Below are 141,206 nucleotides of genomic sequence, written 5' to 3' on the forward strand. Positions count from 1 at the left end.
AGTTCTGCAATCAGACTCTTGCAAGATCCCATGATCGTGAGAAAAGTTATTTAGCAAAAACCATTATAAAAGGAGTTGCCACTACCATTTTAGGAGAGACAGGAACTGAAGCTGAAGACTACCTTCAAAGTAGGGGCTTCCCAACTAATCGTTTACTAATGACTGACACCAACTCATCCTACAGGTTTCAGTCTTCCTCACTAAACTGCTGTGACACTTCTGAGCATTTATTTTGTATTCTGTTTCATTTCTTAGTGAATCGAGGCAAAAAAAGATACATTCCATAATCAAATCCCAGGAAAGTCAGTTCTATCATGAGACTCTGTCTTATTAATAAAGGTCCAGGTAAAGGAGTTTTTGAAGCTCTATATCACTTAAATATTGCAGAAGTGAAAGAATCCCGAATCCTCCAAAGCTTCCTCAAAAAACCCTATTCAACTACTTTGACTCATCATTCTTCAATCTTAATGTCAGAGTAAATAACAAACATTGAAGAAAAAAACCAATAAATTGTTTATTATCTGCTTCGACAGTTTTGCACTTGTTACATGTAAAGCAGAAAAATAATTTGAATCTAGCTTGGTTAGTATTCGAAATGCTAAAGTTGGAAGTTAGTAACAGAAGCAGCATTAGGGAAGAACTGAATGTATTCAGGAACCTAAGTGGACATGGTTCCGTAACACTTCCCTTTGGCTATGCCCTCCTAATAATACTTTAAATCAGATTTCCGTACATTCTTTTCTTCCTGTGTTATTTTAACATTCCAACTTTTCACAAAAGCCAGAACTCAAAAAATCATACCATTTCACCTGGCAAGAATCTTGAAAACCCTGCCACTTGACTCCCTCACTGTTCCTCCATCAACTTAATTCTCTACAACAGCAACCTCTGAAAGCTAACACCATCAGGCAAGACTCCAAAAACAAGATGGAAACCAAACGTTAAAGCCACTGATGAAGCAGGTGAGTTTAAGTGTTCTTGCTCCGTTATCTTTGATATTTCCAGTTCCTTAACAGTTAGTGTTTAGCCAACCTAAAACTAGACTAGATAGTAAAAGGCCTAGAATACAATAGCTGCTTTATGATTATTAATTGAGAATTTGTTAATAAAGCCCCTTCAACAAGACCTTGTTCTTTTCCTGACCCTTATATAGCAGCATAGAATGAAAAGACGTACTCCGTAAGGCCCAAAACAATAACAGCCACAGGAAAACATGACACCCAAATGCCTGGAAAGCAGGAAATACCTGCCTTCATCTCCACCCTTCAATAGGAAGTGCAGTACCACACCTTTAAAAACAAGAAGAAAAACAAAAAGTACACATTAACATAACCACTGTTCCTTTCCGAAGGAAAACCACTATTTTCTACAACAATTAAGAATTTTGCCCACCCATCCAAAAACACTGAGTTAGTAATTGAGTTTAGTCTTACTTTTAGGACCCAAGTTCAGCTACCAACATGATGTTGGGCAAATCACTTGACCACTGTATGGACATCCCACAGTTAATAAGAATCCCTCAATAACATCATCACTCTACCTCACTACTAAACTGTGACTGAAAAACAAACCCAAAAGCATTACCAGTGATGCGGTGTTCAGACACTGAAACACAAAACAATTCTTTTCCTCATAGAGAGGCTATACAACTACTCCTGGTAGGTAAATACTCCCTAAAATAACACAGTATGCCCTGGGCTGTCTGTCCCATAAAATTCTTCTTATTTTTTAATCTCTTTGTTCTTAGACAGCTGTCATTTCTTAGCTTCTTGCAATTATCACTGCATGCATGCCTGATCATTTTTCCAGCATCTTCACACAGATATCGTGAGACTGTAACAAAGCATCATATACCTTACCTTTTAGGGTAACAGAAAGTTTTTCTCATACCAAACAACCTTTCACAATATTTGTCACATCTCAGAAGGCTGAAATAAGCAATCAATTTAGAACAAACCCTCTGTCTCACCTGTATCAAATCAGTCCCCGGAATTCAATTATTGCTGCACTCCAAACTAAAATTATATTGCCAGAGAAAAATGCTATTTTGAAGAATGTACTTGAATTTGTCAGCTTCATCAGCACTGGTATTTATTTTCTCCTGACCTAGCTTCCAAGAACTCTTCTGTGCCACCGAATTGCTTTCAGAACCCCAACTTGTTCACCTACTAAAATAAAAAGTACGAAGAATTAGGAAAGTCACAAGCAAAAACACAGTGGAAAATGAGATTCAGACAAACATGCTACATGCATTACATACTTCACCATATTAGCGAGGGGTTTGGACACACCATGCAATGCCAATGTAATGTCCTAGGTTCTCAGTGTCCCCCTGCACACATTAAAAGATACATTTTTTTAAAGATCAGATAACTAAGACATGGACGAAATTACAATTATTCAGTAACACTGTTGTGGATAATTGAAACCTAAATAAAGAGTAATGGACAAGCATACCTATTTGAGGCTCCTCTGATCTCAACTGTGAATGCCTCAGTTACTGATGATACTGCAGTAAAAAATCAGCAGTCGACTGATGGTGTGGTTGCCTCGTTGAGCGCGGCACTATTTTTAGATAGGTTAACACGTCACTTTGTATGTAATATCACACAGTCAACAATGAAACATTTTTCTTTTGAGAAAGGTTAAAGCACGCGCAACTGCACTTGCCTGGAGACTGTGCTACTATAAAAATCTAACTGCTTATTAAAGTGACTAGGATACATGTAAAGTACTAGCTATTTTCTTGTTCCACTCATGAATCTTGTATACAATTAAGGAAGGCAGTCACTGAACAAGCAGGTTTGCTGTGTGTACTCTAAGAGTCTTAGAACTTTTCCAAAATCTCCCTCAGATTCTTGCCTCAGAAGGACTGGACCAACCGTTATGTTCCAAGATGTTTTTAGATAATGAATCAGAGTAAGAATGACATGAGTTTCTAATAAAAAAAAATTAAAAGTGATAATAAAATCAATGCAAAATATTTTCAAATGCAAAACATGCAAAAAACCATAGTATCACTAACGTGTCATCTGTCTCTACTGACAAGCAGTCATGCGGCACCTCTCTCTCTTCTTTCACAGTTACAATTCTCACATCTCCAAGTTCAGAACAAGCAGATTCTTTAGACAACTGGTCATCATTGTCATACCTGCAAATACAACCCAAATTGTTAACTGAAACATTTCTTCTGCAAAAAAGTTTTGTTTCTAGTTCGTCTAGACTAGTATTACATGCTCAACAATACAAACAAAAAACCCACATACATAAGCTGTTCTACAAAGGATATCCAAAAATCTTCCATTTTAATAAAATTAGCTGTATACTTTCCTCTTTCTTATATAACTTTCTTATATAACTATTCCACCCCATTTTTTTTAAGTGTCAGCTACAGTCTTTTAAGTACTATCAAGCAAAATACTTAATCCACCCTTCACATATAAAGGGAGTATACTAACGTTCCATCAGCTGCTATTAAAGAAGTGTTGTCCGACAATGCTCTTTCTTCTTTCACAGTAATTCTTCTCACACCCTCAGGGAGGGAACAGATGGGAGCTTTTGACAATGGGTCGTAGCTGTCATACCTAGAAAGAAAATACACAGTTGGTATTAATGCCGAGAATTATTTACTTGGTGCTAGTAAACAGAGGAGTATTGGGACAGCCTACTCACAAGTCCAGTAAAAACCCTGCAACTTCTGCATCATTTCTGAAATCCAGCTTTTCCTTAAGTGTCAACCATCGGTCAATATGATTTCCCACATAAATCCTTGTTTTCCCCCTTCTTCTATCAAGACTTTGCTTTCTCTTTTTCTTTTCCAGGAAAGACAACACTGGGGGCCTCCCACACCTCTTTGCTGGTAGTGACATTGTAAGCCTAGAAATAAAGGAAAGGCTATTTAGTGAGACGTAGCCCAGAGCAACGGATCATACCTCAGTGCTGTGAACCGTCACAGCAGAAACGCCGTGAGCCTGTTACTGCTACCGGGTTAGGAACCTAACCGCCGTCAGTGCGAGCGGCACCCGCCGCTCCGCCGACCGAAGCGGGGAGCGCCCGCCGGCCGGTGTGGCTCCCCGCCCCGGGATGAAGGAAGGCGCGGCCGCACCTGCCGGGGGCTCCGCCCGCTCCCGCCCCGTCTGAGATGGCGGCTGGGAACGCGGCCGTTTCCAGTCAGGCCAGGGCGGCGGGCCCCGGGACAGCCCCGCCTCACGCCGCCTCTGAGGGGAACACCTGCTGCCCGCCGCGTCCCGAGCCTCCAGCCCCCCCCCCGTCCCCCTCGCCGGGGAAGCCGCTCGGGTCACTCACCCGCCGCGCCACGGCCCCACCGGCAGCGACGGAGGCGCGCCCGGCGGAGATAAACACGGGGCACGTGACCGACGGCGGGCGGCGCGCGCTGATGACGCGCAGCTCCCGTCTCCCCGTTCCCGCGCGGTGCTGGCGGCCGCTCCCCCGGCGGAGGGCGGGACTCGGTAACGGCGGCTGCGGCCACAGCCTGCGCGGCGCGTCCGCCTCCAGCTGACGGTGGGTTGGGCTGCACGGCCCGCCCCGCGCGGGCTTTGCCCCGGGTGCCTCAGAGCCGCACCCCCCCGTCCCAGAGCCTCGTCCTGCCCCACGCGAGACAAGGGCTCCTTTCACCCACCTTCTCTTCGCGTGCCACGAGGTTGTTGGCAAAGATCAAGTACCGGTTTTACGGAAACTGGTTAAAAGCCGTTTTTAAACGGTAAAACGTGCAGTTAACTACAGTCACATCTACTGAAAGAACATCAAGCATCTGAGGTAAAAACTGGTATCGGCAAGTTACTGAACTGAGAGAAGCAGGTAACAGTGTATATTTTAATATTCATTTAATAACAAACTTCAGTAAATGTGTTACAAACAATAAAAAATACACTGTTTTTCCGACCAACAATTCCCAGTATGAACTGCAAAAATACTGTAGTAGTATTATTATTTTACCTTCTGAATGGCCAGATTCAGCGACAAAACTAGAATCTTCCTCTGAAGAGCAGAAAGTGTTTGAAATTTGACTAACCTGTTGGAAATTATTACATAAGTGAAACAAAGAAAAAAAAAGAAACTCGGAATCCATGTTGTCACAATGGATTGTAACGACCACACTGTACACAGCACGCGTTCTACCAGTTTCTTAGCATTTCCACGCACTTCTGCTTACATACACCGCATTTTTAAATAAATTACTAAAAGGACAGACCAAGTTAGCTAGTGATATTTATGGATAATTTCATCTAAACAACAAGAGGGACAATCAGACCTGCCAATTTATTTTTCACTATTTCTACCGTCAGTTTTGGTAGACTTACAGTAAGAAGTCAAACAAGTTAGCTCAAGAACTAGTAGAAGGCTTACAGAAACATTGATTTGCATTTGCTGAATCAGCTGAATAACTTGATCAAAACAAAATCTTTTGTTTGTTTTTTTGTCCAACATTTACATAACTTGAAAATAAAGAACTGAAGAAAAAAAGCCATTATGTCCTTAAATATATTTCACTATCTTTTATCATTTACAACAGTATGTGAGCAGATTTGCATGACATGTTTTAGTGCGTGAGTTAACAGAGAAGTAAGTTTTAAAAGAATTATCGTACCATAATCATAGGTTCTCTCAAAATAGCACAAATTCTCAGTGGTACATGTATATAGAGATAATCCCTTGTATTTTACACTTTTCATATAAAATGAGATAATTCCTCCTCTATCACCATTATTTCTGTAAAATACATACTTGGTCATACTGTTTCCAAGTAAATATGAGTATTTAAGACGCTTTTCATATTATTTCTTCTGATTGCCTTCACAAAGATAGTTACTGACTGTATAAGTAGATTCACATTCCAAATAATGGAACTGCGTTAACCACTGAAAGCTGTTGTGTGCTTATAAGTTCCTGTTTATCTTGAAATCACAAAGCTGTTGGGAGAAGCAAGGGGGTACTCACAACATTTACTCCTACCAAGTAATTCTGAAACAAAAGCAAATACGAAGCGACTCACATTTTATGCTAAGTTAGTAAGTTAAGCAAGCTACTGCTGTTATGCATGCTTGTAAAGTTAAAAACAGCATTTAAAAATAAAGGTGCATGTCTGTGTTCTCAATAATTAATTAATAATAAGAAGAAAAAAAAAATCAAAGCTTTTAAGTTAATGTATCTTGCCATATTTGTGGTTTTTTTCTGTTCTTCTCATTAAGGTGGTGTGCTAGTCAGTATTAATTTCTCCTGCTTCAGCTGATTCTGGCTGTGTGACAAGACACAGCAAGGGAATGCTTTTAATTCTACCAATACTTATATTAATGTTGATTTTACCACTTGGACATCCATGTCAGTAAGGTTAATATTTTGCCCCGAACTGTTTCACACAAGTCCTTTAATATAAACATGCATTCCTAGTACAATGAAGCGTATGTTATAAAGCAGCAGCAGCTGCCACTTAGGAATGAAATTTCAAAGTCAATACCCCAGGCTCAGCAAAGGTTAAGGTTCATTTTCCTCCACAGCAATGCAAAGAAATGTAACTGAGGGCACCAGGTGCAGCGCACCGCCTCCTCCCGAACCGCAGCTGCAGCCATGCAGGGAAGAATTTCAGAGGTTTATATAGTACGTAGCAGTCTCTCTGCTACATTACTTCAACTCGCTCTCTCCTCTGACCGTGAACTTCTCACTGAAAATCTTGGCTATACTATTACCTTTCTGCTGACAAATATTTTATTATGCTTCTTTAGTTTCCAGAGCAAACATCTTATCTTTGAGGTCCTGCATATTTAGCTTCCAAATGTAAGCATAGCAGTAATGTACCTTATAAACTTATAAAGCCTATTGTCTCCTAAAGCATGTAACTTTCAATATGAAATGCCCTGCATTGCTACAAGAGCAATCAGTAAACCCAGCAATACCTTTAAATACCCCACTTATTTCATGTTTTATATGTATTTCTGAGATGGGATTGAGAAACTGCTCCCTGGAAATGCTAATGCAAACTTTTTCATATAGTAGTTTATCTATGTAATGGAATAAAACCCATGCAGAGACCAAGTTTATCTAGCTAAGTAGCCTGTTTCCAGAATGCATGGGGATGCTTGATCCTTTATCTGGTATATTCTCCCAGTTTCCGGGTATCAGTGATTTAAGGACTTTGAAGACAAGAGAGTGAATCCAAACCTTTACGTTAAGCAGGCGTGGAAAGACCTATACTCCATAAACTGAATCCTTTTTAGACCCCACTTAATATTTTGGGCTTCATAATATCCCACTGCAGTGATTCTTCACTTTGCTTTTTGAGCCATTTGTTACAAAAGTGTTACTAGCCAAAAAGTGATTTATGAGACTACCACGAAGTCATATATTTCCATGTTCCAGTGCAATACTGATACCCCATTAAAAAATACAGCACAGCAGTGATATTAATTAGCCCCCCACAAAGACTAACTCTCTCATCATCAGCTTTAACCACTTTGTTTCCCTTCTAACCTAAACAGAATCAATGGCAATAAAGAGACCTAAGAATAAAGTTGAAAACCACAAGATTTATCACCACACAATTCATTCCAGCAAGAGTCTTTGCTTGCGTTAAAATCCTTAATGCTTTCAAAACAACCCAATTTATTAAGAACAGTATACAAAAGATAGATTGACACAAAGGTTTAAGGTATAAACTTTCAGAAAGCATGCTCATTTTCAAAATTGAGCTCCCAGTCATTTCTGCCTTCATGATACAAAACAGGAACTACTATATTCTAAGAGATTTTAAGAAAAATTAGCTGTACAGAAGTCTAGCAAGACCTGCATTTTCATTGCATCTTGATCCATGTAGACTAAGTAATACAAAAGTAGAATTTCTTACGTTTATCGACGACTGCTGAGGATGATTCATCACATTTAAATTCTTTCACATGAGCTTCGTCTCTTCAGTCTTTCATCTAAGTTATCATCATATCTCTGCAAAGAATTAATATTAAAAAGCAACTAAATTATGCTGCGTAGTACCTAACATGCAATAAAAACTTTCATGCAGAAAACATGAAGTAAAAAAAAAAAGTCAAAAGGAAGTCAAACAAGCAGAGTAATCAAATCAATAAGCTAGCGCATTTTCACTAGAGAAAAACAGCATCTCTAACAATATATTTGCTTCATGTTTCCTATTTTTACTTTCTCCTCCTCACCATCTGCTTCTGTTCTGCTTTTTCTTCCAAAAAGCATCCACCTCATTTAGCTTCACTCACCCCATCACAGAATTCAGACTGAATAGAAGCAAAATTCCCAATGCCAAAGCCAAAAAAGCACTACTTCTTTATAAAAGGCTTTCTAAAAATAACTCTCTTTTTTCTAACAATAATTTTCGATCTTTAAGAGAAACATATTGATTCAATGCTTTGCTACACACATCCTCTAAACAAAGGAAGTTCAGTTTTTTGGCCACCAGTACCTTTGGATTGTACCTCTGCCTTCAGTGCTGCCATTTTTGCCAAATCTTCCCCTGTTCTTTTGGTAGCCAGTACTAAGCCCCACAAGAGTGAGATACTGTAGTGCGGAAAAAGAACATGAATTACAGAAAATGCACGAATTTCAGGTACTTTCAGTATTCTTCAGCAAGAGAAAGAACTACTCCTTCCATCATGGAAGCAACGCTCGAACAGATTGCTGTTTCTCTAGGAAAACTCAGAATAGAAGAGCTTCTTAGGAGTTAGCAACACCTGCAGCACAGCTCCTTGCGGGTCCCCATCCTCCCTGGCAGGCTGCAGCTGATGAGCACTACTGACCCAGCGACACAGAGGGCTCTGAAGCAGCTCTGGCCACCGGGACTGGAACTGCGAGAGCCCCGGCTGAGGGGGCAGTCGGGGCCCAAGGAATCCTTTCAGTCAGGACAAGCATCGCCAGGTCATCTTATCTGCAAGCAGCACCTTTTTGCCGTTTTTCTGATAGTTCTAACTAAATGTGAAAGTACTGTTTACTGCACCAACACGATACTTCCACACGTTTCAGTGCTGACGCACCGCTAGTTTGATGGAGTAGAATCCCACTTACGTCAAAACACGAGCAGAAATTACTTGGTTAACTACATTAACTACCACTTCTGACGAAAAATTTAAGACAGCAAGACGGTTTGCTTTACTTAAGAAGACCTGCATGAAAATAAAAACATTTTGGGGAGAAAATCCTCACAGGGACGCTCAGTGGGGCTGGGGAGGCCGCAGCTCCGCCGGTGGAGCCCCCTAAACCCCACGGGGCGGCAGCCTCGCACCGAGACCCGCTGCACAGACCCCACAGGCCCTGCCGACACCCCGGCGGAGCGGTAAGGAGCGCCCCAGGCCGGCTCCTAGGGACGGGACGGCGGCAGCGCAGCACCCACCTCCGGGCCGGCGCTTCCCGCGCTCACGGGGAAAGGCGACCCCCGCCACGTGACTCGGGAGCAGGCGCAAGGCTGATGACGCCACAGAGCCGCTCTCCCCCAATCGCCGCCTGAAGTGGGCGGGGCCGTTCGCCTGACAGGGCTGAGGCGGCGGCGAACGGCGCGGGCGGTCGCGCTGGGCGGGACGGGACGGGCCCCGCGGGACGGGCCCCACCGGGGCTGTGCCGCTGGGACCGCGGGCGTTCCCTCAGGGCGAAGACTCCTCTGTGCTCGACGGGAACCCGTGTCCCTCCCCGAAACGGGTCTCGCCAGCAGGGCTCCTCGCTCCCAGGGGAGCAGGATCCGAGAGGGAACAGCAGAGTCGCCACAGCAGGCAGGGCAGAAATGACTGATGTGAACTTTGCAGGTGTTGTATAAAAAAATATACCGATCTGCCGAGATGATTCAGCAACAGTGGTGTATGTTCCTACTCTATGTCCGAATTCGCTCAATGAGGCAGATGGGAAGAGGCCTTCAATTATTACAAAAAGACTTGCGAGAAATAAAACGGAGCAAAGTTGACGTGGAGAGCAACAGAGTTTTTCTCACTGGCAGCATGAGCTGAGTCAGAACTGAATCCAGCAATGGACTGTAATGACAGAAGGAGTGGGAAATAGAGAGAGAATGCTCTTCATTTAAATGCGTGACATGCAGCGATCAGGAGAGCCTTTTCAATGCCAGAACCCACACTATACCATGTCTAGAGAAAACGAGATGATGAGGAGAGCAGGTGAAACATGGAAAACAAAACTTGAGAAGATAAAATACGAAAAGGTACTGGCTAGTGGCAACACTATAATTTGAGTCCTGAGGCAAGTCCCTGGAGGGCCAAAAAGCTCATGACAGACTTTCTCATTTTGTCAGTCATTTCTCTGCAGCAACCATAGTAAACTTTAGAAGTATTATCACGGTCAGTGCCTGTGCCACAGAAAACTTCTGGACCCACCTTGTTTAACCCTGAGGCCTCTGGATCTCAGCTTGAGGAGAACAAGCCCCATGCAGTGCAGCGAGGAGACTGAGCCAGGTAAGACGTCCTCACAGGGGCACTCAGACCTCGCTCCCTGTGTGAGCCGACACAGGCAGGACACAGGAGCAACCACAAAACCACTGATGAAATGCAAAGAGTAAATTTATTTTCGTTACCTCGCGGACCGGGGGATCCCTGAAGCAGCACCCGGGCCCACAAGCGGGGATGCAGGCACTGCAGAGCGCTGTCCTTGCTAGAGAATCAACAAACCTGCTTTTTTCGCCCGTATATCGGGGGTTCGCGCAGGCATAGTTTACCACTGTGCTTTGATCTTTCCCACAGCAGGGCAGGAATCTCAGGCGTGTTCAACAGGCTGCCTCCGAGTCTGTCACAGGCCTACGTTATCTAAACACAGATGTTCTACTTGTCAAGCACACAAGGCCAAACAACCATTAGTACGATATATGTGTTTTTCTACACCCCAGCTGCAAGTCACTCAGTGCGTTTACAGCCCGTTGTTTTCCCACACCCCCCATCCTCGTGCCTTCGCGGTCCGTGGGCACCCTGACACGGCAGGAATAAACCAGCAGGCAGTCCCTGTCGTCCTGTCCGTGCCCGCAGGGGTCCCGGGCCCTGGCTGAGAAAAAAATATGGAACGCTTCACGAATTTGCGTGTCATCCTTGCGCAGGGGCCATGCTAATCTTCTCTGTATCGTTCCAATTTTAGTATATGTGCTGCCGAAGCGAGCACGAATATGTTGGCCTCTCCTCAGCCATTTCTACCCCCGAGATTCGGCCTCCGTCAGGACAGGGTGACCCCCGTCTCTGGAAAGTGTGGCTGCCTGTTGGAGCAGGCTGTGTACCGTGCCTCAGCCCTCACGCCGGTGCGGGGCTGTGCGGGGGGCGGCAGGCGAGGAGGGCGGCAAAGCCTGCAGCCGGTGCCCCTGCTGTATGCAAATATGCGCAAAGCACTCTGGGGGCGGAAGGCGGCCCGCGCGCCCTGGCCCTGCGGCGCAGCCCTTGCGTGTCCGAGGGGCGAGGCCGCGCCGTGGGTTCGCTTCTTAAAAACAGCTTTGGGAGGCGTGTAAGGGCAGTACTCAGTTCTTCGCAGTTAGGAATCGTGCTATTTGCTGGGGTTATATATCGGTAGTTTTTACAGGAGCTACAATAGGGGACCCCTTACCTGTAGGTAACGCTGAGCGTGGACACCTTACCGGCGCTGGGGAGGGGCGGCCGGTTACCTCCGGGGCGGGCGGGCGGGGCTGCAGCGCGGCCGGAGCGGTTCCTCGGCGGAGCGGCAGGGCGGAGCCGTCCGTTCTAAGCCCAGGCGGGAGAAAGAGGTAGTACGAGCAGCAGAGTGGCGCAGCGGAAGCGTGCTGGGCCCATAACCCAGAGGTCGATGGATCGAAACCATCCTCTGCTAGCGCGGACTTCTTTTCCCTGCTGGAGAACAGTCAGCGGTCGCGGGGTAGCCGGGTACCCCGGCACAGCAGCCGCTGTCTCCGTCTTCACTCTTCTTTATTTATGGGTGGGGGGTTGGTTGGTGTTGCGCATATGGTTGTTTTTCCTAAACCGTGTTGACAGCGTGTAGCGTAGTGGGTGCGAGTAACAGAAGGACAGCATATGCCGTGGTATGATGCCTACAACTTCTTCTAGCGTGATTTGATGATTTCATGGAATCATAGAACAGTTCAGGTTAGAAGGGACCCTTAAAGGTCATCTAGTCCAAGCCCCCTGCCGTGGGCAGGGACATCTTCAACTAGATCAGGTTGCTCAGAGCCCCGTCCAACCTGACCTTGAATGTTTCCAGGGATGGGGCATCTACCAGCTCTCTGGGCAACTTGTGCCAGTGTTTCACCACCCTCATTGTAACAAATTTCTTTCTTATATCTTTTGGTTTAAAACTGTTACCCCTTGTCCTGTCACAAGAGTCTGTCCTGCTAAAAAGTCTGTCCCCATCTTTCTTATAGACCCCCTTTAAGTGTTGAAAGGCTCTCCTTGGTCCAGGTCTCCGTGGAGCCATCTCTTCTGCAGGCTGAACAACCCCAGCTCTCTCAGCCTGTCCTCCCAGGAGAGGTGTTCCAGCCCTCGGATCATTTTTGTGGCTTCCTCTGGACCTGCTCCAACAGGTCCGTGTCTTTAATTATGCATAAAATGCTCGTTGCATACATTTGTAATTTTTCCATGTCTCGTCTGTTTAAATGAAACACTCTGTTACCTATACACTGGTCAATCAATACCAAGAGAGGAGACAATCTGGCAAACTAGAACAATAGTTGTGACAATGGTCCCTGCTTCTTCTCAAATATAGAAAGCAAATACTCAGCCCAAAACGCGTGAAAGCAAAACGAGTATACAAACATGAAGTAAAAGTCAGCGCACATGGTACTGAAAGTCCATATTCAAGCTTTAAATCGCATGATCTGAGAAACGGCTTGGCAATCTTGTTTAATGCTAAGGTGCTTCTAAATGTGCATTATTTTCAGTGCTGTAAAATGTGGCGATAAATGAACAGTGGAATTCTTACCTAGAATTAACACGTGCAGAATACATGGAAGAGAAGCAAAGCAGATATTGTATTTATGAACGTGTAATACTGCTGTCTTGTTTCCTTTTAAGATTCCCTCAGTAAGAGCGGTTCGGGGTCCCCCACAGGTGGTTCCATGGTGTAATGGTTAGCACTCTGGACTCTGAATCCAGCGATCCGAGTTCAAATCTCGGTGGAACCTGAACCTTTTGCCCACGGGTGAATTTCTTTACTGGACATTATCATGGAAAATGAGTTTAAAGGAAACTTTGTGTTTTGCATGGGCTTTTGGAATGCCATAAACTACTGACATGCCGTGCTACCTGAAAAACGTCTTTAAAGTAAAAGAGAAAGAGAAACAAACCATAGAATTTTCCTGATTAATTTTTTCCTGTATTTATTATATATTGCAGCTAGGTTAGTAGATTCATACACGAATTATCTGAAAATTTTCAGACATTCCATACTATACTGAAACGTAAGTAATTCTTTTTATTTCTACGCTGTGAACAACCTGTGTGGAAACACAATTCTAAATTAGGCATTAGAAAAGCACGAGGCAGTCTGCTGAACCCCGGCGCATGTACAGAATTCGGTTTGTGTGTCTTGAAAGAAGATGTTCTCTTACCGTTTGTATTTGCTGTCTGACGTTGCATCTTTGCGACCATTATGCCACGAAGACAACGAATATTGCAGAAGGGCAGAATAAATAGGAATATTTAGGTTGCATTACATTTCTGGCCAGTTTTAAGGTGCAAAAGCAAAGGTGCAAAAAGGACAGTGGTCATTTTTACGGAGGATTTGTTTGCTATGGGTTTATTCTCCGGCCGCGCGGAGGCGAGTGCCACCGCCCGGTTCTATGGTGTAATGGTTAGCACTCTGGACTTTGAATCCAGCGATCCGAGTTCAAATCTCGGTAGAACCTGACATACGGCCCTCGCTTTTTCCGTGTCCGTGGCGGGACATCGCCCGAGTTCCCGGGCGCAGAGCCAGGCCAGCTTGTGTGTACGTACGTGCCTATAGAAGAGCTAAATAAAGGCAGACAGTTTTGCACGGACAGCATATATAATGATCCCTCACAGGGCAAACCAAACGGTAATGTCAAAAGTGGAGCACAGCAGGGTACGGACCAAAATGGGGGTAAAACCCAAGCAGCTGAGTGCCGAAGGGTTTTCCTTGGCCTGAACTGTATCACACTATTCCTAATTTTCTTAAATTCAATAAACAGCTATACATTTGACAAAAAGATCAAATATTACTTTAATTCCTTAATTTTCAAATAGTTCTTACTACAATTTAATTAGGTCTTTCATTGTATTTTACTGTTGTTTTATACGTGTCTTAAGTCTTTTTTGAGGAAAAAAAAAAGGCATTCACACTGAGGAAAATCTGATTCTCAGTAGATAGATGCGCAGAATTTGGACTTTACTTTTCAGATGCACCCAACTATTCACTTGGAAGGTAGGGACAGAAACGCAATGATTTCAGAGTGGGTATAATCTCACAGATTGAACTCCGCACAATTTAAATGGATATTACCTCTGCTTTGCTGACACAAATCCTCATTATTTTTCATTTCAAGAGTAGCTAAGGACATCTTAACACGTTGGCTCCCCTCCTCAGAACTCCTTACTAGACATTTGTTTACACAGCAACAGGAACATCTCTGTTCTGTGCCAAACTGAAGATCAGCTACCCCTCCTTTTCCTCTGGCTAGGTAACCACTCCTTACTGACCCTTGAAAAAAATGCAGACCACCTCCAGGTCTAGTCATTATTTTGTGGAAGTTAGTGTCCTAACTGTTCATGGGAATTTATGGAAACGTTTGCTGAATTCGTTAAAGAAATTTTTGCACAACTTATTGATGAAAAGTATCTCCCTCTTCTACGTCGGGGCTAATTTTCATCCTTTTCCCCAACTGTGTTTGTAAGTATCAGGCTACACACAAACAAGTATCTTTAGTGTTCCTTGTGCACCAGTGTTTTAAATTACCATATGTAGTAAACTCCAGCATAACTAGTCAACCCCCACAGATTGGCTTCATCCAGCAACATCATTCTTCCCAGGTAAGAGAGCTTTAAAGCCACTAGATGCTTATCTGCCTTACAACAATTCAGTATGTTATTTTACAATTCTAGAGAGCAAATTACCATTTCCTACTGCTATCCAGCAACTTTCTCCTTCCATTTATCACAGTTTGAAGTGTAGCTGTAATTCAGAATACTCATAAACAGCTGATACGGTATTACTCTTACAGACTTTCTAAGTATTCATGCTAAATCCACCAGACAGGCACATATGTTAAAACAAAGGGTACTTAAGGAGTTAAGTTTTTATATGGAATGAGACAGAAGCAGTACGTAATTCAGTATCAAGATTTATTGAGGACAATTCATGGTCATGCTCCATTTCAATACAAAGCACCAAAATTTAGGTAACTGAACATTATCCAAATATAATCTAGGTGAGACTGCTGCATACAGGTATTTCCATTATTCTAAGCGATAGCGTAGCCCACGTCTGTCCACGTTCATTAACTATAGTGGACAAACACAAGGTGCTGTGGCTGAGGCAAACTTACCGGAGAAGGCATAGCAAAAGTACTTCACAATGCGTTATCCCTTGTTGTAGCAGTCTCAGAATAAAGTACTATAACCCAAGGTATCAAGCGCTTGATATGCTCAAGTCAATAATACCCCAAGACAATTTCCAAGTTAATTTAGCATTTCCAGTTACTTTCCCGCAATCCCTCCAATTTAGTATTTTCTAAAAATCATTGCGAGACAAGATTGTCTCAGCACAACATTCAACTGAGAAGTAAAGCACTATGGCTGTACCACACCAGAAACTTTTCCCACTGCTGAAAAGGCAATGAAAGTTATTAGTTGCTAAAATCATATCGGGGAACTAAGTAATGCTGTAGTTTCAGAAAGTGTGGCTAGAAAGACGTATTGTCAACAATGACAGACTTCCCAACTCTAGATTTAAAAGCCAGAATCAAATCTTAGGCAAGTATTTCACTATCTACGAAGTTGCAACAAGGTTTTCTGATGTATGTTAAAATTTCAGTGAAAGAAGGCGGAGGGGGAAAGACTTGCTACAGTTAAGGGAAAAAATTTTTTTTTCTTTTAAACTGGCACTTTAAAGAAAAGGACTTCAAAAACATAAATCAGTTTTACTCCAAAAAGTCTTATAAAACAAAAGCTGACAAAAAAAAGACAAGTATCGGTCACTGCAAGTCACTAGTTATATTACATACATTCCACCTAGCCACTAAAAGCTGCCCAGTTAGATGCCTTCCTCGTCTTTAAAAATACTGTGGCAGACAAATAATCTACTAGATTTTCACATTGCTACCATCTCAATGGGTTAAAACACTCGAACAGACGGAAGAAACGGTGGATTCAACTGAAAAAGTTTATTTTACACACTGAGCCACCAATTTCCGTTGTAGTGGGAGCACAGCACAGTATACTGTAGACAGATTTATTTCACCTACTGGCCCGTTCCCCCATTCCCAGGGTCTCCCACCAGTATGGGAAGTGAGGCTCTTCAGTGCAACAGGCAAGCATAATGGCAAAAGAGAACATGTACACCGAGGCAAGATGAGTATTTTCCAAGTTGCACGAACAGTTCAAGGGTATCCTTTCAGAACAGCAAGGCAGCTCTTGTGTAGTTTAGTGAAGATTTCATCAGAAAAGCAAACAACTTTTTCGTACCATTTCATCCAGTATATGCACATAAAAAAAATAAGCATACTATACAAAGAACTGAAGCAATATAATTTAAACATGCCATCAAGCTATAAACCATATATACATAGAAACATATGCCTCTACAAACAGAACAAGACCACTTTATTACAAGATAATTCTGTTGAAGTTTTTGGAGGAAATCATGACAGATAAAGAAAATCAGACCAAAGGAATTGGATGTTGCTTCTAAAAGTAATCTGTTCAGAAATTTCATGCAACACCACCACCTTTCTTTAGAAGACATGTATTAAAGTTTCAGCTATACATAGGTCTTCCCACGATTTCTGGGCTCCCTTCCTGTACAGAGGTAGATTTCTGTAGATGATCTGATATTGCACCACGTAAGTATAATGTTTTTATTACAACAAGGAACAACTTACAAAGGCTAATTTATGGGTATAATCTCATTGTGTGCATTCAGGTAGCACAGTAATCAAATTCATTTGCACTTGAAAGAAAACATCCCTCAAATTGAAGTGTTTTGTTATTTAGCTGGAGGTCCAATTGGAAGCTGCAATTCTATTAACAGCTTCCCATTAAGAGAACTATCTCTTGTCATCAGGGTAACATACTTAAGTCTGTCCCTCTCCTTTTGAGCCTCTGTTGGTTAGCCAATGCAAGAAGTGGCATTGGCTTCACTGATGCCTTTATGCCATCCACTGTGTTTAAGTTAAATGCAGATTTCAAATACACGCAGGTTTTTGCAGTGTTAGATCTTACTCATACAAGCAGTTGTAGTATTAAGAAATTTACAAGAAGATTCACTCAAACTGCCTGAAATGATTAAAAAAGCTCATCCACATTTTCAGACTGGAAATGGAAAGCTGGAAACAGCCATTAATCGTGAACAAATTTGATGCTACTAGGAAAATCTGAAGAAGTCTGGCAGCAGTTTCATTTTTTTTTTGTCCATCACATTCTTGAGTAACTCTCTGACAACTCATGAGTTGCAGAAAAGCTTGCAGGCAAATACCACTTTAAGATGTCTGTTAAATGAAACCTCTACAGCATCATTAAAAAAAAAGTACACCAAAATTCATGATGCCAATGTATAGTAACTTTGATGAGCTCACAAGCATTGCTAAGTATTTTCTTCCAGAGGCACTCCATGAAGTTTTTACAGAAGTCCATCAACATGGAGATAAATGAAAGAATAATCTGGTATTCTGTGTACCGAAACATGAGAATAAACTAGCAAAGTTGTAGTATGCACGTGCTCACGTGACAGTGCATATGCCTGTTTCACTCTCATAAAGAAGCCAGACAAAGTAAGCAGCACCACTCTTCCTAGCTGCAAGTTTCTAAGAAAACTTACAAGGAAAGAAAAGTTCTCTTTTTGTACCAACCAACCTATTTGGAACTATTTTTAACGAAGGATTGCATTATAACTATTTAGCATTAGTTTCCCAAGTTCAGTTCATATGAAGCATCCTCTTCCTTACAAAATATTACATCAGTAAGGAATGATGACTAGTTTGGAACTGAATAGTTTTTGTTAAAATATGGATAGAAGGCATACATAAATTCATTACACTTCTCCATATACACACTTGTCCCTGTAAAGGGTTTTGTTGTTAACAAGGCAAGTAAACCCCAAGTTACTTCACAACAGCTGCAACAATATTGAAATTCATGATGACTGTTCTCCCATGATGAAAGGGATTGCATACCTAGGAGTAGGAGTAAAATAATCTCACCACCTTGGGGGAGCCCATTTTGTGAAGTGAAGGGAAGGGAACCCTTCACTTCAGGGAGTAACTTCATCAGGAATTACACCCCCTGCCCCTGGCAGAAAGTGCTTATGTACCTTGCAAGATCATGTTTTTGAATAAAGAAATCCATTATATGCAGGAGATTACACACAGTAAAAGTTAAATGATAATGGCAGGAACCAGGGCTTTCGGAGACTTCTCTTTCTGTTTTTAAAAAGCAATGGTTCTTCACAAATAATAATCCACAATTAGGAAGCGTCTCATTCATACACTCGGCTAGTGCATAGCATCTGCGATTGCATAGAATGTTTCCAGTGCTGAATCTGTAACTAACCTAAGCAAAACTTTTGCAAGTTTGATTTATTACCATTTGATATCCAAATTGCTTGCTGTTTGATTTACTGCACTGTATTTGGTGTGCAAAGTTTCCTGGACCTTCTTAGAGTCCATGCCTTCCAGCCAGTCCTGGTACATCTTTTGTACGTGCATGTTGGTTTCTGGAAGTCTAACAGGTATTGCAGCATACACTTCTTCCATCTGGTTAAGCAGTGCTTTATCTGGTTTTCCATCTTCAGTTTGTGCCTGACCTTTTCCATTTAGGCACCCTTAGGGGGAAAAAAAGAAGAAAAAAGCTGCAAGGGTGATGAAGATTTGATATGAAGAGAAAGTTTATGTTAACTTGGAATTCTTTTTTCATACTTGTCTAAAGAAAAAAAGTTGTCTCTTTACAAAAACTACCCCCCATGCTGTTAGAATTTGTATTTACTTAAAGTGACTCCAATATCAACATATCTTAATGTAAATGAGGTTTCTATATCAACAATCTTTCTCTGCCTTCTCCATGGTTTTATGATCTTAATTATGTTCCTTGTCTTTTCTTGCCCTTGACAACACCATTTCAGAGTATTTCCTCTGAGGTTTGAAATAATCATAAGAGCCATGCTGTCACTTATTTTTAGGTCAGAAGAGAGCAAATAACATTGTGGTTAATTTTAGAAAACCCAATCAATTTCTGAGCCAACCCTGCACATGTCATTGGTGTTCTGGACCGTTCATTAAATAGTAAGCATTTTAGATTTTAAGAAGAGAATTAAGAGGCAATGAAATCAAGTGCCTGCCTGTAGGACAACTTTCCTTTGAGATTCAAGATATGTGTGCGGAACAACTGTGGATCCCCAATTATTCTTACCTCCTGGGCAGGCAAGGACTTCTACAAAGTGGTATAAAAACTTTCCTTTTTTCAATTTCAGAACCATGTTTTGGATATTTCTAAAGCCATAAGCTGCTGCAAAACGCAGTACTGTCTCACCATCCTTTTCAAGGGTAACTTCTTGAAAGTCCTTGTTCCTGTAAAGATACACAGAGAACATTTTAAACCCCTGCATTACCAAAGGGATGATCCAACTGTGTCAGTTGGTATTCAGATGCTCTAAAGAGAACGGAAAAAGTGTAACAGTGAGATTAAGGTGAACTCTTCCAGTTTCTAAACTGAGTGAAGGAGAAGTTGGGGTTGAATTATACTTCATTTTTAAAGGCAGGTAAATTATTAATAAAATTAAAGCTAGCAGGAGCTACTTTACAGCAACAAATTCACAGGTTTATAACATGTTACTGCCTATGAGTGAAAGAGATAGAGTAGCAATAACTGCATTATGGTTCACTGTAGCACCAACTAAACCAGGGGAGGTTTACACTGGACGTTAGGAACCAAAAGGGTGGTCAAACACTGTAACGGGCTTCCTAGAGAGGTGGTCGATGCCTCAAGCCTGCCAGTGTTTCAGAGGCATTTGGACAATGCCCTTAATAACATGCTTTAACTTCTGGTCAGCCCTGAAGTGCTCAGGCAGTTGGACTAGATGATCATCGTAGGTCCCTTCCAGCTGAAAATATTCTATTCTATTCTATCTAGCCCATCCTACATAACAAGGACACAAAACTCTAACTTACTTTAATGCTTTGTAGGTGATTTCCTTGACATCCATGCCAAAAAGCTCCTTTGCGGCATGTTTAAAAATGTGCTCCAGGTAACCATCGGATCTCTTCCCATCATGCCTTACTACATCTCCCTCCTTTACTTCATCAAACCTTAGAAAACAACAGAAAGAAAGATCAACTCCAAAATTTCATTCCTTCACTTCAATAAAGTACTATGTTCTTCCCCTTCTCTGTCTTCCCCACCAAAAAGAGTTTTATAGCAGTGAATGAGAACATATTAACATTTTTATTTATTACAGCTTAAAAAAAATTAAACTATTCAGGACAGCAGTAAGATGATGGAAAAAATAAAATAAAAAAATATAAAAGGATGCAGGGCTTTCCATGTACAGAAACCTCGAGCAACAGTAATTTATAAGAATGCACATTCAGCACAGCCTAAAGACTTGGTTAACAGCCATCCACTGCTCAGGAGACATTTTTGGGAAAAAATAAATAAATCATTTTTAGCCTGTAAGAACATAAAACTACCTCAGAAGTTACAAGCCTTTGCTCACAAACAATTCTCCTGCTCCAGGAGCTGTTCGTCACATTCTGTAACACTGTGCCACTAAAATAACACCGAACCAGTACAGCTGCAGCCAGGCTAGAACACCGCACCTTTAAGATAAGTGCTACACTATAGTTCAGGAAAGAAAATGAGTGAGATCATATCCAATGGGCATAGCATTCACCTGGAGGGTCACCTCTCCCTCAGTTAAAAAGAGCACTGATGAGCACAAGTGGCTGTAGTATAAACCATACTGGGATGCGTGCTGGTGATCGCCAAAGACCGCGGCTCTACAGGCCCACGTTCCTTTCTGGCAAAGGAGAAATTGATAGGGGTTTGTGGTAATGCTAGTTTCAGGAAGAGATATTCATCATCACATTAGCAAACGGACAGATTATGTCCCTTGCTCTTACATGTAAAAGCCTCTCTAGATGTAGTCTAATTACCTTCTTCCCAGAACATCCAGACACGACCTTTCCTGGCCTATACGGCTGGCTCTTGCCCGAGCAGCAGTCCAAGCACAGCATTCAACCACGAGACCAAAGCAAAAATTACCACAGCAAACACCTTACTAAAAAAATGCTGAAGTTGTAATAATGACAGAGAAATATTTTAATCACTGAAGAGCTGAAGTTTACAAATTTAGTATGTCTGTCCCCTCTATGCCATGCCATCGCATCTACTTAAGAACTACTGCAACCTTTGGTGGTTTTTTTTAATAACCATGGGTGATTTTGTTTCATGATATGTCTCCTAATTTTAGCTAATTGCTATTTTTTAGCATTCTCTAGCTACAAAAGTGAGTTGAGAACTCAAACATGAGTTACTTTCTTCATACTACTTTTTTAATACCAAGCACTTTACTAATTGCTGCTGTGCTGGGACTTGTTTTGAGGAGAGGAGTTCAAGTTATATAAATTTCTCTGCAAAATCTACTTTTAATACCCCAGAAGAGCAAAAATTTATCTCATCAGGTCTCACAGCTTGAACAGGTATTATCAGATTAGTCCTTTTAAAAATTAACATTATTTTCCAACATAAATTGATCCAATAAAACAGGCATATTCTGAATAAGAGCTTGTTCTTTCATTGGACAGGCTGATTTAGAAATAAATTACCAACTCTATGTGATTATGCCTGTAAGAACTTTATTTATGTAATTCTCACTCTGTGTAGCAATCTCTGGTAGAAGCAATCATAGGAGCTACACTACAAACACTGCTCTGAAAATGTTACCACTGTACCACTTAAATATCTCTAGTCTAGACAAGGTCCAAGTAGGATACTAACTGAAAGTGAAAAGGATTTTTAAAAATTTCCAGAGCTTTCTATTTTGTGCAAGAAAGCGTCTTTATTGCTCCACTACCACCACTTTGGAAAGATACCAAGTAACATCTGTCACACTTGAACAAAGATCAGTGAGCAGCGAGACCAGCCTTTGTAACTAAGCCTGAGAATTAAAACAACACGCATGGTGCTTTCTGAGCCAGTCATACAGTAAGTAAACAAAATCTCTTCAACGCTTTGTGTGATTTTCATCTAAAGCATGTTTCAGTTTTATCTAATCTTGAAAAACTAACTGCTGTCTTCAGCATAAAAAAAAAAATTAATTACCATTTCCTGAAAGGGTGCTACTTCTATCAATTCTACATGAACATGTTAGAGGAAGTGGAAATTTACTGTCAAGATGCTGCTCTGAATGAGAGGGAAGCACAGAACAGATGGTCAACCCCAGGATTGCATCGCAGCATCTTTGTGTGAGGCCAGACAGTTGGAGGGGGGCAGATGAGACTTTCAGCTTCATACAAGCTCAAGCACAGGAGAGCTCTGAGTGGGGTCAACACCCTGAGACAGTCACACTGACTATAGTCACGACTATATCAAGTTCACTTGATATAGTCAAATCTAATATTACTGCATTAAAATAAAAATAAGGAGCTACGCAAATCTTCAAAAATCATAAGTTTTAAAGGAGTCACTAGATAGGCGTCATTACCTCAAATTATCTGCTTTGTATTTAGACAGTATATACAGTTTTATATTATCTGTTTCGTATTAATTTCATATATAGCAATCAACATCTAAGAGAATACTTTGGGGGTTTTTGGCCACTATATAAAGGATGAGGCTTTAGTATACTCAGGCTTTGATGCAGGCTTTTTTCCTTTAAAAAGAAAAAACATTCTTTTGAGAAGTTTTACATTTAGGTTGAACATGCTCAAAGGTGTTGTCATTTGTCATCAAAATAAGGAAGCAATCCACAACAAAGCTACTTACAAACTATCTACAGCTACTTCAGTCACATCTTTCATAGACACATTTTTCTGTTCCATTATTTGGACAATTTCACCTGTAGGAAAACATATGACATTTTACTTTCAACACAAAGCAAAATGCACATGCTGTGCCTGTGTTTAAGAGATCAATAGCCCAACACCTATATATGCTTACATTGGCTTAAGCCAATTCTTGCTAGAGTCAGCTCCCTCCAGTATCTGAGAAGCCTGACACTTCCAGCCCTGAAGAAAAGGGCCTTCAGCTTGCTCCAAACTTTGCATAATGCTATCCTTAGCCTTTCTGTTCCATAAAGTTTGGAAGACGTTTCTACACTGCAGGGGAAAAAGGAGGATACGTAGTTTGGACATTAAGCCTAAGGACAAGAGCCACACCAAAAAGCCACTGGTGCCATGCATTTGGAATGTTATGAATAATCCCAGTGGAGATTAAATAATGACCATAGACAAGCAAGACAATGATTTTAAATACGGATTTGCACAACTCTTACCTTTCTCAAGAGGCTGACAAAATCAAATACCTGAATCTTGTTTTCAGATTAATACCAACTTAGAAGGAAAGTATTTTTTGCTTTGCCTTCCCTATACAATACCTGTACTACCAGTAGCACAAAAACATGGACTGATTTTTAAAGCTGAAAAGAGCCAACATTACAACTAAAGCAGACTTGAAAAAAGCAGAGTCTGGCATAAAGGCTATTCTAACAACGGTGATTCACTTATAACTTTATAAATAGAAGGTTTAAAGAAGATTTAACCTGATGTCAGAACACAATCAACTTCTTGCGAATTATACAAGGCAGTGTAGAAATCTTCCCGCAAGGCTTCCAGTTTTTTGTCATAACAAGGTGCCACAATTACATGGAAAATTTTATCAGGAGACAAGTTCTGTGGAACATAGAAGAGAGCACATGTGAACTCCGTGAAGAGCAAAAGACAGCTTGGAGGATGACAAGGACAAAAATAGCATCATAAACTCTAAGCAGGTAATACTAGTAATCAATCCCTAGCAATTAAATTTAAAGACTGCCGCACACAGATGAAGTGATTTGCCAGAAGTCACAAAGCATCAGTAACAAACATCCACAGTCAGTCTTCCAGCTGAAACTTACCTGCTGCCTGGCAAAGTAGCCCTTCACCAGGGAGCCCATGATCTGCTGCGGAGACTTTGCAGTGCAAATGTGAGAGGTCACAAGGTTGGTAAGTACCCTTTCAGCATACCGGATCCAACCTAGAACAAGAGAGAATCACAGTTAGATAGTGAAGTGGCACATAAGCATGGCAAAGTGGCAGCAGTTACAGAACAGCTCTTAAAAATGAAGACACCTTCACAGTAGGTAGGACATTTCTGTGTAGGCTGGAAGCCCCACCTTGGGAACTGCAGGAAACCTCATGGCTCTGTTAATAATGCTTTACAGTTGGCTATCAATAATTCACTGTGTCATTAATTCTAGACATAGAAAGCGCTGTGAACTTCATGACCTATTACACCCTTTCTAACGCATAGATGTAACAAAGCAGAAAGAACAGGACCCCAGCTAACAAAGAGTAAGTTGACTTTCTAGACCTCAGCCCTTGGATAACCAGATACTACAACAAATGTACTCTGTTCAGCTGCTTAACTGTAACCTTCTGTTTCCTGAGATTTAATATCCATGCACCCAGCTTGCCTCCTCTAGAACAGAAGAGTCACATGAAAGCATTATCACAAGATGCACGTGGATTAAGCCTGGAAAAAAATGGCTTCTTTTACTATTGTTAGAGTAGCCACACCTTCTTTAGAAACACCCACACACCCAACCACACACACAGGAATCAATTGAAATCTCTCTGTATTCAACATTCTTAGTTACTCAAGAGTCTCCCTCCCTTTCACCAGACTCCTTCAGCATTCCAGCTACAACAGGCTATGTATATTCACTCCACCCCCAATACCCAGAGCAGTTCTATTATTCCCCACCTTCCAGAACAGGAATTGACAAATGAGCAGATTAAGATATTTAGGGTATGCAATTCTTTCTTAGGCACTGTAACTCTTACTGAAAACAACAGCCCAGAATCTTTCACAGCAAGGATTCAGAACTTTTTGTTTCACCTACATGAACTGAGAACCAGATACCTAAATTGCACAGAAGTGTCAGGCCCAGCCTTCTAGGGAAGTGTGTTGCTTTTGGTGCTAAGAAATAGTGAAAAATATCACACTCAAATCTTTTATCTTCAAACAGATTAGTGTTTACATAAAAGAGAAAAATTGCTGTGAAGTACATGCTGCCCAGGAAAGGTAATACCTGTAGGTTAATTCTTAAGCTTGAAATTAACACATATGTATAAACACCTGGTAACATTTAAGTCAGAACACTGCCGCAAAGGCCAACAGCAGCACAAAACTGGAATCTAAGTGGTGTTCAGATGGTTTGTCTCTCTATGGCAGAGAAGTGATTTTCCCAATATAATAAAATTTTTCTGATGAAAATGAGAAAGTATAAGTATTAGAGAAACATGAGGATCCTCCAGCTGTTTAAATACTCCCAATTCTTGTTAAAGTACAGACTTCAAGATTAACAGATATTGGTCTCAATGGAAAATCCCAAAGACATATATCATCTTCAACAAGCATTCATTTCTGTTGTAGAAAAAGCTAGGGACTATAGATTTACATGTTAGGTCTGTGCTGAATGGCTCTGAATAGGAAGTTTGCTTAATGTCCAACTTCAGCTGGGACTTTAAGTCCAAGATACTACCTGCAAAAAAGGACTTAATTTCTTGGTGCTTGGTACAATGGCTGTATTAGCATATTCCGCATGGTATGTATATCCTATTTCTTAAATGGCTTTAGTCTCAAGTGCTGTCAAAATAAAACAAAAACTGCTTCAAACAAAATAAGGGCCGTTTTTAAAAACATTCTGCCTTGTACTTCAGCAGCATTTCTGGAAGGTCCTTCCGTTAGACTGCAACTATCATTTCCATTAATCACCACAGCACTCCTGCTATGAGGCTAGCTTTTAGAATTGGAATGTTTTAGACACTGTAGTCATGAACTGTAAGGAAATTTGACTAAATCCCAAGAGAATCCTGGCAGGTATTGCCCAAAGCAATTTCTTAAATTGCTTCTTTCCTTGCAGTAGATGGAACAAGTGTCTGGTAGTTCCAGCTCCACGATGACCATTAGTCACTATTTAATTATACAAGCAGCCTTGGTGAATGAGTAACACGAGGCATTTATCTGCACTTCACATACGCACTAGCTGTTTCTGCCTACTCATCAACAGGGCTGAATTCCAGAGCCACAGTTACAGGAAGCCTAAGATACCCAGTTCTTGTATCAATGTACATCTGTACCCATACGGACATATACCCCTCATAAACGCATTCAGATTCTCGGCCGTTTGTTGGCTTGTGTTAGCACGAAAGAACAACAGGAAGCCCCTACGAGTCACTGTATAAATTCTCACAGACTTATTTCAGAACATGCTATTTTTAGTGGTTTATCATGAGTAGATGACAAAGATGCACGCTATAAATATCTATGCATCAGTATGAAGTGCAGAAAAACTAAGAAAACTTTCGCTACTGTAAAACCCCATTCCTGTAAAAGGAAATGAGTTTAGCTGACTGGGACAAAAGCATTTGAATCCTCAACAGTTATGCTCTTCCTACTTATGCTGTAAGCCTGCCCCGTTGACCTGTTCTAGGAGGTTGGCAATGCATTAAAATGCTGGCTGGTTCCCAGAGCAAGTGCTTCATGTTGCTTACCAGTTTGGTAAATTAAGGAAGAGAAGTGGTTACTTCTGAGATATTACATATACGATCAGTAGTTATACTGTTGTACTTTCAACAGGAAACAAAACCCCCCAAAATTAGCTCACTTTCTTTTAAGGGAGCAGCAGAACACGGTAAGAACAATTAACACAGAGACAATAAAATGCCCTTTTATCAGGTTCTGGGACTATAGGGGCTATGCTTTTTTGCTCGTGGTAGATTTTATACCACAGACCACTCCTGCAGAGGGTGATAGTTCTGTGGAAAGTTACACCCTAAGATAAATAAGAGTAAAGCAGTTATACTTGAGTTCACACTGACCTTATATCTAGAGAGCTATGTAAAAAATATTTTTTGATAAACACACAGAGTAAACAACATTTCTGGGACAAATTTATGTAACCTAGGGGTAGAGAGAGGAAGGAGAATAAGGAACAGAAAATGCACCCAGACAATTAAAGGCAGGAAACAGCAAACAACCTTACTTTAAAGATGACTGATCATGGGGTTTTTTTTCCTGTAATTGCTGTCAATAGGAATGAAATATGCTTTCAGAATGGGTTTAGTATGATATTTTGGTTCAATTTTCCAGAAACGGAAAGCACCCATGCTTCTGCTAACATCTATACCACAGCATATAGCTAACACCATAACTAGCACTGAAAACAGAAACAATCTTTCGTAGAACAGACAAGGACAAGAAAAGTGCTCCATTAACTATTTTAAAATATTTCCAATGAAAGCAGCAGATAATCTGAGCTGTTTCTAGATGACGAAAATTAAAATTATCTCAGAAGAAGTTCTAAAAGAAATCCTCAGGTTTTGAATTTTAAATAAACCACGTACAACAAGACAACGCTACATAATAAGGGTTTGTTTCAACTTTACAGGTTTTACATGAATAAAAAAGCAAGATACAGTATGTCTGCTCCTGAAGATAGAAGGTAATACTAAGATAACAGTAACAGGAAAAAAAAGAGACTTTTCGTCTTAATACATATATGTAGTTCCTAAAGCATAACCCAGATACTTCCACTACAGAATACACAGAACAAACAAAAGTACAAGTATAATTCAAATAGCAGTATTTAAATCAATGACAACAGCAGATCCTGGGGATCACCTAACGCAACTCTAACTCACTCTCTTGTCACTGTAACGTTTCTTTAAAGAATGCAATCCACTTAAATTATTTCAAAGCTAGAAAGAAATATTTTTGTATTTTTATTAGCCTTTTGAAAAGCAACATCGTGAACTTTAGGGTGGAGTTGGGGGGAGTGTAGGCAAAGGAGTTACTTTTACCTCCTTTTTGATACTTCTGTTTTAGGAATGTGACTTATCACACTTAAACTGAAATGATGGTGTGCTAACAAATGGAAAAAGTAAACAATGACTGAATGTTCTACATCTTTTCAGTTGTGATAAGTGCGGGTTCTGTTCATAACAGAACAAGTTCTCAGGTGCCAAATTCTCAGAAGTGAGACATTTAGTGAGTCAGGTCTGTGACATTTCAAGTGGGAATTAATTTGTAAGTGTTAGACATAACCCTCTCACAGTCATTAAGAGTAATGTCACTTGCTACTTTCCCCTAGGCTTAAGTGACAAGTTCAAAACTTTGCTTAAGATAATGGAGGTTGTGGTTTAATTACATCAGTTAGCAAAGTTCCTTAAAGATTCTTTTCAATAAGGAAATACCATGTTAAACTTTATGATCTGGACACACAAGCAGCAGCCACTAACTCCTCAATTCCAGTTCTGATAAATTTCTCCTAAGGTCTTATATAAAGCACTAAAAACCTCAGTGCTTCTGTACCTCAGTTTCATTATCCAGAGATTCATATGTAATATATGGTTCTTTTATAGAAGTGATGGGAAATACAACTGACTAATAAATACCACATATAAACACTAGCACAGGAAATCGGTAGTTCAGGTTCTTTGTATTATCAGAGGCTGTGGACTACAGCAAGGTTCTTTTTTTTGAAGAGCAACAAAAGAATTTATACTCCTCGCCTTTTACAGAGCTCCAACAGAAGACAACTGTAAGATCCAGATAGGGAATTTATTGCAACCTTTGTATCTGACTGTGTAAGGCCCTACACTGAATTAGCACATGCCTTACCCACCACGATCGCACCCCTTCGTTGTCTGCATGGTTTACGTCTATGGCTGTGGCACCTCACTTACATATGGGAAAGCTGATGACGCTTGTTAGAAACACATTCTGCTCTCCCAATAGCCCATGAAAAACAGGCCCTTCTAGCAATGCACTGAAATGCACTAAGGACAATCAGCACTACTGGTAACAAATACTGCGTGCGATATCGGTATCTCTCAAAAGCAAAGCCAAAATGCTCTAAGTTATGAAAGGCTCCCAAATGAAACCACCCTTTCCTTAGTTCCTTGGTAGTTCCAATGAGACCAGGCTGAAGTGCAGGAAGGTTGAAGAAATCAGTTCTCACCAGGGCAAGCAGAGGCAAACATCGGTAAGGCATGCTCCTCCTGGTTCCTCCGTTGATACCGCTGCACAAATTCCCTCTGGCTCTCCAGGATACTGAAATCAGCAGCTATAGTGGTGTCAAATACATAATGCACCCCTATGAAAGAAAGCAGTAAGGAAAAGTGAATTACTAGAACGTTTTCCATCTCGCAGGCTTACTTCCAAGTTCCCAGCCTACAGAGAATCTTGGAGGATCAACGGGTATATTCTTTCCCCTCTCCAAATTTTCACAAACAGTAGAGTCAAAAACAAAAGCCATATATTGAAAAGCTATCTTCTATGTCATGAATTTAAAAGGTCCACCAACTTGCTAGTGCTGACGAGCAGCACTTCAAATAGTAGTCTGCTTCTACTTGAGAGAACCTTGCCATTCAGCATATATTTGCTTTTTGTTTAATTGAGTGGGATTCACGACTCCTGGGCTACAGACAGTGACTCTTGAAAAGAAGCATTCTTTTTAAAACATGCTGAAGTCACATATTATCCACAAAAAAAACCATATCCAGCTAAGAGGCATATCTTCCGTTGCTGAAGTTGTCTGCAAAGGTACACGAGCATATCACCAACATGGCAGAGACCTTCTGTCTGCTTATTTAGCAACATACTCCCTACACGCCTACGTAATACTGAGCATGTCCCTGCAGCAAGTGAGGCATAGATAATTAATGCATTCTAAGAAAACTGGGGCCCATCAGAACTTAGCATTCCTTTCAGATTAAGAAAAAACACTGGGTACAGAGATGCATAAAAACTATGAAGAATGAATATATATATATATATGGGAGGAAACAGTTTATAGGTTTATTACTGTCCTTTTTGTTCTTCCCTCAAGTACATTAAAAAAACTCAAACCTACAGGCAAAGTGTTTTTTGTTTTTTAAATAAAACTGTGTATATATAGTATAAAGCGCAAAGGAAATACAGCTTTAACATAAAATAGGCAGATACAACAGTTCTTGCATGTAATTTCAAATTACAGGAAACAACAGAACTGAGAATCTTCTAGAGATATAATGTGTCAAAAGGACTGGAAGGCATTTAGGATAAGAATTCCCTCCTCCCTCAAGTTACAAAATAAGGGGAGATCTTAGCTCATGACCACATCCTCCCTGATTTCCTGGTAGTGAAGGTTTCGAAGACAGCTCTATAATGTCCTTCTATTCTGTGACCTTTACTATCAACAGGGTAATGCCTCCAATCCATTTCTGAAACTGGTGTTATGTCACACTGGTGCACTGTCATTAGTATCACAGGGTGCGTATTTCAAACTCTAAACTAGATTGTGCAATGGCACTTTATGACTGCATAACAAACAATTCTGCTGAGGAAGCAAACACCTAAAACAATCTCCCCTTTCTGCTCCACCATCGTAACAAACCCAAACTTACCGAGACTTTTGAGGAAACCACAGAGTCTCTTGGCTGCATCATTCACAGAGAGATTGAATTTAGCAGCAAAATAAGGCAATGACTGAGGGCATATAGACACTGCCAACACTTTGTGTTTTGAGGTATCACATTTCTGGTAAACAAAAAAAAAGGAAACAGGTATGTAATTACAACAGGGGAAGGCTCCCTACTTTCCCTCCCTTTTCCACTCCTGGAGTATTCCTCAGTGTCCTAGGCCTCAGTGGGCCATGTTATTAAAACCCCTGTGAAACAACTATCAAGTTTCCTGAGGGCAGGACAGGATGTTCCTCTGATCCTGTCAGTGTTCATCTCTAATCACCTGTAGATGTTTCTTTTATATAACTCAGGGAAATCCATCCCTCCTAGGACAATTCTGTGGTTGGTCTCCTAATGGCGTAAGAAAACTTAAAGAGACATTCAGCATCTATGACGTTCTAGCAACACGAAACATTCTAGCAAATATGAAAAGCTGTTTGTTTAAACATTAATAAATAGATAAACTAATGTTTACAGGAGCATGGGCATTTGAAGTTACAAATCCAACCCAGCAAATTACAGATCTCATCCTTTGTTAAGGGTCCTGTGTCTCTATCACTTAAGTTGTTGAGGGAAACTGGCAAGACAGGACCCTCAACAAACCAGCGTTTGTAAGCACTGAAGAACCCTTTGAAAATACCTAAGGTGGTGTGCAATTGTAAAGCGCTGATGACTGTGACATTTATTTGAAGATGAATCTTGTGTTTTAGTTGGGACCTCTTCCATACCAGCGGAACCCTTGGAAGACAAACCAGGACTATGCCACAGACAAGTTTCACCCTAAAAGGGTTAGAGACTATAGTTTGTACTTACATGCCCTAAATGCTGTATAATGACCCTTCAAGTAGAGCTCGTGACTGCCTGGAAAGCATCTCTTTTGCTCATGGTCCTCTTTTGGACCCCTGAAGTTCTAACCAAGGTACCTGCCTGCCTCCTTATTGTAGACTTTGAGCTCTCTTCATAAGACCCATGTGACCCAAAAGATTTTTTTTCCCTTCTCTTTCTCATGTACGACAACATCATACTGTATGGGGAGTTACACTAGTTCTAAGAAAACTGAATCACTATGTAATGAATCCTCTTACTTATGACACATGTACAGATTAAGAGAAAGCATCAATTCTGGTAGCTTTTGCATACCAAGTAAAGACACAGAAGTCCGAAGCAGAACTAAAACAATTAATTCAGTATCAAGATCTAAAGATCTGAGCACCATACATAGCAACTAACTTCCAGGAAATCCAGATCTCAGCAGAAAATAAGATACCAAAAGAATGCTTTTCTAAAAGAAAGTTTTGCTAAGAATTTGGACAAAAAATTCTGTTCCAAATACAGTCAGCTCAAATATATATTAAAAACAATTCTACTTTCAAAAACTTGCCTTGATAACTTTGTATTATGTGGATAAATTGGCACCAGAAACACCCAGAACAGTCCTAGTAACGAAGGTATAAGTATTTATACTGAACCACAGACCAATTTGTTATTACAGTAATGAGGTAGTTACGTTTTCCAAAAATTTTACTTCTGCAGGTGCAGTAACTTTCCTCTAGCATTTAGGTTAAGTGCTGTGATCTTGCATCTCTAGTGCAAAATTATTTTAAGTACTTTAATGTTCAATTTTGCCTGAAGTTTTCGCTTCCTCTTTGGACAAAGTATATCCTGACAAATCTTCACATTATCTGCCTTGGGAAACCAAGCTGCTTAGTCATTCTGTAATTTCCTCCTTCTCACAGAAAACAGTGTGTTATTATTTGTGTCACTTTACCTTATTAAGGTTAAGAATACGAAAGAGCTCCTTCTGATTCTGTTGGAAAACTCTGGCTCCTTCTTCTGATGTCATACAATTGTCACAAGCTAGGCAGTCGCTAAGGAGTATTTTAGCATTAGCCAATGTATGAAACTCATTTTTCTGGGGGGGCGAAAAAGTAAACAAGTATTTAATAACGATCGACCAATTTTCAAGACCTCTGCAATGACCCAGACAAAAAGCAAACATGGTCTCACTGTTTTGTTTAAAACAAGACAATCCATGACACTTGCATAACATCCAAGATTATTTAGAAGTAATCAAAATAATTTGTTCCATCCCTCTTCATGGCTCTGCTCCTATTATTACTGTGAAACTGCAAAATGTTTAAGCATAAACATAGATCTAAATTTAGCCCAGTAGTCCATGTTCTAGTAACTTGATTTGCATTGCATTTCAGAGCTGACAGTCCCCATCAACTTACCAAGCAACTGAAAACTTTTACTTGAACTATTAAGCCTCTTTAATAGCCAGATGCCTCTCTAACAGCAAGATGGCTTTGGCTTTTTACCACAAGGTAAAACAGAATGCAGTCCTACAATTACATTGAACACACACATAAGATCAAGAGTTTCATACTTCTGTCTACAATACTGTTGGCAGCTCATCTGTGGGAAGAAGGAATACTTGGATAAAAGTGCAACATAACTAGACTACTTGCAAAAAAAAAACCCAAAAAACAAAAATCCCTCAGTTAAGAGGCCATTCCCAGGGAAACAGTTATCTGTTGAAGAACAGTGTGACCTGTAAGTTTGTCTGATATAAAAAATAAGAACACATTTTGTGCATTTCTACTGTCAAACCCCCTCTTTTCTCCTTGTAAGCTCTGTCTCTGTTTTGAAGACTTGATGTAAGATTTTTGACACTCAAAATTATGTTAGAACTTCAATTTCTGTTTTGTGTTTGCATAGAAAGGGTTTTTTTATTTCACCTTTTTTAAAGATTCTTGATTCTCATGTTATGAGATGTCTAGAAGTGCTCATAATTGCTTACAACTGCTTGTTGACTAGTGTTATATTTAGTACCTGAAAGTTCTCTACTTATAACCTCCCTTGGGCTACACAACAAAAAAGAATACAAATAAGAGTGTATTACAATTTTTAGAAGGAACATTACCTCTTCAAGACCATCATTTGAACTCAATGCGTCGACAGATGTACTTTGCGTATCATCATTTTTCTGTTTTTTACTGCATTCCTGAAAAAAAACATAAAATACACGTATTATGCAAAATACGTTCACCGTTCAGTAAGAACTGTTTCTATCATTAAAAACTAATCTTTTACAGTTTTTTGGCAGTGTTAAATCTACATCTTTATATGCGGGGCCTTTTCAAAGTGCATTTGCTACCGTGAAAATAATTCACTTGCTTCATCAGTTTTACAGTTCTGAGCGGTTTTTTTTAATCCCAAGGGGAAGATTAAACCGGGCACGGGAGAAGCTGTGCGCACCGTGACGGCTCCACGCGCGGCGAACAGCCGTGTCCCGCCGGTAACGCCGCCGGTGAGGGGACGGGCGCGGGGCTGCGCCTCAGGTGCCGGGGAGGCCGGTGACCTTGGAGCCGTTCCGCCTCCGCCGGCTGCCTGCCCACCCCCCGAGGCGACGTCCCCCGGCTGCGGGGCGCGGGCAGGGCCCAGCCGGCCGCGCCGCCGCCGCGCTCACCTTTTTGGTGCAGTTCTCGCACTTCATTTGCGATCCCGCCGGCGCACCCCGGCCCTGGCGCGGCTGCCGAGCGCTCCTCGCCGCCGAGGCTGCAGGACAGGAGCAGAGCGGGGCAGGCAGGTGAGCCCCCGCGCACAAGCAGCGGCCGCTGCCAGCCCTCCCTCCCGCCCGTGCCGTCGCCCTTTGTTGCCGTGCCCGCCTCCTGCCCCTCTTATCGCCCCGGCAGCCATGCCGCCCCGCCGCCGAGGCGGGCCGCCCGCCCGCAGCCAATACGGCCCCCGGGGCGGGGGCGGCCCCGCCGCGCCCCTCACGTGTTCCGCAATTTACTAGGCTGTAATTAAGCACCAAACGCCGCCGTCCCTCCCCCGCGGGCCCCCGTCGCCGCCTGTCGCTCCCCGCTGCCCCAGCCCGTTACGTGGTACGAGGGGGCACCGAGCGCCTCCCGCAGCGGTCCTGGTAGAGAGACAGGGTGAAAACCGCTCGACAACAGAAGCCGGGCCCCCGCGGGGAAAGGTGCCCCGGAAAGCGCGGAGGCGGCTCCGCAGCGCGGCCCCCTTTCCGCAAGCAGAGCGGGGCTCCCGCAGCCGCACACCCCCCCGCCTTCAGCGCGGCCCCCTCCCCGCCGTCGCGACAGAGGCGACGGGAGAGCGGGCGGGCGGCCGCGAGCCGCAGCTCATCAGCCCCACGGAGAGGAAAAAAAAAAAACCAACCCAAAAAAAACCAAAACAACCCAAAACGGGGGGTGGAAGGGCGAAGGACCGGGCACCGTACCTCGCCGCCGCGGTGAGTTGCGTCCCCGGCAGGCGCAGGCGGGCCGCCGGGCGAGCCGCCGAGGCTGGCCGCAGAGGCAGGCGGGGCAGGTCCGCCTTGTCGCCGGCAGGTTCCCGGCTGGGCCCGCCGCCTCCCCGCCCCCCCGCGCGGCGGGGCTCATTGTGGACCTGAGCGTCGTCACGTAGCCGCCGCCGCCGCCGCCGCCGGCAGCGCGCCGCCGCGCGTCCCCGCCGCGGGGCGGGCACGGAGGGACCCCACGGCGCGCCCGCGTCCCCGCCCCAGCCGGGACCCCCCGGGCTGTTAAACGCGACCCGGGCAGGAAAACGGGGAGCGGGCCCACGTGACCTGCCCCGCACCGGCCCCCCGCGCTGCGCGCCCGGGACCGGGCGGCCTCGGGGCCCGGCGGGGACTGCCGAGCCCGCCCCCGGCATCAGCAGCTGTACACCCGGCGGAGAGGCCCGGCGGCCCCTGCGCCGTGCCGCTCCTCTAAGGATACCGAGTAATGCGATTGATGGCATTTCCGTGCGGCTTTTCCCAAAGGTTTGCTGCTCCTCTTGAGCTGCTTTGCATATATTTTAAAACATACTCTGCAGTTATATCATATAAAGATCTTTTTCCCCCCTCAGTCCCTTTTAAATGAAATAACGCTATAGAAGTTACTAAATACAACATCACTACCATTTTATTTAACCATATGCTATGATCGCCCATTTCTGAAACAAAATGCAAGTATCAGTGATCCCGTTCCCAGACAGGTATCACAAATCCTTATCTATAGCATTATTAAACACACATACCAGCCTTCCACAACCTCATAGGCCCCAAACTATCACTTAAGATGCTCATGATTTATGTCAGAGTGGTTGTCTTTCTAAACCTCAGGTTGTAACATTTAAACACAGCTTCCATCCACATTTTGCTCCTCTCTTAACGCACTCCGCCCATTTGAACAGACATGTATAAGCATACACCTACAGCTGCGCAGAGAAGTTTTTCAAGTATAAAATCACATTTTAGAAATTAAACCACAGCACTTCCAACAAACATGCAATTTCCTGTCTGAACTGCAACCTTCTTTTATCAAGTGCACGGGGTAAATCCCCTCCTGTAAGGTCTAATGCTTTAAGCCGCAGACAACATTTTCGTTAAGCACAAACGGCAATGCTGTGCAAGAACTAGAGACAGTCATGGCTGCAGAAGTTTGTAACCCAAGGACATAACTCTCTAAATGCTTGTTTCACTGCACCTGTCTGTAAAAGGCATCACAATCCAGAGCAGCAGGTGTTTGTGTATTTGGCTGTTAAAGATTTCACAATCAAATTAATTACTGTTTTAAAGATAACCCCAGAGCAGAATGTAAAAACGCTGCTTTTTTAATTTATTTACAGACTATAGGTGAGTTATGATTGAGGTCAAGGAAATCAGGAATTCCTTAGCTTTACCATAACGAAAGCAAATAGAAACACTTTATTACTGCCATTTAAAGAAAAATAAGCTGATACTGCTTTACATACACCCTGGAAAAATATCACTAATCCTAGTTCAAGGTAAGAATTCTAATAGCTTTGGTAATCTTTTTCTGTGCTTCTGCTATCTTCATTCAAAATGCTTTCACATTTCATATTAATGCAAGTTTTTTAAAAACACTACAATCACTCTAGAGCAATCCCTGTGCAACTGAAGAATTTGTATTTCCTACAGAATTGCTGGAATGCAGCATTAGCTGACATCTTGTTTCCTGTTCCTTTGGATGAATATTTTCATACTAAAAAGCTGTGCCAATCTTGCAACTTATTCCACAAGGATACAATAGCCATAGCTGCATTGACAAATATAGTGATAGCACAGACGAAAGTTCCAAATTAGGAATGTGTTGAGATTTGCACTTAAAGGCATAGCTAAAATCCTTCTGTTTCACACTTTGATGATTATGCTTACGTTTATTATCCAAACTTGATATAGTGATTCTTCAAAAGACATGACAGTTTTGGATATATCTGTAACTCTGAACAGATCATTTTTTATTTTTCCCCATGTTTCTTTATATTCACAATGAAAAACAGATAACTACATGAAAATTGAAACATTTGCAGAAACACTGAAGCACTGAGGAAATCTAGGTACACATCTTAAGTATATCTACTTCATCCTCTGGCTTAGGAACACCTGGACTGAATTAATTTCAATTTAAGAATTCAAACAAAAAAAGAGCAAAAACTTGTACAAACTGAAGAGCATATAAGGAATCAATGTTTCAATCCACGGCATAAGATTATACTTGTGTGATCACTAGATAATTAGATGTCCCATTTATTTTATTGCCAAGAGCAATTTCTGCTTTCCGTTAACTATTTATGCCATTTTCCCACAGAACATCAGCTCAATTACCATCAGCACCATGCCTGACAACCTGAGAAAAGAAAGCACCATCCTGTTTTAATCTGCCCCCGGGGAGGTAACAGTTACTACTTTGCAACGCTGCAAAGGCTACTTCCAAAAAACCTCACAATATAAAAGCTTTCCTATGTCAACAGTAAGTAGCACTTAAGAGTATTACTTGCTTTTATGGCCTCTCTTGATGTATTTGGCCTCCATTGCTATGGAGTTAACATTTATACCTGCACCTAAAGCATTTACACCAAGAATGAGATAGCAGACTAAGTATTTCTCTATGAAAACAGCATGCTGCAAACAACTTCAGAAAGCTGTAAAGGTTATGCATCAGTCCTGCAAGGCATTGCAAGCTGTAAATGCCTCTTCAAGTCAGTGACAGCATATGCCACTCAACAGCTGTCAGAATTAGGCAATAAATCTTAGTTACAGCTGGTGAACATGTATTCCGTGAAATTAGTGCTCCCCAGGCTTTATACACAGTGTTCCCGTAGAGGTCAGTGGGACACCACACAGAGCTCAATGAGATGATCTCATTTATAATGGGGACTTGCAGCCAATGCAGTCCAGCCGCAAAACAACACGGGTTTGGTGACTGTTTCCAACTGTTTAAAATCAAGCACACTAGGAATTTTATCCTTGCATGCTAGTAAGATCACATGTTTATTGCACAGCTGAATTTCTAAGTTTAAGACCTCGGGGGAAAAAAAATTTAAGGCACTAGAAAAGAATATTTAAGAATATGGTCTGGAATTAGGATAAAGGACCAGAAATAGAGGTAGTGTCAAACTAATGCAAAATAAAAGTCAGTTCTGTAATATCTGCATGTTCTCATTTTTAGATCAATGACTTAAAAGTTACAAGTGTATTTACTATACAATGCCTTACAAAAATCTATTTTTATTTTATCAAGAAGTCTACAAATAGTCAATTACATATTTCTGAGTGTTTCTTCTGGCAAATACTTTTTGTTTCTGCAGCAACATGTTTTGGAATTCATGATGTTCTTTAAATCCAAGATCAGGCCTTTAAAGTGTATTTCTTCTTCCTTTTTTTATTTGTAGGCATAACACCACTTACCTACTTCAAAGTGCTGATGTAAAATCCCCAGATGATTGCAGAAAAAAATGTTAATCAATTAATTAATCAATACCAGAAGCTTACACGGATCTTTGCTACATTCCAGTTTGGACAAGTGCTTAATTGTGTGTGTGTGTGGTATTTCCCATAGGTAAAACAATTTCTCTCTAACTTCATAATTAAATGAAGTCATATCAGGTTATCCTACCGTGGTCTTTGCAGAACTGGAGAAATATACAGTTGCTAATATTTTTGCAGATAGTAACATAAGACTACAACAGAGTGATATGCTGTGTGGTATATATTGAGCGGAGAGGACAGATGAGTTTCTTACTTATTTCACTCTAATCTAGACACAAGAAGTCTCTTGTCTTGTATCACTCAAAATGGCTTAACATTCGGTTTCTGGAGAAACAGGTTGCTTATAAAAGCTGACTGACAACTGCTTATACATACATTTCTTCTCAGAAGACTCACTCAGCTGCTTGTTTGGGTCGAGAGCACATGATACTTATTACTTCCTATTTCTCATCCAAATCCAGCAGCCGGTACCTCATGACTCACAAGCATGCCAATTAATTCTTGCAGTTCCTCATAGCGTTTTCCCATTAAGATAGTTACACAAAAATTGCATATCAGTTTGTATTTTCTACTACTTACAGTTAGTTAAGGCTGTACCATGGAGTCCAAGATCTTTTCCCTGTCTTCAAATAGTTCACTCTGGACTGTTATGGAAAACGCTGTCTGATCAAAAACTCAGTTACTGTTCACCAACAATGATGTTCAGGAACAGCTGAACAAATTTCTACCGTGCTATGGCCTTGAGCAAACACTCTGGAGTATCTGGATTCACATTAGGAAAAAAGCCAAAAATTGAGTATGTCATTCAGAAAGGACCACATTCCTGTGCAACAAAGAGCACCAAATATCATTTATAGATGAAGTTATACGTTGGCTTACATAAAGGGAATTTAAGAAGTTAAGCTAAACTACAGATGTCTGCACTTTACTCGTTTTGTCCCAAAGATGAGATGAGCAGTTGCTCTGATGGATTGAACAGGAACAGCTTTCACATGTGAATGATGTTTAACTGAACTAGAAACACAAAGGATTTTTCAGATGTAACCTACTGTCCACAACAGGAAAGTCACTCAGTATTTCAAGTGAATTAGAAACTTTCCTCCCCAAACAGATTTTCCAAACCCAAGCCTTCAGCTGGCATACGATTCACAAAAAGTCACGACATCAATATTAAACCTGTAAGATTATCACTGTTATTTCTGCTTTGCAATTTCCCTCCAGTTTTTGAACAATGGCATGAATTTTTTTCAGGATTCTGTTCACAGTTACAACAGCTATCCAAAAATACATTGCATTTAATTATTATAACTTTCGTAGGTATCAATGCTGAAAGCTAAAGCTTAAAAAATACCAAGTATTACAAAGCTTGTGATAAAACAACATCAATTGGCAACACTAATATAATTTACTACTAGCAAAAAAACCCCAACAGTGGCAAAACCCCCCACAAGTATCAAGAGTCACATTTGGAAGAATGGGAAACTTCAAACAAAGAAGTCAGCTCTCTGCTTACATGTGTGTAGTTATTCACAAGAGCATATACCGATAGAGATGCACATACACAAAGACGCACCCAGTACAAAGAAGCAATGGCTTTTAGCTACAGCAACTGGGAATCACGGTCCCAGCGTGATCCCACCCAGCAGCGGGTCTTCTCTGAGCAGCCATCTCCAGACAAGCTTGTGACTCTGAGAAATCACTCACAATCCTCACCCTAGCGCAGCCTCCTGCCCATACAATACAGACATGAAGTACCGGCGGGTAATGGCTACCACACAGCGCAAGTGCTCTGTGACAGCCAGCACCCCAAGCGCCAGGTATGCATCGGCTGCCATTGAGAGCCCAGAGGCCCATCGGCCTCCATGGCAGCCATAGGCACCAGAGCTGGCCACGCGTGGGGGGTCAGCTAGGAGAGGCTCCCCATTACAGAAAGGGGCTCCCCACGCCCTCCCTGGCCCCTCAGCCTGGCGCAGCAGTCAGCCCTACCCGGCCCTGTCGTGCAAGGAGCCATGTCCGCCTCACCCAGGGTGGGTCTAGCAAACTGCCACCAACTGTGCCCAGTAAAGCTCTTCCACGCACCCAGCCTCACCCTAAAGCACTTCACCTCCCTCCTCTGCCAACACGCGAGTTTTTCTCCTCGTTTTTTTATACAGGTAAAGCCATACAACCGAAGGAAACGTCGACACTCTTACTTCAGCAGCACCAATAGGCCCACCCACCATCTTGAATGCGGGCAGTGCGCCGCCATCTTGGGTGAGGCTCTTCCTTTTCCACACACGGGGCTGCGGGGCGGGGCGGGAAGGTTTATTATTCACTTCTTTGCCCTCACCCAAAATGGCCGCTGGCGCACCCGTTCCTTCTTAAGCCGGGCGTCGCTCTGGCCGCGCTCTATGGTTCGGGGCTGCAGGAAGCGGAGGCGCCCGGGCGTCCCATTCAAAGCGCGTCCGTGCGGGTGTGCTGCTGCGCGCCCCGGGCAGGTACCGGGGCCGGGCGGGGGCTGAGGGGGCGCCGGTCCGTCCCGGGGCGGGGGCTGAGGGGGCGCCGGTCCGTCCCGGGGCGGGGGCTGAGGGGGCGCCGGTCCGTCCCGGGGCGGGGGCTGAGGGGGCGCCGGCCCGGCCTGGGGCGGGGGCTGAGGGACCGCCCGCACTCAGAGCGGGTTAGGGGCGGTGGCGTCGGCCGGCAGCGACTGGCAGGGGCGCGGTTGGGGGCCGCCACGAGCGAGTCCCAGCTCACGGCCTCGTGTGACCCACGCGTGGGGGGAGAAAAAACTGAGGCTTGTTTGGTTTTGGCGGCGCGCTGCAGTTCCTTTCCCGAACTGGATGCTGAGTGAGGGGGAGGCCAGTTAGTGCGTGGGTCTCACTGGGGGGGGCAGGATTGGGAGGTGGAGAAGATTCAGCCCGGTGCATGGCCCCGACTCGGTAGATGTTTGTAGCGAAGCTTTCAAGGTGCTTGTTGGGATCGCTTTTGCTAGCTCACCCTCCATCGAGAGCTCGGAGGAAGTATATGAATGTTTATTTTGGTGCTGAAGATCAGTTTCATGTCAAACGCAACAAAAGCAAAATCAGCAGCCCCAAAATACCTATTTCTCTGTAACCGTGAAATTGTCATAGTAAAGCTTTCATGTTCGCTTAAGGCACGTTTATGACTTATTTTATTAAGTGTAACTTTTAAGAAATTGCTTTGGTGCCTTTTATTCCCTGCGGCACCTTTCTTGCAAGCAGCTGCCTCCGTGGGAGACGATGCCATTGACTTTGAGTGTCCAACATTAGGCTGACACTGCATGGTTGGATTTCACTGAATGAATATGTGGGGGAGATCTTGAGGTTTGCATTAATAGATTTAACTGGTACGAATGTGAATTATGTTTAAAGTTTTTTGTGAAATACGGCCAGATTTCTGCGATCATCCTTATGTATTTGAAAACTTGTTGATATTTTTTAGGTTGCAGGCAGGAGAAAGCTTTGTACGTGCAGAAATATTTTCCGATATATTGAGAGCAATTCACAGCATTCATTTGAAAATTAAAATTTGATGCTTAACATCCGGAGGAGATGGAGTGTGTCTTATGCATAAATGGTTTTGACTCTTTCGGTTTCAGGTTCTCTCAGATGTGTTGCTAAGAGATTACATATGTGCTTTTTATTTAACTGAAAAGACTTGGCTAAATCTGCTTTATTAAATGAAAAAAAAAATCCCCTGGGGCTTTGTATCTACACTAGCCAGTTGGCACAGAATTGCAGGAGTGTCATGTAGTATCTAAGAACAGCAAGATGAATAAAGACTAAAAATGGCATACTTTTCTTCTGTAAGAACCTGGATGTGCTTGGGCCTGCTCTCTAAGTGTTTTTCATGGTTGTTCAAAAACCTCTTGAATGTTGGCATTCTTCTGCAACCTGTTATCATGGGCAGCTAACAACAGGTTAATGCCAACCCCCTACGAACTGGTTCTGTGGGCAGAAGAGCTGGCTATTTAATGATGAAAGTACCTAGTCAATAGAAGGAGTTGGCGATCATTGTCTTCAACAGTAAACGAGCCGTTTAATGCTCCTGCAGTCCCCAGACCGCTTCACAGATACTGAGCTTTGTCACACCAATCAGAAAAGTAGATATCCTTTTAGAAATCCCTTTTGAGGAAGTCTGCTTAAAACCCGCTACCTTGAGTGGAATGAGGGTTGTAACAAAGAAGAGAGCAAAATAGAAGAAATCTGTGATTAAGGCCAGCAGCGTATAACCTGCTAACATTATGACATGATGCTTAGCACATGCTTTCATTTCCTATTTACTTTTACTGGATTGCGGTCTTCATAATAATAACAAAGATCTCTACCAATTTCTGTAAGAGAAGCAGTAAGCAGCCTGTCCTTCCTCTAGTGACAATCCTGAACAGATCAGCTGGGTCCTCGTGTGCCTCTTGCATCTCATGCGAATCAGTCTTTATGCTTGTGCTGATAGTATTAGGGTATGATTGCTTTCTGCACTGGAGCTCACAATCATGCCAGAACTCAAAGAATTTTATGCTGTAAATAGTAAAAACTAGCTGAAATTGCTGCATGGGATTGCCCAGCTCTTACTGTTTTTAATTAGTACCTGTCTTTTCAATCTGTACTGTTACTTTCTGTCTAGGCTGAAGGCATGGTCTTGTTGAGGAGAGACAAACATGCTTGGTGTTGGAAACTCCTGGCTTTATCCTTGAGTTGGTTTGAAAGATGGGAATGCTGTAGATGGCATTATGTGACACGGGCAGTGCCAGGCTGAGGCTGTAACCCTCGCTGGTCTGTGGTCAGGGGTGAGAGACCCGAGAGGTGGGTGTTGCAGAAGGCTGCACTGCTGTGCTTCAGCTGCCAGACTAGTCCATCGTGGCAGCCTTTGCAGTTAGCAGGAGAAGTGCTGTCAAAGAACTTTCCATTTCTCTTGCTGGTTTATTTGTTTGAAGTGCTGCGTGAATTAGCAACAACATTGTTCCAGGTTCTTGTTTTTCACATTGTCTTCTGGAATCTGGTTGTGATAAAAAGGAAGAGACTTTTACCCCCAAAATGAGAAGTTTCTCGAAGAGTTCAGATTCCTGTTGTGGTGCAAGTTTCCACGTGAGAGTTTTTTGTTGCGGTTTTTTTAAGTGTGCGTATTGCTCTTCTTGTGAGAAAGATCATGTTCTTACCCTGCGCATCTTTTGTAGTCTAGATTAAGACTTGATAAGTCCTAAAAAATGCTAGGAAGGGGAAGTGTTAGAGTTGACAATGATTTTAAATTCTTACTTACCTTTTTTTTTGTCCAGTGAGGTTTCATGAGTCAGACTGGGCTGAAACTGTTGGGAGTTTCTTCTGAAGATGTACATGTTGGTTGAAAACCGCACGAGTTCCCATCTTCATCTGAAGAGGTCACCTGGCATCCGATCTTGGTCTCTCTTCGTTGGTAAGACCATAATATTCCTCAGTTTATTTCAGAGCTTGCTTTAAGGGAAGAGGGTCACAGAATAATTCCTGAAAGAGCCTGTAATAAGAGATGTCTGTCTTTCAGGCATTTTTGTTTCAAGAAGAGGAATCATTGTGCCTTTAACTTCTCCTTTAGTGTGGCCACTTTAGTGAGTCTGAAGTCTCCTCCTCAGCGTGGTAGTTTCACTGAGACTTACAATTTTTCAGTCTGTCATCTGCAGAACCTCGGAGGCTTATGGACAGAATTTTAAGGGAGTCCTGAAAGATCAAGAAAAGAAAGTTTATTGTGTACCATATAGCAATATAAATGTGAAGCTTCTGAAGGGGATGTGTACTTACATTGAAAAACATCTAGGTTTTCAGAAATGGAAAGATCTGCAGTGGAGTGATGCTGGGGTTAGATCTTGCGCATGGTTGACAGTGAATTCTTAATGGCGCTGTGAATGAAATAGGAAGTCATACAGGATGTTCTGAAAGGCATTTGTTTTAAACCGCTACTGAATATGCAGAAAAAAATGGAGTGGTGGTACTTAGGACCGCACTGAGAGAGCTGGTGGGGAAAATGTGGCATATCCTGCTTTCCGGCTGAGTAGATTTCATTGCGGTAACACCACAATGTTGTCATTGCTTTCAGTGATGTCGTCTTGTCAAACTCTCATTGAGACAAGGTCTTTGCAGTTGCCGTGGCGCCCTGGGGCATGAGGCACTTTTCCACTGCTTCCTCCTAAACGGGAGAAAGGAGCTGGCAGCTTCTGACATAACTTTATTGCAGAAGTTTTCCTTTGGCTCCGCAGAGTACTTAAAGGGAAAAATAACCACTGTAGTGTTTATGCTAGCATGCTCAAAGTTGTGCTGCGCTCGAGAGGAAGTATGGTGTAACGGTTAGATTGAGAGTGTTCCTGATTCTGTCACGACCTTTTCTTTCTGACCTCAGCCCCAGAGCTTTTAGTGTCTTTGCAGAATGGGAGGGTTTTTTATACTGAGTTCAGGGAAAAATAAGTGACTCTCTCTTTTTTGAAAAGGGATGAACTTGTGAATATTCATATGTTTTTCATCAGGGAATTTTAGATGGTTTGAGCGGCTTGTTTGTCCTAATTCTCTCCTCTCTTATCCTAGGAATAGCCTCCATAGGTTTGGCTGCTGCTTATTATAGTGCAGGTAACGGCCTATCATATTTTTGACAAACTGTTTATTTCCTGTTGATCTGTTTTTCATGCTGATGACTCCCCTCTGCAGCTTCTGTCTGGCCTTACAAAGGCAGTATTGGTACCTATCACACTTGTGGTGTGAATATTAAAATCCAGTAATAATTATTGCCTGTGTATGACTTACCATGCTTTAATGCTCTATTTCTTACTCGGCATCCCTTTCCATTTGCAAGAGTATTTTTAATAATGATATTTAGCACTTTGTGGCATTTTGTACTTTCAGTGTGTTTTATAAATGTGATTAGCTGGTCCTCACAGCTCTCCGGGGAAGACATATAATGATTGTTTGCCACCATAATGAAGTGATTACCTTGCCTTTGATGGAAGTGCTCTGTTTCTCTGGAAACTGTTAAATCATCACTGGCAGAGATTACTCATAAAAACGCCTTCAGAGAACAGACAGCTACTGCTGCTTCCTGCTCCCTCTGCAACAGAGCAGACGGTTCCAAATGCCAGATATCCTCCCATCTAGGAATTTATCCTGCAGGCTGTCCTGTGATTCTCTTGCTGCATCCTATTAACATCAAATTTTAAAACTTATAGAGTGTAGAAATATACTACCAATATAATCAATGTCTTTTTATTTTAAGACCAAAGTCCTGTGAAGGCTGCTTGAGACACCAGCTATATCAGCCTTTTTTTCTTAAGACATTGCAACAAAGTGTTCTGAAACAATACTGAGCACGGTTCTACTCCGCTTTCATTAAAAGTCTGAGTAAGCAAATTGCTTAGGCTGCTGTATGTAAACATTTCCAGGACATAAAATGCAAATGTTTGTTTGTCAAGAGGGCTGACTGCTTCCTTTTATGATGAAACATGTTTGCTTCAGTGAACTTCTATTGTCCCTTACCCTTGTCCTCTGCAGCACAAATATTTAGTGGTTGAGAGCAGGTTGAGGGTTTTGTGGATGCCTTTTACGATGCCTTTGCTTTTAGGGAAGAGAAAGACATGTAGTGATGTTACAACCTTGCCAATAATACATATGCTTATAATTCTGCGTGGTTTGGAGCCCAGTGTAGATGGAGTCTTTGAAAAAATATGTGAAGAGTTTCTGTATTTTTATCGTGGGAGAGAGCTGTAAAATAGCTTGCATTACAATTAAAGGCAAAAATATTGCATCAGGGAAAAATACTGCATTTTTTCCTTTTGTTGCCTTTAAAGGGAGCATGTTGGTTTTAAAACTAACTGTTTGAATACCAAAGAAGAAAAAAAACCCCTAAATTTGTGCCTTTTTTTTTTTTGGCATTGTTCAGACAGCTTGGCATGGAAGCTCTTCTATATGGCCGGGTGTTTCTTTGTGGCAGCGCAGAATCTGGAGCAGTGGGAGGTAAGATCCTGAACTCGGGAAACGAAGTTGTGCTAGTTTAGAAACAGTTGGCACATGCTGATTCCAGCAGCCCCATGCACGTCAGCACCATGCACTTGCTCAGTACAAACAGATGAGATATGCTTTTGGTTTTGAGGAAACCCTTTGGGGTTGCTATACTAGGACTAGAATTAGGGCAATAATTCTTTCACTACACAGGCATGAAAACGGGAAGCTAAACATAAGTGTTTTTTAAGGGGAGACTTGCCCCAAACTCTTTTGTGGCCTTTTCTTCCTCTTACATAAAAGAGGGAGAAAGAATAGCACGTTCAGCTGCTGCAACATTTCGTACTTACTGTGCCAGCTAATGACAGAACGACCATTAAATAGGGTAGCTCTAACCTTCCATGCTACCCAGCCGTTTTCCACTGGGAAAAGAGTGGTGTTTGTGAAGCTGGTTTATAATCTTGTGGATGTTGATTTGCTGGGAGTTGGACTGAGAACAATAATCGGTTATATAGGCTTGTCACTTTACTGACCTGAGTTGTTATTAGAACAAGCAACCCACACATATGAGACATCCTCTCTTCATTGACTGTCAGGGATATTTTAAATCTAGTGTAAGCCTGGCCCATATAGCATAACACTGCAATTTTGGTGGAGTTGGTGACTGTTAGTGAAAAATGTAACTAGAACTTATGTTCGCAGTATAGTTATACTGTAGGCCAAATGCATACATCAAAAGTGAAAATTACAGGAGCTCCAGGTTAGTGTTCAAATTTGATTCCAGGCAAAGTTTTTATTACATAAAGAATGTGGCAAGAGGGGCAGTGAAACCAGCTTTAACTTCCTTCTAGAAGTAACACAAGAGGTATGGTAAAGTCTCTGTTAAAGCCAAGAGCAAGATTGTGATTTTCACAGTCTAATCATAGAGGAATGTCTCTGAAATAGCTATGTATTTTTCTGTGTTACCAAGATTATTTTCCCATATAACTATTCTTATTTTACTTTGCAGCATAGTAACTGATGGTGTTTTTAAGAAAATCTTGATTTTTATTTTTCAATTTTACAGGAAGCTGTATTTGATAAGAACAAGGGAACAATCTGCCTAAAAACATTCAATCTTTACAAAAAAATACTGACCTTCTCAAAAGGAGGCAATGAACAAGGTGAGAAAGCAATATCTGTGGTAACAAATGTGGTGGGCAGTCAGAGGAGATGTGTACATGCCCATTTAATAAGCTCCTCTGGAGTTCTGTACTCAAATTAGTCACATCTGTTTCCAGATCTGTTTTGTTCCCAAGCAGCAGATGTAATAATCTGCCTCTCAGGACCCAAATGTTTTGTCAGGTTAGGATGCTGAATGCATCTTGTTAGTTATTTTAGTCCAAGGTAACTAGGCTTACACATTGCTTTCTATAATACTTAGCCATTCCTTTGGGATGTTAGTGTGCAGGTTTACATTTCCCTTGGCTAGCCTGCTTTGCAGGTGGGACTGGTGGAAAAACTTAGATTTTTGGATCTGGGAGTTGAGATTTCTATAAACTAATCTGGTTTTGGTAGCGGGCAAATCTTTAGATATATGCAAGCAGGCATGTTACATCTTGCAGATATATGCATTTAAAACAGCATATTCAGTAGGCTCAGCTTAATGCAGTATCTCATTTCTTTTGAGCTTCCTGGCGGAGTAACAGCGGTTGAAGTATAGTATGTGGCTTGGTTGAGTCACTGTGAGACAGGAGGCCCATTGCAAACTAAAGTAGGATCCTCTTCAACGTCAGATTTTTGTATTCTACTTGCTAGTCTAAATCAATGTATTAGAAAACTGACACAACTTGGAATGTCCTTAAGTTGAATTGGTTTCTAAACACTTCATTTTGGAGATGGAAGATAAGAGAGATGGGGAGAAGGATGTTTAATGTTTCTGAACTTTTCTTTAGGGTATGTTTATATGTTGGGGAGCTGAGCACATCTCTTCCTGAGAGGTTATTTGGTAATATCCGTTTCAAGTACTGTTAATGTGGGGATGCAGAGATCAGCAGGTCCTCTGAACAGTTAAATCTTTCAGTATTTGTTCAATCTCAGTAAACTTAACACCTGTTTACCTACTCTGTACAGAATAACAGTTAAAACTGTCATTAAGTGGGAAACATAAGTAATAAACGAATGGTCCCCAGTTCCTGGGAGGCAATGTATCTTGTTCCTTAGGGCCTATACCAGCTAGTACGTGCTGTAGTCTCTCCTTGTTTGTTTTTCCTGAATAGCTCCGCAATTGTTTGCTGTTGTAGGACTGCCCTGGTTGTAGGGGATCAGAGCAATAGTACTCAAGAGCGTAGAGTCCCAGTCACGCAAGTCACTAGTAGCAGTGTTGAGAGTTTACTGTAATGCTAACAGACTACTTTGTTTTCCACATCTCTTTACAGTTGTGGCTCTACTGAATGAGATCCGAGATGTGAACGTGGAAGAGGAGACTGTGCGATATTTTGGGAAGGGTTACCTGGTTGTGCTACGATTTGTCACTGGGTTTTCACACCCACTGACTCAGAGTGCAGTGTTGGGCTGTAGAAGGTGCAGTGTGGACTTTTTTTTAATTAGAATGTGTAAGGTGGGAAATACCAATCACATGGGTCAGTAATTGTCAACTATTGAGACTCCTCTTAGCTCCATTTTCATGTGTGCTGATATGACCTTGTGTTACTCAGTTTAACTTTTTTAAATGCTTTAATACTTTCAGTTGCAGACCTTCGGGTAACACCATCTCCAATCAGGAGACCGATCATATTTAGATAACCAAGATCCCTTTAGTGCTGCACGTCAGTGTATTTATCAGTTAACAGGATTTATTTTAGGCATCGATAATAAGGAATCTTGCAGCACGAACTGTGGGAAAAGGATTGATTTATTCTGATGTAGAAGTAATGGCTTGGCTTGATATGCCTTTACAAGAGGGATGCTGTCAGTCACACTCTATGCCATATGTTGACTGGCCCTTGAAGCTGTTATTCTCAAGAATTAGCATGCCTGTTCTTGTCTTGTCAACCAAGTTGGAACCACAGTTCCACTAACTCTTACATTGTTTTTTCTTTTCCACAGTGATGTGGAAGCAGTTGCGAAACTCATTACTAGTTTTCTGGAACTGGACAGAGTAGAGAGCCAACAAGATCTCTCTCAGAGCAGCGAAACAGAGGCTAGTGATGCAGATGAACCACAGGATAAATATTAATAGTCATCATGAGCTGAAGAAAGCAGAGGCTTTCAAGCATCTGGAAAATATATTGATTGTTCTTCAGAAAAAGAAATCCCTCAGAGTCTTGACCCGGGCATTTCTCTACATGTGCATTTACAATGGGAGGAATCTGTCTTAGGGCATCTTTTTTAGTGCTAAACTGCTTCAAGATCCATGCTCACAGTATTGTCGTTGTAGAGTCCAAAGCAAATTCTGTTTTATTTGCTCCTTTGACTTAGTTCCTGCATGTGGACATTGCTTGCTTTCGAACTTTGTCAGCTCATCAAACTTGTCTAGGAATAGTTATTTATTAATGAATTGGTTTGAAATCATCTATTGCTTTCCCATTAATGAAGTGGAGATACAGATGTAAACTTCCACTTACTGCAAACATCTGCTGCAGGTACAGTATATGAAATGTAGAAGAGCTGAATTCGTAACTCATAACACCATGCCTTGAGGTTTTTCTTGAAATGTTATAAATGACTGAATATATTGCTAAATTGGTTTTAAGCAGCTTAATATATGCAATTAGGTGATGCAGGATAGTGGCACTTTTATATTCTCGACTACTGACTTGCCATTAGATACCAGTGGAAATGAAAGTTGGAGTGACTGTCTTGGAATTGGAAACATCAGGCTGATCAACTTGTTACACTGCCTTACTTCTCTTGGACTTGCCAAGGAGCCATAAATAGTAGACAAGAAACGATCATATTGATGATTAAACATCTTTGGGATGTTCTAGCTTAATGCTGTTCTGCTTAACTTCTGGGCATAGACTACCCCAAGATAGAATAACCTTTTTTTAGACCTCAACATTTACTATTTTAACTGTGTATTTAGAAAGGAAGAAAAGCACATCTGTTACTTTAGGTAGGGAGAAGGCTGATGTCAAACAACATGGCAGCCTAGATTTGTTTAGTATTTCCTCACTTGAAATGATACCGAAGTGCTAAATAGTAACTTAATTTTTTTAAGATAGCTGGGATAGATCCAATGTTTGACTTGCACCCATGTTTTACTTCAGGTGTGTGTAGTGTCCTCTGTTCTGACCAATGGTTTCACAGATAGTTAACATATGAATTTTTCAAGATATTTTTTGAATTAAAAGCTACCTCTGTTAGTCAACATGTTCGGTCTAGAACTAAAACTTCATCAAGCCTGTATCAGTCATGATGTCAGTACAAGAAAAAAGTTGTGAAGAGCTGAAAGTTCCTTCACCATGCTAAAAGTGCTTGTATTAAAGTTCACTGGGTTTGGTTTAGGAATTGTATGGTGGTAAGACCTGAATTAGAAAATACTTACACGGTTACTTCCAGGAGATCTGAATGGGGTACGAGGTAACTGTGTGGTCTGCTTTCGCCTTTGGCCAGCAGCAAATGTCTTCTGGCAGCAGTTTCTTCAGGACTTAAAAGAAGCTGCATACATCTTCCAAAGCACTCTACCTCTACAGGAAAGAAAGCTCTGAAAAGATTTCAGCAGAAGCTATGTCCTGTTGTGTGTTCCAGCTATATCTGAAACTAAGCACGTGCTTATCTGACCAAAGAACCGGTTGTACCAAGATTTCATGTCCAGCCATTTAGACCCAGTATGTGAGCTGTGAGGCAAAGATGCTCTTCCTGCTGGTTTGAAGGGGTAATCGGACTGTAACGGGGAGATACTGTTGATCTGCAGCACAGAAGTGGGTCTATCACTATTAAATAAGAAAAGAAACTTGTAAGCACATCAGGTATCGAAGCAGACCTCTGCCAATAGACATGCTTGTGAAGTCCTCTGAGATGGTGAGCTGATCATGTGGCTTTCAATCTCTACCCCACATCACTGGAACTGGGAAGCTGCTCTGCATGAATGTGGGAAATTAGGTTGCAGGCAGTTAGCTAAATTTGGCCTTTATTCTGACGCACAGCTGTAAGGTAAGAATAATCATCAAACCTGTTTAAAAAAAATACTGCAGGATGTAACACTTTGGAGAGATCTTCATTTAAATCCACTCTAATATATACCCTAGGTAACACTCCTTTTGGAGAAAGGAGAATGAGTTTGGGAATTTTAAGAACTTCACTTCCCCCCCCCCCCGTAAGATGAGAATGTCAAGTGTTCTAAGGACTTCTAGTAAGAAATACTGCAAAAACTAGAGTAGTTATTGGTATAATGTAAGCAAAAGGGCTCAACCTGCAGATAACTGCTGCTTTGTAGCAAGGGTATTCAGGAGTACACGGTATAGATGTGCGTTGCATGTAATATTCTGAGCCCACAGATTTGACCATGGATGAAACGGTCAAAGCTGCATTCAATCTTGGCTGTACTGGGTTTCTTTTGTATTTCCATGAGAGCGAACATTCTGTGGAAGATGCAAACCATGCTGTGGTTTTCCAGCTAAAAATCAGCTTTAGAAAGGTACGTCTATTGATCTAACCCTACACTGCATCGTGTGCCCCGCTTCTGCTGAGCTCTTTTGTGCATCTAGCTTCCTGTACATTCTTTGTGTTAGTAATGTATATGCTTATGGACTATGCAATATCATTATACAAAGACTAAAAAATGTAAGGAAAATCAGAATCCCTAGAAAGGGGAATGACCTATACTAAGATGTAACAGCTTGAAATACTTTCTGTGGAGTAAGTTGCATTTTGAGTTGATGTCCAATAATCATCTTAAAGATGTTGTGTAGTGTCCCCCTCACACCTCGGTATCCTGCTGACGGTAGGCGGGAGGGGGATGACTGCTGGCATGCGCTGTGTGTGCAGGAGGGGCATTTTGACTCCTCAGCCTTCCACTTGGAACAGCTGGTGTCCTCCTCTCTTGTACCACCTCCGTTTTGCATTCGGCAGCTCTGTTGCCCTACAAACTAGTACAGCTTCAAATGAGAACCCGAGTTCCGTAGACTGAGCAAGGGGAAGGCTGACTGAGTAAATTCTTCAAGTGCTGCGGGTTCTGCCTGCGGGCTGTATGTCGGGCACTGCTGGCTCGGTACGTACAACTGGGAGCTTGTGGTACTGACCTGCCGTGCCGGTAAAGAATGTCACAGCTTGGCACTTGGATGCCGTATGTGAATGTGTATCGCAGGCTGATGTGCATTTCTCTTAACCTGGTTTTGAGCTTCCTGTCTTCAAAAACTGTTTGTCTTTTGTACTCGGAAGACATATCCGGATTTTCGTGTTTTGCAGTATCCGTGTGCCTGGAAAATTAACTTGCAAATGCCTGTTAACATGGATTTGGTTATGGCCATGTCTGCAGGCTCCTCAGCAATGTGATGCAGCTTGAAGGAACTGTTTAGGACACAGGTGCTAACTCAGGACAGGTTCTGTTCTTCCCGCTTTCCACTAGTCCTCTCTCCGATCTTTTCCTGCCGCTTTTCACCATTTCGCTGAAGGCTTTTTTGGATAGTTTTCCTCGCTTCTCTTGGGCCTAGCATATCAAAAGGCCCAGTAAATGTAGCCTTACGTGTGCCTGACATAAAGTGGCTTGTACTAAAAGGAATGAATGTGAAAGGCTAGTTTTGGTTAGGATATTGGGTGTTCCCAGAATATAGGAGCTGGATTTGTTAAGGTGTTTGCATCTTGGGCTGTCTAGTAGCTTGAGACTAGACAGCTGTAGTTTGACTTAGAAATTATTTGAAAACCTGCATAAAAGATCTAAAGTTAGATCTAACCCCGTGCTCCATAAAGCCAATGCTTTCTGTTATGTCTGTTAATAAAACTGTAAGTGCCATTTGGCAGATGCTTCAGCTTAAACTTGAGTAGCACATGTGAAGTTACTTGCATGTGTGTGGTTGGATGGGATCATACTGAAGAAAAGCTAGACTGCATGTTGTACAAAGGGAGAAAGTTGCGTTATCTAAGCTATAATATTCTGATATTTCATAAAATGAGATATTTCAGTAACTAGGCTCAATTGTGCAAGTCTCAAAGGAAATCAAAGTATTTATACTATATAGCTGAGATCTGACTCCCGTGCTGTATTTATGAAGTTACACAGACACCAAAAACTAAGCTGGCTTACATAGTGAAGAGTGCTAGTTCTGACACTGTAGTAGATTGCTGCTGAGAGGCAAAAATACTTCTGGAAAATGTTTAGAAATTGCTTTTCTACTTTAAAATTGCAAGTAGAATTTCAGCAAGGCCTTGTATATTGTCTTTTTTAAAAATATGTCCATTGATAAAATCAACTGTGGTAACTTGTTTTGTGTCACTGTAGTCTTTTATATTGCTTTTAATTAAAATGTATTAAAATATTAATGGCTGTCTCAATTACCACTTGGCACAGACCTACTGAAGGAGTTAATGAGCGGGAGGACAGAGTAGAGGAAGCCCAAATACCTAGCTCCTTACTGACCCTGCTTTCACTCTTTTACAGCATTCCAGCTTTCAATTTCATATAAGCTGATACAACCAGCTCCCCACTGGTGAATATATTTGCCTTTTTCCCTCTTTAAACCAAACCAACATGCCACATGCAAAACAAAGGCAAGTTCCCACAAACATTTTGAGTATCAAAGGATTTATTAAAATAAATTAAGATCTTGTTTAGTTCAAGGTATGTGACTTTTGTGGTTAAGGTATACGTAGCAATTGATTCTTTTTAGATAAAAATCTGCATGTGGACCTAATTCCTGTAGCTCCCATTAAATAAGTTAGATTTGTCTTACGCTGTGCTACTTGTACTTTCTGTATCTAGAGCTATGCTCTTTATAATAGATTGTTCCAAGAAAATTTCAATACCTGCGCTTCCAAAGTAAGACTTTCAAGAAAGCAATAAACGAAGCAAATAAGTAAAGAATATTTTGAATATTCATGGTAGTGTACTTAACTACCAGACTTTTAAATTATTTTCCCTTGTGATGATTATCTTAATGCTCCAGTTAAGTCCACAAAATATATTGCTATACATTATTAAAAGTTTAACATTAAAGCAGAAGAAACCAGCATTTTTCCCTCATATTCAGTAGACTTTAGTCATGCTTCAAATTTGGATGAACCTGCAGTCTCGGGTTTTACATAGCGAAGTAGATGCCTTGAAGTGACTGGGATGGTGCTCTTCTGTGGGGATGAAACTATGCTGAGCTTAGATGATGCTTTGGTAAAATGTCAAGAAGCCCAATGTTAAGGCAGTTTTCCCTCAAAGTCCAAGTGTCACCTTCGCTACTGGCAACAAGGCTCTTTTCTATAGCTCCCTCTTGCGCACAGAGCAAGAGGTACGTCGTGGTACATGTTCTTTCATACATCTGCTGTAACCCACTGAGCATCCAGGCAGCAGTTCCTTGCTCAGACTTGTGCAAGAAGTTGGAGGTTAATTTCCTGATCTCAAGCTAATCAAAGCTGGATTTAGGACTGATGGTTTTATGTATTTCAAAGACTGAAAAAGTCCAAAACAAAATTGAACAAATCAGCTGCTATGTGCTGTGGAAGGACTTGTCGTGATGGAATGGTAGGACACAGCTCTGAACACACCTGAAAGAGGAGTGAGTCTCAGTACAGACCATAAGGACCTCAAGCATGTTTAAAGTATCCTAAAACTGTCTTTTTATGGAAATTGCAAAGGGAGGACATGCTGGTTGCTGACTAGAGTAGAACTGGTGGAACTTATCCAGGTCATTGTCATGTAAGGAAGTCTGTTACTACAAATACTGAATTTGGAAGAGACTGGGTTTTTCTCCTGCCTTGTAATATAGCTGAGTTCTGACTCGCTCCTGCGTTCTGTTATGCAGGGGGAGCAAATCTGACTTACAGGGCAGGTGATTTAACTCTTAAGATGACAACCGCTAGCTGTATGACTAGTTACAGATCTCCACTAGCTGTGTTTTCCCATGGAATAAGACAGACTAATTGAAATGCCCCTAATTTTGTGCTTTTATTGCTTTATCTAAATCATCCACCACTTCCTGCAGCTTCTGTAGGCTGGGGTGGACGTTCTCCTCCATCCACTCCTCCACAGTACACTTGTGGAAAACTTGCTCCATGGCTGCTTGGAGGTCTTGCACCACAGCATTCCACTTGGAGAGAAGACTAAGCAGAAATCGGAAGGAAGAAACAATCACATTTCCAGTTGAGCTCTGCCTCAAGGGAGGGCTAGCTTACTGGGCCTTTTAAAGGAGTACAGTCCTTAAAATCACTTTACAGGAAAAGAAGCATTATTACAAGAGCTCAAAGGACTTAACTTTGTGCAGATGGCAAAAGGTTGATGCTGTTTGTGTTTAAGAACCATTAATCTTGCACTTTTCTTATGCAATGATTTAAAGTAGAGAAATGTGAGCTCAAAAAACCACTATACACATTTTAAGTGTAACTGAAACCCACTGTGAGACTTGTTGGGAATTTAATTCTGCGTTTTATCGGCAAGAGTGGATGCAGTTGGATGTTCACCTTATCACTGCAAAAAATGTATAAATTAGCCATTTACCGTGAATCAGCATCACCTTTAGGACAAGTTCTGAAAAGCACATGCAGTGACAGCGAGCAGGGGAAAGGAGTCTGGTTTTATTCCAGGCCCTGGCTGGAACCTGGCCCGCGGTGGGCTCCTACGCTGAGGCTAACAACTGCTGTAAGATGCTGCGCCTCTATATAGGAGTAACTGCATATACAAGGGAGAGCTTTTCGGAGACCAATTTTGTACTTATAGTCAAAGAATTTGTTCAACAGAAGGCAAAGATAAACATGTTCTTCTGTTTAAAACCATATTATGAATACTTCATATTGTTTGATTTCCACTGATGCTTCTGCAACAACTTTAGAAAGAGGCAAGGACTCAAAACTATATGTTGGGCCCTTGAGTGCCCAAAATAGGACAGATTTTATTTCCCCTATAATGCAAAATAAGTGGTATTACCTTATTGCATCTGGCTGAAAGTGATGCATTATGATAGGATGAATAATCTTCCTTTTTCTGTGGTAGGGGCTGAACCAGCCCATGACATATCTGAAAGTCAATGTTAGTATGAGCAGTTTTGAAACAGCAGCGACATACGTGTTTGTAGGCTGACAAGGAGGTGATGGGGCTTTAGCTGAGCTTCTCCTGCACAAATAGAGATAATTTACTTAAATTTAAGTCTACGTATCTTTGGAACTAGCTTGTAAAAGACTGTTCGTGGCAGATGAGAATAACTGATCATCTGTTGCAATTTAAGTTTCATTTCAAGCTCCTTTTTTGGTAACCATACCGTTAAAAGAATTCATTTTTACTTCAAATAACAGTAAAATTTAATTCAGGAAAGAACTTCATTCTTGAAATACGGCAGCACATGGTGTTTAGGAATTCTGCTGAAATACTTTAAATTTGCATCTAAGTATTACATTCTGCTGAGGTGTCAATATATAGGGATGTGATGCCTGAAATGCAGAGCCTGATGTTTAAATCACTTTGCTGGAGTTATGCCCCATTTTGAGGTGATACAGCTCCCACACTCCTGCAGACAGCCAGAGAATCAACTCATTACCTGTTCCTTTCAAGAAGTTCATCCACTGATGACTTGAGGTAGAAACTCACTTGCGTCACAAGCGTAAGGATGTTGCTCCCAGGAAAGGTGCCCAGACTTGTGCTGTCCAAAGGAGATCCGTTAGTTTCTGAACTCGCTACGCAATGAAAAGCATCTGAATCCCACAGCTGGAATTTTACCTCATGAAAGTTTCCGTTTCCAGGTTGGCCATTCCCAGGAGCTTTTCCACATTTTCTTTAATCTTTTCAGAATAGCCACCTGGCAGAAGACAGTGGAAATAAGTAAAAGGAGCCTAAATAACCAAAATGTTCTTAAAGAGGGTTTTTCTGGAGTACCCTGCATTGGCTTAGTAATTCTCCTTGTATGAAGATTTTTTTAAAAGGTAAAATGGAAATAGAACAAGGAAAAAAACTTGGGGGTGGGAGGTGTACGTTGTCTTTCACACAATTGTCTTGTGCTAGGTGAAGCACTTCCTAGCTATGAGCCTTCCATTCAGGATGCTCAATATTTTTAGTGCCTTAGTTAAAAATAGGTAGGTTGCGGTTTTTTATTTTGAAAATAAGAAATGCAGAAAGAGAAAAATAAAAATTCTGTTGGCAACTGCCTGTGAAGAAACCAGAAATTACAGGAAGTATTTTACCAGTGTACCACCTAGATCAATTTTAAGAAAATTGATTAGTTAAAACAACTTTTACATGTAAACAAGATCTAAATCTAAATGACATTAGTCTCATTGATATACCAGTAGTGTTTCAAATCAGTTTCAAAAGCAATTCGGCTTCTTAAATTCTTTTTTAGTATAAGCATGAAGAAGTTTCTGACCATTTACAGGTTAAAACATAATAAATGATTAGTATATTATGGCTATTTTTAAATACCTTAGGCCAAGAGGCTTCTCTGCTCCTGTACTGCAAACATGCAAAACGTATAATTTATTGTTCATAATTCAGACCATGATCAGATAGTCAAACCACCTTAAAATATAATAAGCCTGTGCCAACCTTAGGGCAAGGTCCCTTCACTCTTGTGCTAGGCATTAGCTGAGAGAGAATAAAGTTGTCATTGTACCATTCTTTAGTGCCTGCAGACATACAGCCAGTGATGGAATTGCCACAGGGAGAAGCTCACACAAAACAGAAAAGTGGTCATACCTAAATAAGAAAACATTCATTAGATGTTTTACTGTTAGAGCATACTAAACAAGTGGGAAGCGTTAATATTTCAATCAGTAAAATTCAAAAAGCTTTAGAAACATCAGTTTCTGTCTCCGAGAAGGGACCCTCTACCTCTGAAATGCTAAGTATTCCTGTTTTACTGAGAAGAACAGATACAAACCAAATTCCTTTCTCAAGCCAAATTAGGGTCAGAAATTGGAATTCAGCGCTGTCGTATTCCCTTAGACCTCCTGACTGTTGCATAAAAACCTTTTACTCCTTCACTACATTAAAAAACTCTTCTCTCTTATGCAACTTCATTCTATCTGAATTCACATTAGACGTTCAGGTATACACCATGCATTGTGTATGTGTATTAACTATGCTGTCTATAAGCAGTCCAAGGTGGCACAAAGTACATTCAAGCCTTCAAATCCAATCTGCTATTGTTGCCAAAACAATTGCTCCTGCTGTAGCGGTTGACTGGAACTCTGAAATCCACCCTTCACGGTCAGTTGGGTGAGGAACCAACAGGAAGGATTGCAGGGTTGCAAAGTTCCCTTCTAAATCCCCAGCCTCCTTGTACCTCTTAGCGAATTTTTGGGTGGAAGTTTGCTTCCATGTGATCCTCGGAACCATTTAAAAAGATGTTCCTTACCTTTGCCAGCCGGTCAGCGCGATACCTTCAAGGATATCAGCGGGGCTACTGCTTGCCACTTTCAGCCACTGAAGATGGTTTTTTAAATGGTGTCCAATAAGCGTTAGAGACTGATTCACTCCTGTAGCTCCTTTAAAAGCACTGGCAAACCACACCTTGGAGAAGCCACATCTACGATACTTCTCTACGAGATGCACTGAAAGAAGGCACAAAAGAACATTTACAGGACAAGTTTTTCTCCATTTTCAGCATTGACTGTAATGCTCCAATTAACAGGAACCCAGGTCCAGTTACAGCAGGCTGCTGAGCCTTGACCTGTCAAGTTCTGAGCAGCAGCAAGGATGGGAGATTTGACATCCCCTCTGAGCAATTTGTTTCGGTGACTGCCCTCCTATTTCATGTGCCCAGTTACTATATTCCATTCCCCTGAATTGCTAAATTGCTTCAATGCTAAGAACCATGGGCATGTAACGAGCATGCACAACTGATTCTTCTTTCAACAAAAAAATATTTGTATGCATGTTAGATGCCTGATTGGAGCCTTTAGGAGTTTTTCCTTTGAATTCTACAGATGTATGAAGCCTTGAAGCTTCTTTTGCAGAGCTGTTCAATACGGAGCTATCTGCTCCCCCTGGTTTTAATGTAAGGAGAGTTAATATAACAGTGCTTGTGAAAAACCTCTCAATCTCCCATTGGTAATTCCATAGCCCTGTTGAAAAGAATTAAGCAGCAGACAATGCAAGTCCTTCATAGGAGAAGCATAAATAGAAAAAGAAAATAAATAATAGCAACTATTATGTGAAATCAAACAAGGACTATGTTTGTGCTACTAAAGCAATAAAAAGCAATTTAACAAAAATGGAAATTTTTGGTCTCCAACTAAGTATGTTTTAATCATACTATTCTGTTTTGGCTGTTTTGCTTAACAGGTAAGAGAGCTTCTTTGCTTCTAAGCAGCTCAGCGGAGAAGTACACACCTTTGCCCTCCACGTCGAGGTCTGCTGCGTAGTCCCAGATCATCGGCTGCACAAGCTGTGGGACCCCAGACTCTGAAAAGAACAGAGTTGTTCTAAGTAAAGGAAAACAGCCAGTTAAAAGTGAGAACTAAGTACATATTATTGGTGCAGTAACACATGACTAGAACTAACTATGGCTTGTCACTAGAATTCTTCAGTTACGGTTGAAGTGCCCATGAGCATTTTCAGCCTGGCCAGGGCTTTGAACACGCGGGTTCGCAGGCCGGGGGCCACTAAGTCCTCAGACATCTTGAAACCACTAGTACAGATCAGTGACAATTCATCGGAGATCCCGGTCATCCCAAGCCCATCTCATTCTTAGTCCCTTGAATCTATCGGTATACCTGCTGGGTTGCACTGGTGGAGCTGCAAACTGTACATGCAAGATTTCAGCTAAATTCAAAGGAAGTATTCACCCTTTAAGTTAGAGATAGTCTGAGCTGTGTTTGCACAGAACTTAGCTTTTCAAGATGCCTTTAAAGTACAAATAAAGATACAGGTTTAGCTTCAAATCCCTTCATAATCAACTCCCTGACTAGTTTTAAACATGAGAAACTGACCCCTAGAAAAACTGCAGTAAATTATATAGAAATTCAGTATTTTAACTGCATCCCATTTTGATTTGTTTAGTCTGCGATTGCCTGTGGCAGTACAGCGCACTTAGTAGACGCCGTGCTGCTCCTGTGGAAACTGCATGGGTCCTGTCTGCATTTTTTGGATGGTTTCCCACTATTAAAGCCATGAATAGGTCAGTCACTGCTGGAGGAGCTCGTCATGGTACTGTCAAACTCTATTTAGAGCAGACACATAAGGTGGCTCTGAAAATGCTGGAACGCCGCCTATGCTAGGACTACTCAAATTTTAGCCGTGGTTTCATATTTTTCAACAAACAAGATTCATGAGGTCAAGGTCTTGGAGCTATCCCACAATTCAGTATCGAGTTCCTCATGATGTGACACTGTCATCACCTATACTGTCAAAGACGCTCACGGGGTCGCAGCTTCTCCGTGTGAGTCTGCACCACTGGAACCAGACGCTGTGCAGAGCAACAACTGACATTAAAAGGTGGTGAAAGCCACAGAAATTCAGGCTGAGACCACAAATGCTAATAGGCTTTTTTTTAATGTGTAAAGAAAGTAGAATTGGTGGCAACCACTGCATGATGATTTTTCGTTTGTCACTCTGTATTACCAGATGGAAAAACTAAAGTGTATGGGTTGAGTCTTGCCCACAGTCATACAGAAAGTCTGTGACATAGCCAAGGACTAAACATCTCTACTCTCTAGTCTAATGGATCGTATCTCAACTATTCTCAGATTTCTTGTTTTCATTATTTTCACAATAATGCCAACAAATCTGTTTTAACTGCTTGTGTAAACTTTTTTGTATGCTCCAAAATATGACTCACCCCATCACCGGTCACACACCTGCCAATGTTTCCTCACTTATCCCTCTGAGCATATCATCCCACACGATGGGCGTCACAGTGGGGTAAGACGAGACCACACAACTTGCTACTGCTTTTATGTGGGATAAGCACAGCTTCTCTGGAGTGTTGTCTTGTTGCTGCAGCCACTGCTTTGACTCCTCTCCTTCGCCGAGGTAGTAGACCTGAAACATCAAACAAATAATCCCGACTTCTTTTATAGGCATAGGGTTTGACAGAGTGTCATGAAATCATACAATATTCAAAACCTATTGCAAAGATATGACACACTGAGTGGACATATTTAAAAGCACCTCTCAGCGTTGAAGACACTGCAAGCATTTCTACCAGTCTGCAGGAGCCTGCGGCCCCGACTAAATGCACCATGTAAGGGGATTTTCCTACAGGAACTAAAATATCTAAAGAATAATTAAAGCATGCTGTATTTGTCTTTGGAAGGTCTGTCCTTGGAAGTAGTTCTCACCAGTTTTACTCAGTTCAAATCCAGCAACCCATAAGGTCCTGAATTATATAAAGCGAGGTTCCTGTCTTGGGGAAGGAGATCGTTTGTACGTGAATCTAGAAGTGACGTGGGGGCATGTCCAAGAGTGGCCCCAGCATACTTGGTCCTATGCAGAGAGTGGATTTCAGCCTGTTAAGCTGGATATGCGTTTAAACTCTTCGTTGTTTTAGAGCAAGTTTTACCTGAAACACGTTTATTCTACATAAATAGTATTTTGCTTTATAAAAGCTTGCAGGTTCCTATCTAACCTTGCCATTTGTTCCCAAACAACAGGATTCAAAACGCTAAACTAGTATCAGTACAGTTAAGGTGATGACAATGAATTTCAGGGATCTGCGTGCCATAGGGCTGGTTCTACGAAACCCTGAGAAAGGAGAAAACTCAAGGTTCTCCTCATCAAGGAGACAAACTACCAAGAGGAAAAAAAAACACTTCCCACCACTAAAGGGCTTACTTTGAATAAGTTGGCTAGAACAATGAGCCAACATCTTACATCAAAACTCGCATGATTCTTAATGAATACCTTCAAGTGATATCTCACTTTAAATACTCGTTTGACCTAAAACCAAATGCTGAGTTAGCTTTAAAAAACTGCTTTCAATGCTTTTGATATTACACTCAGATCAATAGAAATGACATCCCATGCTAGCGGAATCATTTATTGTCAAAACGACTTTTCTTGAATTGATGTTTTCTGTCCCCAGAATCCTACCCAAACGTGGCCTGGGCACCACTGGAATGCAGAAGCCTTGGCCTTTACCATCATTCCTCACAAAAAAAATATTCTTGGCTGAAGAGAAGTCACACCTCGTCACATCCGATGTGAAACCATTTTAAGTCTTCGTGCAGTGCCATGACCTGGTCGATCATGGCTTTGACCAGTGCCCGCGACTCCTCCTTGTGCGGGTTGAGGGCGTTGGGAAACACCTTCACCTCCCGGAGATGAGCGAACTCTTTGTGCTTCAGCACAAACTGCAAGAGAAAGGAGAGCTCGGGGGAACAACCGCAAACCGAAGGGGACAGCCCTTGTGTCACCAGGGCTCTGCTAACGGTTGTCCTGCCAAAACCCGGGTTGTGGCTGTGTGTGAGCACGGGGACAGCACGAGGCCTCTCGCCGGGGGTCGTACGGGCAGGAGGGGCTGCTCCACAGCGCCGCGGGGCTCCGCGACCACGAAGCGCCTCACGGGGCGCTCAGTGCCGTGTCACCCTGCTGCCCGCACGTCCCGGGAGCCGCAGTAAAGATCCCCCAACGAAGCCACCCCCGCGCCACGCCGAGGCCGAAGCCCAGCCGGAGCTGCTCGCCCCCGCTCGCCCAACCCGGCCTTTCCAGGCGTCGAAGGCGCGACGACGCCCGCCCGCTGCTCACCTCCATGTGCCCGAAGCTCTGCACCAGCGGCACCACCTCCAGCCCCTGCGCCCTGGCCTGGCTCAGCACCGCCCTCACCTCCCCGGGGCTGCGGGGGCAGAGCGAGACGTCAGGGCCCGGGCCGGCACCGCGGCCCCCCCGGGCCCTCCCCGGGCGGTACCTGTAGGCGTGCGGGGCCCGCAGCGGCCCCAGCGGCCCCGCGTAGGGGAAGGCGTCCTCGTACTCCAGCAGCAGCCCGGTGGCGCCCAGGGCGCGGAGCAGCGGCAGCACCTGAGGGGCGGGAGGGGACAGCGGGCGGGTGAGGCGAGGCGAGGCCGGGCCGGGCGCCCCCGCCGCCCGCCGCCCGCTCACCTCCGCCAGGTAGGGGGCGCGGGGCGGGGCGCCCTTCAGGTCCAGGTGCACCAGCCGCCGCCGCGGCCCGCCCGCCTCCCCGCCCGCCTCCATGCCCGCCGCATGCCGCCGCTCCGGCCTCGATTGCTCCAGACTGCGCCCTCGAGGCTGGCGGCGGCACAGCCGGTCCGCATCGATTGCTTCGGCCTGCCGCCGCCGCCGCGATGCCCCGGCATAAAGCGCTTGACCGCCTCCCTCTGCCGCGGCTCCGGGGTCTCGGCGCCGCCCAGCTGTCGCCCCCCTCCCCCCCCCCCCCCAGCCCCGGTGAGGTCCCTCCGCTGCTCCCGCCTCGGCTCCGTAATGGATTGCTTCTGCCCGTTTGTCTGACGCTCGGGTGCCGATTGCTTTCCCCTGGCAGGCGGGAGAGGCGGGCCGAGCGCATCGCTCTGTGTCGGCGGGCGCGATGGCTCCGCAGCGGCGGGTGGCGCCGCGCGGCCCCGAGAGCGGCGGGACGGCGGCGGGGCCGGACCGCGGGGGCCGCCGCCGCCACAGCAGGTACCCGGCGGGGGCTGGGCTGCGGGGCTGTGGTTAGCGGCTGGCACCTTCCGCCGGCTCCCGGGGGTGGCGGCGGCCAGGCCCGGCGGGCTGAGAGGAGCGACCCGCGGCAGCGCCGCCGGCTCCTGTGGGAAGGCGGCCTGTAACCTCCGGGCGCGAGAGAGGGGTAAAAATTGCGTGTGTTTATGAATATATATGTGTATACCCAAAACGAGGGGGAGCGGCCTGGCCCTTGAGCCGGTCTCCCCGGTATCCGGCGGGGTAGCGGCCACAGCGGCTCCTCGCCGGCCCGGGAGCCTGTCGGGCGCTTACGTGGGGCTGTCGCTGTGCTCCCTCCTAGTGCCAAGAAGGGCAGAGGCCAGCAGGAGTCGGGGTGGAGGTGGCTGAAGGCCGCGTTGCTCCTCTCCTCTGCCGCCGTCGGTGCCCTCCTCAGCTGGAGCTACCTGAGCGCCGAGGATGGGGTGACAGAGGTGCTGGCTCGTCACAGCGAGAGCCTGCGGGACAAGTTCGTTGAGATCCCCTGCTCTGAGGACTACGACAGCCACAAAAGATTTGAAGGTATTTGGATAGGGTTGTCTGAAGTGGGGTGAGGCAGTCTTCAGAGGACCGTAACGGCCCGACTGCTGGCTAAGTCTGTTAAACCAAATGTGTACTGCAAAACCGCGGTGTTTCTAGCAAACACCTGGTCACTGTGCGTATTGTTTAAACCCCCGAACGTTCATGCCTCTTGGGCCAGCCCAGAAGTTGTTTGTCTGGGAAGTTTCTCTGTCATTCCTACATAATTCTCTTCTGAAACTGCTTTGTTTAGGCTGTGTGAAATAAACCTTTTGTTAAACCTGTTTCTAGTGTCTTTTCATACTCTTGATTCCTGTAATAGGCTTGTGGGGGAGTTTGTTACTGGTAAATACCATACAGGACGTGGAATGGAACTGATTTAGAATATTGTCTCTGCTGCCGGCATGCGGTAATTGCACAAACGCCAGCTTTTGATGCTGCCTGCAAAGCATTTCTCCTCTGTCTTTGTCTTTCAGCTGAGCCTGTTTTCTGTCAAATTGGTATTTGTCTCCCCTGACACTTTCTTTGGAGTGTTGATGCTGGATCTTCTAGAGACATGGAAGATTTTAATATTCTCTGATGAAGAACAGTGAGAAAATCACAGTTTGCATGGATAAGCTATGCTGATGTTCTTTTTCAGATTTGCAAAGTGTATCTTGATGAACATTTTGAACCGGTACTGCTGCCAGAGGGCAGCTCTGCTCTTGCTTTTTGTCAGCCTACCTGTATGTCTAGCTGGGTGCTGACTGATAAGATATTGCATCTAAAAAAAAAATATTTCTGAGTTAGTTTTTAGGCGAATCAGTCTTATCTGGTTCATTATGTGGCTGAGAAAACGCTGACAGAAAGCTGAAGGTGGTGTGGAGGCTGGAAGAAGCTGCTGGGAGCTGAGAAAGAGCAAAGATGATCAAAGGGCTGGAGAGCCTGCCCTACAAGGAGAGACTGAAGCAGTTGGGTCTCTTCCTGGAGAAGAGAAGGCTCGGGGGGCACCACATCACAGTATTCCAATATTAAAGGGCAGCTACAAAGAGGATGGAGGCTCTCCCTTCACAAGGAGCCACATGGAGAAGGCAAGGGGCAATGGGTACAAGTTGCACTGGGCAAGGTTTCATCTTGATGTAATAAAGAAATTTTTTACGGAGAGAACAGTCAATCGCTGGAACAACCTCCCCAGGGATGTAGTAGAGCCCCTATGAGTGGGGGTTTTCAAGATGTGATTGGACAGGGTGTTAGATAATCTCATCTAGGCTCCCTTTGCCATGAAAGGCTGGACCAGGTGATCTTTTGAGGTCCCTTCCAGCCTGGGCTGTTCTATAACACTACGATTTCTAACTTTCTTCCAGTGCCAATTCGGTAGAAAGTGTTCATCAAACTGCAGCCTGGATGTGGTGCCCCAAAGCTGTGGAGGTAGTTTCCCCAGCCCTCTTCAGGTGGCTGGTCCTGGTGCTTTTGGACAAAAGGCTTGTAACATAAACCAAAAGTTTATCTGTAGTCTGTGGTCAGGTAGTCTTTCCTCAGTGCTGCTACTGTAGCATCTTGTTTGGAGGATTCTTGCCAAATGTTACTGAGGCCAAGGAAACTGCTGTCAGGAAGCTACCAGCAAGAAAACTTCCTCAGTAGGGGGATTTTTTGACTGACCACATGAAAACACATGTTCTGTTTTAACTTTTCATAGTTACTATAAGGAGAAATTTATATTCTGGCTTTATTTGCATAGTGCCAAGGCCAGAGAAAACAGTGCAGCGAGTGTTGCCACAGATTTGGTAGTTATGACTGAACTAAGGCTAAAACTGTCTGCATTCTGCTACTAGGGCTTTCGCTTATCAAAAGAAACCCCCAAAACCAACAAAACCTTATTTTTCCTTTCCCTGGTTTGCAAGAGGAATTTCCTGAGCTGTGGACTTGTGGTCTTGGCAACCCCATCAGTTATTCTTTCCATCATAAGGAAGGCAGGAACTTCAAGGATATCTCTGCCCGGGAAGAGGAATGAATGTGTTCTCTAATCTTGTGATCTCATGGGGAGCAAGCTCTAAAAACGCTAACTGCAGGGTGAAGTGTGACCTCTCTTAGCTTTGTATGAGGATGATTGACGTGGCTGGCATCAACCCAGGAGGACCAAAGGGGAGTCGTCTGAGTTTGTATTCCAGTGTTCTAATTAGATGTTTGCTTGTTGCTCTTTCTTAACTTACGTGATTGATTTTGGTTTTTAGCAGATGTTTTTACATGTGTTCCCCTGTATCATGCTTTCAGAAAGAGATCAGTGGTATTAGAAATGTGTGAACATCTGGTTCGTTAAGTGGTTAATTGAAGCCCTGCTGTGATAATGAACTTTGCTCTCGTTTTTTAACTCTTGTCTCCTGCTCGGTGCCCGCAAGAGGGTGGTGGTGAGCTGCTGAGCCTTGCTGTCCTGCAAAGCTGGCTCCCTGTGTGTTACTGATAGCTTAGTGAGGCAGTAAATGCGGATTATGGTTCTCTGCCAAACTGGATTCAGCCCCGGAGCTTCAGTCACTTTCTTGGAAATAGCTTTCTATCACTCAATAGCTTTTCATTCTCTGTCTTTACTCTGGCTTGACATCCACAGCTGGTGGCTCTCTGTCAGAAGGAGGCACATTCCTATCATCACTTGGTGTCTGATGCTCTGCCGTAAAGTTTCCACAGCTAAGATGAGCTTTTTATTTATGCACCTGTCCCTGCTTCAAACTGAACTAGTGCAACCGAGCTTCTAGTTTGCTTCAAATGATATGGTAGTTCGTGTGTCAGAGCAGCGGTTTTATTTCCATAGCACTGCCTGCCAGTAAACCTGCTTCACACAGAAATAAAATGCGTTATTTTTCAGAGGCCAAGCACTTAACTTATTATACTTGCAGAAGATGGGGTGTTCTGTGAGCACAGTCTCTTCTACGTTCAGAACCCTGCAGCCAGACCTTGGCTATTTCTGCTGTCTTGAGACATGGTTAACTACTTAAAACTGCTGTGGCTGCTAGTGTGTCTGATGAAACTCCTGCGTAGTCTCTTATTTGTGTTGACATATTGTGTCAGTGTACAAAGCATCCATGATCACTGCCCAGGAGACAGCTTTAAGATGCTTTTCCAGAGACTAGATCAGTGGATATGGAAAGCAGAGAAGTCAGAGCAGTGGAGGAAAAGGTCTAGCACTGAGACTGCTGGTGTGATTATGGGGATGGTGTCCAATAAGTCTTTGTCTCCTCTTGTCCTGCTTTGAGATGGATTGCATGCGGGGAGCATCATGATGGGCTTTTTTTCTCATGTGAATCATCCCAGTCTCGGCAGCACACGGTGCTTGGGCAAGTACCAGTTTAAGTAGAAGACAAAGCTGCAGTTTAGGCACTTGGACCCCTGTGTTACATTCTGTTTTCTGTGTACTGAATAGGAACAGGGACCATAGTGCTTCCAGTACTGTCTTCACCAGTTCTTTGTCAGAGACCCTAGACACGTAGCAATTGTCCGAGGTAATGCTGTAGTTTTGCCAAATCTGGACCCTCTGGTACCAACCTTTTCAAAAGGGTAAGATCTGTGCTGTTTGCAGTTGGAAATAGAGAGCACGAATCTCTTCTGAAATCAGAAGACTTTGCTAGCATCCTTTTTGCAAAATTCGTACAAAGAAAACTCTATTTAGACAGGTTTGTCCTGGAGTATTGAAATTCTCCTTTGCATTTACTCTTTCCCACCTCTTCTGTCCTTGAACATCAGCTTTCCCTCATCTCTAAGACAATTTTCTTTGCCTTTCAAGCATTAAAGAGAAAGAGGCCTTTTCAATGGCAGAAGGAATGACTTGTCTCTATTAGCCAAGAGAGCTTCCTTGTTTTTCTGTGTTCAGCTTTCTCTGAACTTCTTAAAATCCCATTTTTCTATCAGCCTGTTACATCAGCCTTTTTTAATCTTGTTTTTTAACAGGACTGTAAAAAAAAGTGTACTGCCGATATTCAAACTTGTGCTTCATAACATTGTTGACATCTTTATACCCAACAGAATGCTGGGGTACAGTGTGGAGTATATGTTATGTGATTTGTGATTGATGATTATTGTTCTGCAAATCTTTGAGTGGATCTTACAGTTACTAACAAAATGTTTGGTAAGGTTTTTTTTCAGTTCTGGGAACCCAAATTGGTTCCTCTTTGGCTGTTTTTTTACATGCATCTGAGTTTAGAATTGGGTGCTGGAAGCTGTTACTGCCTCAGCCATCTGTCTCACTCTTTGGGTGAGTATTTGCTAGCCTGGAGGCAGAGATGTCTCATCCCTGTCAGTTGGCTTCTGAGATGCTCTTCAGCCTGGCATTCAGAAGTGGATAACTGATTTTAATCTGCCACTGCTGAATGTATGATGGAGCCTTTAAGGCACAGCAACATAAAACGTGTACGTTTTTGTTAGGGCAGACAAGAAATAATTTGCAGTGTTTGCTGGCTACTACTTGTTGCTTTTCAGAACTGCTAGGTCATATGCTCCAAAGGGATATAGCATTTCCAGTGCTTGTATTTTTATTGCAAGATCTGTGGTGTTTAACTTGCAAATTGTGGTTCCTGGAATTGAGATTGAAAAATGCAAGAATTTCCACAAAAACTGTGCCTAGCTGTTCTGGTTGCAGAGGGGATATTTACAATGTGCCTGAAACATGGCACAGAAGCTCCCCTTCACTCCACTCCCGCCCTTCCCAAATTTGTAACTTAGAACAATTTTCTGCCTCTAAAGCCCTTATGGGCTTTTGTTGGTGTGAATTCTGTACCTTTGGCGCTGGTACTGTATTGCAAAGTGTTGTTCTTCAATATACAAAGCACCCTCGGGTTGCTGCCAGAATTTTAATTTTTATGGTGCTTTTCTTTTTATATCAAGGCACTAGGGTTTCTGATGAATGGTATGTTTTGATTCTGCTCATTTCTTTAGCTCACAGGGTCAAGAGGAGAAAAGTGAGCTGGGGGAGCAGTGGTTCTGGTTCATTTGTTACAGTGCTGGGTTCTGTGCTGGCATTGATAAATGGCTGCTTAAGAATGTAATCTCTAGCAGTATTTTAGACTACTAGTTTCCTAGGTCATCTTCAAATAACTTGGTGTGTGCTTCATGAAATCTGAATCTTGAGCCGACTTCAATGAATTGTTGCTGGGTAGTCAGAAAATGCAGTGAATTATCTGGATTGTAATCCAGTTGGTTTCCTGAGCTTGATCTGTGTTTTAAACAGTCTGCTTGGTGTGGGTGCCTTTGACTTCAATTTAAACATACGTCAAACAAGGGACTTTTCTTTCTCCAAGCAAGGAAACAGTGTGTATAATTTGGTATGTTGTTGTCAGTACGCAGCCTGTTCACCCACACATCTCTTTCTCATTGCTTCTCTCTCTTCTTGAAACGCTGCTGTAATGAGAGGGCTATATCAGGGTATATCCAGTAAGATGGAGTGGAAATTCCTACAAAGCACTCATGCTGTGGCAAAATTACTCTTTCTGTCAGTCTGTGGCCGTTGTTATCATTAGTTGCTTTTGATCAGAGCAGACTGATGCTTTTGACTTGCATGGGTGAATTGATTGATTTATTTCCAGGAGTTCTGCTGCCTCTTGTGTTCTGATAAGCAAATAATCCTTGAAGAAGAGCTCGGTTCAGCAACAGTAAGTGTATTGGCAGGTGTCAGAAAATACACTCATTCCAACTTTTCTGTGGCTTTACATCCATTTATATATGGATCTTCCCCAGTAAAATGCCAAGTGTGACGTCCCAAGGTCTCTGGTGGCTCAGAATTTATCTTATTTCTTCTTCTTGCCTGAAGACTGTTGTGGACAGACATAAGAACCTTCATATATTCTTCACTCGGAACTCTTACTGCTGGCTTTTTTCCATGAGCTTTTAAAATTAAATGTTAGATTTCTTAGCAATGAATTTTAAGAGACTTTTTTATCATATGTCCAGGCCGTGTGCTTCAAGAGCCTTTTGTGGAAAGTCTCATATAAAAAGCTGCCCTTCATATAGGGCATAGACACCCCATACAAATGTTATTTGCTTCCTTTTGACTCAAGTGTTTGGGGGGGGGAGGGGTTGAGCAAATCTGAAATATGCTGCTTTTATTCTCCTGGCAGTACGGTTGGAACGTTCAAATTCACTGCTTTTTTTATGTTACCATTGCTTTTCCAGTGACTTCCAGTGGAGAAGTAAAATGGTTCTTAGTGCTTAACTACAGGAGTCTCTGTTAATAAACGGCATGATTTAGATTTGAGTACTGAAACATAAGTTAAATGCAGTTCTTTGTGAGCTAGCATGTATTGGTACTACATAAAGATCCTATACCTATTCAGGAACCCTTGTTATTAGTAGTATCTTCTTCATGGCTTGAACTGTTTGTGTTCTAACCAATTTCTTCAGTTTTTCTTTTGTCAAGTAGTGATTTCACTCCTGTCTGAGTGGCATTCTCTCTTTCCTGTTATTAGCATGTGGTGCTCTGGTGTTAACGTCCACTGCAGTCTGCATCTGTAATAGAAAACATTTTGTATATGGACACGTGATATTAAGGGGGTTTAATTGCTAGAGATCTCGGCTGATTTTGGAACTGTCAGCCTGAGATGGAAGGATCCGTGTGGCACTGCTGAGCTTTCCAGTTCTTGCCCTGCCTGTCCAAAGGCTAGAATAGTGTGTAAGATGAAATCGTCTAAGATCATCTTCCTTTCAGAGACCAGTTATAGAATCATAGAATCATTAAGGTTGGAAAAGACCACTAAGATCATCATGTCCAACCGTCAAGAGGAACTTTTGTTTTCAAAAACAAAAGGAACTATAGAGGAACTATAAAGAGGAACTTTTGTTTTCACTACTGCACTTGGGAAGAAGGGGAAAAATCACTGGATCTATCTGTCTTGCTCCATGTACATTGAGATACAGATGCGTCTGATACCGCCTTATTAAATAAAGGCCATCTTCTCTAGCTTGAAGTGGTTGATGTGCAAAGGAACATCAGTAAGTCAATTTTAATCCCAAAGTTTGCAACCAACTTGTAAAGACTTGTAACAAACTTAAGGTTTCTAAGAATTATTTTCAAATCAACAGGAAAAGTAGTTTGTTTTTAAAGGCAGAGTATTGCTGTGCATTTTGCCTAACCTAAGCACTGGAGGCTCTGGGTCACGCATGACAGCCACATCTCCAGTGGCCGTGCTACTTTGGGTGTCGAGATTCATTCCCTTGCGATCGTCTCCATTCTGTTGAATTGCATTTGGACATAGCAGGAAATAACTTGTCAGCTTAGTTAGTGCAATTCCCCTGAATTACACCAACCATCCGTAGCAGAGAAAGCGGTGTAGCTTAGGTGAGTCCTAGGGACTTGAATCTGTGCAGAAGCAACAAGTGACATTGGCTGGCTTGTCTTCTCTCTGATGATTGCGATGGAAAACACATCAAAATGGAGATGCAACTTTCTTGTGGTTTAAGTGATCTTAAATATTCTGAGATTACCAATATCCCTTTTGAATGTTGTGAATCTGAAAGGGGAGTACGAGAATATTAATAGAGACTTGTTTTGAACCTTGTTTGAAAGATTATTTCTTTTTTTTCTTCCTCTTGGTGTCCCAGGGTGCACTCCTAGAAAGTGTGGAAGAGGTGTGACTGATGCAGTAATCACAAGGGAAGAAGCTGAAAGAATCCGTAGGTAATTTTTCTTTTAGCTCTTTTACCTTTTACGAGCACTTACTTTAATGACAGTGTGCCAGTGTTTAATGTGTAGCACAAAGCTCATTAGGTGAAGGAGGATGGGTTAAACTGGTTAAAACACTGAACTTTTTTTTTTTAAAGCCATTTTCCATTTTTGCTTTAGTGGAGGCAGTTCTCTTTCATACAGAGTCTGCCTAGCTCTATGGGGCACGAGCGTTGTAGAGGAAAAAGGAAAATGAATTAAATAATTTTTAAAGGATTTTCACTTGGCCTTCTGTTCCATTTGGCCTTTAAAAACAGAACAAAACAACATAAGCCTCCCTTCAGCTGAGTCTCTTTCTGGGTAATTATGAGCTAGTGCTGACCCTATAGTCCTCTATGAACACTAAGTGATGAGTTTTAATCAAATAGTAGGGGACACTGTCAAATTATGCAGTTAGAAAAGTTATCAGCCTCTTTGAGTGTGACTTGCACTTGATAATCGTGTAAGTGGGGAATATCACTGTAATGCTCGAAGCGATACGCAGCTCGTGTAAGTGCTTTGTTCAGTAGTTGGGCTGGCTGCTCTGTGATTCCAAATTCAGTTGGGCTCCTGATTTTGATACAGCATTTCTGCATTGTACAGGTTTATTTGTACTGCCCCTAAGAATCAAGATCTGGGTTTTTTTATGTTTAATCTTACTTGGCCAGAATGTATTTGAAAGACAATGTTTTGGGGGTGTTTTGGGGATTTATGGAAGGGGGCTACAAGCTCAGAAATGTTCTGCAATATAGATACTTATTTTCACAACAGGCTGCAAGATTGTTTGAACTAAATGGCAGCTTCTCTTCTCAACTCAATTGGGTTACATCTGATGCATCAAATAACACTTAGTGAAGAGTTACATGTTGTAAATAATGACATTAAAGGACAAAGTAATCAGACTTCAGTTCTCATCTGAGGTTATTGTTTTGCCTGCAGAATAGCAGAGAGGGGACTGTCCTTGGGAGGATCTGATGGAGGGGTGAGCAGTGTCCTGTTACTTTTTACATCCTTTTACTGCCAAGGCAAGATTATAAATGCATTTTTGGGGCGAGAGGAGATGGAGAATTTTTCCTTCCATTCAGACTTGGAAAAAAATGGTTTGGAAAGTTATTTTATCTCCCATTAATACTTTTGCTAGCAGTATAATTTGTGACTTCTGCAATACAGTTGACATATTTCCTATTACTCGGTTTAGTTATTTCTAGTGCCTCTCTTGAACCAATTTTGTCTTCTCCATCTGGAAGCAGTTACTATAGGGAATTGCACAAGTTTGACCTCTGAAACTAAATTACAGTGGTTCAAAGCATCATGTAAAGATTGGTTTTGTGTAGTGACAAAAAATACCATGTAATGTCTTAAGTAGACCTTTGAATAATATTATTTAAAAATGAAAACAAACCCACTTCGCTTTAACAAGCATGTTTATTTTAATTTCTTTCCCCCTGTCTTTGTTCTCAGGATGTTTTTGTGTATGAACAGAAACTGTTTCTTTAGTCTTTGTAAACACTCAAGTGTAAACACTTCTTTAGGCTTCTGCTGAATTACGGCATATATTAGCAGAAAAGGAGAAAGGTTTCAATGAAAAAAATAAGACTTTATCATCCTTGTGATTGCTGAGAAAGACCTGCAAAAAATATAACCCAAGAAACTTAAGCAATGCTGCCCATCTGAAACAGTATATTTAAAAGATTTTACGTTCTCTGTTCAGTTCTGTCAGGATCCTTTGGATTTTTTTCAGTTCTGTGGTAGCATAATTTGCCATTTTGCCTAGATTACTCTGCTTGTTGGGACCTACGGCTTAACTCTGGTCATTAGTGCTATCAGGTGGTTTTGTATCCTGTCCTTTCGGCACCTACATGTGATTTTTTCATTAGACTTCCACAAAGAGGGATTAGAAGGCAGTGTATAACACAGCCAGCTTCATGGATTTGGACCACACACAGAAAGCTAATGTCCAGCTGGGGGTCAGGGAACTGGGGAAACTGAGATGGAGAAAGCTTGGAAGAGGCATGAGGGGAGGTGAACCAATGCACAGAGCTGGGCAGGGGTCCTCAGCTGGCTTACTTGGACAACGAGCCAGAGTATCACACAAATACAAATCCATCATCTACATCATAAGGGGAGGGAAAAGGGGGGGGGGGGGAGAAGTTTCTATTGATGCAATAAAATAAGTCTGTTAAGAAATCCGATGTCCATTGAGATTTCTGGGCTCCGATCCAAGCCTTCTCACATTTCTCATAATCTGTAAATGAGAAAGTTATTGCGTGCTGTTACTCCTTAGGGAGAGGTGCAAGAAGAACGTTGTGTAGTATTGCATTGAGGCCTTATCCGAAATAGTGTATAAACACTGAAAGATGCTAAAAATCAAGAGCTGACCAGTGCTTCTGGGAGATAGTGTTTAGGAGAAGCCTTTAAATACAGTCTCTTTACCTAGTTTCTTTTACACCTCTTTCTCCCGTTCTGCTTTTTTCCTCTTTTTCAATGTGCATGCTTGTATTCCCCATGTCACGGAGTGAATCTTTTCCCAATAGTGCTATCTTTGCTCCCAGATATCGTTAAATACTGGTGGGATGTGTGGTGATGCTGTATAGATGAAACTGTCATTCTTCATTTGAGCCTTTTATCCTCTTTTCAAATCTCTTATCTACATAGTTATCTACGTAGCATACAAAATGTTTCAAGTCTTACTTCATCTAGCTTCTTTTCCTATATGCCTCTCAAGCTTCAAGCCTGTTGGATTAGATCTGGCTTGTTGCTTTAAACTTCTTAGACTTTAGAGTGTTTGGATAATTCTGTCCAATTATGTCTGTTGTTCCAAGGCTAATTTTTTCCTTAAAAATTCCTTAAATAACTCCTTGTTTCTGTTTAATTCTTTTTAATTCTTTATTTAGCCACTTTTATTTGGAATAGGGGAGAGATCAAACTTCTTCGGATTTCTACTGGGATGCAGACTGCATTTTCATTCTCTCTGATTTCCTCTTAACCCCTTTTTAAGAAACATGTCTGGTTTTTTTTTTTGTCTGTCATACTTTTTACATTTTGAATTCACAAAAGTGGACTTCTGTCTGTGTGTCTGGATATAACTTAATAATTTAGAGACCTAAACTTGCAGTTTGTGACTCTCAATTCTCTCCTGCCTTTGTTTGCTGCCCTTTCTGCTTCCTTGGAGGACTGAACTATAGCACAACGACTTATTTCCCTTTCCATCCTTTTGGGTTGAGAAAGTCCTGGCAGACATCTGCGTTATTGGAATCTCCTAGGAGTCATGCCCCAGTTGTCATGCTGAGCTTTCTTATCTTCCTTTGTAATTTTTCCTAGATTTATTTTTATTTACGCACATTTTGGAGAGTGAGGCTAGAGGAGGCCATTGTAATCTTCTAGTCTAACTTTCAATAGAATCCAAACAGGAGCATCTTCTCCACCGGTATGCTGCTTTCCCTTGTACGTCTCTATCTCTGTAAAATAGTTTTGTACTCTGTTCTTATTCACAGAATGTGAATTGCATTAATTCTCTTGATGTTTGCCTCAGGTTAGGTTTTTTCTTCTTTATAAAGATAATAACATTTCCCTTTCTTCCCTACCTAATATTTTGTTGCACGCTACCCCTGCTTGCCTTACCACTTTAGTCATGACTCATTCATTCACGCCTCTTAGGTGCTGCTGTCACCATCTCTCTCCAGTGTAAATGATATGACTCATTTACTATCGGATCTACTGGCATTTACTTAGAAGACCCAGAAAAGAAATCCCTTGGTGCAGCCAGTCACTGCAGTCTGTTTCCTATGTTGCAGCAAAACTGGCAGGAGCAGCCCCTTAGACCTCCCTTTTGCAGGGGAGAATTAAATTTCTTAATCACTGGGAGAAGCAAACAATCTGTGTAGCTGTGACGCCAAACAAGGGTTCCTGATGTAGGCCCGCTGACCCATGCATGGAACAGTGTTTCTGTGGACGATATCCCTACGCATTCTGCTTTCAGCCCTCCCAACCAAACTCTGAAATCCTCAAAACCTTGTCAGCTCCGCATTTTCCAGGGAGAAGATAAAGCCTCTGCGTAATACTTGTCCTGTCTCGTACCTCTACTACAGGCTGCTTAGTTTTCTTCCTTCATAATTAGCCTCCTGACAGCACTGAGGAAACGCATACTTGTGAGGAGTGAAGGACGTACTTGGCAGTGTGTCTTTCACTTTACTGACAGCTAGGTGTTGGTGTGATTATCTGGACTTAACTCCAGGAAGCTGGAGAGGAACTGGTTGTGTCTAATCTATGTCTAGTTTAAACTTGTACTAGACACCTAGCCAAATATTGTATTTAATTTCCATGGTAATAACCTGTGACTGCAGCTAAGTGATGTATAAATCAGATTGGTTACACTTGTGTCTCATAATTAATCAGTGTAGCTTTTAAGAGGCGTTACCCTGGCCCCTCTGCCCTCAAGATTGAAGTAGGGAAGGGTATTTAAAGGTGGTAGTGTTTTGGGAGTCTGTGCAAGACCGCCTGCAGCGACAGTCAGTTCCATGCTGCCCAGGAACCGGTGGCCCTGTAGAACCTCCTTTGCGCTTCCCTCCTCTCAGCTGGAGCGTGTGAGCGTTCCCGCAGGAGTGGGGAAGGTTTTTGAGCTCCACCAGCTTCTCCGTAGACAAGTAGAAATAAGTTCTTGCATTTTTCTCTCTTGGGCAGTATGTCTGTCTTTAAAACTTTTCTCACTTAAAAGTTTTTAAGGGGTTGAGGAAGAAGGTGGAATTGCTGTAGAAGTGAATGTATATTTAATGGTTGGCAATCCCTTCTAGTCAGGATCAAAGGCAGGGCCTTTGCTTTGCAAGATGGGGAAACTGATCCTCTTTGACATATGCTGAGAAATGGTGATTACTTACATATTCTTTTTGAATCCTTTTAGCAGTGATAGGGTGGAGAATGTGGGACTAACAATACTGAAGGTCCAAAAGAACATATATTTGTACTTTTTTTTTTTTAAAGGAAGTTCAATTTCCTTTCTATAGAAGTTCTGTAAACCAGGATATTGGGGTAGTTCTGTTAAACAATCTGTCGGAAATAGGTGTGTGGGTATGTGTGTTTGCAGCGTTCCTGCCATCTTTAGATAAACTTTGTAGAGCTTTCAGCCTGGGAACACTGACTTGAATTACAGGCTGACCCTTGATCAGATAGCTGAACTTGAAGTAACTGTGTTGACACAGGCCTCCACCAAGGTATTCTTCTCAGTGTAGGAAATGGTGCTGAAAATGTTTAATGTTCTGAAATGCAGAGGCCAAAATAAATGTGTTTCAGTTTCTTTCCAAGGTAGCTGTTAAACAAATAGCTCTCTGCTCATGTGTAATCAAGTCCCTGTCTATGTTTGGCATTCAGGTGTTCTCCTCTGTCTGAAACAACCCTGAAGAATATTCTTTCTTTTTCAAGTTCCCTTTTCATTCATCTTCATCTGGCTTTTCTAGGCTTTATATCGTAGCTGTTATCTTTTCAGCTATGAATACCTGCAGTCCGTGGGGTGTCTCTTATTGATTCATTTGGTCATTTTGGATCTTCCCACCAGTAACGATCTGGTGCTTGAAGAGTGAGAAGAAATGTGTACATTTGGAAAGCATGTTGAAAGTATTTGAAAGGCAATTTGTTTTTAAATTAAATTCATCTTTTCAGATGTGTCCTGCTACTTCTCCTTATAATCTACTTTAGCATGATCACAAGCATATTTTTGAAGCTACACGGGAGCAGTTTTACTTCTTCTAGCTGTAGCTTAGATTATTGTACAGAACCAGAAACCAATAAATGAAAATATTTTGCTTCTGAAGCTTGAGTAAAGCTTATTACAAGAGCTGCTCTTGCATGACTCTGAGATTACTTGTTTCCATAACAGTCCTCTGAAGCTTTTGGAGAACTTCTGTGGGAAGGGGAGGTCTGAAAAGCCCATGCTATGTCCACTTGAATAGCTTGTTACTTTATATATTTTTAAAGCTTTGTTCAGGGGTAAATAAAATGATTTGGGTAGATTTATTAAAAGAAGGTTGTTACTGTCCCTTTTAAAAGGAGACTTCCCCTGATGCAGCTCTGAAGCTCAGAGCCATTGAGCTTGCAGCAGTTTTCTTGTGCTGAGAGATTGTCATGGGTGTCTTCCTCCAACATGATCCAGAGGAGGAGGGAGAGAAGTGCTCTGAGACTAGGGGTGAACGTGAAGCTGTGTTGCTAGCCTGGCATCGCAGCTCTGGCACGTCTGTGCGCTGATTTGCTGCTGCTCATTCATCAGCCTGCCTACGCTTGGGTAGAGGTACAAAGTGGCTTCAAACAGTACTGTTCCCACCATGCCCAGAAATTCTTCTTGCTGGTAAGGTGGAAGTTATCATTCTTTCCAGGCAGCTCAGCTAGTAGTAGTATTATTGTTTGGATTTTGTTAGAATAAAGTGGATGGTATGTGGTGCATTAAGAAACGCCAAATTCCAAGATGAGTGCTTTTGCCCGGATGTTGTATATCAAAGATGTCATTACTTTGGTGCTGGTCAGGTTAATTAACTTTTGCTACTTGATATTTCCAGTATAAAAAAAATAAGACTGCTACTAAGCAGTCTTTAAATACTGTTTAACTGATGCAAAACAAACATGTATTTTGTGGACAGCAAGGGACATACAAAAGTGTACTTTATTCAATTTAGAGAAATAATTTAGAGTCCTGAGAGGTAGCTCTCTATCCTGGCAAATCTGAATACTAATCTTTTTAGCTTGGTCTGGAGCTCAGAGAAGTGTTTGGCTTGAATCGGATGAAGAAAGGGATTGAATTTTCATATGTAAAAACTTTTCACTCTTTGGTTTTCTTTTACAGCGGTTTAGAAATCGGGGAAAAGAAAATTTTGCTCTAGTAAGCCTTATAATTATAATTGTTCTTTTAAATGGACTTTTATGGCCGTATTGAATATGAGAAGTATACAGGAATTCATGGTGAAGGAGAAGTTTTAATAACAAATGTTGGGCAAGATAAATATTAGTGCTGCTATTTGAGTGCTTCACAAATATTGGAAAATTAGTCATCTCTGTGTGGAAGGGAAATGTCTGCAAGAAGGGATCCAGGAACACAGTGTCTTACCCCTAGCCCATGGAGGAAGACTCTGGCAATTCTGTATGTCAGGTTTGAATCTTGGGAATAGCAGTCCTGTGCTTTATTCATAGTACCTTAATCTTTTGTGCATCTATATAGCAAACGGAGGGAGGTTTGTAGTTGTAAAGTAAGCATTAGTATTGTGAACCCAAATGCTACAAACTAATATTTTTACTTGGGAGGCTGTGGAAAGTGAGAGCCAACTTGGGACAGTTATTAAAGGTCATAGTTAAATAATGATAAAACCTTTTCATGCTCTTTTTCCTACTTTTTTGTTTCATTTCCCAGGCCTCAATTTTGGACTTGCACTCTGGAGCTCTTTCACTGGGGAAGCATTTTGTTAATCTGTACAGGTAAAATAGGACTGTGGCTTGCTGCCTCTCTTGTTACCCTACAGTGCAGTGCTCATTGCCTTTTCAAATTACTCAAGCCCTGTGGTCTGGGGTTAGTAATAATAAACTGTAGAAGTTGGTTAGATTCACCACAGTTCCCATGACTAGTTAAAAAGCTTTTGTGGCATGAAAACCGATCTTTTGTTGAACTGGGCTCTTTGAAAGCTACCATTACCTTTATTTTCAGAGTTGTTCTTGTACCAGTAAGTAATGGTATTTTTTCACCATTATAGTCTAGTTTGTCAGTAGTGGAAGAAATCAGGTAGTCTGAACTATTAAAAACTTGAATCCATGTGCTTATTTCATGATGTGGAAGGGGACCCTTTTCATGCCTGGGGAATTCCATTATCAGTTGCTGCATCCTGATCCTTTAATCCTTTAGCATTTAATCTTTGAGCAATGCTTTGGGAACATGAGGCTCAAAAGCATTTGTAGGATGTCTTTGTATTGTGTTTTCATTTATTGGTTGTGGGTAAAGCACAGATGGCAGTCTGATTCAGCAACTCCTCTTTTAGACTGTTGTTTAATTTTTCAGGTACTTTGGGGACAAAATTCAAGACATCTTCACAGAAGAGGATTTTGCATTATATCGGTAAAGATTTTCAATAACTGCTGAATGAACCAGAAAACATAACTTTATGGTTTTTTGTAGAGTGCAGGTTGGGAGGGAATTGTCCTTTGGATTCAGACATACAATTGAATTTGCAGCTCAGAGTAGTAATCTCTGTGAGTAAGATGCCTTGAGGAAAAAAAGTAAAAGACCTTTTGACTACTTGATAAATAACATCTGCTGCTTCGAACTTAGCTGCATTACCAATGTCAGGACAGTATTGGTGGTGTCAGTGTAATCGGAATGATGGCAGCACCACACATTTCCCTTTCTGCATAAGGGGTTGATGCCAGCCCTGCAGACCTGCAAGCAAGGAGAGCTGCTTCATCTGAGTTCGGTGGTTATTTGCTGGAACATTATAGCTGGGATGTAAAATCCTTCAGCATTAACTCCTATTTCACACGTTATCCAAGAGGTGTTGTGTTAGATGATAAAGACAATCCTATGCTATTATTACATTAGGAACTTGGGGTTTTTTGGGTGAAGTGTAGCAAAACATTAAAAATGGTAAAGCAGGAAGTGGAAGGATTTCAAATTACTAATGTTCTGGCTAGAGAAGCAGAGCATACTTTCTCCCTAAGAAGCCAGAATATGAAATAGCACTATAATGTAATAGCTTTGGCATCTGATGCTTTTAGCTTTCCTGTAGACCTGCTCATACACTTAACAAAGACAACAAACATAACGAGTTCCATGTGTCCGTGAAGGTGTGTGGCCAAAGTTTAGGAACAAGAATTCCTTGTTGACTAGACACAATAAATCTTTAGTTACGCATTTCAGTTGCTTTCTCATAATTTAAAATGTACCTGGCTTGAACATTTTAACTCTTTTTGTCTTTTTTTCTTGCCTTTGTGAAGGAATAGGACCTCCCTCTAGTGGTGGAAGTAGTATTAAGTAGCCAAAAAGGTTTATTAGTTTTATTAGTATAGTAACTTTATTTGTCGTAAAATATTAACCACTTCAAGCTTATTTCTATTCGACAACTATTTTTAGATACTATTGTATTCATAGATGAACTTCTTTAAAATGTGTTTACTTCTGCCCCCAAAAACACAAAAATGAGATGCTTCCTTGATTATTATTGAACTTTGACTGTATAAAGAAAATATGTAGTCTCTGCCTCACCAAGATAGTGGGGAATATTTTGAATAGTCTTTGTTTTGTCTTCCATTCTGTAGAAGGTCAAAGAATCTGTAGAAGTAACATGAGTGTATGGAGGGGCTATCTTACTAAAGAATACTTCTGTTTCACATTACAGAAACATTCTGTTTTTCAATAATATTTATGAATTTCTGATCTTTGCACTGTGAGATGAGACAGCTGCTAGGCAATATCAATATTGCATTGGTATTTCATGCCAATATAGGGGATGTTTCAGTCTGCTGGATATGACTCTAATACAAAATGTATTATTAAATGCTTCTGTTCATATTAATGGCAGTGCTTTAACATGGACTGTAGTACCTTATGTCCTTAATGAACAATTTTATGCTGTTCTTGGGAGCACTTATCTTCATTACTTTCACTTACCTATCAAGGTCAGTTTAAAAATACACTCTTGAGAGAAATAACTAAATGTAATTAATGTCTAAGTATTACTGACTGCAACAATAACAAATCTGAGTAGACATTCTGAGCCAGGAGGCTGGTTTTCTAAACTGTCTCTGTCAAAATTATGTTGCTTCAGAATCAATTATGGTTTCTAGGCTGATGCTTTAACCAGCATCTGCCAAGCATATTACAGCAATTCCTCTTGTTTCACGTTATAGATGCATCTTTATCCATAAGAGAGACCTTTAAATCTGGATGCTTGGTTTAAGGGTTGTGACTTCAGCAGAAAAAGGCACTATTAAAGATTTATTCCAAAAACCTTACAGCTTATTAAGGTAGAGACATTGAAAGAGCAGAGCAAATAATAAATAAATAATAAAAAAGCAAATAAAGGTTTGCTTTCTCCCTTTATTCGTTCTGCATGTGCGATTTCTGTTAAAACTTTCTGGCTGTAGGAGAGCATTGCTTTGTCTGCTTCTACTGCCTTTGGTGCTTTTCACTGGGAACAGTGCGGAGATGCTGACAAGTGGGCTAGAGACGTTGTGTAGTTTTGCAAAGCTTTGAGTGTTCTGTTGCCGTACTTGAATCGCACTTTGCAGTGATTCCTGACAGTGCATTTTTTTTGCTGGTCTGGCAGAGCATGTATCTTACAGAAACTTTCCTGTGGCACTTCTAGTTCTTTTACTCAGTCCTTTACGCTGCTGCTGATACATTAAGCTGGCAACTTTGCAATCTAGTGATCATCCTTTCTCTGAAGTTGTATGTTCCTTAGACTTCTAGCTACTTCATTGGCTTTTTTTTTCTTCCTCATCACCCTGACTCCAAAATAGATTTCAGTAACTGCTTTTATAGAAGGGGGTCATACGCTCTTTTCGGGGAGTTCTGTTCTGCCTTTCCCTGAGTCTGGTCTGTGCATTTTGATATCATCCAGTGACTCAGTGCAAATGTACTGCTGCTGACAAATCCTGGGAGGGATTAATTTGTCACTTATATTGTTGACTGGGTGCTGTACGGGTATATTTATTGCCATAGCAGAGCTCTGTTTAGAGCATCTGATCAGAGCCAGGGTACACCCTGAGCAGTTTGAATGATAGAATAGTTACTGTGTTTATGAAAATGAAGGCTTACGTTCTCCAGCATAAAGAAGTATTTTCTTTGTATCTATAGTATACCAGAGCTCTCCCAACAGTTTTTGATATATGGGGGACATGGATGAGGAAGTGTGAAGAACGAGTGGGCCAGGATCAAGAAGGGAGGGGAAGCTCCTGCTGCTTCTAGAGAAGTGGCTAAGGGAACAATGTGGCTCTTGCTGTACCGGGTCCAAGGTAGCCAGAATTTCTGGGCTCATTCATTCCTTCCTTGACAGCACCTTCTAAGCTGAAATTTGGCTTATCTTGTCACATGATTTACACATGAAGTACACCACGTTTGTCCTTAAGTATTTTACCAATAGACTATATAGGCTGTGTCTGGAATAGCAGGGAAGGGAATGGAAAGAAAAACTTGCAGCCATGATATTGATAAATGTTGAAATGGCCAGGTCAGTGGAAAGCAGGCTGTACAGAAGAGTGTTTATAGGCTAAAAAGTGACTTTATACTATTTTTGAAAACAGCTATGTCCTGTATTTGGCGTACACTGGGCACAGAATGAGCTGAAGTACACAGATGCATGTGTTCAGATGCATGCTTTACAGGATTCTAGGGAACACTTTGATCTCTAAAAGAAGCCATGCTTTTGCTCCTACTGCAAGGTAAACATTTGATTCCCATGTATAGTGTTTAATTTGCTATCGCAAAGAGGGACCTGAGGTACCTTATGGAGTTTGAAGCCGAGTTCATGTTTGCATTGACAAGTTTGCTAACATGTTGATGACTCCTGCAGTGGGGTAAATGTGACGATGTGGAACGAAGGGCAACCAAGATTATCACAAAGCAAAACATACCTCCTGCAGCACACAGTTATCTTTGCCTTTAGCACCAAGCTTGTAAATGGATGTTTTTCACACATTCTTACATCAGCTACAAGCTAAGATCTCCTTGTCATTAGTTAGGATAGTGCAATGCAGTGTTTCCTAGCAAGGTCAGTGTTCCGCACCTTAATTCCCCTCCCACCTCCTACATGAAGCATTAAGTTCTTTTATACTTTCTGCGGCTTTCTTAAGCTTATTTTGAACTGCAGCCACTTACATATGACAAAGTGAGAAGTCCTGGTTGTTATTCACATTGAGAAACAGTCTTCCCTTGCATATTTTCCACTTTCTTCTCTAGATTATAGTGCCTTCGTATTTGATTTGACTGATGCCATATTATTAGAAAGTAGGTATTAAACGTTATCTATTTGTAGAAGTAATACCTATGTGCTGGCTCAGCTAGGAATTTCATGGAGTTTCTGTAGCTTTTGAGCAGTATGGTGCATACTCACGCAAGAAAAACCATTTAAGCACTCAAAGTATTGCTCTTTGGAGCTTGTTTCCAGCAAATCTTTGCCATATGGGTTATTCAAACATCAGTGGAAATCTGCAGTTTATTCATGACTGATGTGCCTTTTTTTAGCTTTTCTTGTTGATTCTCTATAATTGGGTTATTTATTGCACTGCATTACAGTGCAATAAATGTTGTGCATATTTGTAGGCACAGTGTTTCTAGTTTAATAGTTAGTATTAAATATAAACTGCTTGGGCATTTGTTGGAGGTGTATCAGATGACACTTCTTGTATCAGGATAGTATTTCATACTTAAAAATTTAAGAGCATCCACAGGATGTGAAGAAATAGGGAGGCTGAGATGGCCTGTCACTCTCTGCTCCATCATATGTTACATAGGTTTCTGTTGCACCTCTTAAATTCAAGCCTGAACTTTGGGAATACCCAATTTACAGCAATGTAGATTACATGTATTTTTTTTGTCATGTGTGTACACTGGGGAAGAAAAAAAATCCAGTCTTGAATATTTCCTTTCTGTCCCTACCATTTCTCTTTAGAAAGGTTATCCTGTGAAGGGCTTTTCTTATGAGCAAAGCTTGCTGGAAAGGGGTCTTGTTTCCAGTGACCAGTACGTGATTTTGGGTTACTTTGCTTGTTTTTTCCATGTTAGATTTGGAGTTCATTCATTGAAATTAATAAATGATTTCCTACTGGCTTCAGTATGTGCTGGATTAGGCCCTAAAAAAATAATTTGGTTGTTTCCCCAGTTCTCACAAATATGTCTGAGAGTGCACTGAAGGCAAACTAGAAGATTGTGTCCTCTGCCCCTGAGACTTGACTTTTTTTTTATGACTTTGCAGCCTGCACATCAAGTGAAGTTACTTTTGCTTTGTTATTTTCAACTTTTTATTGTAGGCAAGTTAACCCCAGTTGCTCACTGAGCTCTGATGTGAATAGTCAGTATTCTTTTGCCTGTTGACCTCTTTCTTGAAGGAAGGCTGTTGCTATGATCTTGCTCGCTGGACATGTGATATCATGGTGTGTCTGTATTATGTGTTAGCACAGCTGTACGTGCAAAGGGTAAATAGCTGTTTTTTGAAGCCTAGTCCAAGATCCATTACAATCAGTGGGGCTTTTTCATAGTTTACCATTTGTTTTGTTGAAGGGCAAATTATTTATGTGCATAAAATTCATGTTAGTCTGCTACATAGCCCATGATTATCTTGATTAAGTTTTTGAGTGATGCTGTGATATGTAGGATGACAGCTCACAGGGAAGCGAAAGGCAGGAGCACACAAGTCAACTGAAGAAATGCAAGGTTGGCACCTCTTGTCACCTCGTGCACTTGAAAGAGTCTACTGTGGTTAAAAGTAATACTTGAAGCCAACAGTGCGCAGGGAAGTAAGAGGCCAGCATATGCTTCCACACCTGAGTGAGCTTTAACGGAGCCTTATAAACACCAGACGGCAAATCTTAGTAGAAAAATAGAAAGCTTTTAAAAGTGGAAAAGGAATCAGCCTGAAAAAGGAAGCAGTGGTGCTTAGAGAGCAATACAACTACTGGAGATTTAAAGTTATGTCAAGACTGTGGCCTAACTACTTCAGACTAGATATATTTCAGCTGGCTGATGCAACTGGGCACCCAGTGTCAGAGCCAGGGAATGTGCTGCTTTAGTGGTTGTGGGTTAGGCTATTAATTCTTGTGTTGGGTTGTTCAAAGTGCCAGCTGCCCTCAAGTCATGACGAAGTGAAATGAGGAATTACATTCAATGCTTTTTGGGAAACATAAGGCAGCCTCTGCTGAAGTCCTACTTCTTGGAAAGAAAACAGACAGAAAGATCAGGCTCCCATAGGCATGAGAGGAAGGACCTGTAGATCTTTCCTGCTGCCAGTTTTGCAAACTGTACTACTAAGTAGTTCTCAACTTGAAACCTCAGTTCATGCAGGCATGTAAATGAAAATCTCGGATCTAACGTCATTTAATGGTTTTGATATTTCACATGTAAAATAGCTTGAATTGACCCCTAAAGCTTAGACCCCTAAAAATGTCAAGTGAGACAGTTTAAAAATCAAATCTGTATGTGTGGTTTTTATTTTTATTTTTGGTGAGGGACAAGATGTGAACAGAATGAATATTTAGCATTTTTTTTAGTACTTGTGGAAATAATTTTTGAAGAGGTGACTTTCACAGCCTAACACTGTAAGTCTGGTTTTAGTTCTGTCACTTCTTTTTAGTCACTCTAAGTTCCCTAGAGAAATATTTGGGAAAAACTTTCTTAAAAGTTTTCCCCAGTGGGGAAATAAATGTCTGACGCAGAAAAGATGCAAAACTACTAATGTAGTTCCATGCACAACTTCAGAAGTGTATTTACTCAGAGTGTCTTTTTTGTGTGCTGCTTTTGAAGCACCTGGGAAGGAAGAAAAGGAAGACTCATAGAATAGTTAAGAACGTGTCAAAATTGGGAGAAAACAATATAAAGATTTTAAGAAGCATAGAGGATTAAATTTAAAAAAAACCCCAATGTTTTCATTTCATCTCATGGTGTTATTGCATTCTTTGCTGGTTTTTAAATTTCCTCAAAGTTAAATACATAATAGCTGGATGTGTTTACTGGTGGGATTTGCCAGTGGTATTCCTCATTAATCACAAATCTCTTCCCTTTTTAAAAGCGGCATTGACTGAACTAAGGCTGGCAGTTGTAGATGGCCCTGTTCTAGCCCTGTACGCAGTGATATCTATCCTGAAAGATGGATGCTGCTATATAGGCAGTTCTGTATAGTAACATATGTGTGATTATTAGTCTTCATAATCTTACACATAAAAATCCTCTTCTTTTCTTCCTGTCTCCCAAGAAATACAGGAATAGTCAGGGTAGAAGTAGTTTGGTTGAATGTTTGAAAATAGTTGGGAAAGACATCCTGCCTTCATTTTTAAGGAAAATCTGGTTATGATACCAATACATATGTTGACCGAGAACGCTGAGTTACATGGTGCCAGAGACTTCATCGGTTAGTTTAAAATCAGTGTAAAAATAGTTGAAGGTGCTTCAGAGGCAACCCTTTATGAAGATATAACTTTCTAGTTATCTGATTCGGATTAAAAATTTATATGTGAAACACTTTAATCTTTCCAGTAGTTAATAAACAGTGACCTATGCATGGAATTTTTCAGGAAAACAGACTGCTTACCAAAGAAATTTTAACACCTAGATCACAAGTGACAAATCGTTTCTTTTTCTTGATATTCTGAGAATTAAAAAGAACTAAAACAACAAACCCCAACCCAAACCACTGGGGGTTCTCTTTTTTTTTGATATAGTAGATCTCCTTTATTTAAGGCAAAATAAGAGAGAAAGTATGGGTGTATGTTCCCCATGATTTAACAGCTGAGGAAGACGCTTAGCCCTGAGGAAGCAGTAACTGTGAATGAAGGAGAAGAGAGAAGAAGCGGGAGAGAAGCGTGTCACTTGGCGTGCTGTGCTGTGTTGTGTTCTTTGCAGTGATGTGAGACAGAGAATTCAACAAAGGATTGCTCAGGCGTTTGGTATCAGCTCTGCTTCCATGTACCTGACTAAGCCAACGTTCTTCTCGCGAATAAACAACACGGAAGCCAAGACAACACACGATGAATACTGGCATCCACACGTTGACAAGGTATGTAGGAGGCTGAGATGGGATGCAAATGTTTCCTGTTGTTATTAGATCACTTTGAACTCATTTTGCATTAAACAGTCAGTCAAACATGTTTGAAAACTGGTGCTTGTAAAAATCCTTCGGGGGATGAACCTAACGGAAGGATAAGTGAGTTTTAGAAGCACAGGCCAGTATGTTCCTTTTATTTTATTTTCTCTACTTTAGTTCTGCTAGAATTAATAAATTGTGTGAATGACTACTCAGGAATCTCTTTTGTCGGAAACATTGATTCAATTGACCTGCACCTGCATAGTGTTTCAGTTTCATCATCAAACCTGTGTTTCCAGCCAGGGTATCGCTCTTTCAGCCTGGTCTAGCAGGAGCTATTTCGAAGTGGTCAGTTGGTCACTGTTGTTAGTTGATCTGAGCCTCTTGATAAATGCTTAATTTTTGTATTTCAGTTATACGTGAATTGAGGCTTTTTTATTGCATGTTCTTCAATGGGGATATGGTACCCTCTTTTAAGAATTTGATGTTTTGTTGGTTTTAGAATGCAAGTATTGTGACTTTCTTCTAACTGCATAGTCTTCTATCTGTAGCTTAATACTTCTGCATTTCTCAATGGACTTAAATGATTTGGGATTGGTATTTAGTTCTTCTGAATTTAACTCACTTCAAAGGTTCTGTGCAGCATAGCAGAATACAAACTAACAATGAAAGAATCAAATAGCAAAAAACCAAAAACACTCCCCCCAAAAAACCAGAATACCCACATTTCATGTCTTCATGATTTAAAATTTAAAGTCACTGTAGAGTCATGGATCACCCAAGATGGAACCAAATAAAACTTATCCCATCAAAAGCTAAGTTACGCCTCAGTGCTGAAGTCTGTATGTAGGTAGCGTACCTTGAAGTCTATGACCTGAAACATCTAAGATGAAAAATGAGACAGAAATATTACTTACCTTGAAAATATTTCTTGGAAAAAGTCAGTCTGAGGGAAGTATTATGTCTGTTGCTGCTCACAACGTTAGTGTAAGCTCCTGTGCCTTTTCTTGTCATGTAGGCAGAAGCAGCTTCAATTTAGAAAACATGGTGGCAGTGATGATACCTGATAGAGCTGCTGTTCGAAAGAAGAAAGTAATGCAGCGTGGAATTTGCAGTCACTGATACAACAAAGACAAGACCAGCTTTTGGATGCTTCTTGTTTTAAAAGCTGTGATGTAGCCATTGAATAGGAGTGGACCTAGGACCAGAGGTGGTAGGGATGACTTTAAGGTGCAGATTATTTTGACTAGTGCTGGTAGGAACTGGTTGTAGGGAGTAAATTGTGCTGGTGGGGTTCATGAGAATTCCATCACAAGTTGCACTCATTTCCAAGAGACACCAAATAACTAATGATTCTGGTTGTGTGAAGTGCAGTACATTCATAGGTTCCTCATAGTTTTTCCACATGTTCAGAGAATCGAATTTGACTGCCACAAGGGAAGAGAAAGCAGTAAATTTCCATAGTCGATGGCTATTTTCTCCACTTTTTTCTTTCAGCCCAAAAAAGGGTATTTTAGAATTTCAGACTCTGATTTAGTACTATAATGAGATTTGTGTCTGCACAAGCATTAGGCTTGCCAATATTCTCTTTATTCTTTTCTGAATGTGTTTTGCATTGGTAAATGAATAAGGTGGCTGGATAACCTCACAATTAAGTGTTTCTACCTAAATTTCTCCTATAATGTACAAATTATTTTGTCATTTAGAAGCAAACTTGTTTCCATGAAGAGAATTTGTTTCCTTTGTAGAAGCTGCTTCTCTGTTATGGCATCCTGACAGTGCCTGTACATGATGGACAGCAGGCTAAATGTTTTGCTGTTTTTATCCATCTGTTTTATCCACATTTTGTTTATCTCGCAGTCTGCCTGTTCAGGGAGCAGATACATCAACTGATTGGCCTTGGCTTTTTCTAACCCACTCCCAGCTTCAAAAAACAAAACAAACACAAAATGTGGCCTCTTAAACTTGCTATGCATAACCTAAACCTTAATAGTTTCTATACTGAATAATTGAGTAGTCTGATTTATGACAGCAGTGCAGAGATAATTATCCCAGTTGGGGCAGTTACCAAACACCTTGTTCATAATCATGTAGAATTTGCACACCTCCCCCTCCCCCCCCAATAGCATACCTGCTGTAAAATATGAAAATGTGACTTATGCTAAATTTCAAGTTATTTTCTGAGAAGTAGTGTTTAGATAACACTGGGAGTTAAAACTGTAGCTTGTCCTGTTTATTCTTTATAAGTAGTTTGAACATTTTTCACTTCTGAAGCAGCTGACTTCTGCAGTACGTTGTCTGTATTGGGAAAGCTAAAGCATTGAGACCATTGAAGTGCTTTTTGTCTGTGCCTTAAACTTATGTTCCAGGTTTGATCAAATATATTTTAATGTGGTTATTTTCATTCTTGTTCAAGAGCATTCTCGCAGTAAGGATGGCATGTGAATATGCCAAAGTTGGGCCACTGTCTGCGCTGTCATGACAGCAACATTGCACGCTAAATGGGGAGCTTTGTCTGGATCAGTCCCCTTTCATTTTTTGGGGCAGCCCAAGGCAACAGAACTTCCCTGGCCCCCAGCCAAGGTGAAGGGGCTTCGTGGGTGCTGTGGAATAGAGACCTGGAGCAGACTACTTGTGCTTTTTGAGCTCATGACTTGGGGGTCCGTTTCTCACTCTTTGGGCTTCGCATGGAGCAAATGCTGTTGTCAGTGCAGAGGGTGTTGCAGAGAGATGGACAAGCCATCATTCTTGTGGAAACTGCCCCAGCTTGGTGGTTCATCCCTTCTCTAGGATGAAGGACTTCAGCTATTACCAGTTAATATAGTTACTTCTATGGTTTAAATGATAGCAGTTTGCATTGCCTGGTTGAAAATTCAGAGTTTGAACCAGGCTAATGATGCCTTAAATAAGGTTTGGTAGAGATACTTCCTTGATCCTGTTCACTTCATGTCCATCATGAAAGTCCAAATTACATCATCATGTATCATTGGTACTGGACTCTGGCCGCCTTCACTTCTGGTACATCATTCACTTGAATTGGCATCAAAGGATTAATTTGAATCCTTTCCTTGCTGTACAAACAAGCCTCTAATTCTTCCTTCCTCTCTAACTTCTGTTTGTGTGTCAAAAGGTCTGGTATTATTTTCCCCTTAAGTGCAATTGAAACAGAGCTATCTGTGGATGTAGTGTTTATGTACGTGTTTGCCAGATCATGGCTTACAGAAAATGTTACAGTATGTGTAGAATATATGTCTGCATATAATTTTAGCCTACTATAGGTGTACAGTATGTATATCTGTATCTATAATGTTATGTGTTTAGAAAGAGGTAAAAAATAAGTATTTATAGCTGATCAGGCTATGCAGGAGACTGAATTCAAACAGGAGGTCAGAAGGTCAGAAAGTATTTCAGAGAAGGCTAAATAGGATAGACAAGTTGTAAAGCTTTACAGGTTGCCTTCAGTGCAGTCAGCCTGCCTTGTATTTTAATTTCTCCAGCAAACTAAGTTTCACTTACCACTTCCAGACTGCAGCTGAAAGCAAGGGAAAAAAAATACATTGCTATTGAGCTGAGGTAGGAAATGCTTCCCAGAGAAGAGCAGTAGTATTCCTATGTAGTCTCCAAAACAATTGTGAATACTAGGGAGCTGAAGAAAGATCAATAAAACTCAGCATGTTAAATATTTTGCCAGTTTGTTGGATGCTTTTGTGTTGCATCATTATTTATGCTTTCCCCTTGGAATAAAACAAATCACTTTATGTATTTCTGCATAATAATTAAATGGTGAAGGTTGCTCCTAGAAGACTTTTTCCCTGCCCCTTTCCAAAAGAAAGGTAAAATTAAGCCTTTGATAAATGAATCTGACACATTTTTTGTTTCCAAGTCTGACACTTGTTGGTTCAAAGATGTAGGCTTCTTGGAGCACATGAACACCCCTCTTGCCTTTTTCGCTATATTGCTGAGTCTATGCAATTATATTTCTCAATCTGAATATCCTTTGTTTGGAAGATTTTAACTGCATAATGGAGTAGCACAGATCTATTGTGTCTATATGAGGCTTTTTTTCCCTAAAATTTATTTGGTTTTTAGTTACATAGGAATGGAAACCCTGAAATCACCCAAATGATTCATTTAATCTTGTTGAATTTATAAGATTCTAAATCAAATAAAAAGAGTGTTGGCTTAAGATGTGGAGTTTCATCTTGGATGGAATTTGTTTGGAACTGAGCCTTTCAAATGTCTGATTTATAGTGGAATTGCTGTTGCATGCTCAACTCTGACAGCAGTATAGTCTTACGATGTTGTCTAATAGAAGTGATGCGGGACTTGAAGATTTCTGCCGTCCCCTGCCTGGGTGAGGATCCTGTCATCCTTCACAGAATTGTCAGGCTCTGCCGTAAGATCAGCTTTGGTTTGTTTTCCTTGAATTTCTTCTATTGGAGCTATTCCAGGACTTCAGTGCAAATTTTCTTCATTTTTTTTTTCTTTTGTTTTTCTTTTTTAGCCTAAACTTGTTTGTGATAAGTTCATAGCTATTTTTTTTCCCCTCCTCTCAGTTCCACCCCCTACCATACCCATGTATTTATAATAGCAATCATATCCCTTTTCAGCCTGCCTTTCTTGAAGCTGAACAAGCCAAACCTTCCAGTCGCCTTACCTGCGATATGCTCTCCATCTCCCTAACCCTTCTAGCAGCCCTCTCTCCTGGCTGCTGAGGCTATCACTGGTAGAGGCTGCTGTCTGTTCTAGCAGACTCTTCTTTTTCTTCCCCTCATGTTGTTAGACATTTAATGAAATACATCAAAAGATCTGACTTCTGCCTTAGGACAGCATTGTCTTTGCAATCTGAGGAAGTTTATTGTGTCTGCTCAAACCTCACCTACAGCTCCTTGTAATCCAGAGACATGCTATTTGGTGTCTTACATTGTCTACTAAATAGATACTACCAATATATAGAACATTGGAAGTAGCTATCAAGGCTATTTTTGTTTAGTTGATTATCTGCACAGAGAGAGCGGTAGAGGCTTACAGGAGAGAGCAGTTTTGACTCTTATTTCTGCAAGGCATCATGCTAGACCTGTGCTGATTGGAAAGTGAATACATGTTTGTATTTTCTTCTGCAATGGAAAGCAGAGGATGCTGTCTTACATATCTACCTCAGTAACTGCAGGCCTACTGCATATTCCTACAACTGTTTAGTTGCATATAAACATGCGTCCCTCAAAAACTCAAGGGTGCCAGACTGCAAAATGTGGCTGGCTAATTCTGACAATTAGTTGTGTTTATAATAATAGCCTTTGAAGAAGTATCATATAAATATCATTATGAGCATCTACCATTAAATACTAGCTGTGTTTGACTTATTCAGGTAAAGGGTGCTCAAAAAGAGCACACTAACTATATGAAGTATCAGGCTGAATGGAAATGCCTGCATTTTTGTCTATGTAATTGTTCATAAGGAGCTATAGAAATTTTATTTGCTGCAGTGTGCCTGTATGGCTTATCACCTGGTTTTAATGACAGCTTTTCTCACATACTTTGAACTTCTGGTTCAATTATTAACCTTTCTGGTATTGGAAATCATTACCAGGGTAATAAATACGTTTGATATACATGGGGGACTTCTAGCATTTTAAATAACTGAGTACAATTTAGTGCCTCCTTTCCATAGTGTTGCATTTCTCAGTCCTGGCTGCCTTCTGAGAGTTAGTAATGAACTAGAACAGGAACAGAAAAGCCATTTTCCATTGCATACTTGGTTCCCCAAATTAGTCATCTATAGAAATCGGATGTGTTTGGTTAGGATAAAAATGGTCTGTAGTCAGCTCTTAAAAGTTCAGAATTGGTAAAGCCACTTTGGACAGGGTAGAGAGTGCACCGATGGAGCAAAGATTGCTGCAGCACCAATGACTTCATAAAAACAATTTCAATGTATTAGGCTTGCAAGTATGAGTTGAACGAACTTTTTCACTATGCTAATGCCTCCGCTGGCCGGAAGACTTCCTTAAACTGACTGGAAGTTTTATCACCAAATCGGTGAAGGTGAAAATAGCTTTGCAAAGCTGATTGCGTGAGGAGGGCTGTGGAATGGCTGTTTTGAGGTGCTGCAGTACCACGTGCTCGTTAATTCCCATTTATTGCCTTGTATTGCTACTAAGGTTTGGGTAAATGTGGGGAGAAGATGATCACCAAAACATCTTTCTCATTCTTGTGATACAGACTGTGTAGTGCTTTGGCTTTTTTCCTTTAAGCCCTTATGGTCAAAATAATAGAATGAGTAAGAACGAAAATGTCTTCCAATTCCATCTGCTGCTATGTGCTCTTTAGTCATTGTCCTTGCAGAATAAGATGTACAACTGCTGTTGAGCCAAAATTTAACTGGCACTAATGAATGTAACTTAAAACAAAATTGAAAATATTTAGAAAACTTCTAAGTTTGGAAGTAGCACCTACTCCTAACAGTCACCAGGTCAGCCAAAACACTCTGCAAATGCTGTATATTTATACAGTACTACTGTGCGGCACATTTCACTGTTTGACAGTGTAATGCAGAACTTGATTGAGTTGTGATATACTGTAAAAAAATTGGAGAATACAGCCATTGATTTTAAGTATATTTTTAATTGTTGGTGACAGGTAGATATGAAAAGGAAATATTTTCCGCATTGCTAAACTCAGTGTTAAACATTTACATAGCTTTGCTCTGAGCATTAATATATAGTATTTCTTTTCTCCATCTTCAACATACATATCGAGCAAAAATAATACTTTAACAAGGTGATTTTCCTTCCTTTTATACTTAAAAATGGAGTGTTTGGTCTGTAGGCTGAGAAGAAGCAGAGCCTTTGAAAGTCATGTTTGAAGGTTTTTTAAACAAAACCTGTATGGAAAAGAGTAGAAGTTCCTCCAACAAATGTGTGTTTACTTGGAAGGTCTGATTCACTGTTACCATGAAGCTCCTGCATGGTACCTGGTGAAAGAGTAAAAGCTGAGGTTTCCAGAAACCTATAACCCTGATTAGATAATAGGCGGAATTAATTAGTCAAAGGCTGTTCTTGGGTCTTATTAACCTTATGGTGAAATTTTATCTTGAAATAGTATAAATAGATCTGAGCCCTTCTATATTTTTTATATAATGCAGAGGTATAATTTCTGACACTGTGTTGTTTTTTGCTAGCTGTTTAGTAGACTTAGGATGATAGAAATTAATAGAAGCACTTCTTTAATTATGGAAGCTGTAGTAATAGAAATAAAAACCATAACATGCTAGTCTTGTATGTAGTGTGTGTAAATATAATAGACTAATAAATGTATCATTTCTAGAAAAGAATGTTCTCAGTTTTCAGAAACCCCTTTATTAAATACGTGAAAACTGGAAAATTAGAAAAACCCATCAGATCCATCTGCTTAATTATTTGTGCTCTGCAGAGATGAGAGTAGAATTTGGTGATTTTTGGAAATGTTGTCTTACTCTTAGGTAACTTATGGCTCGTTTGACTATACTTCACTGCTCTATCTCTCTGACTACACTGAAGACTTTGGTGGTGGACGGTTTGTCTTTATGGATGCAGGTTCCAACAAGACGATAGAGCCGCGAGCAGGTAAGAGTCTGGGTTTGCCTGCATTGGGGCAGGCCAAATGGTGCCATTTATTAACTGGGTGGGCTGGCGCGTGTAGTGAGATTTTGTTTTGTGTCAGCAGTAACTGTGGAATAACGTAGCATTTTGTCTTCAGATTGATTACATAAAAAGTAAAGATTAAAAAAGGTTAAAATGTGGCCACAGTTTGAAATATCTGGAGTTAAGCCACATAAAGTAACTTAATTGAAAGCTGTAGGGCTTAGAACTGCAATCCAGTTACGACAGCTTAGCAGGTCACTTATGCGTCAAGAGCAAAGATAACTGTGTGACTACAGCAAATCCAAAATAAAGCAATTTTATTTTAGCCTGTCTGGCCTGAAATTCCTTTGCTGTTCAAGGTGGGGCTTAATACTCTGTAATTGCTGTGGGCTGGGTGTGAAGATGATTGATTACCACAGCTCAATTATTATAAGTCCATACCTGCTTTCAGTAGACCTGATGGGATAAGCATTCTGATGGCTGTCAGTTATACCTAAAAAAAAAAAAACCAAAAAAGCCCTAGCTTTTAAGGCTGGCTTAAGATTTTTCTAATAAGTGGATCATTTGAAACTAGAATTACTTTGGGGCAGTATGCCTACGAAGAAAGAGCTCAGCCTCAACTCATCCATCTGGCAGGTGAGTACTGAGCTTACAGCAGTGTAACCTTTTATAATGCAAGACCAGTCACACTTTTGCAGAAAAAAAAAAAAAAATATCAAGGACAACTTTATATTCCTACTGTGCTCTGTCTTTTTTTTCAAGAGAGAAAAGATGGAAATTTACTCATTTAAAGACAGCCTCAGTAATTGTCTGCTGACAGGCGTTACCCCAAGCAGAAATGACTTCTGACTATTGCTGCCTGCAAATGGGGATGGGCGTGGGGTTCTTTTGACTTATGGATCATAGCGAACTGCTCACCAGCAGTAATGTTGGTTTAGATAAACTCTGAGGTTATCTGCATTCTGGGTTTGGTATCAAGAATTGTATGTTTGATTATTTTGGCTTTTGTGGTTGGAAATAAACCCTAAACTGAAAGTATCATCTTTGGCAAAATGCTGCCACCAGTATTTTGAAAGGGAACACATTAAACTATTTCATTTCCAGATGCAATGCTATGATGAACATGTTTTTATAGCTGTAGAAATCATAGTTGAATTCTAGGTAGCTGGAGGACAGCTGTCTTCTTGCACAGCAAAGGGGCACTCAGTCCGATTGCTGTATGCAACGTGCCCCTAACTTAATTTCAAAAAGTCTGCAACTGTGAAATTGCTTCCATTCAGCCCCATCTGGTTAATTTTCAGACTCTGCTGCAAGGTGTTTGCTCTTTATGTTGTTCTTGGAGGAAGGGGGAGCAGATGAAGTGCAGAAAGATTTTTAACAGCACCTGGTTTTGGCCATTCCCTTTCAGAGGTTGTTGTATGGACAGTATGCCACCAGAACTGGTTAAACACACCTTTTTAAAACAAAACAGTGCAAAGCTCGGAGGGAATGGCCTGTTTTGAAAGATCAAATGTGCTATATGCACACAACAGAAAATTAAGTTTAATGCCAGTTAGACCTTTCTAACACACTCCTCGGTCTAAACAGAGTTGTCAGGGGTCCCGTGATTGTGTCACTACCTATGGTGCAATCTCAGTAACGGCTAACATCCTGCGAGACGGGGAGAAAAGCTTTGGAGGTGAAGCACAATGTGAAGGCAATTGCACTTAGTTTTCCTCTTGCTGATAAAATGCAGCTTGTGAGAGAATGCGAATGAGGGAATGACCGCAGGGTGTTTTCTGTTGCTGGTACAAGTTGATGTATTTTTCATGTTCAGAATGTTCCTTTGCAGTATTTTTTCTCTCCTTCCTTCTTCCGGGTTTTTTTTTGTTTATTTTATGCTTCTTTTGATCTTTTGTGCTTCTCCTGTCACTTCAACCCCACTTCTAAAACCATGTGTTGATAAGCTTTTATGCTTCTCATTTAGGAGATTCAAGCTTTTTTAGAGATGATTGTCGTAATTGCTGGTTCAGTTTTAGTGCATGACAGCTAACTTGCCTTCTCCGTATTGTTAATGCCATTTCAGTTCCAAAACCTGGCACTTCTTGTTGTCTCAAAGTTAGTCTGCATTTTCGGAACTTGGTACTGTGTGCCAAAATGAGCACATTCTTTTTTTCTGTCAGCAGTAATTTGTTAAAGTGTCAGGTTTTACAGTAGGGAACAGAAAGGCATTGTTACTGATGCAGCAGAGCAGAAAAGCAGTAATTGGAAATAGAAAAAAAAGACAATTAAAAATAAAACATTGGGGTTTCCTGTGTGTTGAAGTGCTGCCTAGGCAAGTCCCACTGCTGCTTCAAATGCTTTCTCAGCACTCACAGGATCAGTCTTAGCCAGACAGTTAAGGACAGGGAAAACTGTTTTGTTAGAAGTGGAGCCTAATTTTAAAACATTTATCACTTCTCTAAGTATGAGTCACTGGTGGATTGTATAAGAAATCTTTAAGTCCAGATTCTCACATATTTGAGTGAAAGAAACTCAATATAATTTGTAATATGGTCTGTAATATTGCCTAGTTCAATTATCAACAAACATCTCTAGCTTTAAGAAGGAATTATAATTTATTAACCTAGAGAATCTTGAGATTTTTATTTTGTCTTTTTAAAGGAAATGAACAAGTCACCACTGTGATGCCAATTCACATGTGCAGACCTTTGTCTAATTCATAACCAAATGTGGCATTAAGGAACACATCTTTCTTGTGCCCTGTTGGGCTTCAGAAGTATGTATGTGTCTTTTGACTTAAGTCAGGACCGCTGCCTGCTGCAAGAAACTTACTGTGCCGTGAGGAAGAGAAGTCTTGGTGCCAAGTGAAATCCTACTTTGAAAGGAAAACTTTTTTTTGGACAAAGAAACAGTTCTAAAGTCCTATCTGTTGCTTTTAAATGGCTACGTTGCTTTTAAATGGCTACGTTAAGTCTATTTCCAAAATTGAGGTATTAGCATTCTGTTTTTATCCTTTGCACCAGGGGTAGCTCTGTTCAAGAGATGAAATTAAATAGAGCAACAGTTAGAATGACGTTTTTCAAAACGAAGCCCACAGCCCTTCCAACATTAACTTTCCTTTGCTGGCCTGAGACCTGTTTTAGTAATCCTCAATAGATACAGGAGGATTAAGAATAAATGGCAGACTTCAAGGCATTCCTTTTTTTAATGATAAAATTGGCATACTTTCTGCTGCTACTAAATTTATCAGTGTAAACCATATTTAAAATTTCATCATTTTGGAGAGTCTTGTGTGAATTTGGGGACTGGCAGTATTAGGTCACAGACGTCACTTTATGATAAAGTGTAGATGAAACCCTGCAGTTGGAATGAAATCTCAGTACCAGCTGTGTGTTCCTTATTTGCATGTACGTTTCTTGGTTTTTAAGGTCAGCTCTGCTGCACTTACTTTCAACTCACAAAGGAGTTTGTTCTTCATACAAGTTGTTTATTATATAAGGGTAGAAGGAAAGGTTGCAATCACTTCTTCTGTGTGTTTGTGGAAGAAAATACGGTGCAGAATGAATTCTGTGCATTGGAGAGTGAAATGTGACTCTTCCTGGAATATCAAACTTAGCATATTTTCATAGCTGTCAGAAGTGTGTGTTTCTGAAAGTGTAAAAATATTTGATATGAAGGTATGAGCTATTTGGGAACTTGTGAAGTTGGATTATTCTTCATTTAGACTGGAAAAATGTGTATGCTCAAAGCCTGAGCCTTTAGTTTTTTCTGCTCAGATAAGGAAAAGCATACATTTAAGAATGCATATGTAGCTTTCTCATAGTACAGGAATGGGCTTCAGGGTGTCTGTGTGTACATTCACTGAGGTAAGTGTAGCTTTACTGCAGTGGCTGGATATCACATGACTGTCAGCTCCTGTAATCATGAGAATAAGTGCAGCACTCCAAGTTAAGTGGAGAGAATTTGTCATATCTTTATTTTATTGTGCTCTTTAAAAAATCAGTTTGGAGGAATTCACTACTAAGGGTTGAGGGAATGCAGCATAGTGACCGAAAGTGCAATGACATGAAAAGTAAGATTTCCAGATTCAGAAGTCCCACAACAACAAAGGTGTGAAAACTGGGTTTAAAGCATATGTGTAGTAGTCCGTCTTGTACCATGGAATAGTTGATTTTTGTTTTTTTCCCCCACTGAGTATAGGTACTCTGATCTTTCTCCACATTGAATCTGGACGATGTGGATGATAACTTCTGGCATTCCTACCTTTAGTTTTGCTCCAATCAGTAAAACTGGAGCACATCTTGATATGAAATCAGTAACAGCTGAGAGCTGAGAATGATTTAAAAAATCCACAGATGCAGCTGTCAGTCCTAGAGAAGAATAAATGGAGCCGGCATTAGCAGCTGCAGTAATAACCAGCTATGCAAAGTTCATGGGTTGTAGGAGAGCAATTCTTACTGTTTTGCAATACTATTCACAAATTGCACCTGGGACTGGTAAGATGATTGCAGAGACAAATGGCAGAAAAAGGAGGACCTGTTGCAATTGTGACAAAAATATGTAGAAAATAGCTCAATAGTGTCTCATTTCTTTGTAGAACTCTGAAGATTTCCTTTCTGTTTTGTTTTCCATGGAAGGATAACTGCCTTCCAGACTCTGGTTTTGTATTCCAGTGGTGCTTGGTGATAGGTTTATGATGGCATTAAATGAAATAATCATTTAATTGGGCCCATAAAGCAATAGGTACCTGGGAGGCGCAGGTCAGACCTGCACTTCACGTGCTGCTTATATGAATTACTTCATACAAAACACACTGTCTTGTTGAGGGCATCTCTTATTGAGGATAGTAATGGTCACTTTACACTAGCTGGACTGTTGAAAGGATTGAGGAGTGTTGGGGGAAGGGGGAGCTAAACAGATGTCTTGTGTTACAGTGCTCCACAGAGCGCTGCGAAGCACTGTCAATATTGAGAATTGGCCTCCAAGGCTTTTTTCCCTGGTATAAAATACTTTGTTATAAATGAACACATGTAGCATGCACCTTATGTGCTTTTCATTGCTTGCTGCACAGGACTTTGTTTCTGTAATGCATATGCAGGCCAATATTTCATGAATTTGATGTGATACTGCTAGACAAATATGCAGCAAAGCTGAAGGCATAAAGAGGGAGCAGAGGAAAATCAGCTTCAACCAGTTACTTGATGAAATTCAGGTAATGTAACAGATAAAGTAAAACAAAATACCAAATTAACTGCAGGTTCAGCTGTGTTACGCTGTATAGTTCAGTAATGATGTTTCACTTCTTGGTTCCTAAGCTTTGTGAGTGTTAGTGTCACACACCATAGGTGCTATCATGAAGTCTTTTTGTTTAAAGGCCATTTTTTGAATAAGAAATGAGCAGCTGAAGTTACCCTTGTGTTTGTGCTTCAGTGATTTACTAAATGTAAGGATGAATTCCTTCTCTATCAGAAGTCCAAAAGCTAGAACTCGGGCATCCATGTGATTTGACCACAGCTCTACTAAACATGCCATGTTTAGCAAGGTCAAGAAAAGTAAAATAGATGATCCGGAGGTATTTCATGTGATTGAAATTGCAATACTTTGTTCTTAGAGGCTTCTCTTGGTGAGAACTTTTTGTAGGAGTCCAATGTAGAAGCCTTCTGCAGCTGCCCAGTGCTCTAACATGAGAAAACAGAGCAGACTTGACCGTATTCCTTGGGTGAGGTTGAGTACCGAAGGGGAGAACTGGAAGGCAGAGCAGAGGTGATATCCCTGTCCTCTTGGCTGTGGGGAGAAGAAATGGAGCCAAAAGGCCGGGTGAGACTCAATAACGGTGATTAGGAGAGAGCACGGTTATGCAGTTTTCACTTCTAAATGCTTCACTAGGTTGTCACACCTTCAGACATAATGTACAGAGCAGAAACTCCTGTTATTTTGAGCAACTAACTGTGCTGATAGGAGAGAAGCAGGCAGGGATTCTGTTGAAGTCTAAAAATGCTCATGTACTTTCAGTAGGAAATAATTAAGTTCACTTACTTTCTTTAAAAACTGTAATTTGGAAGTTTTCAGTCTAGGTGCTTCTGAATTTTAAAATAGAAGCAAGTACTTTTAAAATTACTGATAATTAAAATTATTGGTAATACTTCTGCAAATTACAAGCTGACTGTGGGAGAGTTCACTATGTTAATCAGTGATTTTATTTATAACAGCAATTTCTCTGCCTAGTAAATAAATTCGGGACAAGTTTGTAACTATGCTTCATTAGATACAGTGAGGTTTTTTTTAGGTCATAGGCTTCTTTATGCTTCTGTGCTTGGCATACATGCAGCAAAACTGTTTAGAGAAGCTTGTGCCCTCTCTCCTGGCACCCTCTCTTCACCCCAGATCAGGGCACTCAGAGATGCTGTCATTCCATGTTACTTCTGTGGGGTTTAGGTAAGGACTTGCTTAAAGCTCTCTCCATTCAACATTTATTCGTAAGTAATTAGATAAGTGTATCTGTTAAATAAGTTTTATTGTGTGATTACAGAAAGTATTATCAGGTTATTTGCCTAATGATATGGTGGTTTTTGTTGGACACTTTACATGAGAATGAATTAGCAATGAATCCTAAACAGATGACAAGGATGAGAACGCAATTGTGTTTGTGCAGTTTCCCCGGCAGTGCTTCTGTCTTGGTGTCATTCAGCAGATGAGATGCAGTTTTTCCTTCTTTCCCAAGTAACATTTAAAGCTGGTAAATGTTAAGCAGACAGTCAAAGCTGTCAGTGCATAAGATGAAAGATGTTGAATAGATCTGTAGTGCCAAATAAACTGTTTCTGCTTCCCTTTAATCAGGCAGATGAGTTGCTTCATTTCCTTCTGAGCAGCAGCTCAGTCTTTCCAGTGCCCCCAACCAGCTGCCGTGGTCAGTGGATGGAGATGAGACCTCTTGCATTCCCCCAGCCCTGCTTTGTGTCCCTTCCCTGTCACTGGCACCAGGCAGGGGTAGCTCCTGCCCTTCCCTGGTGTCCAGCCACAGTTTAAGCAGACCAAGGAGGAGAGCGAGGGGGCAGTTATCATTCCCTTGCACGATTGAGCATTGGTTGAGACAATCTAACACATAACTTGCAGTTTCTCCTTGATGTTCTCATGACCCAAGGTGTTTACAAGGAAATTTGGCAGTGAATTAAACTAGAAGGGCCGGAGGATGCTGCCAAGAAAGCAGAAGTGGTAGCCTCATGTGAAGGATGGGAGCAAGAACGGGCCTGGAATCCAGTGGCAAAACAGGCATGCTGCAAATAGAAAGTGATTGCCAAAGTTGATATTAATGTGAATGGCCTGTTCCATGTGTAATCAGAATAATTGAAGTTGGAAGGGACCTCTGGAGGTCATCTATTCCATGCCCTCAGCTCAAAAATCAAGCACAGGAGACATGGGGGTAGCAAAATATGTGTGCCTGAGACATACCTGGGAAATGTCGGTATCTGAATGCTGCGCTCACGTGTGCTGATGATATGACCCTGAGCAACCTGATGGATCTCAGAAGTTCAATATAATTTAGAAGTTGGCCTTGATTTGAGAAAGGGAATTGGACCAGATGACCTCCCAACGTCTCTTCCAACCTAAGTTATGCAATGAATTTATAATATTAAAGGCATAATAATCGTGTAGTATTTTTTTCTTACGAGCATTGTGGTATGTTAATATTTGTATGGTTCTCAAAGTCCTTTCATACATTCCCTACATCTTGTTATAATTTAATCTGGCATGCTTTACTACTTTTTCTCTTGCCAGAATAAGAACAACAGAGGATATTTTTTTTTTATAGTACTTGTAAAACAGAACGTGTGTTAACTGCAAAGTATTGTAATGGTGTTTACTAATTAATTTTCACAGTAACCCTGTTAGAATAGGTCAGTACTAGCTTCATTTTAGAGACAAGGACACAAATGAGAGAGTAAGTGGTTTGCTTGAAGTCGCAGTTACGTGTCAAGGATATAGTTGTCATTGAAAATTGTTTCCTTTGGATATTCCTCTAATCTATATTACCTCACAGTACAGAGGTTAGGTAGCAAATTGTAGGCAGCTTGTTTATGGAAGTGCAACTGAATGTTAACATTCAACATGCATAAAATCTCCTGAGAGCAAGCCTTATGGGAATACTTATGCTTTTACTGTGATATATAGCTGAATGCATAATTCTGTCCCATCTGTATGCTGCTTCTTGCAGTGGTTATATTTTCTGAGTACATCTAAAAAGAATTCATTGCTAAGGGGCAATTATGAATGTGATTAAAACCTGGGAAAGCAAAAGCAGGGAAAAGCAAAAGCTCATAGTTAATACATATATTCCTCTAGTGGCTTTGTCTGAGTAATTAAATGGAACATAATTGCTGCATAGTGAAACATCTATTGCTTTTGCTGCTTGTGAAGTATTATTCCTGAAAATAAGTGTTGCTTCATCTGAATTAGGATCACAGAAAATTCATAGCAGTGGAGCTTGCGACTGGCACTTGTATGTCTTCATAAATAATGATTCCTGTGGATCAGTGCAAAAATTGATTCTCAAAAAATCAGGAGAATAAGTGGTTACCTCTAATAAAATTAAGGTCTTGCTCCTCTTACAGGGAGCAAGACCTTTCTTGTTTTTCACATCACAAGCTTTTCTCAGCCTGACAGCATTTAAGAGCTTGACTTTTGTCAGTGACACCGAAGACCAGGCTCAGTTTTGATGGATGCTATAGCGCTGAGCTCGTGAGCAGTTCCTTGTCCTAGGTCACCCTGAGAGGGTGGCATATATAAATGAGTTTCTACCTGAGTTTTACATGACTTTAGTCCTTTCATCCTCAATACAATTTATCCTTTGCTTACTCTAAAGTTTTAAAAACTTATGTGGGTGCTTAAGGGTCACGGAAAGAAAGGACTGTGAAGCAGCTCCACCTGTGGATGAAACTCTTGACTGATCTTAGTACAGAAGCAGAGCTGAAGGTGCATCGGTGAACTAGGAAGGGGAGCGACTGCGTCACAGTAACACTTTCTGCATTCTGCAAGGGACAGAAGCTCATCAGCTAAGCTTTTATTGGACCAAACTCCATCCTGAAACACGCTTTCTAGCACTTAATGCTGGAAAGTAGAGAAAACATAGAAAGGAAGAGAAAACAAGCTGTAGATTCAGGTATTTTTGTCAAATAGAGATCAAAAGCAAGGATTGATTATTTCTGTTCCTGTAGAGACATGCAGGCAAGCTAATCATTTAGAAACAGGCTTCTGCAGGTCTTGAGGTTACCACAGATCTTTCCAATTCTTCGGGTTTTTTTCTCTTCTAATAAGAAAGGTGAGAACAAGTGCGTTTGTGTGGAAGAAACTTCTCCAGTCTGTTGTTCCACTCTTCCATGGGAACTAGGCTGGGTACAGCTCACTCCCCTATCACTAGACAGCCTGGTGGAAATCTTGAAGCCATTTGGGAAAAGCTATAAAGAAATTTTAAGTGTTTGTGGGCAGAAAAGAGGAAAGAGCATGGATAGAGGTGCCTACAAAATGTATTTTTATCTAATATGGGGGCTGTGTGTCTAAGTGTTAAAAGCACTAAATGCTCTGGTGTGCTGCACTAATTACTGTGGTATGCTCTGCCTGATTGACTTCTCGTGGAATGGAGAGTGGAGGTAAGGAGGAGAAGATAGATAGTAGGTAGATAGTAGAGAGGGCAGCCCACGGTTTCTTGTAACTTACGGATCTAAAATTCTTCCCTGAGGTTGAGGTACTGGTTAAAGCATCATGAAACTAAAGAAGCAATGGCATTTTTGGCATCTTGCAGTCATTGGGGAAAATGAGTCAAATGTTCACGATTGGGATGAAATACTTTTCAGACTATAGATTTATCTCAGTGGAAAAAAACCAAATCCTTTGGTTTTTACACTTGGCATCAGTTGTAACCCCAGGATACCTCCATTCCAATCTTCATTCTTCAGAATGTAGCTCAGAGACTGGCCTCTTTCTGAAGGCTTAGAAGCATGGATTCAAAACAGGACAGGATCCCTTTGTTTCTTCCTCTCCAAAAGTTCATCCCTTAAGGACCAGGAATTAAACACTTTCTCTTTTTTGGTTAGGTAATATACTATAAAATTGTATTGAGTAGTAGCTTGTGATCTCACAAAAGCTTACGCTTTTAAGAGTAAGTGTTCATAAATCAAACTGAAATTATGTGCCAGGAGGTAGTAGTCAAGATTTCTTTAGTGGAGCAGAAAAGCATACTGGAAAGAAATCTGCGCAGGCAGGTAAGAGGAGGGGAGGAGAAAAATGAAAAGACCGATCCGAGGCCATTGTTAGATAATGAAAGAAAAGGACAAAGGAAATGGGATTAGAATTTTATGCACTTTTTCCTGAGCTTTTGTCCCTCAAAAATGTTTCATCAGGAAATTTTGAGTACACATGTACTTTATCTGCAATGAATAGTTGCATAGCTATTCTTTAGCATTTGTAGTACAACACTAATGTCTTACGAAGCTCAGCATTCACTCTATCAATATTTCATAGTCTGAAGAGCTTAGTGGAACTGCCCCATGCATGTTTTCTGCACCACTCACAATGAGAGAAATCCTATCACAGCTACATGAGTTGTGGCAGTGTGTAACACTTTTAAAAAAAAAAAAAAAAAAAAAAGGCACTTTAAACATGTTGAATGCATCTCACAGCTAAAAACAGACCCATATTGCGTATGATCCTTGCTAATATGGTTCATAGTTTGGAACTTTAAAATCTTAACTCAAAAGGTTTAAAATCTTAACTCAAAATTAGCCAGGACAAGGACAGGTTATAACCTAGAGTAGGTCCATGCTTTCTTAAGGAACTTGCTTAGTCCTCACCTGCTTGCTTTCTTGTAGTGATTTAATTTTTGAAATGGTTTCCATATACTGTGTATTGAAGCAAGTTTATGAAGGGTCCAGTTTCTGTGTGCTTGAAAGTCCTAGAAGTCATCCTATCCAGTAATGGTACAGCTTTATTTTATCTTGTGTCTTTCCCCAAGAGTCTCTGGATAATGATATTGGCATATATTCCTTGAAGGTTTTGTCATATGGGATGGGAATTAACATTCTTTATGCTCTTTTTGAACATTTATACTATTAAAAATAGTGTACCATGGAGAGAGTGTGCTTTTGCATCAAAATTTTGCAGTGGAAGTTAGTTTAAGAAAATTCTTCCCAGGTGAGGAAAGAGTATCTTTGAAAACTGACTGTAGGCTTGTTCAGTGACTCAGAGACCCCAGTTGACAGGTATGGGACCAGATGCACAAGGAGCTACAAGATACCATATATATGAAGACATATTTTATTAAAGAGAGAAATTAAAAGACATTCTGTATAGCCAAAAAATCCAGTTTAACTGGCTTAAACAATACACTGAAACTTGTCTAACTCTAAATTACTACTACTTCTAATAACAGATCAAACAAAAAAGCTTGAAAATTAGTTTAAGGCAAAGCTTTGGGTGAGTAGGTGAGGGACCGATAATAAAGTACTTGAATGATGTTGAAATAAGATTTAAAAGAAAAAAAAAGTTTCGTGATACAGGGACTTTGTATGAAATCCTTGAGGGTAGCGCTGTTCATTGAACACTCGTAGGATAGGAGTACATTGCCTTCATTTAGTCGTTCATCCAGAAAAGCAGGACACCAAGGTGTAAATGAGCTGTGCATACGAATGAATCTATTTTTTGTAATATATATAGCTTTACCAATTATTGATGTGCAGCCACAGGCAGAGTATGATATGACTTCTGCTTGGCAGTTATGAAAGACTATCTGAACTATGGAAGATTAAATGTGAACTGCAACTGAATGTGCAAGGGACACAGCGGCTACTCAAATAGACTTCAGAGATTAGTGGGTAAGCCGAGCTCCATGAGGCCAGTCTAGTTTTGTTCAAATCTCCCATGCGTGCTGCTTAGGAGTATGCAAGCAAAATAACTTCTGGATCTTTTGGATCACTTTTAGTTAGAAGAGAAAACCAGCTATGTAGTCTGGTGCCCGTTTCTGCAGTGGAGATTGTATAATGGTTGGAATAGTTTATCTTGTTGTGCAAATATTAAGTAGGCATGTAAGTGTTTCATTTTGCCCGATTGTGAATGAGTCCCAGGCAGAGTTCGATTGTCAATATGAGTTTCCTATGATAAGCTTTTTAACAAACTTTAATCTAATTTGAACAGTGGGGGGAAAAAAAGCCTGAGTAGGAAAAACACATGCTATTGGGATAAAGCAGCTGTGTATATGAGTATTACTAGCTTTCTCAGGAGAACTTGAACAGTCCTACAGAGTTGCGTCAGTTCTGAGTTACTTGCTAAACATCAAACTTTTGTGTTCTCAGAGCAGTTTAATAATGTGACAGTGCAGAGGGCTCCATTCTGCTGTTTGATCAAGTGGGATGCTAATGTACCTCTGCTGTCACTATCTAAGTAACTGCATTTCACCTTGATGCCACTTACGGCCTGGAGAACCCCAGGGCAGGGTGGTGGTCAAAGCTTGGGCAGGATGAAGCACGGGAGTAAGCACTTGCATCTATAAAACAATTTCCAAGCCAATGCATTGGTGGAGTGGCTCTTTCTAAGGAAAATTAATTTGTATAAGACTGATACATAACTTTCTAACCTGGCTGAACAGTGAGTGATCAGACTGTGCACAAAAAGCTATAGCAAATACTTGGTACAATGCTGATAAGCTGCCGCAGCTGCTTGTAAACGTGCTGAGCATTTTTTTCGCTGAAGACTTTTTGCCACCTTTGTAGTACTTCCTCCTTCTTTGGTCTAAAATTAGAGCCCAGACTAGAAGGGGAGCAGGGAGGAAACCAATACACTTTGACAGTCACTAGAGTTGCTTGCCTTTTTCTTTCTTTTGAGGCAACTAAGAACTGGCTTCAGATGTTCTTGGCCTCCTCCTGCCTTTTATAAACTAGGAGATATGGTGGAATTACATCTCCAGCTTTGTAGCACAAAGAATTAACGTATGTTTTAAACAGTACATAAAGCTGTCAGAGTGCAGCATAAGCTCGTAACAGTTTGTCTTTGTGATGACCTATGGGCTCTCACATAGCTAGGGAAGTTGGACCGAGACAACAGCAAAACTGTAGAGAGCTGATAGCTGAGTGGCAAACTCCATGTCACTGATTGAATACTTTGTCTTTACAGGCCGGGTTTCCTTTTTCACCTCTGGATCAGAGAACCTTCATCGGGTGGAAAAGGTTCACTGGGGCACTCGGTATGCCATCACCATCTCCTTCACTTGCAACCCAGACCACGGCATTGGGGATCCAGTCTTGATGTAAGTCCTCCGGGGATGGAACATGAGGTCAAATGGAATGAGAGAAGCCCTGCAAGAGGAGAGGAAAGAGGAAGATAACATCTCTTGTAACCTCACATTCAATTAGAATTTCCCAGCTGTATTAATATATTGTAATATATTTTGTTTTCACACGTCCTTTTCCATAAATGTTGCAAACAGTGCCTTAAAGACCATCTTAAAAAAACATTCTGAAAATGGTTTGCTTTCATGTCCTAATGGGATAGGCTACAAAGAAGAGTCCTGGAGTGGGCTCCTTTATTTTTTTTGTTAATTTTTTTTTTTAAATTCTCCAGTTTAAGAGACAGACAGTCTTTTGGACCATGTTTTGAAATGACTCCCCATGCTGCTGTTACCTGTTGTTTAATTATTTAGTCTCTTCTGTTACTAATGGGATGTAGAAAGCTTGACCTAAGTTAATAGAGCGAGATGAGTGTTATTCTTCTGAACATACCTTCTGTTGAGAGGAATGTATTCTCCTTAGCGTGGGCATTAGTGGGCAATACAGCTGTGGTTTGACTACTGGGACTTACTTGAACTTTTTTTAAGTTAATTACTACAGATATTTTCAGCTACAAACTGGGACTAGTTAATGCAAAGTCAGAAATACAATTCTCTGGTTAGCCAGAAGACACATCGCTTTTGGATTACAAATGCTTTGGTGTGTAGGGGATGTCATGGCATTAGATCCCTCTGATCAGAATGCAGCATTCCCAACTCACCTCATTTTCGGAGTCATGACGAAAATGATCAGTCTTCCTGTTGGAAGCCCAGTGTTAAGGTTATTAAGAGCTTTTTATGGAGATGGCTTGACCATGTAACTCTGCACATTAAGTAAAAACTAAAAAGGAAAGCTGGGCAGAAGTAATCAGACAGTCCTCCTGGATTCATCTGAGCATTCATAGATACCTAATTCCCAGGTAGGGCAGTAGGATTTGGGAGGGGAACAGCTGAGAAGAAAGCTAGTTTTGTTGTGGTTTTCTGTATGCCAGTTCTGGCCTCCTCAGACTCAATCCTCTAAACCTTGGCTTGCTGTTGGAAGACTGGCTAACAAAACCACATGGACCAGTGGACTGTGGTATGTGTGGTCTGAGGGAAACTGGTGTCCACCTACATTTTAAATGGATATGGTCTTAAGCTGGAGCTCGATAATAAAACGCTTTTAGGCCTAATAAATACATGTTTTCAATATAATCTTAAGACCAAGTTGAAGGAAGCTTGGTCTTTTTATTGTTGTCGCAACTACAAATCTTGTGTTGTGAAATGACTGTGTTTTATCTTGTCCAAAACAATGTTTTATCTGTTTCAGAAAGTTTCTCAATAGCTCTTTTTGAACTTCTCTTTTTCAGTTTAGTATGAAGACTTTTTCTATTACCTAGGACCATTAGTCTGTGGTGTTCCTTAAATAATAAATTGCAGGGACTTCAGAGAAGAGGGGATGATTGCATTGCAGTACAGATGAAGAAACAAACAAATGCGTAATTTTGCCAACTCCCTTGCTCTCTTATTACAATCAAAGATTTTCGCGGGTCAGCGCATTTATAAGTAAATGGCAGGAAAACCTAATTTTTTTCCTCAATCAAATTCTGAAGCAAACGTTGATTTTGTTTTATTAAATAATTTCTGTGAAACACTTTGAAAATCTGGAAATGTGCTTTGGTGTTTTTTGTATATTTTATTTTATGCATACAATTTTCATTTTTGTTTTAATCTACCCTTTTATGGAAGTAATAAGTATTGGGGGGGATTACACTGAAGATCAATATAAAGAGGAATGATGACAGGACACTTGGACTTGTTCTGTTGTGAGTGTTCTCATTTGGCACACCAGTAAGATTAGTCTTCTATAATTTCATTTCTTTGTTCTCAAACCTGACAAAGGCTTCCTTGTCCATGCTAACAAGGAAGAATTGTTGAAAAGGCTGGATGCTAGGAAATAATAGTGTCAGTTGGGTTCCATATCTAAATACTTGTCTCAAAGCCTGTTAATTCCAAGAAATTTGCATCACACTTAAGTTGTAAGTCTATGTGAAGGCAGCCCAAGATCACCAGGAACTGCTTTACTGGCTTAAAACTTGATTCCTAATGTTACCTTGAGATTTAAATGTAAGGCCTTTTCCTGATAAGAGTGGAATCTAAATACGAATAGACCTGTGTGGATTTGGGTTGGGATTCTCCTGGTTGAGGTCCTATGTTCCAAAATTCTTAACTTGACCGTAAGTCCTATCACCGCTCTGCAACATATAAATTGTTTTGCCACTTTTAAAAGTGTTTGTTAGTTACTTCTGTCTGTCCTGCAGGCTTTGAGTTGCACTAATTGAAAATGGCACTTTCAGAGCTGCCCTCTATAAAATACTGCTCAACGAATCATGTTAGACCATGGGGGAAATCTCTGCTGATCTCCTCTCGGATTTTCATCTTTTGAAGATCCTGTGTATTGTAATAACTCCTGAACATGGTGCATCTCTTATGCTATGAATTGACTGTCATTCAGAAATAAAATGAAATTGGTATTTGTCTTTTGGAGTTTTTAAGCTTCAGTAATGTGCTCAATATGATGACCAAACCTGTCAAATGTTGTGGAAAAACATGTGCGCTGTACCTGGTAAGAGAATTCTTCTTTTGAAAGAAGTATAATTCTTCAATATGCTGTATGTTTCAGTATCAACCAAGACCTTTCTATTTGAAGCTTCAATATCCGGACTACAAAAAGCAATATCTAGATCTATGAAGAAATTAAATAGCAAATGAGGAAGTACAGTGCAATCTAAAAGACTTTGAACATAGCCTCCAGCAGAATTCACTGATCATTAGAAATAAACTTGGCTTAATTTATTTTAGTCCACTTAAATACAATGAATAACTTCTTATTAAGAGTATCTCTTCCCAGTTCTTGACAGATAATTCTGAATTTGAAATACTTCAATTACTGTCTGTCCTCTTTCAGGTTCAGCCTGCCTGTTGCTACTGGGAAATGCAGTGCTCTGTTTCTTAGAACTCCGATTATGCTGAGGACAGGATTTGTTCTGTTAAACTAGGATAAATCTGATGCCAAGCTGCTGCAGACAAATGCTCTTAATTGAACTCACAGTGATGGCAGAATTTGGCTTGATGTTTCCCAGTTGTAATGAGAACCTTTGTAAAGAGCCCTTGTGGTTCAGACAAAGTAAAGAAAGGTCAGTACATGTTCAGTGTGAATTGGGGCTAAGTCCTGACATTAAATTTACAGCCTTGAACCTGAAACCTTATTACAAGTATTTAGGAATGTTGATTTCTATTTTGAAAGAAAAGTATTTGTAAGGAAAGGTAAAGCAAAGCTTGCCTGTGGGAAAAGTCCCAGGGTGAAATAGAAAATATGGCAGGAGAGAAAGCCAGAGTTTAAATCCCTACTAAGAGATTGAGTGAAGCTTCCTGAGGACTTCTGTGAAATTGTACTACTTTTAAAACTATTTTTCCATTCAAAGGTTTTGGGAATATCAGGAACTTTTGTAAAATTAACAGGTATGTGATCAGATTAGGTTTTAAGTGTAAACCTAGCTTTCAATCTGTAGCATGCATTTTATTTTTTATCCCCTATGACATGATTCTAGGAACTCTTGAGTGGATTTCTTGGCATTTCTCATGTATAAAATTTGCATTGTGTAAGCAGTTGTGGAATCATTGTGGCTTTTAATTCCCCATAAATCGACTGAAGGTTTGGAAAGGTACATTTATGTTGAGAATTTCCTGAATATGTATTGTCCACCTGAAATATTCTAAGCTCCATCTTAATGAATTTCAAGTCCAGAAATGTTTACCAGGATATACTCCATTTACAAAAATACTTTAATTTGGATTTATAGCAGAAATTGAGCTTCATGTCTTACTTATTTTTAAGGTCAACATCTCAACAGGGTACTTTCTGAGGCTGTAGCACATAATGATGTGCCCGTAAAAGTATAGCTGAAATGGCATTGATAATGACTATGCTGTCAAGAAAATCTGGTTTTGTTTCTTCTTCAATTGTAATTCTTAGTACATTTGAATTTCTCCTTTATAGCATTCCTTTCCCCAGTAAATAGAGATGGCTTTGATTTTAATATAGAGTTCATTGCATTCCTTCTACTCCAGATATCTTTACACAGTGTTTATGTGTGAATTGGATCTCTCTAACATGCTCATGTGTAGCTTTGTGCAATATTTCTGTCTTGTCTAAATTCTAGGAATAAACGCAGGAAAAGTTGCTGGAGATCAGGGCTCTTTGGGGGCGGAGGGGAGGAATATAACCAACCACCCTCCTCTTCCCCCCCCCCCCCAGCAAAAAAAAATTACTCCCAACTCCTGTCTCTCCTTTTTGAGTCTCTTGTGTGGAAATCCAACCAAACATTCCAAGAACAGCAGAAGAGTTATTTCCTTTCTGAACCACAGATGGCTCTGGCGTGCATCGATCATCTTGGCCTCGTTCAGGAAGGCAGCCTTCTCAGGAAATCCGGCTAAGAGAGCCATCGTAAACTGGTGAGTGTCTATTGCTCCTTGTAAAATACCGGGAAGAACCATAGCATGCTCTGCCTTATCTCTGTTTTTGTAAACCTTCTTAGGAAGCTGAAAGCTAATTTTATGTCATGTTTGCTGAAACCTGCCAGTCAACTCTTGTAATGACAATCCAGTTATCCCTAAAGTATCCGTGTAGGCAGTTTTTATCTTCCATATGAGTGTTGGTGGCTTGTACGAAAGCTTTTCAGGATGGACTGTCAAGGAAAATAACTCTGTCCTGTTTCCAAACTGCACATCGTTCTTTGATTCTGTACATCATCTCCCTTCAAATCACTTCTTTAATCTCTCAGTTCTGCCCCAGCATACTTAAGCTTTTACCTGTAGCAGATATTGAATAGGGTATATAAGCTTAGTCCATTATTTATTCATAGACTGGCTCGCTAGATCTGAAAAGGAACTAGCTTTTTCCCTGTAACCCTTTTAGCCCATGCAGTGTATTAATCTTTAAGAAGAATTTCTAACGGTAGTGGAACTGTCAAGTGTTGCTCAATTTTTGAGATTTTTCATTCTTCAGCATTCATTTTTTCCAAATACTCTTATTTTTCTTCCATTACAGACATTGTCCATACTTGAAACAACACCCTTTATTTCAGGGATATTTATTTCCATCTTGCCCGTTTTCCTATATAGCTGACATAATGACAAGGTGGGGATCAATGTTGCCTGCTGTTGAGCATTCTTGTCTTTCATGATAACTTGTGGACAGCGAGTACTGAATTCTGAAACACATACTAGAGAAACATTTTTCTTTTTTTTTTGCTGTTCTTTGTCAGTGACTGTTTTGCATTAAGGAACTGCTGGTGGAACTGCTCCTTTGTGAACTCTCATTGACTTTAACAGGATGCTGTGAATGCAGATCAGACTGCGGGATCACAAACAAGAAACCCTGTGCTTGGATAGTTCTTATAGTGAAGTCAATAAAGCAGCCTGGAACTACTCTCACCTTTATTTTTGTAACCTTTAGATGCATCCAAACAAAGCAAAACCCTCAAAATATCTAGGTTTACTCCTGAGGCTGTCCAAGGAGTCTAGACTGGTTGAATCCATAAGCTGCCAGATCAGATACATTGTTAGAATCATAGAATCGTTTAGGTTGGAAAAGACCTTTAAGATCATCAAGTCCAACTGTTAATCTAACACTGCCAAGTCCCAAGTAGCACTAAACCAGTCCCTAAGCACCACATCTACACGTCTTTTAAATACCCCCAGGGATGGTGACTCAACCACTTTCCTGGGCAGCCTGTTCCAATGCTTGACAACCCTTTCAGTGAAGAAATTTTCCCCAATATCTCTCTTCCCCAAGCCTGTAGCATTGCATGGGGTGGTTGTGACCCAAGTGCAGGACCTGACACTGAGCCATGTTGAATCTCATACAGTTGGCCTCGGCCCATCGATCCAGCCTGTCCAGATCCCTCTGCAGAGCCTTCCTACCTTCAAGCAGATCAACACTCCACCCAATTTGGTGTCATCTGTAAACTTACTGAGGGTGCACTCGATTCCCTCGTCTAGATCATTGGTGAAGGTATTAAACAGAACTGGCCCCAGTGCTGAGCCCTGGGGAACACCACTTGTGACCGGCCACCAACTGGATTTAACTCCGTTCACCACAACTCTCTGGGCCCAGCCATCCAGCCAGTTTTTTACCCAGCAAAGAGTACGCCTGTCCAAGCCATGAGCCGCCAGTCTCTCCAGGAAGATGCTGTGGGAAACGGTGTCAAAGGCTTTACAAAGCCTAGGTAGACAACAGCCACAGCCTTTCCCTCATCCACTACGCGGGTCACCTTGTCATAGAAGGAGATCAGGTTAGTCAAGCAGGACCTGCCTTTCATAAACCCATGTTGACTGGGCCTGATCCCCTGGTTGTCCTGTACATGCCGCGTGATGGCACTCACGATGATCTGCTCTATAACCTTCCTCGGCACCGAGGTCAGACGGACAGGCCTGTAGTGCCCTGGATCCTCCTAACGGCCCTTCTTGTAGATGGGTGCCACATTTGGTAACCTCCAGTCAACTGGGACCCCACCGGTTAGCCAGGACTGCTGATAAATGATGGAAAGTGGCTTGGTGAGCACTCCCGCCAGCTCCCTCAGTACCCTTGGGTGGATCCCATCCAGTCCCATAGACTTGTGTGTGTCTAAGCGGTGTAGCAGGTCGCTAACCATTTCCCCATGGATTATGGGAGCTTCTTTCTGCTCCCCGTCCCTGTCTTCCAGCTCAGGGGGCTGGGTACCCGGAGAACAGCTGGTCTTTACTATTAAAGAAGGCAAAGAAGGCATTAAGTACCCCAGCCTTTTCCTCATCCTTTGTCACTACATTTCCCCTGCATCCAATAAAGGATGGAGATTCTTCTTAGCCCTCCTTTTGATGCAGTGTATTTATAGAAAGACTTTTTATTGTCTTTTACGGCAGTACCCAGATTAAGTTCTAGTTGGGCTTTGGCCCTTCTAATTTTCTCCCTGCATAACCTCATGACATCCTTGTTGTCCTTGTTGTTGGACTTTTTTTAGGTGATGGTGACCTCCATGTATAGCACCTGTCTTTTGTACCTTTTCTGGCACTAGGCAGAATTTAGACCTGTAAATAAGAAACAATCCAAGAAAAAATTAAGACTGAATTCATAAATATACCGAAGTATACAGAAATTTTCCCCTTGGAAAAAAAAAGAAAAGGTTTGAAAAATTTGGGTTTTTTGGAACCACAAGAAAAGACAAAGTTTTACTCCTTTTGTAATCCTTTAGTTGAGGTGTAGGGAATATGCATCTGCTCCTCAGATTCTGAGGTTCTACTCTGCTTTTTCATGCTTGCACAATCTCCGGAAATCTAGTCCTCTGCCTGCTCACTTTCCCTTTCTAGTTATACACAGGCTTTGTTGGAGATCTTCGTCTGTTCAGACCACACGCAGGCAGGAAGAGTCTCATTTCTCTGCCTCAGCACAGGCACAAAACAATGCACGTGGATTTCTCAGGAAGGCTGTTCTCCTCCCGAAGTCTGCCCGGCTGAAAGCACGCGGCTCGGGAGGCGATGAAGGCACCCACTCATGTCACACTTAGTGCCAAGAGCCTTGCAGTCTTCCATCTTCACAGCTGACTGCCTGCTCCCTTTCAGCCTTGGGATTTTCGTCTCAGCAACTGGAACTTGAGACCTCTCGGCTTTGTTTTCTAAATGCTTTTAGCACCTCCGGATGGCTTGTGAGTTAGTGAATTCCAGCCTGCTGCAAAAATTATCACTTTCAATACAAGTTAAGCACGTTTCGACTCTGTAGCTAAGGCTTTTATCTAGGCTTTGGAGCAGGCCATTAAAACTTTTCCTCTTCCTAATCATTCTCCTTAAATTAAATACTTCAGCCATAAAGCATGCACAGATGGTCAATAATCAAAAGCCTTTCCATAGCTGAGTTATATAGGGAGATACTTTTGGGATGTTCAGGTCTAAATTAATTATTCTCTCCTCCGGTCAGGCCAGCTTTGTGCCTTGCAGGATCCTGAGCAAGGCAGAAGGGAAGGTGTTGGACAGCAGCTGTGCTGCTCCCCGACCCCCCTCCAGTGGGAGGTGTAAAATACTGTAATTGTGTGTACGCTTATAAGGGCTTATATATTAAAGTTACAAACATGGCAAGGGTCATAAGGAACCGTAATACCCTCTTATTAGACCATTTGACAGAATTGGAAAAAAACTAGAAAGCTTTGAGCCTTAAAGCCTTGTTTTTAACGAATGAAATGGAGTGAATGAATAAGTGGATCAATTAACTTAGAAAGTAAATGTCATTGCCTGCCTCTCCCCCGCCCATCAGCTGGCCAGGGTTATTGAACCTTAGTTTTCTTTCCTTCTAGTTGTGGACGGACATGCAGGGATGGACGTGCAGCAGGGGAGAAGACTCAGCTTGGTTATTAACCTGCCTCCTGCGGCTGCGGTCACTACTCGCTCTGGACCTCCATAGCTACTCCCTAAGCGCTGGTGAGGGCTTGCTTGTGGTTCGGAGAAGACAAAGATGGGAATAGGACTAGGATATTGCAAAATCTTTTTAAATGAATAAGATTTTAGTTCTCTAATAGTGATGGCATGCTTGCTGAATGCATTCTGAGTAGTCCAGCTGCACCAGACTCTATCACGTAGGAGACAAGTATTTTCCAGTTGTGTTCAAGGCCCAGAAAGGTGAGGACAGCATGTGTACATCTGAGGCAGCTTTTTTCATGGAGCATGCCAGTGGTTCAGGTTCGCATCAGTGCGACAAGTAAAACCCATCTCTAAATTAGCTGCCTTGAAATTGAGAAATGTTATTTTGTTGGGAAGAACACAGGTGTGGAAAGAATGCTTGACTTAATGAGCTTATCTAATCTCAGTCTCCTTCAAAAGTACTAGCCTGACCATAAATATTAACGTAAGCTCTTTTTAGAGATGATAGCCAAGAATGCTTCCTAACCACATGAGGATTTACCATTCCTAAACAACTAAAAGGCTGAAACTAATCTGAAATCTGAAAACTCCATAAAACCGAGCATTTTGCAACATTAGTGTACTGCAGCTAAAGGCCAACCTCTGTATTTGGGCACAGGCTTAAACCAGCCCTCGGCAGGAATTTTTACAAGTGACTCGGGTGAAGATTGCAAGACCTCTGTATTTCTGCAGAATAAGTTTAAGTTTGTTATTGTGGTACCTGAGTTAACTGCAGATTTTTTCTAGTCTTAATCCTCCTTACGGGCTGCTCCTCTTCATGTCTGATAGCAGGGGAGGTTTCTGCGGGGGTAGTGCCGCCAGCCTGCAGGCACCTCCCGCACCCTACAGCGAGGGTGTCAGTCAGCTCCTTTCAGGAGACGGTTGCTCTAAACAGTGGAGGTGGTGTTTATCCTCGGGGCCAGGACTCCATCAATTTATCCAGTTTATGTTGGGAAGAGGCAGTAAAACTGATGCTTACAAGAATTCTGCCTGCACACGCTCCCGCGCAGGAAGCCAAGAAAACCCTTGTGTCCCTCGGCCCCTCGCAAGGTGGGCGGTGGAGACCACCCCGGGAGGAGGTTCAGGGTACGGCGGGGGCTGGACGGCGTGCTCTGGCTGTCACGTCCAAAATGCAGTCAGCAGCTGGGATGGGGAGGACACATCCGCCAGATCTGGAGACTCTAAGGAGGTGGTGGCAGCAGACAAGACTCTACGGGGGAATGGGAGATAATATTTGGGGGTTTTTGTGGGACTCAGCAAGACATTGCGGGTGATGGGAAGGGTGAGACCTCCTGCTGCTGAAGAGGTGCTGAGAAGGAGCAAATGCTAAATCCAGGTAACGGTGAGTGCTGAACGGCAAGGTCTAACGTCCCAAATGACACTTGATGGGGATTGATATCGCGTGGGTACACGTGATGGGGAAAGGTAAAACTAACTGACGGCCCACGGACTTCAGCAAAGTGTGGGATCCCTTCACAAGAAGAGACTGAAATAGGTTTTTAGAGACATTTCACTTAGTATGGAGAGTTGAGATCAGTTTGCAGCACTTCTCTGGCCATCCTTTGCTGATAGGACTCTGTAGTTGTTGACTTTTTGAAGCTTCTTGGGTACCAGTCGGGAAAGGAGGCTGAGAGGAGATGCAGAGAATTCATGCCCTGGTGTGCTACATAAAGCCGCTTTGACAGGGACACTTAGCAGGAAGAAAAGATCCTGACAGCATTGCTGTCGTCCTCCTCCCAGCACAGTACTCCAAAATCCAGCAGAAAACTTAGGGGCACGGAATCAGCGTGTGGCTGCCCCAGTGGCACACATCCACAGAAACCTGAACGATGCCCAGCAGGAGGGGCCAGAAAGCGCAAAGACAAGACTGAATGATTAAACCAGATTTTAATTTTTTTTAAATTTAAAGCTCCTCTGGAACTTGATAAGCTAATTTGCAGAGATGTTTTGCATAAAGCCTTACTTTAAAGCATGACATTTCAGGAAGAAGAGTTAGAAAAACTTTAGTTAGGGAACCACTTTGATTAAATACCATTTCCTCGGCAAGACACGTAAGAGGACCGGATCGGTGACACTGGCAGTGTGACTGAAGCCAGGCGATGTCCCCGGGCTGAGCGCCCTGCTGCCGGCAGGACACCTGCCCAGCCGGCCCGGAGCTCAGCCGCGGTCCTCCTAAAAATCACTGCCCTGGGAGTGGAAGTGGCCCCAAATACACAAACGTTAACCCTCCAGGGCACTACATATGTAGTGCTGATGAAACTAAGGGGGGGAATGAAGCAAAGTCACTCGCCTGATTTAAGGCAGCTACTTTATTGATGTACTACTTAATTGTTTTGCTAAAGTAGATGTCTCAGCCTTATTAATTTAAAATAAATTACTAATTGAAGAGAAAACACTAATTCTAGCCCATATGTCAACTTGCTTCTTCTTCCTTGGGGGCGGGGAAAGAATATCCCATAACACTTCTCTACCTGAAATCACAGCATCTCTTGAAAAACTGCCTTATGCCTTGCCCTCTCGTAAAAAAAAAAAAAAAAAAAAAAAAAAAAAGGCATGTTTAAAATCAGCTAGATCCCACCAGGAGCTTCCCCATGTCCTCAGCAGCCCAGACTCAGAATGGACGAGCTCCATTAATTTGGAGCAGTTTGGCAAAATATTCAATTAAGGACCCAGTGGCGTACTCGACTAGTTATCATTCCAGATAATTTGTTCTGTCTGTTTGAGAGTTACAACCCTCGACGGGTTTGGATTCCATTTCATTCAACAATTTTGTAACCATGGGTAACTGCAGAAATGACGTGGCTTCATGCTGCTGCAAGGAGGCTGTCAAGGTTTTCAAGTTTTAAAATCAACCTGCTTTGACGGCTCTTCTGTTTTGCAGAATATATGTTGCAGAGTTTGCTCTAGAAAACCTGTTTAAAAATTATTTCCCTTTTTTGCAGCATTTAAACTAAAAGCAAAATACAAGAAGTTCACGGATGCCTTTGTAAAAGACTGGTATGGCTCCAGACATACAAGATCTGGCTTATTCTCCCTAACAGAAGAAATAAGTTTACTTTGTTCTGAAGCGTATTGTGAAGGATGAGGTTCGGTACAGGCTCTGCCTCCTCTTTATTTTGTGCCTACTACAGCCAGGATCGGAGGAGCCGCTAGCTCTTGGAGGCTCTAAACATTTTTCACTTTGGAAATGCAACGGGGATAAATCTGCCTGCGGTCAGTAAGGGATTCAGGGCTTTGCTTTTTCTTTTTTCTCCTTCCTGAATATCTGCGGTTGACTTCCATGCTGGGAGGAGGGTACCCTTCTCACTAGCATGTGCCAGCCCAAATCCCATGGGCAATCTGCGGTGGTAGTTACACCTGACTGACACTGTGCATGAAGAATATCATGTGTTAAATTAATCTAGGACAAAGGATAAAAGCCCAAAGCAAAATAATTATTTAAAATCTGTTCACTGATTGTTTAAAATCAAGTTGTACTCATCTTGAGTCAAATGCTACTTCCCATTTAAGTCCTTCCCTCAAAATTCTCCCAAAAAGTCCTCAAATAAAACCCTTTCAGTTACAAGCCTGCCTGAATTCTCATACAGATACTTGACGTTCTTGGTGCCACAGTAAAGACGTGACAATAAGCTGTAAATGCTCTTTAGTCTTGAGCACTGCCTTGCAGACTTCCCAGAGCCCCTGGAAGTCAGTCCAGGCTCCAGAAAGCATCCTCTGGGTGATAAACTTGCTTCCTAAGCCTTAAATTATCAAAAACCTCAAACAGAAGAAACACGTGCCCAGCAACCATGTTAGATCAGCAGCAACAGAAAAATGACGAGGGCTCGAAAGCTCTTCTCCTGCTCGGACTTACTGGGCTCTATTAAATGCTCATACTTTGCTATTCTGTCTGTAATGTCATTTTTTTAATTGAATGAGAATTTGGTCCCAAAAGTGCCTGAGTGCTTACAGGTGAGTTGTTTCTAATTAAACATCTCATTGGAGACTGATGGCAGCTTCAGAGAGACCTTAATGCCCATGAAGCCAAACGTGGGAGGGTCGGAGCTAGTAGGAATAAGGACGGAACCCATGGCACCACAGGGCGAAGAGCAAGGGCTGTCCTGATGACCGCGGCCGAAGACCAGAGAGAAAGCGCTCCTGCTTCGCCCGGCAGTGTGGGTAAGCAAAGGTTTTCAAATCCGGGTAAGGTGAGCACTGTTTTGGAAGGCTAAATTTAGCAGTGATTAAATGAGCTCTTAATTAACCCAATATTCCCCCTGCTTGCCTTTCCAAATTATTCAATAACTGAACAATTATAATGAGCTCAGCAAGTAATTACTATCCATTCCAGACACTGCCCTCGCCAACTGCAGCCTTCGAAACCACCAGCTGTTAATGCGCCGGGAAACGAAGTCCATGAAGTGTGAGTCAAATAATTGAAAATTGAACAGGAAAAAAAACCCCACAGGTTCAGAGGCAGCGTAAGGAAAACTGCTCCCCCAGGCCGAGTCCTTAAGTGTGTAGTCCCTTCCAGACTGAAGATCCATCATAAAAATTATTAGTGTGGGTTGAAGCTGCAGTACTACGTTTTCATGAGTGCTCTGGCAAAGATACAAAGGTTCCTGATGGTTGTTCTGCCTCACAAGGCTTTACAAAGCCTCCCTGGGGGCTCACGTGCATCTCTAGAGAGGGAAGCCACTGCCTTACTCACCGACCAGAAAGGAGAAAACAGAAGGTAAAGCCCAAATCCTCTGAGAACACAAGTCCTAAAAGATATTTCTAGTTGCAGCGGGATAAAAGTTGTAGGATTGTGAATTCAGCCATTTACTGGTCTGAGCGATATTTTAAACGAGAAGAAGCTCAAGTGCATTGAAGCTTTTCACCCAGGATTTTTAAAACAGATTTGAAGATGTCATCTCACAAGCACTTCTTTTCACGGCCCATCAGCTGTATTGGTTTAGCTGCCTGGGGGTGGACAGCGAATCTGATCGGGACAAGAAATAATTATTTTTGGCTCGATTGGAAAAAAAGACCCCCAACTCTATAAAGTAAAACGGCTTAATCCTTTAAAACCACACGGCTGCAAAAACAGATGTACCAGCCTCAATGAGGGGACAGAGGAGGTTGAAGCTGGAGCAACGGTAAAGGAAAAGCTTGTCACATTATACTCCTAGCTACGCAGACGTAATTCTCTAATGTAGCTGAAGGATTTGCTTACGGCAATCACACCGGCAGAAACATGCCTGCTTTCTGATTAGGTTGGGGAAATCAATGGAGACTTCTGCCTTCTCTGCGGGCAAACTGAAGCAACAGATTTGAAATTCAAGAGGTATGAAATTTCCCCAAACCTTGAAACTCTCACTGGGGTATGACAGAGGCTGACGGGTGGTGTTTTTAGCTATGGAGCAGTGAGGGTGGAAGCAGAGTCCCTGGGAGAGGCTGCAACTTGTTGCTGAGAAGGAAACGTAACACAAAGAAAGGACAAAACGTGAAGACAGAAAGGAAAACCCTAAGATTAAAATAAGAATGCCGAAGACAGCAACATGCTGAAAACAAGCACATATTTCTACTGCACAAATAAGCTAAACAGTCATGTTTGATCCATGGTCTTTCCGTAAAAGCTCTCTTCAACGTGGGCAGGAGATTCTGTCTATGGAGAGCGATGGGAATGCACATCGTTAAGGCAGGTCCTGGGATGAAGTCTAATTATTCACAGACCCTCCGCAGGCTGAGTCTGAAACACAGGCCTCGGAGCTCCGCAAGATAAACATTTACTGAAGAATGTGACGGAAGACAAAAACGACTGTTAAGATGCTGCTTTGATGCTTTTTTTTTGAGATCTAAGCTAACGTGCTCGTGCCAGCAAGCTTCTCTATTCCTTTCTGTGCCTTGACACTATCAGAGCGGCAGAGACGTCCCGCTCCTGTTGCCCCACGCTGCCTCTGTCCCTCCTAACCCTGCGCTGCCCGGGCTTGGCGCCTGCAGCAGCGTGGAGAGGCTCCGTACCGGGTTTCCTCGCGTGCGCCGTAAATAGGGCGAGAAGAGAGGAGGACGTGCAAGGAAGTCAAGCTGGGACCTGGCTGCGTCTCAAACGGGGCGTGCGGCTGTTGGATCAAGTGCTGGTTCTGCACCGAGATCCTGACAGGAGGTGAGATTTCAAGAAACCGTAAGTCGTGGCAGCTGCCAGTGCCCGGGCACGTGCTCTCCTCCGCAGCCCCCTCGGGGTGCCCGTCTCTCCCCGTCCTATTTCAATGCAGGTGTAAAGGCTTATTGCTGGAGGCAGCACGAAGCTGAGGCAGTGTTGCCTTCCTAAGCCTCCTCTCAGCCTGAAGCAATTTCTCTGCGCCCTCATTAAGATTAACGAGTAATTCAGTGTGATGCAGTAACTATTTCACTTTTGCGTTTCGCAGGTAGCGTAGTTCTCGCAGCCCCTCTCCCCACGCCCGAGGCCCCTCTTGTCTCCGCTTCCACGGGGCCCCTCTGGGGCTGTGAACACGGGGACTCGAGGTGGGGGGACACACAAACAGTTCCCCAAGGCCGTGAAGTTACAGGCTTAAAGCTTTTTTTTTCTTGTCTTTTATTGGACTAAGACCAAGGGTTTTTTTCTGAATAACAGAGATAGATACTGAATACCCAGGGCACACAATGCCTGGTAGAGGAAATATTCACTTATACAGATGGAGGTAAAGGACCAAGTGTTGCTCCAGCTCTGTCCCCATCCCTCCACCGTGGTCCCCCCATTTAAGCCAGATCTGCAAGGAGCTTTTCCCCCAACACTGGGCACTGTGGGCTGCGGAGCTGCACTTTCTCATCCTGCCTAAGAGAAGCTCCTGCAAAGATAGAGGCGGTGCTTTGAAATTTGAGAGATGTTTGCCATAATAAATTCGCCTTTGTATTAAAACAAACAAATGGAAACAGCCAAGCAAAGTTACTTGGTTGCTCTTTCCTCTGCTTCTGTTGTTGGGAATCACTCGTGCTGTGCCTCAGGCAGGTGGAGGTTCCTCGACAGATTTAATCATTCTAAAAAGATGCCAACAACAAAATGACAGGGAAGCTCTGCTCTGTTTAGCAATCGGTGATGAGTGTTGGGATAATCCTTTCCATTGAGCCTGCTCTGCACCAAGATCCTGCCGTTAGAGCAGGCTGCGGCACGGGCTCTGCCTGGGAGCGATGCCCTGCCCTTGCCCCCACTGACCCCAGAGCTCCCGACCCATAACGTGGGGAAGCAGAGGCTCCCAGGAGGGAAAGAATAAAGATTTTGCTTCCCTACCATATCTCCTGCTATTGTTTCTCACCCAAGGAGGGTCTTTAGAGAGGTTATTGATGCATTGAAATGATGATGCTTTTATCAGGAGACTCATTTCAGCTGTGTTCCCAGCAGAGCCAGCCGAGCAAGCTGCCATTGCTGTGGGCTACAGGATCATCTTCACTGACCGGCTGCCGTTAATTAAGAACGGAGGAGTTCTGGTAAGCAAATGTTTCCTCCGTTCGACCATTAATAGCTAACCCGAACCCTGCGTTATCCCTCCAAGGAGTGCTTTTCCCTTCTGTAGGTTGCACCTCTCATCCGAGGACCTCAAAACACGTCATGCACATCAGTGATGCCTTAAACACTTGTGCGGACGATGGAAATACTGTCGCTGTTTGAGGTAGTTAATGACCAGCGGCACAGAATGAGCGACTTCCCCGAGGTCACAGTGCAAGTCAGTGGTGATTTTGGACGAGAAGCCGGGACTTCTGACCTCCCCCCGTTTCAGATAATCTCTCTCTTCGGCTCCGATGGCGAGTGCTGCCTCGAAGGGCGTCTCCAACACCAAAACCCTTGTAAAGCTCTTCTGGATTTTATCAGCTATCTTGCGCTAAGCCTGCTGGGTTTCTAATCAACAGCACTAGTGCTTTCGGGATGATCGGCCTGCGAGACCCCGCCGGCAGGTGATGTGAAGGGAGAGAAACACATCCCCTTGAGCGGGCTCAGAGAAGCACTGCTACCCCGAGCCCGAGGCAGGCGGGTGCTGCGGACTCCCCGGGTAGTCCTGCTACCGGCCCTTAACCTGAACGCTGCCCAGGGGCAGAAAGCGGCTTTCAAAATGTGGTGGCTAGAGGTAACTAGGGCTCCAGCTGGTTTCATAATAATGCCATTCCTATAAGGTGTTCGCTTCTCCAGTGTTAAATGAAAGAAAAAAAAAATGTTACAAATAAAAAAGCAGAAACTCAATTTAAATCAGTGGGGTTACCGGGATTTTGAGTAGCGCGGTGCTGGGCGCTGGCCGTCAGCCCTGCTCCCCCAGGGGAGGATGCTGCAGGCGCTCGGCACAGGAGCTGGTACTGCCTACAGCTTGTCTGGGGGGACCGGCGCGTCCCTGGAGGTTTAGGTGTCCTCTCTCTACGTGTGTCTTCAAGAGTGCCGCTCTCTCCCCTTTCAGCATTGCTACATTACAGTTCATTTACCTTCTCCATCCTTCCACATTTTTGAAAGGTAAGTTCAACGCAGCCTGAGAAGTAATTGCTATCCCTTTCCTGGGAGGCTTCTTGCGAGAGCCAGCCTTGTGGTTCTCAAATGTCGAGCTGATATTTAAAAAACCTGAAAGGCGTAGAAGTGTCGTGAATCTGATGGACGTCCCTGATGAGGTTTGCAGGAGCGCGTATATGAAGCAGTAACTTGTCTCCAAAACGCCGTGTTTGTGGACACACCACATTTCATTTCAGGAATCTCCCTTGCTTTGTTTGGATGAAATCATGTTTGGTTTTAGTGAAGAATTCAGGAGCTGAATTCAAGATCCTAACGGGAACGCACAAGGAAAGGCTAACGACATCTCGGAGAGACACTGGCCTAAACAAGCTGAAACAACCTTAGCAGATTTTACTTCTCCAGCATTAGCACCGCTTTGGTTTTAGAATTGTATCCTCTGCCAAGCATGGCTAATATTGCTGGATGGTCTGATTTTGCACAAACTTATTTACTGCTTTCCCTCCAGATATCTTGATGGAGGCGTTTGGGTGGGATCTTCTGCAATACTGAAGTTCAGCCTCCTCTAATAAATTCAGCGAATGCTTGTTAACTCTCCACCTTGTTTCTCACTGTAGAAGCATTCCTAGTGTTTACAAAAATGTTTCATTTAAATTATAAATGGAGAGCCAGAAAAGTAGAGCCCAAATGCCAGAAGAATTCTTCAGGATTCATTTCTCCCTTTCCTCTTTTAATCGTCCCTTTCTTGGGTGGGGAAAAAAAAGCAAACCGTTGCAGCAATTTTGCTTTGGTATATCCCATTGGGAACCTTTTCTTTGGGGACGGGAGGGCTCTAGTTGGGACCGCAGATCACAAAGCTCAGTTGTGATTGAGCTAGGATGAAGTTAGTCTCCCCCAAAGGTGATACACAGCACACCAGAAACCTCGTGCGGGCAGAAAGCTGGATTCCTGAGCAGAAATATTAATAATTTTTAATAACTTTTAATGTATGTCTATTTAGGGTTTTAATATACCTCGATAACTTCTTTCAATGTTGGGTGCGGGCAGTAGCTCCTTGCATCCGAGAGATTTGGCCGAGCAAGCCAGCAGCGAGCCTCTGCTCTCCCCAAACTCAACCCGGGCCATCCAAACCCTCGGATACTTTGCTACCAACTGACGCATCCTTTCTCTCTGCTGTGTTTTAGATACATTCCCAAACAAGGGCAAAAAAACCTTGTATAATGATAATAACAATAACTTTAAAGGGTACTTATATCCTGTGACGCTGCTGCTACAATTTTGAAGACAAAGCAATATATTTCTTATAAGCCACAGCAATTAACTCCACATGTCTCCAATTCCCCAGAAAAACTTGCAACTAACAGTAACAACCAATGTTACAAGCAAAAAACTCCCCAGCTGGGCTAAACTGTAGTTAGTCCCCGGCTCTGGGTGTTTCCGTGGGTGCTGGCAGTGAGGATGCTGTGCAAAATGACAGGAATAAAGTTACTCTGGGTTCGGCGTAGAAAGAAATGGGGAAGTGGGAGAGGAAAGTTAGCACTTGGAAGTAGGATTTCTCTTCATAACAGACTTTTTCCCCTTCAGATGTTGCAGTAACATTATACTTTAAAGATACTAAATGCTATTATATAGTTAGCTTGTGCCCTGATTGTGTGCAACCACTATGTTTTAAAGCCTAAAATAAAAAGCAAATTTTCTTCCTGCGACCTGAGGATGGAAGATTGCTGCTGCCACCAGAGGGACTCCGAAATACGACGGCAGGAGCCGAGCATCCCTGAACCGGCCAAACTTCCCAGCGAAGGCGTCCGACTTCCAGGGGCTGCCTTCAGGATTTCTCAGGTGCTGCATTATCCGCTCCCGTGGCTTGAGGGCTGGGCTCGGGTATGAGGTTTATGCGCTTTCTCCTCTCATCATGCTGGTGATGAACTTGGTCATCCTGCCTGTTCTGCTCGGTTAATGCAACTGGGCAGCAAGCCGTGAGTTTTGCACCGCGCAAGGTACAAAATGCTCATAAAATCACCTCTATTTCACTGCTTTCCTGGTATTCGATCACACAATAAGCACTGAAAACAACTGCTAAAATAGGAATTAAAATGTTAATGATTTGCTCACATCCATGATTAAATTGTAATGTGGGGCTTTTGAGCATTTATTGCAAATTTGGTTTTAAAAAGTGGGGAGAAAGATGATAAACAAATGTGATTGAAAGTAGTCTGCAAAAATTCAGTAAGGTTCAAATGGATTCTCTTGTGTCTGGGGAAAACCGCCATTCTCACTTGTCCCACAAAGAACCAGTGTTTTCTCTTTTCAAGTGAAAGCAGAAAAATTGTCGTTGCTGCAGTAGATAGTACCTTAGATTAAAGAAAGGAAAGAGCTCTCAGGATGAAGCTGCATTTCTTTCACAGTCTGGTTTTTTTTTTTCCTGTGTGTCATAAAAACCTAAACCCTAAGGGGTGTTGGAAAAGATTTTCTACTAATTAAACTATTGTCTTTCTTGTAAAGCATGCATGGGGTTTTGCAGTAACAACCTCTGGCCCAACAACAAAAATGCTGTTGCCTTTCCTAAAATTCCCATTTCCCGTTTTGCTGAAGAACTAGTTGTGTCACTAAACCTGCAGCAAAATTTCATTTATAATAAAAAACCCCACATTAAAACCCACAGGATTACAATGATTTGGGTATGACAAATGATCCCAGGGCACACATAGCTTGCCTTCTTGGAATGTAGGAGAATAGCCAAAGTAAAATTGTTTTCAAGGAAATCACCACATTTTGCTTAGTTACAGCCCGACTGACTGCCCTGTTGTTACTTCAGCCCTGGCCTGAGATGCTTCAGATTCACCGCAAGCGACAAGATACGCAGAGTTTGCAAAGTCCCATCACCTGGATTCTGGTTATGTGTCTATCTCAATTTTGATGCTCTCTTGTAGCCGCTGTGCTTGTGGAGACAAGAAGTGGTTTTAATCTCATGGTTTTGGGAGTCCCGACTCATCCTTTTTCGTGCTGAGGACAGGTCATACCTCTCCCTCACGCAGAAAAGAGCCCGCGCTGCTTTACAGCAGATTTGTGTGGCCTGCACCGACTCCAGGGAGATGTGCTTCTGAATACTGAGGTCCTACCAAACCCAAACCAACACCCTCCCCAAAACACCCTGGGTGAGCTGCAGGCAAAGCTACCCCCTACGGGTAACTTCAAGGTTGTGTCAGCCCCGGACAGGGCTCTGTGCGATAGGCAGGCAGCAGCAATCCCCTTCCAAGGGGGATTAGTTTGTTTTCGTTGTTAAAGAAGGATGCACGAAGACTGTCTCCTCATTTCCAAAACATGAGCGCGCCCAGAAGAGTCAAGGCTTGCCCAGTTACAGTCAAGAGGAACTCAGTTAAAACATCTGCTCTTGCGGGATATTTATGAAGTGGGTCAAACCTACTGACTTTTGGCAGTTTAACCGGTCCGATGGGACAATAAGAGGGATGTTGTTTATGTAATTCATCTTTTAAATTGAGCTCTGATCCCCGGGAGCACGAGAGGCTCCCGAGGAGTCGTGTTTGCAAAGGTCTGCACCGTGTCGGGCTGCCTGCGCTGCTGCAGAGCCGGCGCTCATCACGCACAGCAGCATCTTCTGATTGCTGCCAGTTAAACAGGCTCTCCTCTGCCCCAGTGACAGGCTTTGTGGGTGTCATCAAATTTACTGGTTCTCTCGTTAGAGTAACCCCGTATGGGTTTATCAGAGCCTGATGGGAGAGAGGAGCAGCGCTGGGATGGGACCGGGCTGAAGCACATACTGGTTGAAAAACCCGATGAGTGACAAATACCCAGTATTTCGCAGTTCATGTGGATGCTCCTCCATCAGCCCTTTGATGTTTAATGCTCTGACGACGTGGGACAGAAAGCACCTCCCCTACGCACCCTTCGTGACGCTGAGCAGAGCAGCAGAATCCCTTCTGGGGACTGATGGGACGTCTTGGGAAGCGTACCCCAAATCAAACCCTTCTGTTTGCTTATCCCCACACTAGGTTACGAGTGTAGATCTCATCTGCTCTGCATTTTCATCCCTTTTTTTCTAGGCATGACTCCTGTGCAGCTTCCCCTTCTCATTTATAATTATGTTTTTAGACTGTTTGGCTTTAGATGTTTTAACGTGTTTTTTTTTTAAAGCAGAAAGTGTATTCCCTAATACTCTTTTTGATACCTATACAGCTCTTCCATCATCTGCTTCCCCTTACGTACCTTTTAATAAATACACACTGTGCCTTGCAACTATTTCATACGTGGTACTCATCCATCCTATAGCGGCCTTGTAACGCTGTGGTGGGTAAGTGGCCTTCCAAGGACCTTCTCCTCAGGCCAAGCAATGGAAATCAAGACACATCAGCACTCTGTCAGGTCAGGACCCAAATCAGGTGGGTTTTTCTTTCTGTAGCCATAAGGAAATATTTTTTTTTTCTCGGAGGTGGGCAAATGCCATGTGCAACACCTGGGAGGGAAGCAGCCATGCTTGGCTCTGCCTGGATGTCTGTCCGGCCGCACCGTCACGCTCCCGGAGCGCAGGACGGCACAGCACACCTCGCAGATGACGCACGTACTCCAGCCTTCCCGCACCGCCTTTTGAGTTAAGTCTTATCTTTGTTATTCTTATATGGGAGTGACTTCCAGCCTCGGAAACGGGAAGCAAAGGAAAAGTAACAATGACTTCAGAATGAATAATTCAAAAAATGAATTAGTTCCTGAAAAGTTGTTCCTAAAAACTGTCGAAGCCCGCTCTCCCTGCCCATTCCCAACGTGAACTGTGTTAGTCCCCCCATTTCATAAGGAAGTGGGCACCTTTACGTCTATTTATGCTGCCCAGCTTGGTACTCTACACAACACGGGAGCATGACAAAGTGGTCACCAGTGTTTCGAAGACAGTCCTGTGGTTAAAAGCAATACAAGCAATTCCAAGGTGAGTTACTTATTTCCCCCTCCCTGAAAAGCACCCCAACAACTGCATCGGTGAGAAGAATGCCTGACTCCCGGCACAGGAACGTGCTTCCCTGCTCTTCATCCAACATGTGCCCTGGAGGGTTTATTTTTCTGCTCTTAGTTGAGTGCATAAAATCCAGCGTGTTGCTGTGCTGTGTTCTCTGCTCCCAACCCTTGGCTGCGGTGTCGGCACTTCGTGTCTCTGCTTTAGCACAAAGGTACCCTAAAGTTTGGCGTGTGACACAAGAGGATCACCCAAGGACACAGGAACCCAGTGACACCACAGGGACTCCTCTCGAGCGGACGGGGGTCGGAGTATGCCATAAGAAAGTGGAAATGACTGTTCTTTAAGCAACTGCCTCTGTTTCAAATTCCCTGGGCATCACTAGCTGCTGACAATAGTTTATGCAACTCGTATCGTGCTTTACTTATCCCCAGAGTCTGTCCCAGAACCGGAAAGAGGAATATTGAACCCGACTTCATCCCCACGTACATGAGCTCTTCAGAGGACAGCTGGGTTTTACCCCCCGGTAAAAACACCCCCCCGAGCTGGGTGAAGAGACCATGCGAGGGGAAACCTGATGATGGCCCACTTTTTAATCAGCATTTATTTTATAAACTGAGTTTTTACAATTGTTTAGATGCTTACAGGCATCTCTGGTATCTGTGGTGAAGGTTTACTATGAGACGCTAAGCAGGGAGAAAATGAGCAGAATACATTGAGGCAAAATGCTTTTGATGAAATGCCATGAATAAATTTGTCCCTTTTATGATGAGTATCATGATATAGGGTTCAGTCACTTTTCTTAGAGCCTCAGGTCTTTGACTGGTAGGATTATAAGACATTTTTCTCTCTTTCCAGGGTAAATTTTCAGTTTTTCAAGCCCTGTTGACTGTTGAGAACGGGACCAACTTTAAAAAAAAAATCAATGGCAAATTCAAATCACTTTAGGTAGAAACCTTAAAAAATTACAATTTTTTTTAGGTAATCCTGTGGTTTCTGACAGCTTACCTTGTGGTTTTTGAATGCTTGGAGTTCGAAGTGCTGCTGCAATGAATTTTAAAATAGAGACTTTAAGCCTGATGTGACTGTAGTGCACTATAATGTAATAAGAAATAGGAAAAGGGGCTTAAAGGTCTCTTAACACACTCTAGAAACAGACAACGGTAATACATAGGGCAAACCCAAGGCTTGCGGCTAAATTAAGCAATACCAGGACAATTTCAGAGTTTCGCAGATCTGACCCAGCTGTAGCCTGAGGATAGCACCGAGAAACCGCAGAGAAGAAACAGTGCGGAGCTGGAGCTGGGCAAAACTTAGCAAAACATGAAAAGAGTTTTTGGCAGAACTGAACAAAGTATCCACCTCATCTTCTGCACCCACAACCCAGAAGGATTTGGCCTGAATGGCTGCTGGCTCCCGGCGGGACCCCCCCGACGCAGAAATTCAAACGCATCTCATCGTACTTGAGTTCACGCAACTTCTTGCCCCTAACTAGAGTGACCACCAGAAATGAGGTTTCAGGACCCTAAGGGGTCCCAAAGCCCTACCTTGGCCAGATGCTCTGCTGGTCCTGGTGTCTCTGGAGCGCCTCCTCTTCCTCACTTGTCCTTCAGCGTGGCCATGCCCAGGGCCTCCGAGCTGTAGTCGTACTGGTTGCTGGAGGACATGGACCGTCCCCAGGAGCACTGCAGGTTGGAGCCCCTCTTGCGAAAGGAGGATGTGAACCTGTAGAAGTTGCGGTGCCTGTTGCGCAGGTATTCCCGGTAGTTTTTGGTGAGCAGGGTGTAGAGGAAGGGGTTGATGCAGCTGTTGCTGTAGGTCAGGCAGGTCACCAGGTAGTTAATGCACTTTTGGGTTTGGGTGGTGAGCTGCAGGGAGCTGCTGTAGAGTCGCACCAGCTGCCAGATCCAAAATGGCAGGAAGCAGGCCCAGAAGACCAGCACGATGCTGAAAATCATGATCAGGACCTTCTGACGGGGGGATCTCTTGCTCTTCTCCTTGTGGGGGGGGTTTCTCTGGGACTCCAGGTAGGTCCTGGCCAGGCGTGTGTAGAGGAAGCCAATGATGATTCCTGGGGCCATGATGCTGGTGCTGAAGAGCACCGTCAGGTAGGTCCGGTAGGCGTCCACGCTCCAGGTGGGTGCACACATCCTCTTCACCTTGCCCTCTGCCTTGCCCCCCTCGGTCAGGGTGACCATCAGCATCATGGGCAGAGTAAGGAGCAGCGAGACCGACCAGACGGCCCCCGCCGTGACCTTCCGGTAGCCGCGCGACCGCTTCAGGGTGTCCAGCGGCCGGGTGACGGCCAGGTAGCGCTCGGTGCACATGAGGGTGAGGGTGAAGATGCTGGCGTGCATGGTGAGCAGGTCCAGGCTGAGCAGGATGCGGCACCCCAGGTCCCCGAAGTACCAGTCCTGGGCCAGGTAGGTGCAGACGATGAAGGGGATGGTGGAGAGGTAGAGCAGGTCGGCTAGGGCCAGGCTGACGATGGAGCTGTACATGGGGGCGGCGCAGCGCGCCGAGTGGCACATCACCACCAGCGTGTAGACGTTGCCCGCCACCCCGGCCACGTACATCACCGACAGCACCGTCCCGAAGGCCGAGGGGATGAGCAGCGGGCCGCCCCCGGGGGACCCGCCGCCGCCGCCCGCCGCCGCCGCCGCCGCCGAGGCGTTGCCCCCCGCCGCCGCCGTCCCGTTGGGCTCCATGGGCGGCGGCGGCGGCCCCGCAGCCTCGCACCGGCCCCGCAGCTCCCGGCCCCGCCGCCGGCCGCTCCGCCCCCCGCGGGAGGCAGGGCGGTGCCGGGCTGCCCTCGGGGGAAGGGCCGCCGCCGCCGCCGCCCCCCCCGCCCCGCCGGGGCTCCGCGTCCGGAGGGAGAGCGGGGACCCCCCGCCCCCGCGCCGGTGCGGGGCCGGGAGCGCGGAGCGGAGCAGGTGCCGTCCCGGAGGAGGCGGCTCCGTGCGGGGCCCCCGCGGCGCGGAGGGGGCCGGGGGGAGGCGGCGCGGGGCCGCTGCCGAGCCGCGCTCAGCCCGGGCGGGGAGCCGAGCCGGGAGCAGCCTTGGAGCGCTCCGTGCGCCCCGCGGAACGGGGGCTGCGGGGCGGGGGGAGGCGGGGGAGCGCCCTCCAAAGTTTTCCTGGCCGCTCCGCTGTAGTCGGGCTTTTCTCTCCCGCGTTAGCGTCGGCGGCGGTCGGAACGCGTTGCTTCGCTTCGAGTCATCCGTCAAAGAAATCTCTGTGGGCAACAGGGAGAGCCAGAGATACCCCCTGTGTTTCTCAGGGAGACAGCACATAGTGTTTCAGATGTGTTCGGAGATAGACTTGGATGGAGGTGGATACAAAACCGGGGCTGAAATAGCCTCTTTTTTTCGTGGAAAGAGTTAGTATTTTGAATTTGAGTCTGAATAGCTTGGCAGTGCTATAGCAAGATTTGAGTCTGAGCTTTAGTGGCAGCTGGTTCACCTGGAGAGGGTGAAGTACGCAGCCTGACGAATGAAGTTTACAGCGACAACTTTTCCAGTTAGATGGGAAATCTGGGGACAGCTCATTGCAAAATCAATGAGCGCCTTACATTTCGATCTTACTTTAGAGAAAGCAGAGATTAGGGCAATCCATAGTCAAAGGACAGCTTTCCGAGGGCACAAGAGTGCTGTATTTCCTCAGCTCCCATTGATTTCCAATAGGAATTAACTGGCTTTTATGCCTTCAAACATTTCTGCTTAAACCAGAGTGCTAAAATGACTGCTATGTGTTTATTTGCTTGTTTTAATCCCTCCTCAAAGTGCTTTTGTGCAAACTGTCATCTAAGTCTCTGTGGCATGCTACAAAGTGGTGAAACTCTTGTTGACTCGTAGGAGCAGGATTTAGCCCTATAAAAATATCGTATTGAATACTCAGTCGTAATTTGCTGTAAAGTTAACCCACAGACGTGTAACTCTGCTTTCCTTCCCAGTACTACTCATCAATGTGTCTCTTTCCAAAGCTCTCCAAATGCTTAAAGCTATATTCAGTAAAGTAGCTGGTCCAAACCTGATTTGAATGCTGGTGAGGGAGAAGAATCTAAATTGAATTATTGTCAGGCAGGGATTTGCTTTATCGGATTCAGGCATCGCACTGATAAAGTTTCGATCCAGGCTCTGAGATGGAGATTTTTTTTTTCACTGGAAGTTCGGACTCCGTCCCAAGCCAGCGCCCTCGGCAGCCCTGCATTCCTCTGCGGCAGCTGAACCGAGCAGCTGGGAATGCAGGCGGATGCTTTACCGGGGCCAAATCCTGCCTGCATGGCAGTCAAGGGGATTGACTGCCACAGACTTCAAGTAAGATCCGGATTTGGCATAAGTAGACCAGCTCTGAGAATTAGGTTGCACGCAACTTTTGCAGTCCCGTCTCCTTTCTGTTTTGAAGCTGTTCTCTGCGCTGTTTTGTCCTCTGTCTTCATTTAACAGCCAGGACAGAGGGCCAAAAGAGAACAGAATAGATATTTTGTTGTCTGCCATGTTACCTCATTTGTTCTGGGTGATCACACGAGATGGTAGAGATAAGCAGAGTGATACATTCTTCTAAACAGAAAATTACTTAATCTGTTTAGTAAATACCTAATTTCAACTTTCCTTTTTTCCTTCCATAGAGGACTATTTAATTGAGCAACGCTAAGCATTAGGGAGTCCGCGAGACACTTTGCTTAAACATGTAGGATTCTCACATGTATCCATGGGAACTTACTCCTATTAAACTCTTAAAAAATAGTTTGCTGCCTGAAGTCGTTCTGCAGCAGAGCAAAGCCTGTTCTCTGAGCAAGAGGCACTTCTCCCCTCCGATGCTCTGCTCTTGCAACGCACCGACTCTCTTCTGCACACCCGCAAGAATTGACATTGCACTCGATGCCTGGTGGGATTGCGTCTGGACCGTACGACAACTGTGATCCATCAGAATTAGAAAGGGGACGATGCAGGAGTCCAGAATACCGATGTTTCCCATTTGTCTGCGTACACAAGATACACATTTTTCAGCCGTGTGGGTGACAAGCTACCAGAAGAAGTGGTGAATTTTCCATTTCTCCAGATGTCTAAGTAAGGACTGCAAGTGCCTTTCTGGAAGACGTATTTTAATCAAATAGAAATGTGGAGCTCAGTGCAGAATTTCCGTCAGAATAAGTCCTCAGGGACATACCGCACACAAAACCAAGTCATCAAGGATCAAATTGTCTTTTATGAACCTCAAAAGCTGTCAATCCCCACGAGTTTTTTCTTGTAATATCCTAAAAAGTATTGATATGAAAATGATTAATAATGTACTTCATGTGCAAAATTTCCCCTCTGGAGGTATTTGTGCCAACACACAAACATTCCCAGCCATCTTAAAATACAGCTACATTTTGCATTTTATTGTCTTTTTGAATAGGAAATTTTTTGCAGGTGCTCAGTGCCTAATTTTAGAATTTCCTAACAAAATTGTCTGCTTATTAGGAAGTAGGTAATAGCAGTCTAGATGATGAGGGCTGCTTGAGTAGTTGTCCAGTGTCTTTTTTATACAGCCCTTGGTTTACTCCGTGAATAGCTGGTACTCCTTTGGTTGTGAAGGTCAGCGTGTATGTGGTGGGCCGCTGAAAGCTGTCGTCTTGGCAAACTGAAAGGCGGCTCTCATTGCTCCGCTCGGCTGGGACAGGCTTCGAAGCTAAGTGCTGGCCGGGCAAAGGGAGGGCAGCGAGTGAGTGTTTGGAAGCAGAGGCTCCCCGTCATGGCCTGTCACTGTAAGCTGTTGTCCTCCTGAAGTGCCGTCCTGGTGGAATTTTATTGTTGAGAGTGAATTTTGCAGTCCAGGGTAGGGAACATGTGAAATGCCGCCTTTGCCTCCTTCTCAGCATCCGTCAGCTCTGAGTGTACCGATGCCGTGGTGCGCAGACCCAGCCTTTGGACGGGATTGCTTCTAGTTGTGCTAATTCTGCCTGGCCAGGTGAGCACCGCTGTTTCTAGTGATGTTCTTGTGCCCTGTCACCACATGGCCACTGCTCTTCCCGTTGGATTCCTACTCAGCAGGAAGCGAAAAGACTTAACTGATCACTTGGCAAAGCATCAGGAAAGTATTTAGCTTTTGCCAAGTTCAGAGGGGTCTTGATACAGCATCCACGTGAGAAAGGCAGAGATTGAGACGGCTCTGGAGAAGCCCAAGGGTGAGGTTTGTTAGATCCCAAACACGTGCTGTCAGATGAGATCCATACATTCATTTCTTAATCCTAAACTTAGAGGCTCAAAGTTATCATCTGTGAGGTTAGAGCCTGTAAATGGAATGTAATGTTGTAGTGGAAGTGGGTGACAAAGAGGTATCGAAAGCAACTGCAGCGTAATACCCCACGGGATGCCCAGAGACTGATTTGGCCGCATTGCTTAACTCAATAGCGTACGCCATACAGAACCTTTTCTCAAGTTACTAACACACTAATATATAACCTCTGCAGCTTGGCAATTGAATCTCATTGGAGCAATGTTTATGCTCTGCAATAATATGCATAGGTCTTCATCTGTCTTTGAAATTGTTTCTGAACCAGAATCATCACTCAGGTGCAAAGGATTATTTAAAACCAGGGACCGTGCACAGCATAACCCACTGATCTCAGTGGAGTCACTCCCGATCTGCAAAGCTATAAGCAAAAGCAAATTTAATCCACCACTCCTGAAAGCTTGTCATTAATACTTGTGTTTACATCTGTTGTATACAGTTGAACATGCCCTTAAATTTAAGTTTACAGGTATACTTCAAAGTTAGAGCTCTCTTGCCCCATTCAGATGTTTGAGAGGCACGTGTCCTAGCGCTGGAGGAGTCTGGAGAGAATCTGAACCCTCTCCAAGATCTCTAAAGAAGACTGCATGACAGGTTTCTGGCATCATTATTCCAGGAATGTAATCGAGTGGGTTTTTTAAAGCCCTCCCAGATACGAAGAACATAGGAGGGGCTTGCTTTTGTACCTCTTAATCACAGCGCTCATGAGCAAGTGCATTGCTCTCTCGTTCCTGCTGCCACATGTGAAAAGTAGAGTCACTGGCAGCGTCAAGTCTGAGACGCCGCGTGGATTTGCACCCGTGGAGGATCTGGCCGGTGGTGCTTGCTACCTTTGGAGGCTCGCTGCAGGCTTTCATGGGAAGGCACAATCAGGGTTGCTGAATCCAAGTCCATATAATTGCAAGCAACCACGTAATAGATTTGAGTCCAGAAAATCTGCTCCTTACCTCTCGTACAGCCAAAGCCATCAAAGCTTCTTCAGGCTGCTGCAATAAGCCTGAGATCTTCAGTACTGAAGATTATACCTGGCAGAGACTACAGCGGGCCACGAGCAAAGACAGGAGATCAAAGGCTTTGTCCTTGGTTTTTGCAGCAGAGTGTACATTGTGTGCTCTTATAGTGACTTTGAGCAGTAAGGGCTCTGGCAGGATTTTTAGGATCTTCTCCTTGTGTTAGAGCGTTTGAGAAGAGATCATTTTACAATGGAAACCATACATGTTAATAACCCCAAGTCATTTCCTGTGGAAACTCAAACTGCCGTAACCCTTAGATTTGAACCTTTCCTCCCCTACCTAAAAGACACTGAAAATCATCCTCCTTCACCATGCACATGAGTACAAAGGAGACGGTACTGGCTCCCGGAGAGGTTTTTTGTTATTCGACAACACAGCATCTGCACAGCCCCGCGCACCGCAGCGACGGTGCCAAAGAGCTGGCAGAGATCAGGTCCACAGAGCGCGGGGTCTTGCCGGGGAGAGCAGCGGGTTTGGTCTGGCAATCTGCGTTACCTTTTGTGTAGCTGAAGAAGCTCTGGAAGCCACGTGCTCAGTGCAGTGTTGCTTTTGGTACTTGGTTTGGTTTTGTTCAAGGTAGGAAGGCTTTTAGTCCTGTTAAATACCCCATTCTACTGATGGAAAATTTACAGCGTTTGTATCTGCAAATTTCTCCCCCAAAGAAAGATCGGCTCTTTCTACAGTCTGAACTCCGCTCAAAGGAGCATGCAAAACCTACGGCAAGCTTTCATCGCCGCAACTCAACCTCTTGTTAATAAAGGGCTTCAGATACTGGAAACTCTCCTTTATTTCCTGGCTTCTGTAATATTTCTCCGTCCACACAGAGAAATTACCTTCAGGTGAACAGTCTGCACCTCGTAAGAGCACCCGCGAGGGCGCTGATGGGGAGCAGGACGGGGCACCCTGCACGGTGGAGAGGGAACTCCCACTCTGTTTTGGAGGAACAGTTAATAGGAAAAAGGATGGGTTTTCATCTTGGTTTTATAAGGATTATATAAATGCTCTTGACAGATGTGAGAATAGGGTGGAAGCCCAAGGAATCTCCTTTTGCCAAAGAAACAATTCCCAGTCAAGCCTCGTGCTCGGGGTCTGGGTCAGAGCTCGCTTGAGTCAGTGGGAGCTTTTCCCTGGATTTCAGTGGGCTTTGGAGGAAGCCAGTGATTAAAAACCAAACAAGAACTCGTATCCCTTCCTCTGAACAGAGGTTCAGACCAGAGCTGGGTCCAGCGTTGGGGATGTTTGAGCGGTGACTCTGCCTTGGAGGTTGGCAGCGCAGGATCGCTTTTAGGGTGGATTATTTAAACCTCTTCCAGCAGCAGCCACGCTCGGAGCCTCGCACAGCAGCGCCGAGAGCTCTCGGGTAGCGCTTTGGCTCCTGGCACAGCTCTCGGGGTGAGGGTGATGATAGCTGTGTGTGACTCAAACCCGCTCGCCTCCGCTTAGTCATTTCTCTCATTATCTAACTCCTCCTATAGATTTCTTCCTCCTAAACTCCTCAGAGAGACACTGTGCAGGTGTGTATGTTGTGCAGAAAAGGGAACTGTGCAGCAGCCCGGCAGCGGCAGGCAGGGACTCTCATTGCTGCCAGCTTTATCCGTAAGCTGACTTGTGCCTCCAGATATTCGTGCCTCTGGGGAAGCTGAGAACCATTTGTTATAATTTTATTGTAATGTTTCTCTGGCTTAATTATTCGAGGGTATGTGTCAGAGTCTATCACTGTCAGATGTTGCTGCTGAAAGGGGATTTCAGCCAGTGAAAACTCCAGCTGGGTGGGTACTTACGTAGGTTTTAGTGAGAGCAATGAAGCCCTCTTTGTTCCAGTTTTTCCATTGCCGTTGGATCAGACTTTGTCTCTCTTTAGCATTAAATTTGATTTTAAAAGCCTTGACCAAACGAAGCAGAGGATTTACTCTGTGTGCTCTACTTCCAGTCCTGAAATTACCTTCAAAACAGCATTGTCCCAGTCATTTTTCCACCCAGGGCTGCTGCGGTGATGTCTGAGCCCCCGGGGGCTGCTGGGCGGGCTCCCCGGGCAGAGGGGTTTGTTCGGACGTGCCTGGAGAAGCTGCGATGCCATGGCCGTGTGCCACCAGCTACTGCCGGCTCCTCGGTCACGCCGACCGGGAGAGGTTTGTTCCCCAGGGACCCTCTCCTGCCCGTCACCGTGCCGGCTGGTGGATGATGAGGATAAACAGAAGCGCTGGAGAGGAACAATGATAAAGGAACCACAGGGATCTGTTTGTTTGTTTATTGGAGGGGGGGTTTGGAACCATTTTTTAATTTCATGGCAGACAATCAGAAAATCAGTGTTCAGAAACTCAAAGACTCCAGAACTAACCACTAGGAGCAGAGCATTTTCCCTGCAGGCTGTGGATAGCCAGGTACATTTACAGTTCTTAACTAATCAGCCTGGGACTAGACCAGCATATTTATGTAAAAACACTAATACTTTTATTACTGAAGAGAGCCCAGAGCTCAGGCCCCTACAGTTTATCTAGAAAATGGAATATTTGATTTTCCCCCAGTAATAGTATGTTTTTCTTGTCTCCTGGCAGTTTGCACAAAAGCTCTGAAGTACGTGACATAAGGCAAAGAGAACATCAAAATCTGCTGTGCCATATGATCAGCTCACGTTGCAGTGGGCATGTTCCTGGCGCCACAAAGCTCCACAGCCATAAAACTATTCCTTGCTTCCTGATGGGAACTTGTGCCTTTGCTTTAACTGTCTGCAATAATTCATATGTATTTGCTCTCAAAACATGTAATGTTAATGCTTCCTTTAAATATAAAATGTACCTAGGATTGGCAAAGGGGGGGTTAGTAGTCCTGGGCACAGCTATTGCCTAGGCATCTCCAGAAGAGACACTTTCTTGATGCACGCTTCCCCAGGCGGTGGT

At 42.4% G+C, this 141,206-nt stretch overlaps 5 protein-coding genes, 2 long non-coding RNA genes and 4 other non-coding genes across 21 annotated transcripts; 5 read left to right on the forward strand and 6 right to left on the reverse strand.

Annotated features, from left to right (window-relative positions):
• Positions 1-5,941: 5,941 nt before the first annotated feature.
• LOC142091069 (uncharacterized) lies at positions 5,942-11,647 on the reverse strand. Its single transcript, XR_012676695.1, has 4 exons — positions 10,641-11,647; positions 9,365-10,510; positions 7,859-7,951; positions 5,942-6,577 (listed from the first exon to the last, which is right to left on the reverse strand). It is a non-coding gene; the product is annotated as an uncharacterized LOC142091069 (long non-coding RNA).
• On the reverse strand, positions 11,015-11,121 carry LOC142091209 (U6 spliceosomal RNA). The gene has a single exon (XR_012676730.1). It is a non-coding gene; the product is annotated as a U6 spliceosomal RNA (small nuclear RNA).
• A 74-nt stretch (positions 11,648-11,721) lies between the features above and the next one.
• On the forward strand, positions 11,722-11,793 carry TRNAM-CAU (transfer RNA methionine (anticodon CAU)). The gene has a single exon. It is a non-coding gene; the product is annotated as a tRNA-Met (tRNA).
• A 1,234-nt stretch (positions 11,794-13,027) lies between these two features.
• TRNAQ-CUG (transfer RNA glutamine (anticodon CUG)) lies at positions 13,028-13,099 on the forward strand. Its single transcript has one exon. It is a non-coding gene; the product is annotated as a tRNA-Gln (tRNA).
• Positions 13,100-13,750: 651 nt separating this feature from the next.
• TRNAQ-UUG (transfer RNA glutamine (anticodon UUG)) lies at positions 13,751-13,822 on the forward strand. Its single transcript has one exon. It is a non-coding gene; the product is annotated as a tRNA-Gln (tRNA).
• Positions 13,823-15,258: 1,436 nt separating this feature from the next.
• NARF (nuclear prelamin A recognition factor) lies at positions 15,259-40,909 on the reverse strand. 4 transcript variants are annotated; one of them, XM_075169861.1, is made up of 12 exons: positions 40,732-40,750; positions 34,320-34,408; positions 33,774-33,854; positions 32,616-32,759; positions 30,791-30,923; positions 29,365-29,499; positions 24,256-24,374; positions 23,902-24,031; positions 23,127-23,199; positions 20,312-20,449; positions 19,554-19,711; positions 15,259-18,969 (listed from the first exon to the last, which is right to left on the reverse strand). In XM_075169861.1, exons 2-12 carry the CDS (start codon positions 34,344-34,346, stop codon positions 18,728-18,730), a joined length of 1,380 nt encoding a protein of 459 aa, XP_075025962.1. In that variant the 5' UTR covers positions 34,347-34,408; positions 40,732-40,750; the 3' UTR covers positions 15,259-18,727. The 4 variants fall into 4 exon arrangements, with proteins under 4 accessions (XP_075025962.1, XP_075025959.1, XP_075025961.1 ...); XM_075169858.1 differs by lacking the exon at positions 40,732-40,750 and adding an exon at positions 35,091-35,265; XM_075169860.1 differs by lacking the exons at positions 34,320-34,408; positions 40,732-40,750 and adding an exon at positions 40,835-40,909.
• A 402-nt stretch (positions 40,910-41,311) lies between these two features.
• Positions 41,312-44,519, reverse strand: LOC142091071 (uncharacterized). The gene is made up of 3 exons (XR_012676697.1): positions 44,411-44,519; positions 43,899-44,329; positions 41,312-43,637 (listed from the first exon to the last, which is right to left on the reverse strand). It is a non-coding gene; the product is annotated as an uncharacterized LOC142091071 (long non-coding RNA).
• CYBC1 (cytochrome b-245 chaperone 1) lies at positions 43,928-54,052 on the forward strand. 2 transcript variants are annotated; one of them, XM_075169874.1, is made up of 6 exons: positions 43,928-44,051; positions 45,188-45,229; positions 46,533-46,606; positions 47,658-47,754; positions 49,009-49,153; positions 49,679-54,052. In XM_075169874.1, exons 1-6 carry the CDS (start codon positions 43,967-43,969, stop codon positions 49,806-49,808), a joined length of 573 nt encoding a protein of 190 aa, XP_075025975.1. In that variant the 5' UTR covers positions 43,928-43,966; the 3' UTR covers positions 49,809-54,052. The 2 variants fall into 2 exon arrangements, with proteins under 2 accessions (XP_075025975.1, XP_075025977.1); XM_075169876.1 differs by lacking the exon at positions 45,188-45,229 and having other exon boundaries at positions 43,967-44,051.
• A 245-nt stretch (positions 54,053-54,297) lies between these two features.
• HEXD (hexosaminidase D) lies at positions 54,298-63,869 on the reverse strand. Of its 4 annotated transcripts, XM_075169864.1 has the most exons (12): positions 63,741-63,864; positions 63,550-63,659; positions 63,390-63,477; positions 62,831-62,995; positions 61,502-61,685; positions 60,036-60,107; positions 59,059-59,254; positions 58,315-58,397; positions 57,426-57,504; positions 57,247-57,348; positions 56,640-56,729; positions 54,298-55,819 (listed from the first exon to the last, which is right to left on the reverse strand). In XM_075169864.1, the coding sequence occupies exons 1-12, from the start codon at positions 63,831-63,833 to the stop codon at positions 55,651-55,653; spliced, it is 1,431 nt and encodes a 476-aa protein (XP_075025965.1). In that variant the 5' UTR covers positions 63,834-63,864; the 3' UTR covers positions 54,298-55,650. The 4 variants fall into 4 exon arrangements, with proteins under 4 accessions (XP_075025965.1, XP_075025964.1, XP_075025963.1 ...); XM_075169863.1 differs by having other exon boundaries at positions 63,390-63,659; positions 63,741-63,865; XM_075169862.1 differs by having other exon boundaries at positions 63,390-63,866.
• Positions 63,870-64,091: 222 nt separating this feature from the next.
• On the forward strand, positions 64,092-111,669 carry OGFOD3 (2-oxoglutarate and iron dependent oxygenase domain containing 3). 4 transcript variants are annotated; one of them, XR_012676694.1, is made up of 10 exons: positions 64,157-64,274; positions 64,615-64,832; positions 72,387-72,462; positions 73,426-73,468; positions 79,874-79,938; positions 80,513-80,569; positions 88,061-88,214; positions 95,719-95,842; positions 97,450-97,556; positions 109,001-109,088. XR_012676694.1 is itself a non-coding variant. In XM_075169872.1 (10 exons), the coding sequence occupies exons 1-9, from the start codon at positions 64,183-64,185 to the stop codon at positions 97,497-97,499; spliced, it is 879 nt and encodes a 292-aa protein (XP_075025973.1). In that variant the 5' UTR covers positions 64,157-64,182; the 3' UTR covers positions 97,500-97,538; positions 109,001-111,669. The 4 variants fall into 4 exon arrangements, 3 of the variants coding, with proteins under 3 accessions (XP_075025972.1, XP_075025973.1, XP_075025974.1); XM_075169872.1 differs by having other exon boundaries at positions 97,450-97,538; positions 109,001-111,669; XM_075169871.1 differs by lacking the exon at positions 97,450-97,556 and having other exon boundaries at positions 64,092-64,274; positions 109,001-111,669.
• Positions 111,670-132,526: 20,857 nt separating this feature from the next.
• On the reverse strand, positions 132,527-133,731 carry LOC142091175 (urotensin-2 receptor-like). The gene has a single exon (XM_075170111.1). It carries the CDS (start codon positions 133,729-133,731, stop codon positions 132,622-132,624), a length of 1,110 nt encoding a protein of 369 aa, XP_075026212.1. The 3' UTR covers positions 132,527-132,621.
• Between the last annotated feature and the right edge of the window lie 7,475 nt (positions 133,732-141,206).

The sequence above is a fragment of the Calonectris borealis genome, chromosome 20 (genome assembly GCF_964195595.1).
Source record: "Calonectris borealis chromosome 20, bCalBor7.hap1.2, whole genome shotgun sequence".
NCBI classification, from domain to species: Eukaryota; Metazoa; Chordata; class Aves; order Procellariiformes; family Procellariidae; genus Calonectris; species Calonectris borealis.

What these genes read in the sequence shown, in the direction of transcription:
- NARF (XM_075169858.1), bottom strand. Translation starts at nt 35,250, where the DNA reads ATGAGCCCCGCCGCGCGGGGGGGCGGGGAGGCGGCGGGCCCAGCCGGG. An exon ending in TGGTTTCCTCAAAAGTCTCG is followed by an intron (nt 29,500 to 30,790) that starts GTAAGTTTGGGT and finishes TTTCTTTCATAG; the next exon opens with GGGTGCATTATGTATTTGAC. An exon ending in GAAGTAGCTGTAGATAGTTT is followed by an intron (nt 20,450 to 23,126) that starts GTAAGTAGCTTT and finishes TTGTTTTCTAAG; the next exon opens with GTTTGATGAAGTAAAGGAGG.
- CYBC1 (XM_075169874.1), top strand. Translation starts at nt 43,967, where the DNA reads ATGTACATGTTGGTTGAAAACCGCACGAGTTCCCATCTTCATCTGAAG. An exon ending in TGCTGCTTATTATAGTGCAG is followed by an intron (nt 45,230 to 46,532) that starts GTAACGGCCTAT and finishes GGCATTGTTCAG; the next exon opens with ACAGCTTGGCATGGAAGCTC. An exon ending in AAAAGGAGGCAATGAACAAG is followed by an intron (nt 47,755 to 49,008) that starts GTGAGAAAGCAA and finishes ATCTCTTTACAG; the next exon opens with TTGTGGCTCTACTGAATGAG.
- HEXD (XM_075169862.1), bottom strand. Translation starts at nt 63,833, where the DNA reads ATGGAGGCGGGCGGGGAGGCGGGCGGGCCGCGGCGGCGGCTGGTGCAC. An exon ending in TTCACATCGGATGTGACGAG is followed by an intron (nt 61,686 to 62,830) that starts GTGTGACTTCTC and finishes TTGATGTTTCAG; the next exon opens with GTCTACTACCTCGGCGAAGG. An exon ending in AAGTGAGGAAACATTGGCAG is followed by an intron (nt 60,108 to 61,501) that starts GTGTGTGACCGG and finishes TGTTCTTTTCAG; the next exon opens with AGTCTGGGGTCCCACAGCTT.
- OGFOD3 (XM_075169871.1), top strand. Translation starts at nt 64,183, where the DNA reads ATGGCTCCGCAGCGGCGGGTGGCGCCGCGCGGCCCCGAGAGCGGCGGG. An exon ending in TGGGAGGATCTGATGGAGGG is followed by an intron (nt 73,469 to 79,873) that starts GTGAGCAGTGTC and finishes TTCATTTCCCAG; the next exon opens with GCCTCAATTTTGGACTTGCA. An exon ending in GAGGATTTTGCATTATATCG is followed by an intron (nt 80,570 to 88,060) that starts GTAAAGATTTTC and finishes TGTTCTTTGCAG; the next exon opens with TGATGTGAGACAGAGAATTC.
- LOC142091175 (XM_075170111.1), bottom strand. Translation starts at nt 133,731, where the DNA reads ATGGAGCCCAACGGGACGGCGGCGGCGGGGGGCAACGCCTCGGCGGCG.